Genomic DNA, 142,624 nt, shown 5'->3' with positions numbered 1-142,624 from the left:
GGGTGATGTGCAGGCTCTAGAGGAGTGATGGACATGGGCTCTGGGGGTGATGTACAGACTCTAGAGGAGTGATGGAGATGGGCTCTGGGGGTTATGTACAGGCACTAGAGGAGTGACGGGGATGCTCTCTGGGGAGATGTGCAGGCTCTAGAGGAGTGCTGGAGATGGGCAGGCTCTAGAGGAGAGATGGAGATGGGCCCTGGGGGTGATGTACAGGCACTAGAGGAGTGATGGAGATTAGCACGCTCTAGAGGAGACATGGAGATGGACCCTGGGGGTGATGTACAGGCTCTAGAGGAGTGATGGAGATGAGCAGGCTCTAGAGGACTGATGGAGATGGGCTCTGGGGGTGATGTACAGGCTCTAGAAGAGTGATGGAGATGAGCAGGCTCTAGAGGAGTGATGGAGATGGGCTTTGGGGGTGATGTACAGGCTCTAGAGGAGTGAGGGAGATGGGCTCAGGGGGTTATGTACAGGCTCTAGAGGAGTGATGGAGATGAGTTCTGTGGGTGATGTACAGGCTCTAGAGGAGTGATGGAGATGAGCAGGCTCAAGAGGAGAGATGGAGATGGGCTCTGGGGTTGATGTACAGGCTCTAGAGGAGTGATGGAGATGAGCAGGCTCTAGAGGAGTGATGGAGATGGGCTCTGGGGGTGATGTACAGGCTCTAGAGGAGTGATGGAGATGGGCTCTTGTTGTGATATACAGGCTCTAGAAGAGTGATGGAGATGAGCTCTGGGGGTGATGTACAGGCTCTAGAAGAGTAATGGGGATGAGCTCTGGCGATGATATACAGGCTCTAGAGGAGTGATGGAGATGGGCTCTGGGGGTGATGTACAGGCTCTAGAGGAGTGATGGAGATGAGCTCTGGGGGTGATGTACAGACTCTAGATGAGTGATGGAGATGGGCTCTGGGGGTGATGTACAGGCTCTAGAGGAGTGAGGGAGATGAGATCTGGGGGTGATGTACAGGTTCTAGAGGAGTGATGGAGATGAGCAGGCATTAGGGGAGTGGTGGAGATGAACAGGCTCTAGAGGAGTGACTGGGATGCTCTCTGGGGAGATGTGCAGGCTCTAGAGGAGTGATGGAGATGAGCAGGCTCTAGAGGAGAGATGGAGATGGGCTCTGGGGGTGATGTACAGGCTCTAGAGGAGTGATGGAGATGAACAGGCTCCAGAGGAGTGATGGAGATGGGCTCTGGGGGTGATGTGCAGGCTCTAGAGAAGTGATGGACATGGGCTCTAGGGGTGATGTACAGACTCTAGAGGAGTGATGGAGATGGGCTCTGGGGGTTATGTACAGGCTCTAGAGGAGTGATGGAGATGAGTTCTGTGGGTGATGTACAGGCTCTAGAGGAGTGATGGAGATGAGCAGGCTCAAGAGGAGAGATGGAGATGGGCTCTGGGGTTGATGTACAGGCTCTAGAGGAGTGATGGAGATGAGCAGGCTCTAGAGGAGTGATGGAGATGGGCTCTGGGGGTGATGTACAGGCTCTAGATGAGTGATGGAGAGGGGCTCTTGTTGTCATGTACAGGCTCTAGAAGAGTGATGGAGATGAGCTCTGGGGGTGATGTACAGGCTCTAGAAGAGTAATGGGGATGAGCTCTGGGGATGATATACAGGCTCTAGAGGAGTGATGGAGATGAGCTCTGGGGATGATGTACAGGCTCTAGTGGAGTGACGGGGATGCTCTCTGGGGAGATGTGCAGGCTCTAGAGGAGTGATGGACATGGGCTTTGGGGGTGATGTACAGGCTCTAGAGGAGTGATGGAGATGAGCAGGCTCTAGAGGAGTGATGGAGATGGGCTTTGGGGGTGATGTACAGGCTCTAGAGGAGTGATGGAGATGGGCCCTGGGAGTGATGTACAGGCTCTAGAGGAGTGATGGAGATGAGCAGGCTCTAGAGGACTGATGGAGATGGGCTCTGGGTGTGATGTGCAGGCTCTAGAGGGGTAATGGAGATGGGCTCTGGGGGTGATGTACAGGCTCTAGAGGAGTGATGGAGATGGGCTCTGGGGGTGATGTACAAGCTCTAGAGGAGTGACGGGGATGCTCTCTGGGGAGATGTGCAGGCTCTAGAGGAGTGATAGAGATGAACAGGCTTTAGGGGCGTGGTGGAGATGAACAGGCTCTAGAGGAGTAACGGGGATGCTCTCTGGGGAGATATGCAGGCTCTAGAGGAGTGATGGAGATGGGCTCTGGGGGTGATGTACAGGCTCTAGAGGAGTGATGGAGATGAGCTCTGGGGGTGATGTACAGGCTCTAGATGAGTGATGGAGATGGGCTCTGGGGGTGATGTACAGGCTCTAGAGGAGTGAGGGAGATGAGATCTGGGGGTGATGTACAGGTTCTAGAGGAGTGATAGAGATGAGCAGGCATTAGGGGAGTGGTGGAGATGAACAGGCTCTAGAGGAGTGACTGGGATGCTCTCTGGGGAGATGTGCAGGCTCTAGAGGAGTGATGGAGATGAGCAGGCTCTAGAGGAGAGATGGAGATGGGCTCTGGGGGTGATGTACAGGCTCTAGAGGAGTGATGGAGATGAACAGGCTCCAGAGGAGTGATGGAGATGGGCTCTGGGGGTGATGTGCAGGCTCTAGAGGAGTGATGGACATGGGCTCTGGGGTGATGTACAGACTCTAGAGGAGTGATGGAGATGGGCTCTGGGGGTTATGTACAGGCTCTAGAGGAGTGACGGGGATGCTCTCTGGGGAGATGTGCAGGCTCTAGAGGAGTGATGGAGATGGGCAGGCTCTAGAGGAGAGATGGAGATGGGCCCTGGGGGTGATGTACAGGCACTAGAGGAGTGATGGAGATTAGCAGGCTCTAGAGGAGAGATGGAGATGGACCCTGGGGGTGATGTACAGGCTCTAGAGGAGTGATGGAGATGAGCAGGCTCTAGAGGACTGATGGAGATGGGCTCTGGGGGTGATGTACAGGCTCTAGAAGAGTGATGGAGATGAGCAGGCTCTAGAGGAGTGATGGAGATGGGCTTTGGGGGTGATGTACAGGCTCTAGAGGAGTGAGGGAGATGGGCTCTGGGGGTGATGTACAGGCTCTAGAGGAGTGATGGAGATGAGTTCTGTGGGTGATATACAGGCTCTAGAGGAGTGATGGAGATGAGCAGGCTCAATAGGAGAGATGGAGATGGGCTCTGGGGTTGATGTACAGGCTCTAGAAGAGTGATGGAGATGAGCAGGCTCTAGAGGAGTGATGGAGATGGGCTCTTGTTGTGATGTACAGGCTCTAGAAGAGTGATGGAGATGAGCTCTGGGGGTGATGTACAGGCTCTAGAAGAGTAACGGAGATGAGCTCTGGGGATGATATACAGGCTCTAGAGGAGTGATGGAGATGAGCTCTGGGGATGATGTACAGGCTCTAGTGGAGTGACGGGGATGCTCTCTGGGGAGATGTGCAGGCTCTAGAGGAGGGATGGAGATGGGCTTTGGGGGTGATGTACAGGCTCTAGAGGAGTGATGGAGATGAGCAGGCTCTAGAGGAGTGATGGAGATGGGCTTTGGGGGTGATGTACAGGCTCTAGAGGAGTGATGGAGATGGGCCCTGGGAGTGATGTACAGGCTCTAGAGGAGTGATGTAGATGAGCAGGCTCTAGAGGACTGATGGAGATGGGCTCTGGGTGTGATGTGCAGGCTCTAGAGGGGTAATGAAGATGGGCTCTGGGGGTGATGTACAGGCTCTAGAGGAGTGATGGAGATGGGCTCTGGGGGTGATGTACAAGCTCTAGAGGAGTGACGGGGATGCTCTCTGGGGAGATGTGCAGGCTCTAGAGGAGTGATAGAGATGAACAGGCTTTAGGGGAGTGGTGGAGATGAACAGGCTCTAGAGGAGTAACGGGGATGCTCTCTGGGGAGATACGTAGGCTCTAGAGGAGTGATGGAGATGGGCTTTGGGGGTGATGTACAGGCTCTAGAGGAGTGATGGAGATGAGCTCTGGGGGTGATGTACAGGCTCTAGATGAGTGATGGAGATGGGCTCTGGGGTGATGTACAGGCTCTAGAGGAGTGAGGGAGGTGAGATCTGGGGGTGATGTACAGGTTCTAGAGGAGTGATGGAGATGAGCAGGCATTAGGGGAGTGGTGGAGATGAACAGGCTCTAGAGAAGTGACTGGGATGCTCTCTGGGGAGCTGTGCAGGCTCTAGAGGAGTGATGGAGATGAGCAGGCTCTAGAGGTGAGATGGAGATGGGCTCCGGGGGTGATGTACAGGCTCTAGAGGAGTGATGGAGATGAAGAGGCTCCAGAGGAGTGATGGAGATGGGCTCTGGGGGTTATGTGCAGGCTCTAGAGGAGTGATGGAGATGGGCTCTGGGGGTGATGTACAGACTCTAGAGGAGTGATGGAGATGGGCTCTGGGGGTGATGTACAGGCTCTAGAGGAGTGATGGAGATGAAATCTGGGAGTGATGTATAGGCTCTACAGGAGTGATGGAGATGAGCTCTGGGGGTGATGTACAGGCTCTAGAGGAGTGATGGAGATGAGCTCTGTGGGTGATGTACAGGCTCTAGAGGAGTGATGGAGATGAGCAGGCTCTAGAGGAGGGATGGAGATGGGCTCTGGGGGTGATGTACAGGCTCTAGAGGAGTGATGGAGATGAGCAGGCTCTAGAGGAGTGATGGAGATGGGCTTTGGGGGTGATGTACAGGCTCTAGAGGAGTGATGGAGATGGGCTCTGGGGGTGATGTAGAGGCTCTAGAGGAGTGATGGAGATGGGCTCTGGGGGTGATGTACAGGCTCTAGAAGAGTGATGGAGATGAGCAGGCTCTAGAGGAGTGATGGCGATGGGCTCTGGGGGTGATGTACAGGCTCTAGCGGAGTGATGGAGATGAGCAGGCTCTAGAGGAGAGATGGAGATGGGCTCTGGAGCGGATGTACAGGCTCTAGAGGAGTGATGGAGATGGGCTCCGGGGGTGATGTACAGGCTCTAGAAGAGTGATGGAGATGAGCTCTGGGGGTGATGTACAGGCTCTAGAGGAGTGATGGAGATGAGCTCTGGGGATGATGTACAGGCTCGAGAGGAGTGATGGAGATGAGCTCTGGGGGTGATGTACAGGCTCTAGTGGAGTGACGGGGTTGCTCTCTGGGGAGATGTGCAGGCTCTAGAGGAGTGATGGAGATGAGCTCTGGGGGTGATGTACAGGCTCTAGAGGAGTGATGGAGATGAGCTCTGGGGGTGATGTATAGGCTCTACAGGAGTGATGGAGATGAGCTCTGGGGGTGATGTACAGGCTCTAGAGGAGTGATGGAGATGAGCTCTGGGGGTGATGTACAGGCTCTAGAGGAGTGATGGAGATGAGCAGGCTCTAGAGGAGGGATGGAGATGGGCTCTGGGGGTGATGTACAGGCTCTAGAAGAGTGATGGAGATGAGCAGGCTCTAGAGGAGTGATGGAGATGGGCTTTGGGGGTGATGTACAGGCTCTAGAGGAGTGATGGAGATGGGCTCTGGGGGTGATGTACAGGCTCTAGAGGAGTGATGGAGATGGGCTCTGGGGGTGATGTACAGGCTCTAGAAGAGTGATGGAGATGAGCAGGGTCTAGAGGAGTGATGGCGATGGGCTCTGGGGGTGATGTACAGGCTCTAGTGGAGTGATGGAGATGGGCTCTGGGGGTGATGTACAGGCTCTAGAAGAGTGATGGAGATGAGCTCTGGGGGTGATGTACAGGCTCTAGAGGAGTGATGGAGATGAGCTCTGAGGATGATATACAGGCTCTAGAGGAGTGATGGAGATGAGCTCTGGGGGTGATGTACAGGCTCTAGTGGAGTGACGGGGTTGCTCTCTGGGGAGATGTGCAGGCTCTAGAGGAGTGATGGAGATGGGCTTTAGGGGTGATGTACAGGCTCTAGAGGAGTGATGGAGATGGGCTTTGGGGGTGATGTACAGGCTCTAGAGGAGTGATGGAGATGGGCTCTGTGGTGATGTACAGGCTCTAGAGGAGTGATGGAGATGAGCTCTGTGGGTGATGTACAGGCTCTAGAGGAGTGATGGAGATGAGCAGGCTCTAGAGGAGAGAAGGAGATGGGCTCTGGAGGTGATGTACAGGCTCTATAGGAGTGATGGAGATGGGCTCTGGGGGTGATGTGCAGGCTCTAGAGGAGTGATGGAGATGAGCTCTGAGGGTGATGTACAGGCTCTAGAGGAGTGATGGAGATGAACAGGCTCTAGAGGAGTGATGGGGATGCTCTCTGGGGAGATGTGCTGGCTCTAGAGGAGTGATGGAGATGAACAGGCTTTAGGGTAGTGGTGGAGATGAACAGGCTCTTGAAGAGTGACGGGGATGCTCTCTGGGGAGATGTGTAGACTCTAGAGGAGTGATGGAGATGGGCTCTGGGGTGATGTACAGGCTCTAGAGGAGTGATGGAGAAGGGCTGTGGGGGTGATGTACAGGCTCTAGAGGAGTGATGGAGATGAGCTCTGGGGGTGATGTGCAGGCTCTAGAGGAGTGATGGAGATGAGCTCTGGGAGTGATGTATAGGCTCTACAGGAGTGATGTAGATGAGCTCTGGGGGTGATGTACAGGCTCTAGAGGAGTGATGGAGATGAGCTCTGTGGGTGATGTACAGGCTCTAGAGGAGTGATGGAGATGAGCAGGCTCTAGAGGAGGGATGCAGATGGGCTCTGGGGGTGATGTACAGGCTCTAGAGGAGTTATGGAGATGAGCAGGCTCTAGAGGAGTGATGGAGATGGGCTTTGGGGTGATGTACAGGCTCTAGAGGAGTGATGGAGATGGGCTCTGGGGGTGATGTACAGGCTCTAGAGGAGTGATGGAGATGGGCTCTGGGGGTGATGTACAGGCTCTAGAAGAGTGATGGAGATGAGCAGTGTTGGAAGGCGGACCCCGAGGAGTCGGTGAGACCACCAAGGGGGGCCCTCGCACTGCACGAAGTAGCCGAGCGCTGCCGAGAAGTCTCCTGAGAGATCCTTCTCCTATCACGTACTAGCACAGTAACACCACCACACCGGACTCAAGGAGGTTGTCTCAAGACAAGCAATTCTTTATCATCAATAAAAGGTTACGAGTTCAATATTTACACGAAGGGATCGAGGGATCCACCAAAAGTCTCAATGTCTCTTTGGAAGGGTAGGGGTAGCGGGACAGTCTTTGGCAGGAATGTGGTACGAGGGTACCTGGGGCCCAGTTCTTATCCTCAAGCTGGAGGACCTCCGATCTCGGAGGGGTCGAGCCGCGACGGCGTCAACAGGGCTCTGGCGTACAGTTCGTGGAGAGCCGCGATTCAATCAGCAGGGCTCTCAAGATGGTTTCTGCTCAGCTCGAGCCGCGACGTCGTCAGCAGGGCTCCGAGGAAGGTCTCAGCGAGGTGGGGCCGCGACGGCGTCTGCAGGGCTCCGATGTTCCAGGTGGTTCAGGAAAGGTTCACAAGAGGGAGCCGCGACGCAGTCAGCAGGGCTCGTGATGGTTCCGACAAGAGTTCTTCTCCGTAGGGTCAGCCGCGATTCGATCAGCAGGGCTCTCGACTCCGGGATACAACTGCCGAGCTGTGGTGGGGTCGCCCCAGATATAGGTCTGGAGCCCTTTGATGTCCGGACCCTTGCGCCCAAGGGGGCGGAGTGGCCGGGTGGAGGTGGCCAGACGCCCAGCAGGAGAGGCGCCAGGCCCATGGGAGTTTGCAGGGCGATCACACCTCGAGAGGGGAGGACAGTTGGGGGTCCCAACGATACCGTCCTCCGCCGGGGGCGATGAATGGTTCCTGCGGCACCCCCTGGCCAGTCCGTGGTGCCTCGAGGTCGGGGCTTCGCTGGGGTCGAGGCCGGGTTGAGCGGGGTCGCGCCGGCTGGTGTACGGGGTGACGTAGATGCCAACAAGATGGCGGAGCCATGAGGAGCATGCGACCACGTGCAGTTCCAGGTGAAGGGCCTTGGAGCAGTTCAGACGGGTGGCCCGTGAAGGCCGGGGCGGGGAACGGCCACAGTCCAGGGGGGTTAAGGACCACGCCACGAGGCCGGGTCCAACAGGCGTCCCCCCCAGCCGAAGGCATGGAGAGTCACCCATCTCCTTGGGGATTCTCCTCGTCAAGGCGGAAGAAGCGGGACAGGCCGTCGGCGTTGGCGTGGTCATTGCCGGGCCGGCGTTCGACGTCAAAGTCCATCCCTTGTAGCGAGATGGACCATCGCAGCAGTTTGGGGTTCTCGCCCCGCATTCGCATTAACCATTGCAAGGGCCGGTGGTCGGTCTGGACCCGGAAGTGGGCGCCAAAGAGGTAGGGCCGGAGCTTCTTGAGGGCCCACACCACAGCGAAGGCCTCGCGCTCAATAGTGCTCCAGCGTTGCTCCCGGGGCAGTAGTCGCCGGCTGATGAAGGCCACTGGTCGGTCGAGCCCCTTTTCGTCAGTTTGGGAGAGAACGGCCCCGATCCCATACTCGGAGGCGTCCGTCTGTACCACGAACTCCTTCTGGTAGTCCGGGGCCTGCAGCACCGGAGCAGTACACATGGCCGTTTTGAGGGTGTCGAAGGCTGTTTGGCAGCGGGGTGTCCAGTGTACCTTCTTGGGCTGCTTTTTGGACGTTAACTCTGTGAGGGGGCCGACAATGCTCCCATAGTCCCGGATAAACCGTCGGTAGTATCCGGTGAGGCCCAGGAAGGCCCGGACAGCGGTCTGGGTAGTGGGGGGTTCCCAGGTCTGGATGGCATCTATCTTTGCTTGGAGGGGGGCCACCTGCCCGCTCCCCACTTGATGGCCCAGGTAGGTCACGGATCCGTGGCCGATTTGGCATTTGCTGGCCTTGATTGTGAGCCCGGCCCGCTGGAGGGCGGCCAGGACGGCCTTTAGGTGGAGGAGGTGCTCGGCCCAGTGGTTGCTGTACACGGCAATGTCATCTAAGTAGGCCGCGCTGAAGGCCTCAAGCCCGGCCAAAACTTTGTTCACCAGTCGCTGGAAGGTGGCCGGGGCGTTCTTCATTCCGAAGGGCATCACCCGAAAGTGGTAATGCCCATCCGGAGTCGAAAAGGCGGATCTTTCTTGGGCGCCGGGGGTGAGCTGGATTTGCCAGTACCCGGCGGTGAGGTCCAGCGTGCTCAGGTAGCGAGCGGCCCCTAGGCGGTCGATGAGTTCGTCGGCCCGGGGTATCGGGTGTGCGTCCGTCTTGGTTACTACATTCAGGGCTCGGTAGTCCACGCAGAATCGCAACTCCGGGGGGTGGCCGGGAGCTGCGGCCTTGGGCACCAGGACGACAGGGCTGGCCCACGGGCTGTCGGAAGGCTCGATGACCCCCAGGGCCAGCATCTTCGCTACTTCGGCCTGGATGCAGGCCCGCACTCGGTCAGGCACCCGGTAGGCTCTGTGTCGTATGGGGGGGTTCTCCCCGGTGTCGACGTCGTGGACGCACCAGTGGGTCACCCCCGGAGTGAGAGAGAAGAGGGCTGCGTAGTCCCGCAGTAATCGCTGGCAGTCGTTGCGCTGTTACGGGGTCAGGGACGAGGCGAGTTGGACCCCTTCGATCGATCCATCGTGAATGTCGGATTGCAAGAGGTCGGGCAGGGGCTCGGAGTCGTCCTCGCCCCCCTCGTCGGTCGCCAGCAGCAGGCTCAGTTCGGTCCGGGCGAAGTGGGGTTTTAGCCTGTTAGCATGTAGGACCCGGAGGGGGTTCCAGGGGGACTCCAGATCGACCAAGTAGGTGACGGGACTTTTCTTCTCCACCACCTTGAAGGGCCCGGTCCACTTGTCCTGGAGGGCGCCGGGTTCGACCGGGGCCATGACCCATACTTTCTGACCTGGCTCGAATTCTACAGTAGAAGTGTTGCGATCGTACCACCGCTTCATGTCCTCCTGGCTGGCCTCGAGGTTGGCTTCGGCGAGGGCTCGGAACTTGCGGGTCTGGTTTCGGAGGGTCAGGAGGTATCGGTAGACGTCAGGAGGGGCGCCTCGGGGCTTCATCTCCCAGCCCTCCTTGACCAGACTGAGCGGTCCGCGGACCGGGTGTCCATACAATAGTTCAAACGGGCTGAACCCCAGGGACTTCTGCGGGACCTCCCGATAGGCGAACAGGAGGCAGGGCAGCAGGACATCCCATTTCCGCCTGAGTGGTTCTTCCAGGCCCTGGATCATCCCTTTCAATGTTCGGTTGAATCGCTCAACCAGTCCGTTCCCCTGAGGGTGATATGGGGTCGTGAACTTGTATGTGACCCCGCACTGTTGCCACAGGGACCGCATGTACCTGGAGATAAAGTTCGTGCCGCGGTCGCTCACCACTTCGCTGGGGAATCCCACTCGGGAGAAGATCCCCATCAAGGCCCGGCCTACCACAGGGGCCGTTATGGTTCTGAGCGGGACCGCCTCCGGGTACCTGGTGGCGTGGTCCACGAGGACCAGGATGAAGCGGTGGCCCAGGGCGGTTTGGGGGTCCAGGGGTCCCACAATGTCGATTCCGACCCGTTCAAACGGGGTGCTGACGGCGGGAAAGGGCTGGAGGGGGGCCTTGACCCGACCCCCCGTCTTTCCGCTGGCTTGGCAGGTCTGGCAGGACCGGCAGTGGTTGTCCACATCTCTCCGCATCCGGGGCCAGTAGAAGTGGGTCACCAGACGACTGTACGTTTTGTCTTGCCCCAAGTGTCCGGCGAGGGGCACATCATGGGCCAGGTTGAGAAGAAACTCCCGGAAGCGGAGGGGGACCACCAACACGCGGCTGGCCCCGAGTTCTGCTACTTTCTGTTCACTGTACAACAGGCCCTCGGCCCAGTAGATCCAGTGGGTGCCGGTCTGGTCACCGTTGGCTTGCGCGGTCGCCTGCTGCCGGACCCCTTCGAGAGAGGGACAGGACTGTTGCTCTTGCTGGAACTGCTCTCGGGTGGGGCCCCCTTCGTGTTGCCATTGCGTCAGCTCTGGTAGGGCGCTCGGAGAAGTCATCTCTTCGGGGGAGGATTCGCTGGACCCAGGGTCGGTGTCCGCCTCCTCCTCGCTGCTGGCGGGAGGGGGTGTGAGCCCCTCGGGTCGGGCGGTCCCGGAGGTCGAGGATGAGCGGGGGGCCTGGGCGGTCATGGACCCGGTGATGGCGCAGGCCCAATCAGCCAGTCCCAACATTCGGAGGTGCTCTCGTCGTTCTACTTGAGCCCAGGGGGAACTCTCCAAGTCGTTCCCCAGGAGGCAGTCGACCGGGGCGTCGTCGCGCACTGTCACCTTCAGCAGGCCCGTCACCCCTCCCCACTCGAAGGGGACCAGGGCCATCTGGCATAGGCTTTCACTGTTGTCGGCCGTCCGGACAGGGCACAGCACATTCGGTAGAATCTGTTCAGGGGTCACCAGGTGGCAGCGGACAGCGGTGATACTGGCGCCGGTGTCGCGAAGGGCTTCGGCCCGTTGTCCGTTGACCGTGACCTGCTGCCGGTACTTCTGGGTGTTGGTTGGGATGGGGGTGCAGGGTACCATCTCCCGGCTACCCAGGCAGACCAGGGACATGGCTGCCGGCTCCCACTCAGTGTTTTCTCGGTCGAGGGCCTCTTCTTCCTCTTCTCCTCCCCCCAAGGCGGCGGCTGTCAGCTGCCGGGGTGGGGGCCCGCCGGCCCCGTTTCTTCGGTTCAGAGGGCAGGCCGGGTCGCTGGCAAAGTGTCCGGTTTGTTGGCAGCCATAGCAGGTCACTGGTGGCCGTGGTCCGGGTCGGGCCGGGCCCACCCTTCGTGCTAGGCTCGGGGAGAGATGTGGCTGCGGTGGCCCTCGAGGGGGGCTCCTGGGGGCCCCAGCGGGAGGGTCTCGGTTCCTGTTCGGCCCTCCCCCCCACCGCGCTGGCGTGGGGGTCCGTTGGGGTTCCTCTGGTACTCCCCCATTGAGCTCCGGGGGACCCGGGAGTTGACCCATCGATCGGCCTCGACGGCCAGTTTCCGCGGGTCGGTCATTTTGCTGTCGAGGAGGTGCTGTCTCAGCTCCACGAAGCAATTGTTGGAAAGATGTTCCCACACGATGAGGTCGACCAGTTGCCCGTAGGTGGTTACTTTGCTGCCTTTGATCCACCCTTCTAGGGCCCGACTAAAAAAGTCCACATATTCCACCCATGTGGTACCCGGGATTTTCTTGCAGTCTCGGAACCGCTGGCGGTACATTTCCGCTGTTAGCCCGTAGCGGGTGAGCAGGGCCTCCTTCATGTGATCGTAGGGGGTCATCACTTCCTCCGGTAGCTGGAGCAGCGTGTCCCGCCCTTCACTCAGGAATCGCCCCCACAGGCCTGCGCCCCAGTCTTTTCGGGGCACTCGATGGGAGGTCATGGCCACCTCATAGGCCTTGAACCACTGTTGGATATCGTCATTCTTGTAATACTCCTTGACGACCTCCTTCGGGATATGTACTTTGGCCTCGGCAGGCGGTAGAGTGTCTCTCGTACTGGGGGTGTTGGTCCCTCCGTTCTTGGCCTTGATCTCGAGCTCCTTGAGGCTGCGCTCGTGCTCAAGGGTGAGCTTCTTTTCCTCCAACTCCCGGTGTCGTCTCTTCTCTTCTATCTCTTCTTGAAGGCGTAGCTGCTCGAGGGCCAGTTTCTTTTCTGCCAGCTGGAGTTCGCCGTCCAGTCGCAGTCGGGCGAGCTCTAGCTCGTGGCTCCGGACCTTTTCCCGCTCTCGTATTTCTTCTTCGGAGAGGCCGGTTTCTAGGCTCTTTCGTCCTCCGGTTGCCGGGGTCAGTGCGGTTGCTGTGGTCTCCGTCAGGGGCAAGGGCCCTTCTTCCTGGGAGGGGCCTGCCCCGGCCTCCAGCCATGTCCTCAGAGCTTTCTGCATCTCTTCCTTGGTACCGAGGCTGGTGGTTGCAATGCCTTTGTCTCTGCAGAACTGTTTTAATTCTTTGTGCGTATATTCTTCCAGCCGTTCGGGCTGGAACTCCATTGTCGCGTTGTTTTCCTGGCTGCTCATGATGCTATTCGTTTGGATGGGTAGCTAGTGGGTACTGGCTGGTACGTACTGCGTTCGGCTCGGATCCCGTCGCTGGCCACCAAATGTTGGAAGGCGGACCCCGAGGAGTCGGTGAGACCACCAAGGGGGGCCCTCGCACTGCACGAAGTAGCCGAGCGCTGCCGAGAAGTCTCCTGAGAGATCCTTCTCCTATCACGTACTAGCACAGTAACACCACCACACCGGACTCAAGGAGGTTGTCTCAAGACAAGCAATTCTTTATCATCAATAAAAGGTTACGAGTTCAATATTTACACGAAGGGATCGAGGGATCCACCAAAAGTCTCAATGTCTCTTTGGAAGGGTAGGGGTAGCGGGACAGTCTTTGGCAGGAATGTGGTACGAGGGTACCTGGGGCCCAGTTCTTATCCTCAAGCTGGAGGACCTCCGATCTCGGAGGGGTCGAGCCGCGACGGCGTCAGCAGGGCTCTGGCGTACAGTTCGTGGAGAGCCGCGATTCAATCAGCAGGGCTCTCAAGATGGTTTCTGCTCAGCTCGAGCCGCGACGTCGTCAGCAGGGCTCCGAGGAAGGTCTCAGCGAGGTGGGGCCGCGACGGCGTCTGCAGGGCTCCGATGTTCCAGGTGGTTCAGGAAAGGTTCACAAGAGGGAGCCGCGACGCAGTCAGCAGGGCTCGTGATGGTTCCGACAAGAGTTCTTCTCCGTAGGGTCAGCCGCGATTCGATCAGCAGGGCTCTCGACTCCGGGATACAACTGCCGAGCTGTGGTGGGGTCGCCCCAGATATAGGTCTGGAGCCCTTTGATGTCCGGACCCTTGCGCCCAAGGGGGCGGAGTGGCCGGGTGGAGGTGGCCAGACGCCCAGCAGGAGAGGCGCCAGGCCCATGGGAGTTTGCAGGGCGATCACACCTCGAGAGGGGAGGACAGTTGGGGGTCCCAACGATACCGTCCTCCGCCGGGGGCGATTAATGGTTCCTGCGGCACCCCCTGGCCAGTCCGTGGTGCCTCGAGGTCGGGGCTTCGCTGGGGTCGAGGCCGGGTTGAGCGGGGTCGCGCCGGCTGGTGTACGGGGTGACGTAGATGCCAACAAGATGGCGGAGCCATGAGGAGCATGCATCCACGTGCAGTTCCAGGTGAAGGGCCTTGGAGCAGTTCAGACGGGTGGCCCGTGAAGGCCGGGGCGGGGAACGGCCACAGTCCAGGGGGGTTAAGGACCACGCCACGAGGCCGGGTCCAACAAGCAGGCTCTAGAGGAGTGATGGCGATGGGCTCTGGGGGTGATGTACAGGCTCTAGCGGAGTGATGGAGATGAGCAGGCTCTAGAGGAGAGATTGAGATGGGCTCTGGAGGTGATGTACAGGCTCTAGAGGAGTGATGGAGATGGGCTCCGGGGGTGATGTACAGGCTCTAGAAGAGTGATGGAGATGAGCTCTGGGGGTGATGTACAGGCTCTAGAGGAGTGATGGAGATGAGCTCTGGGGATGATGTACAGGCTCGAGAGGAGTGATGGAGATGAGCTCTGGGGGTGATGTACAGGCTCTAGTGGAGTGACGGGGTTGCTCTCTGGGGAGATGTGCAGGCTCTAGAGGAGTGATGGAGATGAGCTCTGGGGGTGATGTACAGGCTCTAGAGGAGTGATGGAGATGAGCTCTGGGGGTGATGTATAGGCTCTACAGGTGTGATGGAGATGAGCTCTGGGGGTGATGTACAGGCTCTAGAGGAGTGATGGAGATGAGCTCTGGGGGTGATGTACAGGCTCTAGAGGAGTGATGGAGATGAGCAGGCTCTAGAGGAGTGATGGAGATGGGCTTTGGGGGTGATGTACAGGCTCTAGAGGAGTGATGGAGATGGGCTCTGGGGGTGATGTACAGGCTCTAGAGGAGTGATGGAGATGGGCTCTGGGGGTGATGTACAGGCTCTAGAAGAGTGATGGAGATGAGCAGGGTCTAGAGGAGTGATGGCGATGGGCTCTGGGGGTGATGTACAGGCTCTAGTGGAGTGATGGAGATGAGCAGGCTCTAGAGGAGAGATGGAGATGGGCTCTGGAGGTGATGTACAGGCTCTAGAGGAGTGATGGAGATGGGCTCCGGGGGTGATGTACAGGCTCTAGAAGAGTGATGGAGATGAGCTCTGGGGGTGATGTACAGGCTCTAGAGGAGTGATGGAGATGAGCTCTGGGAATGATATACAGGCTCTAGAGGAGTGATGGAGATGAGCTCTGGGGGTGATGTACAGGCTCTAGTGGAGTGACGGGTTGCTCTATGGGGAGATGTGCAGGCTCTAGAGGAGTGATGGAGATGGGCTTTAGGGGTGATGTACAGGCTCTAGAGGAGTGATGGAGATGGGCTTTGGGGGTGATGTACAGGCTCTAGAGGAGTGATGGAGATGGGCTCTGTGGTGATGTACAGGCTCTAGAGGAGTGATGGAGATGAGCTCTGTGGGTGATGTACAGGCTCTAGAGGAGTGATGGAGATGAGCAGGCTCTAGAGGAGAGAAGGAGATGGGCTCTGGAGGTGATGTACAGGGTCTATAGGAGTGATGGAGATGGGCTCTGGGGGTGATGTGCAGGCTCTAGAGGAGTGATGGAGATGAGCTCTGAGGGTGATGTACAGGCTCTAGAGGAGTGATGGAGATGAACAGGCTCTAGAGGAGTGACGGGGATGCTCTCTGGGGAGATGTGCTGGCTCTAGAGGAGTGATGGAGATGAACAGGCTTTAGGGTAGTGGTGGAGATGAACAGGCTCTTGAAGAGTGACGGGGATGCTCTCTGGGGAGATGTGTAGACTCTAGAGGAGTGATGGAGATGGGCTCTGGGGTGATGTACAGGCTCTAGAGGAGTGATGGAGAAGGGCTGTGGGGGTGATGTACAGGCTCTAGAGGAGTGATGGAGATGAGCTCTGGGGGTGATGTGCAGGCTCTAGAGGAGTGATGGAGATGAGCTCTGGGGGTGATGTACAGGCTCTAGAGGAGTGATGGAGATGAGCTCTGGGGGTGATGTACAGGCTCTAGAGGAGTGATGGAGATGAGCTCTGGGGGTGATGTATAGGCTCTACAGGAATGATGGAGATGAGCTCTGGGGGTGATGTACAGGCTCTAGAGGAGTGATGGAGATGAGCTCTGTGGGTGATGTACAGGCTCTAGAGGAGTGATGCAGATGAGCAGGCTCTACAGGAGTGATGGAGATGAGCAGGGATGGAGATGAGCAGGCTCTAGAGGAGTGATGGAGATGGGCTTTGGGGGTGATGTACAGGCTCTAGAGGAGTAATGGAGATGGGCTCTGGGGGTGATGTACACGCTCTAGAGGAGTGATGAAGATGGGCTCTGTGGGTGATGTACAGGCTCTAGAAGAGTGATGGAGATGAGCAGGCTCTAGAGGAGTGATGGCGATGGGCTCTGAGGGTGATGTACAGGCTCTAGCGGAGTGATGGAGATGAGCAGGCTCTAGATGAGAGATGGAGATGGGCTCTGGAGGTGATGTACAGGCTCTAGAGGAGTGATGGAGATGGGCTCCGGGGGTGATGTACAGGCTCTAGAAGAGTGATGGAGATGAGCTCTGGGGGTGATGTACAGGCTCTAGTGGAGTGACGGGGTTGCTCTCTGGGGAGATGTGCAGGCTCTAGAGGAGTGATGGAGATGAGCTCTGGGGGTGATGTACAGGCTCTAGAGGAGTGATGGAGATGAGCTCTGGGGGTGATGTATAGGCTCTACAGGAGTGATGGAGATGAGCTCTGGGGCTGATGTACAGGCTCTAGAGGAGTGATGGAGATGAGCTCTGTGGGTGATGTACAGGCTCTAGAGGAGTGATGGAGATGAGCAGGCTCTAGAGGAGGGATGGAGATGGGCTCTGGGGGTGATGTACAGGCTCTAGAGGAGTGATGGAGATGAGCAGGCTCTAGAGGAGTGATGGAGATGGGCGTTGGGGGTGATGTACAGGCTCTAGAAGAGTGATGGAGATGGGCTCTGGGGGTGATGTACAGGCTCTAGAGGAGTGATGGAGATGGGTTCGGGGGGTGATGTGCAGGCTCTAGAGGAGTGATGGAGATGGGCTCTGGGGGTGATGTGCAGGCTTTAAAGGAGTGAATGCGATGAGCTCTGGGGGTGATGTACAGGCTCTAGAGGAGTGATGGAGATGAGTTCTGTGGGTGATGTACAGGCTCTAGAGGAGTGATGGAGATGAGCAGGCTCTAGAGGAGAGATGGAGATGGGCTCTGGGGGTGATATACAGGCTCTAGAAGAGTGATGAAGATGAGCAGGCTCTAGAGGAGTGATGGAGATGGGATCTGGGGGTGATGTACAGGCTCCGGAGGAGTGATGGAGATGAGCAGTCTCTAGAGAAGTGATGGAGAAGGGCTTTGGGGATGATGTACAGGCTCTAGAGGAGTGATGGAGATGAGCAGGCTCTAGAGGAGTGATGGAGATGAGCAGGCTCTAGAGGAGAGATGGAGATGGGCTCCGGGGGGTGATGTACAAGCTCTGGGCGAGTGACGGGGATGCTCTCTGGGGAGATGTGCAGGCTCTAGAGGAGTGATGGAGATGGGCTCTGGGGGTGATGTACAGGCCCTAGAGGAGTGATGGAGATGAGCTCTGGGGGTGATGTACAGGCTCTAGAGGAGTGATGGAGATGGGCTCTGGAGGTGATGTACAGGCTCTAGAGGAGTGATGGAGATGAGCTCTGGGGGTGATGTACAGGTTCAAGAGGAGTGATGGAGATGAGCAGGCTTTAGGGGAGTGGTGGAGATGAACAGGCTCTAGAGGAGTGACGGGGATGCTCTCTGGGGAGATGTGCAGGCTCTAGAGGAGTGATGGAGATGGGCTCTGGAGGTGATGTACAGGGTCTAGAGGAGTGATGGAGATAAGCTCTGGGGGTGATGCACAGGCTCTAGAGGAGTGATGGAGATGAGCAGGCTCTAGAGGAGAGATGGAGATGGGCACTGGGGGTGTTGTACAGGCTCTAGAGGAGTGATGGAGATGAGCAGGCTCTAGAGGACTGATGGAGATGGGCTCTGGGGGTGATGTGCAGGCTCTAGAGGGGTAATGGAGATGGGCTCTGGGAGTGATGTACAGGCTCTAGAGGAGTGACGGGGATGCTCTCTGGGGAGATGTGCAGGCTCTAGAGGAGTGATGGAGATGGGCAGGCTCTAGAGGAGAGATGGAGATGGGCCCTGGGGCTGATGTACAGGCACTAGAGGAGTGATGGAGATGAGCAGGCTCTAGAGGACTGATGGAGATGGGCTCTGGGGGTGATGTACAGGCTCTAGAGGAGTGATGGAGATGAGCAGGCTCTAGAGGAGTGATGGAGATGGGCTTTGGGGGTGATGTACAGGCTCTAGAGGAGTGATGGAGATGGGCTCTGGGGGTGATGTACAGGCTCTAGAGGAGTGATGGAGATGAGTTCTGTGGGTGATGTACAGGCTCTAGAGGAGTGATGGAGATAAGCAGGCTCAAGAGGAGAGATGGAGATGGGCTCTGGGGTTGATGTACAGGCTCTAGAAGAGTGATGGAGATGAGCAGGCTCTAGAGGAGTGATGGAGATGGGCTCTGGGGGTGATGTACAGGCTCTAGAGGAGTGATGGAGATGGGCTCTTGTTGTGATGTACAGGCTCTAGAAGAGTGATGGAGATGAGCTCTGGGGGTGATGTACAGGCTCTAGAAGAGTAATGGAGATGAGCTCTGGGGATGATGTACAGGCTCTAGTGGAGTGACGGGGATGCTCTCTGGGGAGATGTGCAGGCTCTAGAGGAGTGATGGAGATGGGCTTTGGGGGTGATGTACAAGCTCTAGAGGAGTGATGGAGATGAGCAGGCTCTAGAGGAGTGATCGAGATGGGCTTTGGGGGTGATGTACAGGCTCTAGAGGAGTGATGGAGATGGGCCCTGGGAGTGATGTACAGGCTCTGGAGGAGTGATGGAGATGAGCAGGCTCTAGAGGACTGATGGAGATGGGCTCTGGGTGTGATGTGCAGGCTCTAGAGGGGTAATGGAGATGGGCTCTGGGGGTGATGTACAGGCTCTAGAGGAGTGATGGAGATGGGCTCTGGGGGTGATGTACAAGCTCTAGAGGAGTGACGGGGATGCTCTCTGGGGAGATGTGCAGGCTCTAGAGGAGTGATAGAGATGAACAGGCTTTAGGGGAGTGGTGGAGATGAACAGGCTCTAGAGGAGTAACGGGGATGCTCTCTGGGGAGATATGCAGGCTCTAGAGGAGTGATGGAGATGGGCTCTGGGGGTGATGTACAGGCTCTAGAGGTGTCGTACTTTAATATTCGGGACCGCGTAGGGGACAGGGCCCTACCCCTGTCTATCTTGGTATTAGCAAACCGCAAATGGTTAATGCGGTATGTACGAGTGCTTTATATATCGTTCTAGCTATGAATGCACTGTGTACACGCTATTCTGCTTCACTACGCGGGTTCCATTTTGGAAGCAGTGGCCATCTTGTCATTGCCCTCACATAGGCTATAATGGAGTAAATACGGGCCTCACAGTACATGGGCTTCTCCTCTGACTTCTCTGTGACCTGGGCAGCTGGCTCTGCTGCCCCGGGTCAAACTGGTCTCACGAGCTCCCCTTCCTCCGTCCACCTGTGATTAGCATCAGGGCTTGACCCGTCATAAAACCCTTTCATTCTACACAATCCTCCGGCTAATCTCTTTCACACCTGCTTGTTCCTGCTTTATGACTTGTTTCCCAAAACAGGAGATGCTCATGTTTATTGGGGGGTCTATTTGACATCCGATGTGGGATCTGAACCTTACTGTGTAAATCATTGTGGGCTGGCCGAACTGGAATGTGGGTTGGTCATCATGACTCTGCCTTTTCTTTGTAATGTACACTTATAATGGCCGTATCATAAAACCTAGGAATGTATGCTTGAGGCAAGAAAAAGGGTATTTAAGATGAAGTCCGTTCCTATTGATTTTCAGCAGTCTCCTGAGAACATACACGCTGTTGTACTTCTAGGATACCTGTAATTGGTCTGCAGCCAATAAATGAATCTTTGACTTCACCCAGAAGACTCTGTGTTTCTGTAGGTCTGGAACAGGGTGAACCCAGAAGTCATAGGGTGTGTGCCCCTGCACCGCTGGGACTAAAATACCCAGTACTTCAGTTTGGCGCCCAACTCGGGACGATTTCAGCGGTACCAGTCCAAGCCAGAGGTTCGTGAGGAGCTTCGTGTGGAAATTCTGGAGGAAGGCCGCCACTTCATCGACCCCTGCATGTCGACGTGGTCCGAAAGTCTTTTCTGCGAGGTTCTCCGCGTCCCGACGGCTACGAAGGACTGCTGCCCTGATTAATCGACCTGTTTTGGACCCTTGACATGTTTGAGAGAGCGAAACAATCGAGAGAGTCTTCTGGTGACGTCATCGATCGGTAATATTCAGTTAAGTATAAGTGGAGCGTCTCCCATTTGTTTTTGGTATCCTTCGGGATCGTTTGATTTGGTAATTTGGTAATTTGGAGTTTGCAAACGCCAAAGCCAGAGGACTCGTGTATTCACGAGACTATCGTAATCGATAATCCTTTGACGTTTGGATCTAGACTAGTGAGCGAAGATGCCTGGTTCTGGAATATTTGGTAGATTATTCTGTTTGGGTTGTGGAAAAGATTTCCAGCTAGAGGAATCATGTCCGGTTCCTCCGGTTGGAACTCCAACTTATGAGCTCTATGTAAAACATGGCGTAGGCCCCATTGCATATAACGAAGTATGGATCCACTACACCAGGAAAGACGGTGTTTTAAAATGGCCCCAAAATGGTAGTTTCGATACCGATATTTTAGATAATTGGAAATTAAATTGTTTAAGAAGAAAGCCCGGCCGGCGATGTTTGACTCTTTCCGCTTATGGCGAAAGGAAGCCAAACAGAAGGAAATTAAGTTAGCGAAAAAGAATAAAAGAGAGAGAGGTATGACAGTAATGCAAGCAGCTGTACAATTTAAAGACAATGAGGAGGAACAGATGAATGAGCAATTGCACAGACAGCGTAAGTTAGGGATTGACAAATGTTACCCAGCTTTACCACATTCTAAGCAGAATGAGTTAGAAGAAAAGGAGAAAGATCCCCTGATGTCACATTTGTTGAGTTCGCCACCCCCGTATGCTCAAAGTGCCATGGCACCTCCCCAGCTTGTGAATATGCCCCCTCCAGTCAATATACTGCAAGCCTTGCCGCTACCGCCAGCTGCTGCGCAGCCAGCTCTTATCCATATAGCGCAGCCCTCTCAAGGGCTGCCAGCTGTGTTCCCGACTGCCCCCGCGCTTCCTGCGACTTTGCCTAATTCAGCAGCTGCCTCCACTGACACTCTTCCTTGCACCACTCCAGTACCTGTTTCTACATCCTCTTTTCTTCCCTCTGTTTTTCCCCCTGTTTCCGCCTCAACTTCTCCTTCAGCGCGACAGCGCTTAGCTAATGTGGTTACTACATTAATGTTGCCTCTCTTTGAGTCATCTGGTGCGACTCCTGGTTTGCAGCGTAAGCAATTGCGTAGCCAATTGCCTAACCCTGATGAGAAAAAGGTAATAGACAGCATGGCGCGTAGATGGATTGTTTTCCCTTCATTGTATGATGTGGAATCAGTTGTCAACGTTTTCCATCAGTGGGATGCCCCAAAACAGAGATATGTGTTTGAGAAAATGTGCGAAATTCTCGGTGAAGAATTGGAAGATAGTGGTAAAAATCCGAGCCCGCAGGAGTTGTGTAGAGTGAGGTTCGATTTTGGAACTGGTATAATTGTGGACCGCGAAGTAGATAAAGCCGTTGCGGTTGTATTGTCCTTCAGGAATGATGATTGTCAACAGTCATTGTTTGAACAAGATGTCCTTGTGGGGAAAAAGGTAAAAGCGCGACTATACCCCATGAGAGAAGTTCCCCCGGTATGGAAGGAAGCAGTTGCAGCTGATGCTAACGCTGGTATTGCCGCTGCGCCAGCGCATTTCCAGCGTGTTTGGGTGCATGTTCCATGGAAAAGATCTGAGGTGTTAGCACTTAAGCAGTCATTGCCTGATCCCCGTAAAAATCCAGCAGGTTATTATAAAGAGTTGTCACAGACGGCAGGGTCATGCGTTATGAATCTGGCCGACATAGACATGTTATTTGGTAATGTTGTTCCACAGCCTCTATGGGGATCAATTCGTAATGCAGATCACGATGCAGAGCTAGGGGACACATGGGCTAACATCGTTGCTGCTGATGCTAGACAAACTGGTGGCGCGAAACCAGAATCTTTAATAGCTGAACTGCCTGGTAGAATCATCACGTATATGAAGACAATAATGCCCGCGATGCGCGTTAATTGGGACAAGTTATCTGCATGCAAGCAGAAGAAAGATGAGACAGTGTCAGACTTCTTTACTAGGTTTGAAGAAACATTTATTGACCACAGTGGGCAGGATATGAGTACTGAGGGTGGCCAACGGTTATTTGTGGATAAGTTTGTGCAGAATTTACTTCCTGACCTGTGTAAAAAGTTGAAAGACTCAGAGAGTTCTTGGGCTGTTTCTTCTTCAGCGCAAATACTGGCTACTGCACAGTATTATGAAAATAGAGATAAAGACGAGAAAGATAGAACAGAGAAGAAAACGAAGGAATTAAAGATAAAGGTCCTTTTACAGCAGGCCTATCCGCCACGTGGAGGTCAGAATAATTATAGACAACCCCAAGGTGTCTATCACCAACCCCAACAGTTTCAGAACAACCAGCAAATGAACGGGTATTATCAACCACGTGTCCCTGTAGGTCCCAACCAATGTTCATACTGCAAAGAGGAAGGTCATTATAAATATAGTTGCCCTAAATTAATGCAGCGGAACGGTAATGCGTATGGCGTAAGAGGTAGGGGTGGTCAGCAAGCTCCTAGAGGCAGAGGGCGTGGAAGTGTTCCCCAGAACGCGCGTCCTCTTCCGCCCCAAAGTGCCATTAATAGCTTTGATCAGCAAGCTAACGCGACTAGTAATACGGCCCAGTATTATAATAATGATTATTATGCAGAGGATGGCGATGCAGAAAATAATGATTACTAGGACAGCCATAGACAGAGAGAGGGAGTTGTTTCAGTGCCAGTGGATCAGAGTGGACCGTATGTTGAGGTGACTACAGCAAATGTAACGGAGCCTTTTCTGCTAGACACTGGTGCTGCAAAGAGTTCAATCATGCATTCAAAACTCCCTGGCGCACCTTTGTCTGGCGATATAAATGTTTCAGTAGGTTTTTCTGGCGCCCCAGTTAGGAACCCGATTTCTAGTCCCATGTCACTTTCTGTTGGACCTTGCGAGCTGAAAGCACCCCTGATTCTGACAACAGGTTGTGGTGAGAATTTACTGGGATTAGATTTGTTGAAAAGATTGCATGCTACACTGTATTGTTCTCCTTCAGGAGTACAACTTACATTAGGCAAGAAAGTGATTTCCCCAATGTACTTGTCTAAAAATACAATGCCGCCTGAATTGGCATTCCTTCCGGATGCCCTTTGGGCTACTGGTCCCAATGATGTGGGCCTCTTGGAGATACCGCCATATGTGGTGACTTTAAAGGCTAATGTCAGACTGCCACGTATTCCCCAGTACAAGATCTCTAATGAAGGGCAGAAAGCATTGTTAGACATTGTCAGCGACTTGATTAATAAAGGTGTGATTGAAGAGACAAGGGGCAACGTTTGCAATAGTCCGATTTTACCTGTCTTAAAACGAACGGACCCTTCACAGCCACCTGTTTACAGATTTGTGATCGATCTTAGAGAGGTTAATAAGATTGTTGTGCCACAGTTTCCGGTTGTCCCTGATATAACTGCCTTGTTAACGATGATTCCAGCCTCTGCTGCATGGTTTTCAGTGATTGATTTAAAGAATGCTTTCTTTAGTATCCCAATTGCAGAAGAGAGCAGAGATATTTTTGGCTTTAGTCTGGGAGGCCGAAGCTTCCGCTTCAAACGCGCTCCCCAGGGCTACTGTGAAAGTCCATCAATATACAGTCAAGCTTTGAAAGCGCAGCTTGATGCACTTGTTTTACCTAGTGGCGCTATCCTGATTCAGTACGTGGACGATTTACTAATGGCTGCGGATACTGAAAAGATTTGTAAAGAAGCGACATTGTCATTGTTGCGCCATTTATCTGCTTTCCATCACAAAGTGTCTCTCTCTAAGCTGCAATATTGTCGACAAGAAGTGACCTACTTAGGTCATCTCTTATCGAAGGAGGGAAGGAAACTGACCCCAGAAAGAATTCAAGCCATTGCACAGTTGAGTGTGCCGAAAACACAGAGAGAAGTGCGAGCTTTCTTGGGCATCACTTCATACTGTAGGCATTGGATCCCTAGTTTTTCTTTGTTGGCAAAACCTTTAGTAGCCTTAACATGCAAAGACACACCGAATCCTATCCCATGGTCTGAAGAGTGCCAGAGAAGTTTTGTGGAATTGCGTAATGCATTATGTTCGGCTCCTGTGTTGGGTACCCCTGACTACAGTAAGCCTTTTACATTGTATGTTCACGAGAAAGATGGTTGTGCGTTGTCAGTGTTAACACAGCCTTTTGGCGACAGACCGCGCCCATGCGCATATTTTTCATCAACCTTGGACCCTGTAGCGAGGGCATTGCCAAGCTGTTTGAGAGCGACAGCTGCTGCAGCAATGTCTATCCGACAATCTGCTGGTTTGGTAATGGACAATACATTGATTGTTATGGTTCCACACGCTGTAGACACATTATTAAATAGGTCCAAGACACAACACTTGACTAGTGCGCGATTATCAGGCTATGAGCTTACACTGTTAGCAAATCACATACACATAAAGAGATGTAATACGCTGAATCCAGCTACGTTATTGCCAGTCCCAGCAGACTCAGACGAGATTGAGCAACATGACTGCCTGTTCAGAACAGAAGAAGAGACGAAAGGGAGAGTAGATCTAAAAGATACTCCCCTGAGTGTGATGGTACTTTATGGGTGGATGGTTCATGTTTCAAACTCCCTAATGGTGACACGACTGCTGCATATGCTATCACGACTTTACACACAGTCGTGGAAACTGCACGAGTGCCACATAATTCGGCCCAAGCAGCAGAATTAATCGCCCTCACGAGAGCATGTGTGTTATCTGAAGGAATGAGAGTAAATATATACACAGATAGCCAGTACGCCTTTGGCGTGGCTCATAATTTTGGGCGTTTGTGGAAAGAGCGTGGGTTCCTGACTTCGTATGGAGCTAAAATTCAGAATGGCAAGTTGGTGAATGATCTCCTTGAGTCACTGACCCTACCGTTGCAAGTTGCGATCATGAAATGCAGTGCGCACAGGAAAGTCACAGATGATGTTGGACGTGGGAATGCGTTTGCTGATGAGACGGCGAAAGAAACAGCACAGAATGTGAAGACTAGAATGTATGTTGCAGGCCCCGCAAGATGGGTCGACGATGTTGGGATGTGTGAGAACACAATAGAGAGCGTGAAGTCGCTTCAAGCTGAAGCCACAGAGAAAGAGTTAAGCAAGTGGAGAGAAAGTATGGGTAAGTTGGATGAGAATGGTTGTTGGATTGATCTGACAGAACATAGGCGATGGTTGTTGCCTGACGCATATGTGCTCCCAGTGGTTACTATGGCACATGGAATGGCACACATCAGTACGAAAGGAATTTGTAAGTTGTTGGCTCCAGTATGGCAGAATGCTGGGATTCCCAAGTGTGCAGAGAATGTGGTCAAGAATTGCATAGTATGCTTGAAGTATAACCCTGGTAGGGGAACCCCAACTCCAGCTGGTCACTTTGCACCCCCATCATGTCCATTCGAAGTTTTGCAGCTGGACTTTATTCACATGGAAAGATGCAACAACCTGAAATATGTACTGGTGGTTGTTTGTGCTTTCTCAAAATGGATAGAGGCTTATCCTCTGAAAGATAACACTGCCCTATCCACAGCCAAAGCCCTTGTGAAGGAATTTTTCCCTAGGTTTGGGATGCCAAGAATGGTGTGGTGTGATAATGGAAGTGAGTTTGTGGGTAAAGTGATGAAGAATGTATGTGAAGGGCTAGGGATAAAGCAGAAGTTCCATGCTGCAAATCACCCCCAATCAGCTGGACTAGTAGAACGCTACAATGGAGCCTTAAAGCTCAAGCTGGCCAAAATCCAGGTGAGCACCGGTCTTAAATGGCCTGACGCTCTGCCTTTAGCACTCCTGTCCACCAGAATGACCATACACTCACGAGTGGGACTTAGCCCTTACGAGGTCGTCTTTGGCCGCCCGGCCAACGTATGGGATGTACCGAGGCCTACGAAGTTTAGTGAGATTGAGCATCCAGTACTACTCGATTACCTGTATGATTTGACTGTTAAACTGCGTGTTTTGCACCAACAGGTACATGATACTCTTCCCCAAGCTTCTGAACCTCCCGGACACCCCATCAACCCTGGCTCGTGGGTCCTGGTCCGAAATTTCCAGCGTAAGAGCAACGACGAGCCTCGCTGGATCGGCCCTCACCTTGTACTTCTGTCGACAAGGTCAGCGGTGCGAGTAAAAGGGAAGAAGCACTGGATCCATGGTACCCACTGCAAAGTAGTCCCCTTGCCTCTGCCATATGACCAGTGGGTCCAGGAGGGTATCGCCGACTCTGAGACAGACACTGTGCCTCGTTTTGTACCATTCAGTGACGCACGCCTAAAAGACACAGTTTCAGACCAAGAGAGTGACAATATTCTGCAAGAAGCTGTGCCACCATCAAATCGACTGGACACCACTGAGCCTGAACTTTTGTTTCAAGACCAAACAGCACCTGGCCGTCTCCGCTATAATTTGAGACCAAGACCCATGGACAAATAAAGATTTCCTTACTATTTCCTTTTTGACATTTTTTGCTCTCCCATCTGAAGGACTTTCTTGATTTTTGTTTTTCGAACCACCATCCGGGTTCTGCCGCAGGGTCGCGGTGCCAAGACTTTGGGGTACAGGCCGAAGACGCTAGGTCAACGGTTCTGGTTGGTCTAGGGCGTTTCCCTGGACTGACAGGTGTACTCCTTAGCAGAAGAAACTCATCCGCCGCGAGCGGCCCGATTAGAGGATGGAGTTTTTTAAGATGGAGAGACCCGTTGAGGAAATGAACTTCAAAGCAAGGATGTGTAGAATTGTAAAAACTAAATGTTTTGTATTTTTGTGCCTTTTTACACTGTGTAGTATCATGATGTTTATTGTAGGATTTGTGTTCTTCTCCGCTCAAAAGCCCATTGAACCCACTGAACAGCCTATACCTCTTTCTACTGCCTCCTCTCACTCTTTTCACCCTTTGCCTGAGCACGAACAGACCAGACGATCAGAGTTTGTAAATAACTCGTTTATCCAGCTCTTGCACCAGCACCAACTGGTAATGAATACGACTAATTGCTGGGTGTGCGGGTTAATGCCACATACCATTAACAAGGGTATTCCTTATTTGGTGCTGCCGTATAGTTACAATGGATCGTCATGGGCATTCCAGACCATGTTTCTCTATGCTCTAGATACATACTCCCCTCGCCAACCGCGTTCCATTAGACCTATCACCAATAATAAGGCTTTGATGAAAGGAGTTGCTGATATGAGTAGGGATATTGATGCATACTCATCCATTCCCAAAGAAGAGCTGAGACCTTATGTAGGATGGAACGCGACGGGGTATAGTATTAGTCTGGGTGAAAGACAGCGAAAAATCTCATCTCCAATCTGGGTCGTACCCCACATGGGTCGGTTCTGCCTACAGGGTAATGGTCAGAATCCTAGAGCTCAACTGGGAAGAAGTGACTGTACTGAAACGTACACTTTCCCGTCACAGTTCTCCCCTGCGTTTTTGGCTGCCAAGGGCACATATTTCATCTGTAATGACCGAGCATATACATGGCTGCCCCCTGATTTCTCGGGCACATGTTATATTGCGAACTTGCTACCGCCTACATTTACTGCTGCCTCTGACTATCACAAGATCAGAGTTGTGAGAGGTGTAATTAGTAAGGAGGATACTGCCGGTCAGGAAGCGGGAGACTTCTTCTTGGGTTTCCTGCCGTTTTGGGGACCTATGGTCAATAGTAGGAACCTGAGACAGCTGACACGTGTGGTTGAATCCACTGTCAATGTAACGGCTGGTGCCCTTGGTAATCTGACAGCTGAGCTCCAAGCGGATCGCCTTATGACTTTGCAGAACCGCATGGTTCTAGACGTTATTCTCGCAGACCGCGGTGGGATATGTAAGGTTATTCAATCTAGTTGTTGCATTTTCATACCAGATAACGCTCCAACAGTATATCAAGCCATCTCCAAACTCCATAAAATATCTGAATCCATACACGTGGATAAGGGAGATTGGTCACTGGTGGGGTGGTTCTGGGAATTGATATCTGCCTGGGGTTGGAAAGTTCTGATGGTCATTGGAATGATCTTAGCCATTCTTTTCCTGTTCTGTCTGTGTATACAGTGTGCTCCTACGATATGTGGCCTCTGTGCTACCTTATGTGTAAGGAAACCTGTATCGAGGGACGAGCTAAGTAATAGGATGATGCTACAGCAACATCTCCATGACTTCGTGAACATCGACCTGGACTCGGATTAAGATGAGTATAGTGATTGCCTATGTAAGGGCAAAAGGAGGGTCTGTCGTACTTTAATATTCGGGACCGCGTAGGGGACAGGGCCCTACCCCTGTCTATCTTGGTATTAGCAAACCGCAAATGGTTAATGCGGTATGTACGAGTGCTTTATATATCGTTCTAGCTATGAATGCACTGTGTACACGCTATTCTGCTTCACTACGCGGGTTCCATTTTGGAAGCAGTGGCCATCTTGTCATTGCCCTCACATAGGCTATAATGGAGTAAATACGGGCCTCACAGTCCATTGGCTTCTCCTCTGACTTCTCTGTGACCTGGGCAGCTGGCTCTGCTGCCCCGGGTCAAACTGGTCTCACGAGCTCCCCTTCCTTCGTCCACCTGTGATTAGCATCAGGGCTTGACCCGTCATAAAACCCTTTCATTCTACACAATCCTCCGGCTAATCTCTTTCACACCTGCTTGTTCCTGCTTTATGACTTGTTTCCCAAAACAGGAGATGCTCATGTTTATTGGGGGGTCTATTTGACATCCGATGTGGGATCTGAACCTTACTGTGTAAATCATTGTGGGCTGGCCGAACTGGAATGTGGGATGGTCATCATGACTCTGCCTTTTCTTTGTAATGTACACTTATAATGGCCGTATCATAAAACCTAGGAATGTATGCTTGAGGCAAGAAAAAGGGTATTTAAGATGAAGTCCGTTCCTATTGATTTTCAGCAGTCTCCTGAGAACATACACGCTGTTGTACTTCTAGGATACCTGTAATTGGTCTGCAGCCAATAAATGAATCTTTGACTTCACCCAGAAGACTCTGTGTTTCTGTAGGTCTGGAACAGGGTGAACCCAGAAGTCATAGGGTGTGTGCCCCTGCACCGCTGGGACTAAAATACCCAGTACTTCAGTTTGGCGCCCTACTCGGGACGATTTCAGCGGTACCAGTCCAAGCCAGAGGTTCGTGAGGAGCTTTGTGTGGAAATTCTGGAGGAAGGCCGCCACTTCATCGACCCCTGCATGTCGACGTGGTCCGAAAGTCTTTTCTGCGAGGTTCTCCGCGTCCCGACGGCTACGAAGGACTGCTGCCCTGATTAATCGACCTGTTTTGGACCCTTGACGAGTTTGAGAGAGCGAAACAATCGAGAGAGTCTTCTGGTGACGTCATCGATCGGTAATATTCAGTTAAGTATAAGTGGAGCGTCTCCCATTTGTTTTTGGTATCCTTCGGGATCGTTTGATTTGGTAATTTGGTAATTTGGAGTTTGCAAACGCCAAAGCCAGAGGACTCGTGTATTCACGAGACTATCGTAATCGATAATCCTTTGACGTTTGGATCTAGACTAGTGAGCGAAGATGCCTGGTTCTGGAATATTTGGTAGATTATTCTGTTTGGGTTGTGGAAAAGATTTCCAGCTAGAGGAATCATGTCCGGTTCCTCCGGTTGGAACTCCAACTTATGAGCTCTATGTAAAACATGGCGTAGGCCCCATTGCATATAACGAAGTATGGATCCACTACACCAGGAAAGACGGTGTTTTAAAATGGCCCCAAAATGGTAGTTTCGATACCGATATTTTAGATAATTTGGAAATTAAATTGTTTAAGAAGAAAGCCCGGCCGGCGATGTTTGACTCTTTCCGCTTATGGCGAAAGGAAGCCAAACAGAAGGAAATTAAGTTAGCGAAAAAGAATAAAAGAGAGAGAGGTATGACAGTAATGCAAGCAGCTGTACAATTTAAAGACAATGAGGAGGAACAGATGAATGAGCAATTGCACAGACAGCGTAAGTTAGGGATTGACAAATGTTACCCAGCTTTACCACATTCTAAGCAGAATGAGTTAGAAGAAAAGGAGAAAGATCCCCTGATGTCACATTTGTTGAGTTCGCCACCCCCGTATGCTCAAAGTGCCATGGCACCTCCCCAGCTTGTGAATATGCCCCCTCCAGTCAATATACTGCAAGCCTTGCCGCTACCGCCAGCTGCTGCGCAGCCAGCTCTTATCCATATAGCGCAGCCCTCTCAAGGGCTGCCAGCTGTGTTCCCGACTGCCCCCGCGCTTCCTGTGACTTTGCCTAATTCAGCAGCTGCCTCCACTGACACTCTTCCTTGCACCACTCCAGTACCTGTTTCTACATCCTCTTTTCTTCCCTCTGTTTTTCCCCCTGTTTCCTCCTCAACTTCTCCTTCAGCGCGACAGCGCTTAGCTAATGTGGTTACTACATTAATGTCGCCTCTCTTTGAGTCATCTGGTGCGACTCCTGGTTTGCAGCGTAAGCAATTGCGTAGCCAATTGCCTAACCCTGATGAGAAAAAGGTAATAGACAGCATGGCGCGTAGATGGATTGTTTTCCCTTCATTGTATGATGTGGAATCAGTTGTCAACGTTTTCCATCAGTGGGATGCCCCAAAACAGAGATATGTGTTTGAGAAAATGTGCGAAATTCTCTGTGAAGAATTGGAAGATAGTGGTAAAAATCCGAGCCCGCAGGAGTTGTGTAGAGTGAGGTTCGATTTTGGAACTGGTATAATTGTGGACCGCGAAGTAGATAAAGCCGTTGCGGTTGTATTGTCCTTCAGGAATGATGATTGTCAACAGTCATTGTTTGAACAAGATGTCCTTGTGGGGAAAAAGGTAAAAGCGCGACAATACCCCATGAGAGAAGTTCCCCCGGTATGGAAGGAAGCAGTTGCAGCTGATGCTAACGCTGGTATTGCCGCTGCGCCAGCGCATTTCCAGCGTGTTTGGGTGCATGTTCCATGGAAAAGATCTGAGGTGTTAGCACTTAAGCAGTCATTGCCTGATCCCCGTAAAAATCCAGCAGGTTATTATAAAGAGTTGTCACAGACGGCAGGGTCATGCGTTATGAATCTGGCCGACATAGACATGTTATTTGGTAATGTTGTTCCACAGCCTCTATGGGGATCAATTCGTAATGCAGATCACGATGCAGAGCTAGGGGACACATGGGCTAACATCGTTGCTGCTGATGCTAGACAAACTGGTGGCGCGAAACCAGAACCTTTAATAGCTGAACTGCCTGGTAGAATCATCACGTATATGAAGACAATAATGCCCGCGATGCGCGTAAATTGGGACAAGTTATCTGCATGCAAGCAGAAGAAAGATGAGACAGTGTCAGACTTCTTTACTAGGTTTGAAGAAACATTTATTGACCACAGTGGCCAGGATATGAGTACTGAGGGTGGCCAACGGTTATTTGTGGATAAGTTTGTGCAGAATTTACTTCCTGACCTGTGTAAAAAGTTGAAAGACTCAGAGAGTTCTTGGGTTGTTTCTTCTTCAGCGCAAATACTGGCTACTGCACAGTATTATGAAAATAGAGATAAAGACGAGAAAGATAGAACAGAGAAGAAAACGAAGGAATTAAAGACAAAGGTCCTTTTACAGCAGGCCTATCCGCCACGTGGAGGTCAGAATAATTATAGACAACCCCAAGGTGTCTATCACCAACCCCAACAGTTTCAGAACAACCAGCAAATGAACGGGTATTATCAACCACGTGTCCCTGTAGGTCCCAACCAATGTTCATACTGCAAAGAGGAAGGTCATTATAAATATAGTTGCCCTAAATTAATGCAGCGGAACGGTAATGCGTATGGCGTAAGAGGTAGGGGTGGTCAGCAAGCTCCTAGAGGCAGAGGGCGTGGAAGTGTTCCCCAGAACGCGCGTCCTCTTCCGCCCCAAAGTGCCATTAATAGCTTTGATCAGCAAGCTAACGCGACTAGTAATACGGCCCAGTATTATAATAATGATTATTATGCAGAGGATGGCGATGCAGAAAATAATGATTACTAGGACAGCCATAGACAGAGAGAGGGAGTTGTTTCAGTGCCAGTGGATCAGAGTGGACCGTATGTTGAGGTGACTACAGCAAATGTAACGGAGCCTTTTCTGCTAGACACTGGTGCTGCAAAGAGTTCAATCATGCATTCAAAACTCCCTGGCGCACCTTTGTCTGGCGATATAAATGTTTCAGTAGGTTTTTCTGGCGCCCCAGTTAGGAACCCGATTTCTAGTCCCATGTCACTTTCTGTTGGACCTTGCGAGCTGAAAGCACCCCTGATTCTGACAACAGGTTGTGGTGAGAATTTACTGGGATTAGATTTGTTGAAAAGATTGCATGCTACACTGTATTGTTCTCCTTCAGGAGTACAACTTACATTAGGCAAGAAAGTGATTTCCCCAATGTACTTGTCTAAAAATACAATGCCGCCTGAATTGTCATTCCTTCCGGATGCCCTTTGGGCTACTGGTCCCAATGATGTGGGCCTCTTGGAGATAGATACCGCCATATGTGGTGACTTTAAAGGCTAATGTCAGACTGCCACGTATTCCCCAGTACAAGATCTCTAATGAAGGGCAGAAAGCATTGTTAGACACTGTCAGCGACTTGATTAATAAAGGTGTGATTGAAGAGACAAGGGGCAACGTTTGCAATAGTCCGATTTTACCTGTCTTAAAACGAACAGACCCTTCACAGCCACCTGTTTACAGATTTGTGATCGATCTTAGAGAGGTTAATAAGATTGTTGTGCCACAGTTTCCGGTTGTCCCTGATATAACTGCCTTGTTAACGATGATTCCAGCCTCTGCTGCATGGTTTTCAGTGATTGATTTAAAGAATGCTTTCTTTAGTATCCCAATTGCAGAAGAGAGCAGAGATATTTTTGGCTTTAGTCTGGGAGGCCGAAGCTTCCGCTTCAAACGCGCTCCCCAGGGCTACTGTGAAAGTCCATCAATATACAGTCAAGCTTTGAAAGCGCAGCTTGATGCACTTGTTTTACCTAGTGGCGCTATCCTGATTCAGTACGTGGACGATTTACTAATGGCTGCGGATACTGAAAAGATTTGTAAAGAAGCGACATTGTCATTGTTGCGCCATTTATCTGCTTTCTATCACAAAGTGTCTCTCTCTAAGCTGCAATATTGTCGACAAGAAGTGACCTACTTAGGTCATCTCTTATCGAAGGAGGGAAGGAAACTGACCCCAGAAAGAATTCAAGCCATTGCACAGTTGAGTGTGCCGAAAACACAGAGAGAAGTGCGTGCTTTCTTGGGCATCACTTCATACTGTAGGCATTGGATCCCTAGTTTTTCTTTGTTGGCAAAACCTTTAGTAGCCTTAACATGCAAAGACACACCGAATCCTATCCCATGGTCTGAAGAGTGCCAGAGAAGTTTTGTGGAATTGCGTAATGCATTATGTTCGGCTCCTGTGTTGGGTACCCCTGACTACAGTAAGCCTTTTACATTGTATGTTCACGAGAAAGATGGTTGTGCGTTGTCAGTGTTAACACAGCCTTTTGGCGACAGACCGCGCCCATGCGCATATTTTTCATCAACCTTGGACCCTGTAGCGAGGGCATTGCCAAGCTGTTTGAGAGCGACAGCTGCTGCAGCAATGTCTATCCGACAATCTGCTGGTTTGGTAATGGACAATACATTGATTGTTATGGTTCCACACGCTGTAGACACATTATTAAATAGGACCAAGACACAACACTTGACTAGTGCGCGATTATTAGGCTATGAGCTTACACTGTTAGCAAATCACATACACATAAAGAGATGTAATACGCTGAATCCAGCTACGTTATTGCCAGTCCCAGCAGACTCAGACGAGATTGAGCAACATGACTGCCTGTTCAGAACAGAAGAAGAGACGAAAGGGAGAGTAGATCTAAAAGATACTCCCCTGACTGAGTGTGATGGTACTTTATGGGTGGATGGTTCATGTTTCAAACTCCCTAATGGTGACACGACTGCTGCATATGCTATCACGACTTTACACACGGTCGTGGAAACTGCACGAGTGCCACATAATTCGGCCCAAGCAGCAGAATTAATCGCCCTCACGAGAGCATGTGTGTTATCTGAAGGAATGAGAGTAAATATATACACAGATAGCCAGTACGCCTTTGGCGTGGCTCATAATTTTGGGCGTTTGTGGAAAGAGCGTGGGTTCCTGACTTCGTATGGAGCTAAAATTCAGAATGGCAAGTTGGTGAATGATCTCCTTGAGTCACTGACCCTACCGTTGCAAGTTGCGATCATGATATGCAGTGCGCACAGGAAAGTCACAGATGATGTTGGACATGGGAATGCGTTTGCTGATGAGACGGCGAAAGAAACAGCACAGAATGTGAAGACTAGAATGTATGTTGCAGGCCCCGCAAGATGGGTCGACGATGTTGGGATGTGTGAGAACACAATAGAGAGCGTGAAGTCGCTTCAAGCTGAAGCCACAGAGAAAGAGTTAAGCAAGTGGAGAGAAAGTATGGGTAAGTTGGATGAGAATGGTTGTTGGATTGATCTGACAGAACATAGGCGATGGTTGTTGCCTGACGCATATGTGCTCCCAGTGGTTACTATGGCACATGGAATGGCACACATCAGTACGAAAGGAATTTGTAAGTTGTTGGCTCCAGTATGGCAGAATGCTGGGATTCCCAAGTGTGCAGAGAATGTGGTCAAGAATTGCATAGTATGCTTGAAGTATAACCCTGGTAGGGGAACCCCAACTCCAGCTGGTCACTTTGCACCCCCATCATGTCCATTCGAAGTTTTGCAGCTGGACTTTATTCACATGGAAAGATGCAACAACCTGAAATATGTACTGGTGGTTGTTTGTGCTTTCTCAAAATGGATAGAGGCTTATCCTCTGAAAGATAACACTGCCCTATCCACAGCCAAATCCCTTGTGAAGGAATTTTTCCCTAGGTTTGGGATGCCAAGAATGGTGTGGTGTGATAATGGAAGTGAGTTTGTGGGTAAAGTGATGAAGAATGTATGTGAAGGGCTAGGGATAAAGCAGAAGTTCCATGCTGCAAATCACCCCCAATCAGCTGGACTAGTAGAACGCTACAATGGAGCCTTAAAGCTCAAGCTGGCCAAAATCCAGGCGAGCACCGGTCTTAAATGGCCTGACGCTCTGCCTTTAGCACTCCTGTCCACCAGAATGACCATACACTCACGAGTGGGACTTAGCCCTTACGAGGTCGTCTTTGGCCGCCCGGCCAACGTATGGGATGTACCGAGGCCTACGAAGTTTAGTGAGATTGAGCATCCAGTACTACTCGATTACCTGTATGATTTGACTGTTAAACTGCGTGTTTTGCACCAACAGGTACATGATACTCTTCCCCAAGCTTCTGAACCTCCCGGACACCCCATCAACCCTGGCTCGTGGGTCCTGGTCCGAAATTTCCAGCGTAAGAGCAACGACGAGCCTCGCTGGATCGGCCCTCACCTTGTACTTCTGTCGACAAGGTCAGCGGTGCGAGTAAAAGGGAAGAAGCACTGGATCCATGATACCCACTGCAAAGTAGTCCCCTTGCCTCTGCCATATGACCAGTGGGTCCAGGAGGGTATCGCCGACTCTGAGACAGACACTGTGCCTCGTTTTGTACCATTCAGTGACGCACGCCTAAAAGACACAGTTTCAGACCAAGAGAGTGACAATATTCTGCAAGAAGCTGTGCCACCATCAAATCGACTGGACACCACTGAGCCTGAACTTTTGTTTCAAGACCAAACAGCACCTGGCCGTCTCCGCTATAATTTGAGACCAAGACCCATGGACAAATAAAGATTTCCTTACTATTTCCTTTTTGACATTTTTTGCTCTCCCATCTGAAGGACTCTCTTGATTTTTGTTTTTCGAACCACCATCCGGGTTCTGCCGCAGGGTCGCGGTGCCAAGACTTTGGGGTACAGGCCGAAGACGCTAGGTCAACGGTTCTGGTTGGTCTAGGGCATTTCCCTGGACTGACAGGTGTACTCCTTAGCAGAAGAAACTCATCCGCCGCGAGCGGCCCGATTAGAGGATGGAGTTTTTTAAGATGGAGAGACCCGTTGAGGAAATGAACTTCAAAGCAAGGATGTGTAGAATTGTAAAAACTAAATGTTTTGTATTTTTGTGCCTTTTTACACTGTGTAGTATCATGATGTTTATTGTAGGATTTGTGTTCTTCTCCGCTCAAAAGCCCATTGAACCCACTGAACAGCCTATACCTCTTTCTACTGCCTCCTCTCACTCTTTTCACCCTTTGCCTGAGCACGAACAGACCAGACGATCAGAGTTTGTAAATAACTCGTTTATCCAGCTCTTGCACCAGCACCAACTGGTAATGAATACGACTAATTGCTGGGTGTGCGGGTTAATGCCACATACCATTAACAAGGGTATTCCTTATTTGGTGCTGCCGTATAGTTACAATGGATCGTCATGGGCATTCCAGACCATGTTTCTCTATGCTCTAGATACATACTCCCCTCGCCAACCGCGTTCCATTAGACCTATCACCAATAATAAGGCTTTGATGAAAGGAGTTGCTGATATGAGTAGGGATATTGATGCATACTCATCCATTCCCAAAGAAGAGCTGAGACCTTATGTAGGATGGAACGCGACGGGGTATAGTATTAGTCTGGGTGAAAGACAGCGAAAAATCTCATCTCCAATCTGGGTCGTACCCCACATGGGTCGGTTCTGCCTACAGGGTAATGGTCAGAATCCTAGAGCTCAACTGGGAAGAAGTGACTGTACTGAAACGTACACTTTCCCGTCACAGTTCTCCCCTGCGTTTTTGGCTGCCAAGGGCACATATTTCATCTGTAATGACCGAGCATATACATGGCTGCCCCCTGATTTCTCGGGCACATGTTATATTGCGAACTTGCTACCGCCTACATTTACTGCTGCCTCTGACTATCACAAGACCAGAGTTGTGAGAGGTGTAATTAGTAAGGAGGATACTGCCGGTCAGGAAGCGGGAGACTTCTTCTTGGGTTTCCTGCCGTTTTGGGGACCTATGGTCAATAGTAGGAACCTGAGACAGCTGACACGTGTGGTTGAATCCACTGTCAATGTAACGGCTGGTGCCCTTGGTAATCTGACAGCTGAGCTCCAAGCGGATCGCCTTATGACTTTGCAGAACCGCATGGTTCTAGACGTTATTCTCGCAGACCGCGGTGGGGTATGTACGGTTATTCAATCTAGTTGTTGCATTTTCATACCAGATAACGCTCCAACAGTATATCAAGCCATCTCCAAACTCCATAAAATATCTGAATCCATACACGTGGATAAGGGAGATTGGTCACTGGTGGGGTGGTTCTGGGAATTGATATCTGCCTGGGGTTGGAAAGTTCTGATGGTCATTGGAATGATCTTAGCCATTCTTTTCCTGTTCTGTCTGTGTATACACTGTGCTCCTACGATATGTGGCCTCTGTGCTACCTTATGTGTAAGGAAACCTGTATCGAGGGACGAGCTAAGTAATAGGATGATGCTACAGCAACATCTCCATGACTTCGTGAACATCGACCTGGACTCGGATTAAGATGAGTATAGTGATTGCCTACGTAAGGGCAAAAGGAGGGTCTGTCGTACTTTAATATTCGGGACCGCGTAGGGGACAGGGCCCTACCCCTGTCTATCTTGGTATTAGCAAACCGCAAATGGTTAATGCGGTATGTACGAGTGCTTTATATATCGTTCTAGCTATGAATGCACTGTGTACACGCTATTCTGCTACACTACGCGGGTTCCATTTTGGAAGCAGTGGCCATCTTGTCATTGCCCTCACATAGGCTATAATGGAGTAAATACGGGCCTCACAGTCCATTGGCTTCTCCTCTGACTTCTCTGTGACCTGGGCAGCTGGCTCTGCTGCCCCGGGTCAAACTGGTCTCACGAGCTCCCCTTCCTTCGTCCACCTGTGATTAGCATCAGGGCTTGACCCGTCATAAAACCCTTTCATTCAACACAATCCTCCGGCTAATCTCTTTCACACCTGCTTGTTCCTGCTTTATGACTTGTTTCCCAAAACAGGAGATGCTCATGTTTATTGGGGGGTCTATTTGACATCCGATGTGGGATCTGAACCTTACTGTGTAAATCATTGTGGGCTGGCCGAACTGGAATGTGGGATGGTCATCATGACTCTGCCTTTTCTTTGTAATGTACACTTATAATGGCTGTATCATAAAACCTAGGAATGTATGCTTGAGGCAAGAAAAAGGGTATTTAAGATGAAGTCCGTTCCTATTGATTTTCAGCAGTCTCCTGAGAACATACACGCTGTTGTACTTCTAGGATACCTGTAATTGGTCTGCAGCCAATAAATGAATCTTTGACTTCACCCAGAAGACTCTGTGTTTCTGTAGGTCTGGAACAGGGTGAATCCAGAAGTCATAGGGTGTGTGCCCCTGCACCGCTGGGACTAAAATACCCAGTACTTCAGAGGAGTGATGGAGATGAGCTCTGGGGGTGATGTAGAGGCTCTAGATGAGTGATGGAGATGGGCTCTGGGGGTGATGTACAGGCTCTAGAGGAGTGAGGGAGATGAGATCTGGGGGTGATGTACAGGTTCTAGAAGAGTGATGGAGATGAGCAGGCATTAGGGGAGTGGTGGAGATGAACAGGCTCTAGAGGAGTGACTGGGATGCTCTCTGGGGAGATGTGCAGGCTCTAGAGGAGTGATGGAGATGAGCAGGCTCTAGAGGAGAGATGGAGATGGGCTCTGGGGGTGATGTCCAGGCTCTAGAGGAGTGATGGAGATGAACAGGCTCCAGAGGAGTGATGGAGATGGGCTCTAGGGGTGATGTGCAGGCTCTAGAGGAGTGATGGAGATGGGCTCTGGGGGTGATGTACAGACTCTAGAGGAGTGATGGAGATGGGTTCTGGGGGTTATGTACAGGCTCTAGAGGAGTGACGGGGATGCTCTCTGGGGAGATGTGCAGGCTCTAGAGGAGTGATGGAGATGGGCAGGCTCTAGAGGAGAGATGGAGATGGGCCCTGGGGGTGATGTACAGGCACTAGAGGAGTGATGGAGATTAGCAGGCTCTAGAGGAGAGATGGAGATGGACCCTGGGGGTGATGTACAGGCTCTAGAGGAGTGATGGAGATGAGCAGGCTCTAGAGGACTGATGGAGATGGGCTCTGGGGGTGATGTACAGGCTCTAGAGGAGTGATGGAGATGAGCAGGCTCTAGAGGAGTGATGGAGATGGGCTTTGGGGGTGATGTACAGGCTCTAGAGGAGTGATGGAGATGGGCTCTGGGGGTGATGTACAGGCTCTAGAGGAGTGATGGAGATGAGTTCTGTGGGTGATGTACAGGCTCTAGAGGAGTGATGGAGATGAGCAGGCTCAAGAGGAGAGATGGAGATGGGCTCTGGGGTTGATGTACAGGCTCTAAAAGAGTGAGGGAGATGAGCAGGCTCTAGAGGAGTGATGGAGATGGGCTCTTGTTGTGATGTACAGGCTCTAGAAGAGTGATGGAGATGAGCTCTGGGGGTGATGTACAGGCTCTAGAAGAGTAATGGAGATGAGCTCTGGGGATGATATACAGGCTCTAGAGGAGTGATGGAGATGAGCTCTGGGGATGATGTACAGGCTCTAGTGGAGTGACGGGGATGCTCTCTGGGGAGATGTGCAGGCTCTAGAGGAGTGATGGAGATGGGCTTTGGGGTGATGTACAGGCTCTAGAAGAGTGATGGAGATGAGCAGGCTCTAGAGGAGTGATGGAGATGGGCTTTGGGGGTGATGTACAGGCTCTAGAGGAGTGATGGAGATGGGCCCTGGGAGTGATGTACAGGCTCTAGAGGAGTGATGGAGATGAGCAGGCTCTAGAGGACTGATGGAGATGGGCTCTGGGTGTGATGTGCAGGCTCTAGAGGGGTAATGAAGATGGGCTCTGGGGGTGATGTACAGGCTCTAGAGGAGTGATGGAGATGGGCTCTGGGGGTGATGTACAAGCTCTAGAGGAGTGACGGGGATGCTCTCTGGGGAGATGTGCAGGCTCTAGAGGAGTGATAGAGATGAACAGGCTTTAGGGGAGTGGTGGAGATGGACAGGCTCTAGAGGAGTAACGGGGATGCTCTCTGGGGAGATATGCAGGCTCTAGAGGAGTGATGGAGATGGGCTCTGGGGGTGAAGTACAGGCTCTAGAGGAGTGATGGAGATGAGCTCTGGGGGTGATGTACAGGCTCTAGATGAGTGATGGAGATGGGCTCTGGGGGTGATGTACAGGCTCTAGAGGAGTGAGGGAGATGAGATCTGGGGGTGATGTACAGGTTCTAGATTAGTGATGGAGATGAGCAGGCATTAGGGGAGTGGTGGAGATGAACAGGCTCTAGAGGAGTGACTGGGATGCTCTCAGGGGAGCTGTGCAGGCTCTAGAGGAGTGATGGAGATGAGCAGGCTCTAGAGGAGAGATGGAGATGGGCTCTGGGGGTGATGTACAGGCTCTAGAGGAGTGATGGAGATGAACAGGCTCCAGAGGAGTGATGGAGATGGGCTCTGGGGGTGATGTGCAGGCTCTAGAGGAGTGATGGAGATGGGCTCTGGGGGTGATGTACAGACTCTAGAGGAGTGATGGAGATGGGCTCTGGGGGTGATGTGCAGGCTCTAGAGGAGTGATGGAGATGGGCTCTGGGGGTGATGTACAGACTCTAGAGGAGTGATGGAGATGGGCTCTGGGGGTTATGTACAGGCTCTAGAGGAGTGATGGAGATGAGCTCTGGGGGTGATGTACAGGCTCTAGAGGAGTGATGGAGATGAGCTCTGGGGGTGATGTATAGGCTCTACAGGAGTGATGGAGATGAGCTCTGGGGGTGATGTACAGGCTCTAGAGGAGTGATGGAGATGAGCTCTGTGGGTGATGTACAGGCTCTAGAGGAGTGATGGAGATGAGCAGGCTCTAGAGGAGTGATGGAGATGGGCTTTGGGGGTGATGTACAGGCTCTAGAGGAGTGATGGAGATGGGCTCTGGGGGTGATGTACAGGCTCTAGAAGAGTGATGGAGATGAGCTCTGGGGGTGATGTACAGGATCTAGAGGAGTGATGGAGATGAGCTCTGGGGATGATGTACAGGCTCGAGAGGAGTGATGGAGATGAGCTCTGAGGGTGATGTACAGGCTCTAGTGGAGTGACGGGGTTGCTCTCTGGGGAGATGTGCAGGCTCTAGAGGAGTGATGGAGATGAGCTCTGGGGGTGATGTACAGGCTCTAGAGGAGTGATGGAGATGAGCTCTGGGGGTGATGTATAGGCTCTACAGTAGTGATGGAGATGAGCTCTGGGGGTGATGTACAGGCTCTAGAGGAGTGATGGAGATGAGCTCTGGGGGTGATGTACGGGCTCTAGAGGAGTGATGGAGATGAGCAGGCTCTAGAGGAGGGATGGAGATGGGCTCTGGGGGTGATGTACAGGCTCTAGAGGAGTGATGGAGATGAGCAGGCTCTAGAGGAGGGATGGAGATGGGCTTTGGGGGTGATGTACAGGCTCTAGAGGAGTGATGGAGATGGGCTCTGGGGGTGATATACAGGCTCTAGAGGAGTGATGGAGATGGGCTCTGGGGGTGATGTACAGGCTCTAGAAGAGTGATGGAGATGAGCAGGGTCTAGAGGAGTGATGGCGATGGGCTCTGGGGGTGATGTACAGGCTCTAGCGGAGTGATGGAGATGAGCAGGCTCTAGAGGAGAGATGGAGATGGGCTCTGGAGGTGATGTACAGGCTCTAGAGGAGTGATGGAGATGGGCTCCGGGGTTGATGTACAGGCTCTAGAAGAGTGATGGAGATGAGCTCTGGGGGTGATGTACAGGCTCTAGAGGAGTGATGGAGATGAGCTCTGGGGATGATATACAGGCTCTAGAGGAGTGATGGAGATGAGCTCTGGGGGTGATGTACAGGCTCTAGTGGAGTGACGGGGTTGCTCTCTGGGGAGATGTGCAGGCTCTAGAGGAGTGATGGAGATGGGCTTTAGGGGTGATGTACAGGCTCTAGAGGAGTGATGGAGATGGGCTTTGGGGGTGATGTACAGGCTCTAGAGGAGTGATGGAGATGGGCTCTGTGGTTATGTACAGGCTCTGAAGGAGTGATGGAGATGAGCTCTGTGGGTGATGTACAGGCTCTGGAGGAGTGATGGAGATGAGCAGGCTCTAGAGGAGAGAAGGAGATGGGCTCTGGAGGTGATGTACAGGCTCTAGAGGAGTGATGGAGATGGGCTCTGGGGGTGATGTGCAGGCTCTAGAGGAGTGATGGAGATGAGCTCTGAGGGTGATGTACAGGCTCTAGAGGAGTGATGGAGATGAACAGGCTCTAGAGGAGTGACGGGGATGCTCTCTGGGGAGATGTGCTGGCTCTAGAGGAGTGATGGAGATGAACAGGCTTTAGGGTACTGGTGGAGATGAACAGGCTCTTGAAGAGTGACTGGGATGCTCTCTGGGGAGATGTGTAGACTCTAGAGGAGTGATGGAGATGGGCTCTGGGGTGATGTACAGGCTCTAGAGGAGTGATGGAGAAGGGCTGTGGGGGTGATGTACAGGCTCTAGAGGAGTGATGGAGATGAGCTCTGGGGGTGATGTGCAGGCTCTAGAGGAGTGATGGAGATGAGCTCTGGGGGTGATGTACAGGCTCTAGAGGAGTGATGGAGATGAGCTCTGGGGGTGATGTACAGGCTCTAGAGGAGTGATGGAGATGAGCTCTGGGGGTGATGTATAGGCTCTACAGGAGTGATGGAGATGAGCTCTGGGGGTGATGTACAGGCTCTAGAGGAGTGATGGAGATGAGCTCTGTGGGTGATGTACAGGCTCTAGAGGAGTGATAGAGATGAGCAGGCTCTAGAGGAGTGATGGAGATGAGCAGGCTCTAGAGGAGAGATGGAGATGGGCTTTGGGGGTGATGTACAAGCTCTAGAGGAGTGATGGAGATGAGCAGGCTCTAGAGGAGGGATGGAGATGGGCTCTGGGGGTGATGTACAGGCTCTAGAGGAGTGATGGAGATGAGCAGGCTCTAGAGGAGTGATGGAGATGGGCTTTGGGGGTGATGTACAGGCTCTAGAGGAGTGATGGAGATGGGCTCTGGGGGTTATGTATAGGCTCTACAGGAGTGATGGAGATGAGCTCTGGGGGTGATGTACAGGCTCTAGAGGAGTGATGGAGATGAGCTCTGGGGGTGATGTACAGGCTCTAGAGGAGTGATGGAGATGAGCAGGCTCTAGAGGAGGGATGGAGATGGGCTCTGGAGGTGATGTACAGGCTCTAGAGGAGTGATGGAGATGGGCTCCGGGGTTGATGTACAGGCTCTAGAAGAGTGATGGAGATGAGCTCTGGGGGTGATGTACAGGCTCTAGAGGAGTGATGGAGATGAGCTCTGGGGATGATATACAGGCTCTAGAGGAGTGATGGAGATGAGCTCTGGGGGTGATGTACAGGCTCTAGTGGAGTGACGGGGTTGCTCTCTGGGGAGATGAGCAGGCTCTAGAGGAGTGATGGAGATGGGCTTTAGGGGTGATGTACACGCTCTAGAGGAGTGATGGAGATGGGCTTTGGGGGTGATGTACAGGCTCTAGAGGAGTGATGGAGATGGGCTCTGTGGTGATGTACAGGCTCTAAAGGAGTGATGGAGATGAGCTCTGTGGGTGATGTACAGGCTCTAGAGGAGTGATGGAGATGAGCAGGCTCTAGAGGAGAGAAAGAGATGGGCTCTGGAGGTGATGTACAGGCTCTAGAGGAGTGATGGAGATGGGCTCTGGGGGTGATGTGCAGGCTCTAGAGGAGTGATGGAGATGAGCTCTGAGGGTGATGTACAGGCTCTAGAGGAGTGATGGAGATGAGCAGGCTCTAGAGGAGTGACGGGGATGCTCTCTGGGGAGATGTGCTGGCTCTAGAGGAGTGATGGAGATGAACAGGCTTTAGGGTACTGGTGGAGATGAACAGGCTCTTGAAGAGTGACGGGGATGCTCTCTGGGGAGATGTGTAGACTCTAGAGGAGTGATAGAGATGGGCTCTGGGGTGATGTACAGGCTCTAGAGGAGTGATGGAGAAGGGCTGTGGGGGTGATGTACAGGCTCTAGAGGAGTGATGGAGATGAGCTCTGGGGGTGATGTGCAGGCTCTAGAGGAGTGATGGAGATGAGCTCTGGGGGTGATGTACAGGCTCTAGAGGAGTGATGGAGATGAGCTCTGGGGGTGATGTACAGGCTCTAGAGTAGTGATGGAGATGAGCTCTGGGTGTGATGTATAGGCTCTACAGGAGTGATGGAGATGAGCTCTGGGGGTGATGTACAGGCTCTAGAGGAGTGATGGAGATGGGCTCCGGGGTTGATGTACAGGCTCTAGAAGAGTGATGGAGATGAGCTCTGGGGGTGATGTACAGGCTCTAGAGGAGTGATGGAGATGAGCTCTGGGGATGATATACAGGCTCTAGAGGAGTGATGGAGATGAGCTCTGGGGGTGATGTACAGGCTCTAGTGGAGTGACGGGGTTGCTCTCTGGGGAGATGAGCAGGCTCTAGAGGAGTGATGGAGATGGGCTTTAGGGGTGATGTACACGCTCTAGAGGAGTGATGGAGATGGGCTTTGGGGGTGATGTACAGGCTCTAGAGGAGTGATGGAGATGGGCTCTGTGGTGATGTACAGGCTCTAAAGGAGTGATGGAGATGAGCTCTGTGGGTGATGTACAGGCTCTAGAGGAGTGATGGAGATGAGCAGGCTCTAGAGGAGAGAAAGAGATGGGCTCTGGAGGTGATGTACAGGCTCTAGAGGAGTGATGGAGATGGGCTCTGGGGGTGATGTGCAGGCTCTAGAGGAGTGATGGAGATGAGCTCTGAGGGTGATGTACAGGCTCTAGAGGAGTGATGGAGATGAGCAGGCTCTAGAGGAGTGACGGGGATGCTCTCTGGGGAGATGTGCTGGCTCTAGAGGAGTGATGGAGATGAACAGGCTTTAGGGTACTGGTGGAGATGAACAGGCTCTTGAAGAGTGACGGGGATGCTCTCTGGGGAGATGTGTAGACTCTAGAGGAGTGATAGAGATGGGCTCTGGGGTGATGTACAGGCTCTAGAGGAGTGATGGAGAAGGGCTGTGGGGGTGATGTACAGGCTCTAGAGGAGTGATGGAGATGAGCTCTGGGGGTGATGTGCAGGCTCTAGAGGAGTGATGGAGATGAGCTCTGGGGGTGATGTACAGGCTCTAGAGGAGTGATGGAGATGAGCTCTGGGGGTGATGTACAGGCTCTAGAGTAGTGATGGAGATGAGCTCTGGGTGTGATGTATAGGCTCTACAGGAGTGATGGAGATGAGCTCTGGGGGTGATGTACAGGCTCTAGAGGAGTGATGGAGATGAGCTCTGTGGGTGATGTACAGGCTCTAGAGGAGTGATGGAGATGAGCAGGCTCTAGAGGAGTGATGGAGATGAGCAGGCTCTAGAGGAGTGATGGAGATGGGCTTTTTGGGTGATGTACAGGCTCTAGAGGAGTGATGGAGATGAGCAGGCTCTAGAGGAGTGATGGAGATGGGCTTTGGGGGTGATGTACAGGCTCTAGAGGAGTGATGGAGATGGGCTCTGGGGGTGATGTATAGGCTCTACAGGAGTGATGGAGATGAGCTCTGGGGGTGATGTACAGGCTCTAGAGGAGTGATGGAGAAGGGCTGTGGGGGTGATGTACAGGCTCTAGAGGAGTGATGGAGATGAGCTCTGGGGGTGATGTGCAGGCTCTAGAGGAGTGATGGAGATGAGCTCTGGGGGTGATGTACAGGCTCTAGAGGAGTGATGGAGATGAGCTCTGGGGGTGATGTACAGGCTCTAGAGGAGTGATGGAGATGAGCTCTGGGGGTGATGTATAGGCTCTACAGGAGTGATGGAGATGAGCTCTGGGGGTGATGTACAGGCTCTAGAGGAGTGATGGAGATGAGCTCTGGGGGTGATGTACAGGCTCTAGAGGAGTGATGGAGATGAGCAGGCTCTAGAGGAGGGATGGAGATGGGCTCTGGGGGTGATGTACAGGCTCTAGAGGAGTGATGGAGATGAGCAGGCTCTAGAGGAGGGATGGAGATGGGCTTTGGGGGTGATGTACAGGCTCTAGAGGAGTGATGGAGATGGGCTCTGGGGGTGATGTACAGGCTCTAGAGGAGTGATGGAGATGGGCTCTGGGGGTGATGTACAGGCTCTAGAAGAAAGATGGAGATGAGCAGGGTCTAGAGGAGTGATGGCGATGGGCTCTGGGGGTGATGTACAGGCTCTAGCGGAGTGATGGAGATGAGCAGGCTCTAGAGGAGAGATGGAGATGGGCTCTGGAGGTGATGTACAGGCTCTAGAGGAGTGATGGAGATGGGCTCCGGGGTTGATGTACAGGCTCTAGAAGAGTGATGGAGATGAGCTCTGGGGGTGATGTACAGGCTCTAGAGGAGTGATGGAGATGAGCTCTGGGGATGATATACAGGCTCTAGAGGAGTGATGGAGATGAGCTCTGGGGGTGATGTACAGGCTCTAGTGGAGTGACGGCTTGCTCTCTGGGGAGATGTGCAGGCTCTAGAGGAGTGATGGAGATGGGCTTTAGGGGTGATGTACAGGCTCTAGAGGAGTGATGGAGATGGGCTTTGGGGGTGATGTACAGGCTCTAGAGGAGTGATGGAGATGGGCTCTGTGGTGATGTAAAGGCTCTAGAGGAGTGATGGAGATGAGCTCTGTTGGTGATGTACAGGCTCTAGAAGAGTGATGGAGATGAGCAGGCTCTAGAGGAGAGAAGGAGATGGGCTCTGGGGGTGATGTACAGGCTCTAGAGGAGTGATGGAGATGGGCTCTGGGGGTGATGTGCAGGCTCTAGAGGAGTGATGGATATGAGCTCTGAGGGTGATGTACAGGCTCTAGAGGAGTGATGGAGATGAACAGGCTCTAGAGGAGTGACGGGGATGCTCTCTGGGGAGATGTGCTGGCACTAGAGGAGTGATGGAGATGAACAGGCTTTAGGGTACTGGTGGAGATGAACAGGCTCTTGAAGAGTGACGGGGTTGCTCTCTGGGGAGATGTGTAGACTCTAGAGGAGTGATGGAGATGGGCTCTGGGGTGATGTACAGGCTCTAGAGGAGTGATGGAGAAGGGCTGTGGGGGTGATGTACAGGCTCTAGAGGAGTGATGGAGATGAGCTCTGGGGGTGATGTGCAGGCTCTACAGGAGTGATGGAGATGAGCTCTGGGGGTGATGTACAGGCTCTAGAGGAGTGATGGAGATGAGCTCTGGGGGTGATGTACAGGCTCTAGAGGAGTGATGGAGATGAGCTCTGGGGGTGATGTATAAGCTCTACAGGAGTGATGGAGATGAGCTCTGGGGGTGATGTACAGTCTCTAGAGGAGTGATGGAGATGAGCTCTGTGGGTGATGTACAGGCTCTAGAGGAGTGATGGAGATGAGCAGGCTCTAGAGGAGTGATGGAGATGAGCAGGCTCTAGAGGAGTGATGGAGATGGGCTTTGGGGGTGATGTACAGGCTGTAGAGGAGTGATGGAGATGAGCAGGCTCTAGAGGAGGGAGGGAGATGGGCTCTGGGGGTGATGTACAGACTCTAGAGGATTGATGGAGATGAGCAGGCTCTAGAGGAGTGATGAAGATGGGCTTTGGGGGTGATGTACAGGCTCTAGAGGAGTGATGGAGATGGGCTCTGGGGGTGATGTACAGGCTCTAGTGGAGTGACGGGGTTGCTCTCTGGGGAGATGTGCAGGCTCTAGAGGAGTGATGGAGATGGGCTTTAGGGGTGATGTACAGGCTCTAGAGGAGTGATGGAGATGGGCTTTGGGAGTGATGTACAGGCTCTAGAGGAGTGATGGAGATGGGCTCTGTGGTTATGTACAGGCTCTAGAGGAGTGATGGAGATGAGCTCTGTGGGTGATGTACAGGCTCTAGAGGAGTGATGGAGATGAGCAGGCTCTAGAGGAGAGAAGGAGATGGGCTCTGGAGGTGATGTACAGGCTCTAGAGGAGTGATGGAGATGGGCTCTGGGGGTGATGTGCAGGCTCTAGAGGAGTGATGGAGATGAGCTCTGAGGGTGATGTACAGGATCTAGAGGAGTGATGGAGATGAACAGGCTCTAGAGGAGTGACGGGGATGCTCTCTGGGGAGATGTGCTGGCTCTAGAGGAGTGATGGAGATGGGCTTTGGGGGTGATGTACAGGCTCTAGAGGAGTGATGGAGATGAGCAGGCTCTAGAGGAGTGATGGAGATGGGCTTTGGGGGTGATGTACAGGCACTAGAGGAGTGATGGAGATGGGCCCTGGGAGTGATGTACAGGCTCTAGAGGAGTGATGGAGATGAGCAGGCTCTAGAGGACTGATGGAGATGGGCTCTGGGTGTGATGTGCAGGCTCTAGAGGGGTAATGAAGATGGGCTCTGGGGGTGATGTACAGGCTCTAGAGGAGTGATGGAGATGGGCTCTGGGGGTGATGTACAGGCTCTAGTGGAGTGACGGGGTTGCTCTCTGGGGAGATGTGCAGGCTCTAGAGGAGTGATGGAGATGGGCTTTAGGGGTGATGTACAGGCTCTAGAGGAGTGATGGAGATGGGCTTTGGGAGTGATGTACAGGCTCTAGAGGAGTGATGGAGATGGGCTCTGTGGTTATGTACAGGCTCTAGAGGAGTGATGGAGATGAGCTCTGTGGGTGATGTACAGGCTCTAGAGGAGTGATGGAGATGAGCAGGCTCTAGAGGAGAGAAGGAGATGGGCTCTGGAGGTGATGTACAGGCTCTAGAGGAGTGATGGAGATGGGCCCCGTGGGTGATGTGCAGGCTCTAGAGGAGTGATGGAGATGAGCTCTGAGGGTGATGTACAGGATCTAGAGGAGTGATGGAGATGAACAGGCTCTAGAGGAGTGACGGGGATGCTCTCTGGGGAGATGTGCTGGCTCTAGAGGAGTGATGGAGATGGGCTTTGGGGGTGATGTACAGGCTCTAGAGGAGTGATGGAGATGAGCAGGCTCTAGAGGAGTGATGGAGATGGGCTTTGGGGGTGATGTACAGGCACTAGAGGAGTGATGGAGATGGGCCCTGGGAGTGATGTACAGGCTCTAGAGGAGTGATGGAGATGAGCAGGCTCTAGAGGACTGATGGAGATGGGCTCTGGGTGTGATGTGCAGGCTCTAGAGGGGTAATGAAGATGGGCTCTGGGGGTGATGTACAGGCTCTAGAGGAGTGATGGAGATGGGCTCTGGGGGTGATGTACAAGCTCTAGAGGAGTGACGGGGATGCTCTCTGGGGAGATGTGCAGGCTCTAGAGGAGTGATAGAGATGAACAGGCTTTAGGGGAGCGGTGGAGATGGACAGGCTCTAGAGGAGTAACGGGGATGCTCTCTGGGGAGATATGTAGGCTCTAGAGGAGTGATGGAGATGGGCTCTGGGGGTGAAGTACAGGCTCTAGAGGAGTGATGGAGATGAGCTCTGGGGGTGATGTACAGGCTCTAGATGAGTGATGGAGATGGGCTCTGGGGGTGATGTACAGGCTCTAGAGGAGTGAGGGAGATGAGATCTGGGGGTGATGTACAGGTTCTAGATTAGTGATGGAGATGAGCAGGCATTAGGGGAGTGGTGGAGATGAACAGGCTCTAGAGGAGTGACTGGGATGCTCTCAGGGGAGCTGTGCAGGCTCTAGAGGAGTGATGGAGATGAGCAGGCTCTAGAGGAGAGATGGAGATGGGCTCTGGGGGTGATGTACAGGCTCTAGAGGAGTGATGGAGATGAACAGGCTCCAGAGGAGTGATGGAGATGGGCTCTGGGGGTGATGTGCAGGCTCTAGAGGAGTGATGGAGATGGGCTCTGGGGGTGATGTACAGACTCTAGAGGAGTGATGGAGATGGGCTCTGGGGGTTATGTACAGGCTCTAGAGGAGTGATGGAGATGAGCTCTGGGGGTGATGTACAGGCTCTAGAGGAGTGATGGAGATGAGCTCTGGGGGTGATGTATAGGCTCTACAGGAGTGATGGAGATGAGCTCTGGGGGTGATGTACAGGCTCTAGAGGAGTGATGGAGATGAGCTCTGTGGGTGATGTACAGGCTCTAGAGGAGTGATGGAGATGAGCAGGCTCTAGAGGAGTGATGGAGATGGGCTTTGGGGGTGATGTACAGGCTCTAGAGGAGTGATGGAGATGGGCTCTGGGGGTGATGTACAGGCTCTAGAGGAGTGATGGAGATGGGCTCTGGGGGTGATGTACAGGCTCTAGAAGAGTGATGGAGATGAGCAGGCTCTAGAGGAGTGATGGCGATGGGCTCTGGGGGTGATGTACAGGCTCTAGCGGAGTGATGGAGATCAGCAGGCTCTAGAGGAGAGAAGGAGATGGGCTCTGGAGGTGATGTACAGGTTCTAGAGGAGTGATGGAGATGGGCTCCGGGGGTGATGTACAGGCTCTAGAAGAGTGATGGAGATGAGCTCTGGGGGTGATGTACAGGATATAGAGGAGTGATGGAGATGAGCTCTGGGGATGATGTACAGGCTCGAGAGGAGTGATGGAGATGAGCTCTGAGGGTGATGTACAGGCTGTAGTGGAGTGACGGGGTTGCTCTCTGGGGAGATGTGCAGGCTCTAGAGGAGTGATGGAGATGAGCTCTGGGGGTGATGTACAGGCTCTAGAGGAGTGATGGAGATGAGCTCTGGGGGTGATGTATAGGCTCTACAGTAGTGATGGAGATGAGCTCTGGGGGTGATGTACAGGCTCTAGAGGAGTGATGGAGATGAGCTCTGGGGGTGATGTACGGGCTCTAGAGGAGTGATGGAGATGAGCAGGCTCTAGAGGAGGGATGGAGATGGGCTCTGGGGGTGATGTACAGGCTCTAGAGGAGTGATGGAGATGAGCAGGCTCTAGAGGAGGGATGGAGATGGGCTTTGGGGGTGATGTACAGGCTCTAGAGGAGTGATGGAGATGGGCTCTGGGGGTGATGTACAGGCTCTAGAGGAGTGATGGAGATGGGCTCTGGGGGTGATGTACAGGCTCTAGAAGAGTGATGGAGATGAGCAGGGTCTAGAGGAGTGGTGGCGATGGGCTCTGGGGGTGATGTACAGGCTCTAGCGGAGTGATGGAGATGAGCAGGCTCTAGAGGAGAGATGGAGATGGGCTCTGGAGGTGATGTACAGGCTCTAGAGGAGTGATGGAGATGGGCTCCGGGGTTGATGTACAGGCTCTAGAAGAGTGATGGAGATGAGCTCTGGGGGTGATGTACAGGCTCTAGAGGAGTGATGGAGATGAGCTCTGGGGATGATATACAGGCTCTAGAGGAGTGATGGAGATGAGCTCTGGGGGTGATGTACAGGCTCTAGTGCAGTGACGGGGTTGCTCTCTGGGGAGATGTGCAGGCTCTAGAGGAGTGATGGAGATGGGCTTTAGGGGTGATGTACAGGCTCTAGAGGAGTGATGGAGATGGGCTTTGGGGGTGATGTACAGGCTCTAGAGGAGTGATGGAGATGGGCTCTGTGGTTATGTACAGGCTCTAGAGGAGTGATGGAGATGAGCTCTGTGGGTGATGTACAGGCTCTAGAGGAGTGATGGAGATGAGCAGGCTCTAGAGGAGAGAAGGAGATGGGCTCTGGAGGTGATGTACAGGCTCTAGAGGAGTGATGGAGATGGGCTCTGGGGGTGATGTGCAGGCTCTAGAGGAGTGATGGAGATGAGCTCTGAGGGTGATGTACAGGCTCTAGAGGAGTGATGGAGATGAACAGGCTCTAGAGGAGTGACGGGGATGCTCTCTGGGGAGATGTGCTGGCTCTAGAGGAGTGATGGAGATGAACAGGCTTTAGGGTACTGGTGGAGATGAACAGGCTCTTGAAGAGTGACTGGGATGCTCTCTGGGGAGATGTGTAGACTCTAGAGGAGTGATGGAGATGGGCTCTGGGGTGATGTACAGGCTCTAGAGGAGTGATGGAGAAGGGCTGTGGGGGTGATGTACAGGCTCTAGAGGAGTGATGGATATGAGCTCTGGGGGTGATGTGCAGGCTCTAGAGGAGTGATGGAGATGAGCTCTGGGGGTGATGTACAGGCTCTAGAGGAGTGATGGAGATGAGCTCTGGGGGTGATGTACAGGCTCTAGAGGAGTGATGGAGATGAGCTCTGGGGGTGATGTATAGGCTCTACAGGAGTGATGGAGATGAGCTCTGGGGGTGATGTACAGGCTCTAGAGGAGTGATGGAGATGAGCTCTGTGGGTGATGTACAGGCTCTAGAGGAGTGATGGAGATGAGCAGGCTCTAGAGGAGTGATGGAGATGAGCAGGCTCTAGAGGAGTGATGGAGATGGGCTTTGGGGGTGATGTACAAGCTCTAGAGGAGTGATGGAGATGAGCAGGCTCTAGAGGAGGGATGGAGATGGGCTCTGGGGGTGATGTACAGGCTCTAGAGGAGTGATGGAGATGAGCAGGCTCTAGAGGAGTGATGGAGATGGGCTTTGGGGGTGATGTACAGGCTCTAGAGGAGTGATGGAGATGGGCTCTGGGGGTTATGTATAGGCTCTACAGGAGTGATGGAGATGAGCTCTGGGGGTGATGTACAGGCTCTAGAGGAGTGATGGAGATGAGCTCTGGGGGTGATGTACAGGCTCTAGAGGAGTGATGGAGATGAGCAGGCTCTAGAGGAGGGATGGAGATGGGCTCTGGGTGTGATGTACAGGCTCTAGAGGAGTGATGGAGATGAGCAGGCTCTAGAGGAGTGATGGAGATGGGCTTTGGGGGTGATGTACAGGCTCTAGAGGAGTGATGGAGATGGGCTCTGGGGGTGAAGTACAGGCTCTAGAGGAGTGATGGAGATGGGTTCTGGGGGTGATGTACAGGCTCTAGAAGAGTGATGGAGATGAGCAGGGTCTAGAGGAGTGATGGCGATGGGCTCTGGGGGTGATGTACAGGCTCTAGCGGAGTGATGGAGATGAGCAGGCTCTAGAGGAGAGATGGAGATGGGCTCTGGAGGTGATGTACAGGCTCTAGAGTAGTGATGGAGATGGGCTCCGGGGTTGATGTACAGGCTCTAGAAGAGTGATGGAGATGAGCTCTGGGGGTGATGTACAGGCTCTAGAGGAGTGATGGAGATGAGCTCTGGGGATGATATACAGGCTCTAGAGGAGTGATGGAGATGAGCTCTGGGGGTGATGTACAGGCTCTAGTGGAGTGACGGGGTTGCTCTCTGGGGAGATGAGCAGGCTCTAGAGGAGTGATGGAGATGGGCTTTAGGGGTGATGTACAGGCTCTAGAGGAGTGATGGAGATGGGCTTTGGGGGTGATGTACAGGCTCTAGAGGAGTGATGGAGATGGGCTCTGTGGTGATGTACAGGCTCTAAAGGAGTGATGGAGATGAGCTCTGTGGGTGATGTACAGGCTCTAGAGGAGTGATGGAGATGAGCAGGCTCTAGAGGAGAGAAAGAGATGGGCTCTGGAGGTTATGTACAGGCTCTAGAGGAGTGATGGAGATGGGCTCTGGGGGTGATGTGCAGGCTCTAGAGGAGTGATGGAGATGAGCTCTGAGGGTGATGTACAGGCTCTAGAGGAGTGATGGAGATGAACAGGCTCTAGAGGAGTGACGGGGATGCTCTCTGGGGAGATGTGCTGGCTCTAGAGGAGTGATGGAGATGAACAGGCTTTAGGGTACTGGTGGAGATGAACAGGCTCTTGAAGAGTGACGGGGATGCTCTCTGGGGAAATGTGTAGACTCTAGAGGAGTGATAGAGATGGGCTCTGGGGTGATGTACAGGCTCTAGAGGAGTGATGGAGAAGGGCTGTGGGGGTGATGTACAGGCTCTAGAGGAGTGATGGAGATGAGCTCTGGGGGTGATGTGCAGGCTCTAGAGGAGTGATGGAGATGAGCTCTGGGGGTGATGTACAGGCTCTAGAGGAGTGATGGAGATGAGCTCTGGGGGTGATGTACAGGCTCTAGAGGAGTGATGGAGATGAGCTCTGGGTGTGATGTATAGGCTCTACAGGAGTGATGGAGATGAGCTCTGGGGGTTATGTACAGGCTCTAGAGGAGTGATGGAGATGAGCTCTGTGGGTGATGTACAGGCTCTAGAGGAGTGATGGAGATGAGCAGGCTCTAGAGGAGTGATGGAGATGAGCAGGCTCTAGAGGAGTGATGGAGATGGGCTTTGGGGGTGATGTACAGGCTCTAGAGGAGTGATGGAGATGAGCAGGCTCAAGAGGAGTGATGGAGATGGGCTTTGGGGGTGATGTACAGGCTCTAGAGGAGTGATGGAGATGGGCTCTGGGGGTGATGTATAGGCTCTACAGGAGTGATGGAGATGAGCTCTGGGGGTGATGTACAGGCTCTAGAGGAGTGATGGAGATGAGCTCTGGGGGTGATGTACAGGCTCTAGAGGAGTGATGGAGATGAGCAGGCTCTAGAGGAGGGATGGAGATGGGCTCTGGGGGTGATGTACAGGCTCTAGAGGAGTGATGGAGATGAGCAGGCTCTAGAGGAGGGATGGAGATGGGCTTTGGGGTGATGTACAGGCTCTAGAGGAGTGATGGAGATGGGCTCTGGGGGTGATGTACAGGCTCTAGAGGAGTGATGGAGATGGGCTCTGGGGGTGATGTACAGGCTCTAGAAGAAAGATGGAGATGAGCAGGGTCTAGAGGAGTGATGGCGATGGGCTCTGGGGGTGATGTACAGGCTCTAGCGGAGTGATGGAGATGAGCAGGCTCTAGAGGAGAGATGGAGATGGGCTCTGGAGGTGATGTACAGGCTCTAGAGGAGTGATGGAGATGGGCTCCGGGGTCGATGTACAGGCTCTAGAAGAGTGATGGAGATGAGCTCTGGGGGTGATGTACAGGCTCTAGAGGAGTGATGGAGATGAGCTCTGGGGATGATATACAGGCTCTAGAGGAGTGATGGAGATGAGCTCTGGGGGTGATGTACAGGCTCTAGTGGAGTGACGGCTTGCTCTCTGGGGAGATGTGCAGGCTCTAGAGGAGTGATGGAGATGGGCTTTAGGGGTGATGTACAGGCTCTAGAGGAGTGATGGAGATGGGCTTTGGGGGTGATGTACAGGCTCTAGAGGAGTGATGGAGATGGGCTCTGTGGTGATGTAAAGGCTCTAGAGGAGTGATGGAGATGAGCTCTGTGGGTGATGTACAGGCTCTAGAAGAGTGATGGAGATGAGCAGGCTCTAGAGGAGAGAAGGAGATGGGCTCTGGGGGTGATGTACAGGCTCTAGAGGAGAGATGGAGATGGGCTCTGGGGGTGATGTGCAGGCTCTAGAGGAGTGATGGATATGAGCTCTGAGGGTGATGTACAGGCTCTAGAGGAGTGATGGAGATGAACAGGCTCTAGAGGAGTGACGGGGATGCTCTCTGGGGAGATGTGCTGGCACTAGAGGAGTGATGGAGATGAACAGGCTTTAGGGTACTGGTGGAGATGAACAGGCTCTTGAAGAGTGACGGGGATGCTCTCTGGGGAGATGTGTAGACTCTAGAGTGGTGATGGAGATGGGCTCTGGGGTGATGTACAGGCTCTAGAGGAGTGATGTAGAAGGGCTGTGGGGGTGATGTACAGGCTCTAGAGGAGTGATGGAGATGAGCTCTGGGGGTGATGTGCAGGCTCTAGAGGAGTGATGGAGATGAGCTCTGGGGGTGATGTACAGGCTCTAGAGGAGTGATGGAGATGAGCTCTGGGGGTGATGTACAGGCTCTAGAGGAGTGATGGAGATGAGCTCTAGGGGTGATGTATAAGCTCTACAGGAGTGATGGAGATGAGCTCTGGGGGTGATGTACAGGCTCTAGAGGAGTGATGGAGATGAGCTCTGTGGGTGATGTACAGGCTCTAGAGGAGTGATGGAGATGAGCAGGCTCTAGAGGAGTGATGGAGATGAGCAGGCTCTAGAGGAGTGATGGAGATGGGCTTTGGGGGTGATGTACAGGCTCTAGAGGAGTGATGGAGATGAGCAGGCTCTAGAGGAGGGATGGAGATGGGCTCTGGGGGTGATGTACAGGCTCTAGAGGAGTGATGGAGATGAGCAGGCTCTAGAGGAGTGATGGAGATGGGCTTTGGGGGTGATGTACAGGCTCTAGAGGAGTGATGGAGATGGGCTCTGGGGGTGATGTACAGGCTCTAGTGGAGTGACGGGGTTGCTCTCTGGGGAGATGTGCAGGCTCTAGAGGAGTGATGGAGATGGGCTTTAGGGGTGATGTACAGGCTCTAGAGGAGTGATGGAGATGGGCTTTGGGGATGATGTACAGGCTCTAGAGGAGTGATGGAGATGGGCTCTGTGGTTATGTACAGGCTCTAGAGGAGTGATGGAGATGAGCTCTGTGGGTGATGTACAGGCTCTAGAGGAGTGATGGAGATGAGCAGGCTCTAGAGGAGAGAAGGAGATGGGCTCTGGAGGTGATGTACAGGCTCTAGAGGAGTGATGGAGATGGGCTCTGGGGGTGATGTGCAGGCTCTAGAGGAGTGATGGAGATGAGCTCTGAGGGTGATGTACAGGATCTAGAGGAGTGATGGAGATGAACAGGCTCTAGAGGAGTGACGGGGATGCTCTCTGGGGAGATGTGCTGGCTCTAGAGGAGTGATGGAGATGAACAGGCTTTAGGGTACTGGTGGAGATGAACAGGCTCTTGAAGAGTGACTGGGATGCTCTCTGGGGAGATGTGTAGACTCTAGAGGAGTGATGGAGATGGGCTCTGGGGTGATGTACAGGCTCTAGAGGAGTGATGGAGAAGGGCTGTGGGGGTGATGTACAGGCTCTAGAGGAGTGATGGAGATGAGTTCTGGGGGTGATGTGCAGGCTCTAGAGGAGTGATGGAGATGAGCTCTGGGGGTGATGTACAGGCTCTAGAGGAGTGATGGAGATGAGCTCTGGGGGTGATGTATAGGCTCTACAGGAGTGATGGAGATGAGCTCTGGGGGTGATGTACAGGCTCTAGAGGAGTGATGGAGATGAGCTCTGTGGGTGATGTACAGGCTCTAGAGGAGTGATGGAGATGAGCAGGCTCTAGAGGAGTGATGGAGATGAGCAGGCTCTAGAGGCGTGATGGAGATGGGCTTTGGGGGTGATGTACAAGCTCTAGAGGAGTGATGGAGATGAGCAGGCTCTAGAGGAGGGATGGAGATGGGCTCTGGGGGTGATGTACAGGCTCTAGAGGAGTGATGGAGATGAGCAGGCTCTAGAGGAGTGATGGAGATGGGCTTTGGGGGTGATGTACAGGCTCTAGAGGAGTGATGGAGATGGGCTCTGGGGGTTATGCATAGGCTCTACAGGAGTGATGGAGATGAGCAGGCTCTAGAGGAGGGATGGAGATGGGCTCTGGGTGTGATGTACAGGCTCTAGAGGAGTGATGGAGATGAGCAGGCTCTAGAGGAGTGATGGAGATGGGCTTTGGGGGTGATGTACAGGCTCTAGAGGAGTGATGGAGATGGGCTCTGGGGGTGATGTACAGGCTCTAGAGGAGTGATGGAGATGGGTTCTGGGGGTGATGTACAGGCTCTAGAAGAGTGATGGAGATGAGCAGGGTCTAGAGGAGTGATGGTGATGGGCTCTGGGGGTGATGTACAGGCTCTAGCGGAGTGATGGAGATGAGCAGGCTCTAGAGGAGAGATGGAGATGGGCTCTGGAGGTGATGTACAGGCTCTAGAGGAGTGATGGAGATGGGCTCCGGGGTTGATGTACAGGCTCTAGAAGAGTGATGGAGATGAGCTCTGGGGGTGATGTACAGGCTCTAGAGGAGCGATGGAGATGAGCTCTGGGGATGATATACAGGCTCTAGAGGAGTGATGGAGATGAGCTCTGGGGGTGATGTACAGGCTCTAGTGGAGTGACGGGGTTGCTCTCTGGGGAGATGAGCAGGCTCTAGGGGAGTGATGGAGATGGGCTTTAGGGGTGATGTACAGGCTCTAGAGGAGTGATGGAGATGGGCTTTGGGGGTGATGTACAGGCTCTAGAGGAGTGATGGAGATGGGCTCTGTGGTGATGTACAGGCTCTAAAGGAGTGATGGAGATGAGCTCTGTGGGTGATGTACAGGCTCTAGAGGAGTGATGGAGATGAGCAGGCTCTAGAGGAGAGAAAGAGATGGGCTCTGGAGGTGATGTACAGGCTCTAGAGGAGTGATGGAGATGGGCTCTGGGGGTGATGTGCAGGCTCTAGAGGAGTGATGGAGATGAGCTCTGAGGGTGATGTACAGGCTCTAGAGGAGTGATGGAGATGAACAGGCTCTAGAGGAGTGACGGGGATGCTCTCTGGGGAGATGTGCTGGCTCTAGAGGAGTGATGGAGATGAACAGGCTTTAGGGTACTGGTGGAGATGAACAGGCTCTTGAAGAGTGACGGGGATGCTCTCTGGGGAGATGTGTAGACTCTAGAGGAGTGATAGAGATGGGCTCTGGGGTGATGTACAGGCTCTAGAGGAGTGATGGAGAAGGGCTGTGGGGGTGATGTACAGGCTCTAGAGGAGTGATGGAGATGAGCTCTGGGGGTGATGTGCAGGCTCTAGAGGAGTGATGGAGATGAGCTCTGGGGGTGATGTACAGGCTCTAGAGGAGTGATGGAGATGTGCTCTGGGTGTGATGTATAGGCTCTACAGGAGTGATGAAGATGAGCTCTGGGGGTGATGTACAGGCTCTAGAGGAGTGATGGAGATGAGCTCTGTGGGTGATGTACAGGCTCTAGAGGAGTGATGGAGATGAGCAGGCTCTAGAGGAGTGATGGAGATGAGCAGGCTCTAGAGGAGTGATGGAGATGGGCTTTGGGGTGATGTACAGGCTCTAGAGGAGTGATAGAGATGAGCAGGCTCTAGAGGAGTGATGGAGATGGGCTTTGGGGGTGATGTACAGGCTCTAGAGGAGTGATGGAGATGAGCTCTGGGGGTGATGTATAGGCTCTACAGGAGTGATGGAGATGAGCTCTGAGGGTGATGTACAGGCTCTAGAGGAGTGATGGAGATGAGCTCTGGGGGTGATGTACAGGCTCTAGAGGAGTGATGGAGATGAGCAGGCTCTAGAGGAGGGATGGAGATGGGCTCTGGGGGTGATGTACAGGCTCTAGAGGAGTGATGGAGATGAGCAGGCTCTAGAGGAGGGATGGAGATGGGCTTTGGGGGTGATGTACAGGCTCTAGAGGAGTGATGGAGATGGGCTCTGGGGGTGATGTACAGGCTCTAGAGGAGTGATGGAGATGGGCTCTGGGGGTGATGTACAGGCTCTAGAAGAAAGATGGAGATGAGCAGGGTCTAGAGGAGTGATGGCGATGGGCTCTGGGGGTGATGTACAGGCTCTAGCGGAGTGATGGAGATGAGCAGGCTCTAGAGTAGAGATGGAGATGGGCTCTGGAGGTGATGTACAGGCTCTAGAGGAGTGATGGAGATGGGCTCCGGGGTTGATGTACAGGCTCTAGAAGAGTGATGGAGATGAGCTCTGGGGGTGATGTACAGGCTCTAGAGGAGTGATGGAGATGAGCTCTGGGGATGATATACAGGCTCTAGAGGAGTGATGGAGATGAGCTCTGGGGGTGATGTACAGGCTCTAGTGGAGTGACGGCTTGCTCTCTGGGGAGATGTGCAGGCTCTAGAGGAGTGATGGAGATGGGCTTTAGGGGTGATGTACAGGCTCTAGAGGAGTGATGGAGATGGGCTTTGGGGGTGATGTACAGGCTCTAGAGGAGTGATGGAGATGGGCTCTGTGGTGATGTACAGTCTCTAGAGGAGTGATGGAGATGAGCTCTGTGGGTGATGTACAGGCTCTAGAGGAGTGATGGAGATGAGCAGGCTCTAGAGGAGAGAAGGAGATGGGCTCTGGAGGTGATGTACAGGCTCTAGAGGAGTGATGGAGATGGGCTCTGGGGGTGATGTGCAGGCTCTAGAGGAGTGATGGAGATGAGCTCTGAGGGTGATGTACAGGATCTAGAGGAGTGATGGAGATGAACAGGCTCTAGAGGAGTGACGGGGATGCTCTCTGGGGAGATGTGCTGGCTCTAGAGGAGTGATGGAGATGAACAGGCTTTAGGGTACTGGTGGAGATGAACAGGCTCTTGAAGAGTGACTGGGATGCTCTCTGGGGAGATGTGTAGACTCTAGAGGAGTGATGGAGATGGGCTCTGGGGTGATGTACAGGCTCTAGAGGAGTGATGGAGAAGGGCTGTGGGGGTGATGTACAGGCTCTAGAGGAGTGATGGAGATGAGTTCTGGGGGTGATGTGCAGGCTCTAGAGGAGTGATGGAGATGAGCTCTGGGGGTGATGTACAGGCTCTAGAGGAGTGATGGAGATGAGCTCTGGGGGTGATGTATAGGCTCTACAGGAGTGATGGAGATGAGCTCTGGGGGTGATGTACAGGCTCTAGAGGAGTGATGGAGATGAGCTCTGTGGGTGATGTACAGGCTCTAGAGGAGTGATGGAGATGAGCAGGCTCTAGAGGAGTGATGGAGATGAGCAGGCTCTAGAGGCGTGATGGAGATGGGCTTTGGGGGTGATGTACAAGCTCTAGAGGAGTGATGGAGATGAGCAGGCTCTAGAGGAGGGATGGAGATGGGCTCTGGGGGTGATGTACAGGCTCTAGAGGAGTGATGGAGATGAGCAGGCTCTAGAGGAGTGATGGAGATGGGCTTTGGGGGTGATGTACAGGCTCTAGAGGAGTGATGGAGATGGGCTCTGGGGGTTATGCATAGGCTCTACAGGAGTGATGGAGATGAGCAGGCTCTAGAGGAGGGATGGAGATGGGCTCTGGGTGTGATGTACAGGCTCTAGAGGAGTGATGGAGATGAGCAGGCTCTAGAGGAGTGATGGAGATGGGCTTTGGGGGTGATGTACAGGCTCTAGAGGAGTGATGGAGATGGGCTCTGGGGGTGATGTACAGGCTCTAGAGGAGTGATGGAGATGGGTTCTGGGGGTGATGTACAGGCTCTAGAAGAGTGATGGAGATGAGCAGGGTCTAGAGGAGTGATGGTGATGGGCTCTGGGGGTGATGTACAGGCTCTAGCGGAGTGATGGAGATGAGCAGGCTCTAGAGGAGAGATGGAGATGGGCTCTGGAGGTGATGTACAGGCTCTAGAGGAGTGATGGAGATGGGCTCCGGGGTTGATGTACAGGCTCTAGAAGAGTGATGGAGATGAGCTCTGGGGGTGATGTACAGGCTCTAGAGGAGCGATGGAGATGAGCTCTGGGGATGATATACAGGCTCTAGAGGAGTGATGGAGATGAGCTCTGGGGGTGATGTACAGGCTCTAGTGGAGTGACGGGGTTGCTCTCTGGGGAGATGAGCAGGCTCTAGGGGAGTGATGGAGATGGGCTTTAGGGGTGATGTACAGGCTCTAGAGGAGTGATGGAGATGGGCTTTGGGGGTGATGTACAGGCTCTAGAGGAGTGATGGAGATGGGCTCTGTGGTGATGTACAGGCTCTAAAGGAGTGATGGAGATGAGCTCTGTGGGTGATGTACAGGCTCTAGAGGAGTGATGGAGATGAGCAGGCTCTAGAGGAGAGAAAGAGATGGGCTCTGGAGGTGATGTACAGGCTCTAGAGGAGTGATGGAGATGGGCTCTGGGGGTGATGTGCAGGCTCTAGAGGAGTGATGGAGATGAGCTCTGAGGGTGATGTACAGGCTCTAGAGGAGTGATGGAGATGAACAGGCTCTAGAGGAGTGACGGGGATGCTCTCTGGGGAGATGTGCTGGCTCTAGAGGAGTGATGGAGATGAACAGGCTTTAGGGTACTGGTGGAGATGAACAGGCTCTTGAAGAGTGACGGGGATGCTCTCTGGGGAGATGTGTAGACTCTAGAGGAGTGATAGAGATGGGCTCTGGGGTGATGTACAGGCTCTAGAGGAGTGATGGAGAAGGGCTGTGGGGGTGATGTACAGGCTCTAGAGGAGTGATGGAGATGAGCTCTGGGGGTGATGTGCAGGCTCTAGAGGAGTGATGGAGATGAGCTCTGGGGGTGATGTACAGGCTCTAGAGGAGTGATGGAGATGTGCTCTGGGTGTGATGTATAGGCTCTACAGGAGTGATGAAGATGAGCTCTGGGGGTGATGTACAGGCTCTAGAGGAGTGATGGAGATGAGCTCTGTGGGTGATGTACAGGCTCTAGAGGAGTGATGGAGATGAGCAGGCTCTAGAGGAGTGATGGAGATGAGCAGGCTCTAGAGGAGTGATGGAGATGGGCTTTGGGGTGATGTACAGGCTCTAGAGGAGTGATAGAGATGAGCAGGCTCTAGAGGAGTGATGGAGATGGGCTTTGGGGGTGATGTACAGGCTCTAGAGGAGTGATGGAGATGAGCTCTGGGGGTGATGTATAGGCTCTACAGGAGTGATGGAGATGAGCTCTGAGGGTGATGTACAGGCTCTAGAGGAGTGATGGAGATGAGCTCTGGGGGTGATGTACAGGCTCTAGAGGAGTGATGGAGATGAGCAGGCTCTAGAGGAGGGATGGAGATGGGCTCTGGGGGTGATGTACAGGCTCTAGAGGAGTGATGGAGATGAGCAGGCTCTAGAGGAGGGATGGAGATGGGCTTTGGGGGTGATGTACAGGCTCTAGAGGAGTGATGGAGATGGGCTCTGGGGGTGATGTACAGGCTCTAGAGGAGTGATGGAGATGGGCTCTGGGGGTGATGTACAGGCTCTAGAAGAAAGATGGAGATGAGCAGGGTCTAGAGGAGTGATGGCGATGGGCTCTGGGGGTGATGTACAGGCTCTAGCGGAGTGATGGAGATGAGCAGGCTCTAGAGTAGAGATGGAGATGGGCTCTGGAGGTGATGTACAGGCTCTAGAGGAGTGATGGAGATGGGCTCCGGGGTTGATGTACAGGCTCTAGAAGAGTGATGGAGATGAGCTCTGGGGGTGATGTACAGGCTCTAGAGGAGTGATGGAGATGAGCTCTGGGGATGATATACAGGCTCTAGAGGAGTGATGGAGATGAGCTCTGGGGGTGATGTACAGGCTCTAGTGGAGTGACGGCTTGCTCTCTGGGGAGATGTGCAGGCTCTAGAGGAGTGATGGAGATGGGCTTTAGGGGTGATGTACAGGCTCTAGAGGAGTGATGGAGATGGGCTTTGGGGGTGATGTACAGGCTCTAGAGGAGTGATGGAGATGGGCTCTGTGGTGATGTACAGTCTCTAGAGGAGTGATGGAGATGAGCTCTGTGGGTGATGTACAGGCTCTAGAAGAGTGATGGAGATGAGCAGGCTCTAGAGGAGAGAAGGAGATGGGCTCTGGGGGTGATGTACAGGCTCTAGAGGAGTGATGGAGATGGGCTCTGGGGGTGATGTGCAGGCTCTAGAGGAGTGATGGATATGAGCTCTGAGGGTGATGTACAGGCTCTAGAGGAGTGATGGAGATGAACAGGCTCTAGAGGAGTGACGGGGATGCTCTCTGGGGAGATGTGCTGGCTCTAGAGGAGTGATGGAGATGAACAGGCTTTAGGGTACTGGTGGAGATGAACAGGCTCTTGAAGAGTGACGGGGATGCTCTCTGGGGAGATGTGTAGACTCTAGAGGAGTGATGGAGATGGGCTCTGGGGTGATGTACAGGCTCTAGAGGAGTGATGGAGATTAGCTCTGGGGGTGATGTGCAGGCTCTAGAGGAGTGATGGAGATGAGCTCTGGGGGTGATGTGCAGGCTCTAGAGGAGTGATGGAGGTGAGCTCTGGGGGTGATGTACAGGCTCTAGAGGAGTGATGGAGATGAGCTATGGGGGTGATGTGTAAGCTCTACAGGAGTGATGGAGATGAGCTCTGGGGGTGATGTACAGGCTCTAGAGGAGTGATGGAGATGAGCTCTGTGGGTGATGTACAGGCTCTAGAGGAGTGATGGAGATGAGCAGGCTCTAGAGGAGTGATGGAGATGAGCAGGCTCTAGAGGAGTGATGGAGATGGGCTTTGGGGGTGATGTACAGGCTCTAGAGGAGTGATGGAGATGAGCAGGCTCTAGAGGAGGGATGGAGATGGGCTCTGGGGGTGATGTACAGGCTCTAGAGGAGTGATGGAGATGGGCTTTGGGGGTGATGTACAGGCTCTAGAGGAGTGATGGAGATGGGCTCTGGGGGTGATGTACAGGCTCTAGAGGAGTGATGGAGATGGGCTCTGGGGGTGATGTACAGGCTCTAGAAGAGTGGTGGAGATGAGCAGGGTCTAGAGGAGTGATGGCGATGGGCTCTGGGGGTGATGTACAGGCTCTAGCAGAGTGATGGAGATGAGCAGGCTCTAGAGGAGAGATGGAGATGGGCTCTGGAGGTGATGTACAGGCTCTAGAGGAGTGATGGAGATGGGCTCCGGGGGTGATGTACAGGCTCTAGAAGAGTGATGGAGATGAGCTCTGGGGGTGATGTACAGGCTCTAGAGGAGTGATGGAGATGAGCTCTGGGGATGATATACAGGCTCTAGAGGAGTGATGGAGATGAGCTCTGGGGGTGATGTACAGGCTCTAGTGGAGTGACGGGGTTGCTCTCTGGGGAGATGTGCAGGCTCTAGAGGCGTGATGGAGATGGGCTTTAGGGGTGATGTACAGGCTCTAGAGGAGTGATGGAGATGGGCTTTGGGGGTGATGTACAGGCTCTAGAGGAGTGATGGAGATGGGCTCTGTGGTGATGTACAGGCTCTAGAGGAGTGATGGAGATGAGCTCTGTGGGTGATGTACAGGCTCTAGAGGAGTGATGGAGATGAGCAGGCTCTAGAGGAGAGAAGGAGATGGGCTCTGGAGGTGATGTACAGGCTCTAGAGGAGTGATGGGGATGGGCTCTGGGGGTGATGTGCAGGCTCTAGAGGAGTGATGGAGATGAGCTCTGAGGGTGATGTACAGGCTCTAGAGGAGTGATGGAGATGAACAGGCTCTAGAGGAGTGACGGGGATGCTCTCTGGGGAGATGTGCTGGCTCTAGAGGAGTGATGGAGATGAACAGGCTTTAGGGTAGTGGTGGAGATGAACAGGCTCTTGAAGAGTGACGGGGATGCTCTCTGGGGAGATGTGTAGACTCTAGAGGAGTGATGGAGATGGGCTCTGGGGTGATGTACAGGCTCTAGAGGAGTGATGGAGAAGGGCTGTGGGGGTGATGTACAGGCTCTAGAGGAGTGATGGAGATGAGCTCTGGGGGTGATGTGCAGGCTCTAGAGGAGTGATGGAGATGAGCTCTGGGGGTGATGTACAGGCTCTAGAGGAGTGATGGAGATGAGCTCTGGGGGTGATGTACAGGCTCTAGAGGAGTGATGGAGATGAGCTCTGGGGGTGATGTATAGGCTCTACAGGAGTGATGGAGATGAGCTCTGGGGGTGATGTACAGGCTCTAGAGGAGTGATGGAGATGAGCTCTGTGGGTGATGTACAGGCTCTAGAGGAGTGATGGAGATGAGCAGGCTATAGAGGAGTGATGGAGATGAGCAGGCTCTAGAGGAGTGATGGAGATGGGCTTTGGGGGTGATGTACAGGCTCTAGAGGAGTAATGGAGATGGGCTCTGGGGGTGATGTATACGCTCTAGAGGAGTGATGAAGATGGGCTCTGGGGGTGATGTACAGGCTCTAGAAGAGTGATGGAGATGAGCAGGCTCTAGAGGAGTGATGGCGATGGGCTCTGGGGGTGATGTACAGGCTCTAGCGGAGTGATGGAGATGAGCAGGCTCTAGAGGAGAGATGGAGATGGGCTCTGGAGGTGATGTACAGGCTCTAGAGGAGTGATGGAGATGGGCTCCGGGGTTGATGTACAGGCTCTAGAAGAGTGATGGAGATGAGCTCTGGGGGTGATGTACAGGCTCTAGAGGAGTGATGGAGATGAGCTCTGGGGATGATATACAGGCTCTAGAGGAGTGATGGAGATGAGCTCTGGGGGTGATGTACAGGCTCTAGTGGAGTGACGGGGTTGCTCTCTGGGGAGATGTGCAGGCTCTAGAGGAGTGATGGAGATCGGCTTTAGGGGTGATGTACAGGCTCTAGAGGAGTGATGGAGATGGGCTTTGGGGGTGATGTACAGGCTCTAGAGGAGTGATGGAGATGGGCTCTGTGGTTATGTACAGGCTCTAGAGGAGTGATGGAGATGAGCTCTGTGGGTGATGTACAGGCTCTAGAGGAGTGATGGAGATGAGCAGGCTCTAGAGGAGAGAAGGAGATGGGCTCTGGAGGTGATGTACAGGCTCTAGAGGAGTGATGGAGATGGGCTCTGGGGGTGATGTGCAGGCTCTAGAGGAGTGATGGAGATGAGCTCTGAGGGTGATGTACAGGCTCTAGAGGAGTGATGGAGATGAACAGGATCTAGAGGAGTGACGGGGATGCTCTCTGGGTAGATGTGCTGGCTCTAGAGGAGTGATGGAGATGAACAGGCTTTAGGGTACTGGTGGAGATGAACAGGCTCTTGAAGAGTGACTGGGATGCTCTCTGTGGAGATGTGTAGACTCTAGAGGAGTGATGGAGATGGGCTCTGGGGTGATGTACAGGCTCTAGAGGAGTGATGGAGAAGGGCTGTGGGGGTGATGTACAGGCTCTAGAGGAGTGATGGAGATGAGCTCTGGGGGTGATGTGCAGGCTCTAGAGGAGTGATGGAGATGAGCTCTGGGGGTGATGTACAGGCTCTAGAGGAGTGATGAAGATGAGCTCTGGGGATGATATACAGGCTCTAGAGGAGTGATGGAGATGAGCTCTGGGGGTGATGTACAGGCTCTAGTGGAGTGACGGGGTTGCTCTCTGGGGAGATGTGCAGGCTCTAGAGGAGTGATGGAGATGGGCTTTAGGGGTGATGTACAGGCTCTAGAGGAGTGATGGAGATGGGCTTTGGGGGTGATGTACAGGCTCTAGAGGAGTGATGGAGATGGGCTCTGTGGTTATGTACAGGCTCTAGAGGAGTGATGGAGATGAGCTCTGTGGGTGATGTACAGGCTCTAGAAGAGTGATGGAGATGAGCAGGCTCTAGAGGAGAGAAGGAGATGGGCTCTGGAGGTGATGTACAGGCTCTAGAGGAGTGATGGAGATGGGCTCTGGGGGTGATGTGCAGGCTCTAGAGGAGTGATGGAGATGAGCTCTGAGGGTGATGTACAGGCTCTAGAGGAGTGATGGAGATGAACAGGCTCTAGAGGAGTGACGGGGATGCTCTCTGGGGAGATGTGCTGGCTCTAGAGGAGTGATGGAGATGAACAGGCTTTAGGGTACTGGTGGAGATGAACAGGCTCTTGAAGAGTGACTGGGATGCTCTCTGGGGAGATGTGTAGACTCTAGAGGAGTGATGGAGATGGGCTTTGGGGGTGATGTACAGGCTCTAGAGGAGTGATGGAGATGGGCTCTGTGGTTATGTACAGGCTCTAGAGGAGTGATGGAGATGAGCTCTGTGGGTGATGTACAGGCTCTAGAGGAGTGATGGAGATGAGCAGGCTCTAGAGGAGAGAAGGAGATGGGCTCTGGAGGTGATGTACAGGCTCTAGAGGAGTGATGGAGATGGGCTCTGGGGGTGATGTGCAGGCTCTAGAGGAGTGATGGAGATGAGCTCTGAGGGTGATGTACAGGCTCTAGAGGAGTGATGGAGATGAACAGGCTCTAGAGGAGTGACGGGGATGCTCTCTGGGGAGATGTGCTGGCTCTAGAGGAGTGATGGAGATGAACAGGCTTTAGGGTACTGGTGGAGATGAACAGGCTCTTGAAGAGTGACTGGGATGCTCTCTGGGGAGATGTGTAGACTCTAGAGGAGTGATGGAGATGGGCTCTGGGGTGATGTACAGGCTCTAGAGGAGTGATGGAGAAGGGCTGTGGGGGTGATGTACAGGCTCTAGAGGAGTGATGGAGATGAGCTCTGGGGGTGATGTGCAGGCTCTAGAGGAGTGATGGAGATGAGCTCTGGGGGTGATGTACAGGCTCTAGAGGAGTGATGGAGATGAGCTCTGGGGGTGATGTACAGGCTCTAGAGGAGTGATGGAGATGAGCTCTGGGGGTGATGTATAGGCTCTACAGGAGTGATGGAGATGAGCTCTGGGGGTGATGTACAGGCTCTAGAAGAGTGATGGAGATGAGCTCTGTGGGTGCTGTACAGGCTCTAGAGGAGTGATGGAGATGAGCAGCCTCTAGAGGAGTGATGGAGATGAGCAGGCTCTAGAGGAGTGATGGAGATGGGCTTTGGGGGTGATGTACAGGCTCTAGAGGAGTGATGAAGATGAGCAGGCTCTAGAGGAGGGATGGAGATGGGCTCTGGGGGTGATGTACAGGCTCTAGAGGAGTGATGGAGATGAGCAGGCTCTAGAGGAGTGATGGAGATGGGCTTTGAGGGTGATGTACAGGCTCTAGAGGAGTGATGGAGATGGGCTCTGGGGGTTATGTATAGGCTCTACAGGAGTGATGGAGATGAGCTCTGGGGGTGATGTACAGGCTCTAGAGGAGTGATGGAGATGAGCTCTGGGGGTGATGTACAGGCTCTCGAGGAGTGATGGAGATGAGCAGGCTCTAGAGGAGGGATGGAGATGGGCTCTGGGTGTGATGTACAGGCTCTAGAGGAGTGATGGAGATGAGCAGGCTCTAGAGGAGTGATGGAGATGGGCTTTGGGGGTGATGTACAGGCTCTAGAGGAGTGATGGAGATGGGCTCTGGGGGTGATGTACAGGCTCTAGAGGAGTGATGGAGATGGGCTCTGGGGGTGATGTACAGGCTCTAGAAGAGTGATGGAGATGAGCAGGGTCTAGAGGAGTGATGGCGATGGGCTCTGGGGGTGATGTACAGGCTCTAGCGGAGTGATGGAGATGAGCAGGCTCTAGAGGAGAGATGGAGATGGGCTCTGGAGGTGATGTACAGGCTCTAGAGGAGTGATGGAGATGGGCTCCGGGGTTGATGTACAGGCTCTAGAAGAGTGATGGAGATGAGCTCTGGGGGTGATGTACAGGCTCTAGAGGAGTGATGGAGATGAGCTCTGGGGATGATATACAGGCTCTAGAGGAGTGATGGAGATGAGCTCTGGGGGTGATGTACAGGCTCTAGTGGAGTGACGGGGTTGCTCTCTGGGGAGATGAGCAGGCTCTAGAGGAGTGATGGAGATGGGCTTTAGGGGTGATGTACAGGCTCTAGAGGAGTGATGGAGATGGGCTTTGGGGGTGATGTACAGGCTCTAGAGGAGTGATGGAGATGGGCTCTGTGGTGATGTACAGGCTCTAGAGGAGTGATGGAGATGAGCTCTGTGGGTGATGTACAGGCTCTAGAGGAGTGATGGAGATGAGCAGGCTCTAGAGGAGAGAAAGAGATGGGCTCTGGAGGTGATGTACAGGCTGTAGAGGAGTGATGGAGATGGGCTCTGGGGGTGATGTGCAGGCTCTAGAGCAGTGATGGAGATGAGCTCTGAGGGTGATGTACAGGCTCTAGAGGAGTGATGGAGATGAACAGGCTCTAGAGGAGTGACGGGGATGCTCTCTGGGGAGATGTGCTGGCTCTAGAGGAGTGATGGAGATGAACAGGCTTTAGGGTACTGGTGGAGATGAACAGGCTCTTGAAGAGTGACGGGGATGCTCTCTGGGGAGATGTGTAGACTCTAGAGGAGTGATAGAGATGGGCTCTGGGGTGATGTACAGGCTCTAGAGGAGTGATGGAGAAGGGCTGTGGGGGTGATGTACAGGCTCTAGAGGAGTGATGGAGATGAGCTCTGGGGGTGATGTGCAGGCTCTAGAGGAGTGATGGAGATGAGCTCTGTGGGTGATGTACAGGCTCTAGAGGAGTGATGGAGATGAGCAGGCTCTAGAGGAGTGATGGAGATGAGCAGGCTCTAGAGGAGTGATGGAGATGGGCGTTGGGGGTGATGTACAGGCTCTAGAGGAGTGATGGAGATGAGCAGGCTCTAGAGGAGTGATGGAGATGGGCTTTGGGGGTGATGTACAGGCTCTAGAGGAGTGATGGAGATGGGCTCTGGGGGTGATGTATAGGCTCTACAGGAGTGATGGAGATGAGCTCTGGGGGTGATGTACAGGCTCTAGAGGAGTGATGGAGATGAGCTCTGGGGGTGATGTACAGGCTCTAGAGGAGTGATGGAGATGAGCAGGCTCTAGAGGAGGGATGGAGATGGGCTCTGGGGGTGATGTACAGGCTCTAGAGGAGTGATGGAGATGAGCAGGCTCTAGAGGAGGGATGGAGATGGGCTTTGGGGGTGATGTACAGGCTCTAGAGGAGTGATGGAGATGGGCTCTGGGGGTGATGTACAGGCTCTAGAGGAGTGATGGAGATGGGCTCTCGGGGTGATGTACAGGCTCTAGAAGAAAGATGGAGATGAGCAGGGTCTAGAGGAGTGATGGCGATGGGCTCTGGGGGTGATGTACAGGCTCTAGCGGAGTGATGGAGATGAGCAGGCTCTAGAGGAGAGATGGAGATGGGCTCTGGAGGTGATGTACAGGCTCTAGAGGAGTGATGGAGATGGGCTCAGGGGTTGATGTACAGGCTCTAGAAGAGTGATGGAGATGAGCTCTGGGGGTGATGTACAGGCTCTAGAGGAGTGATGGAGATGAGCTCTGGGGATGATATACAGGCTCTAGAGGAGTGATGGAGATGAGCTCTGGGGGTGATGTACAGGCTCTAGTGGAGTGACGGCTTGCTCTCTGGGGAGATGTGCAGGCTCTAGAGGAGTGATGGAGATGGGCTTTAGGGGTGATGTACAGGCTCTAGAGGAGTGATGGAGATGGGCTTTGGGGGTGATGTACAGGCTCTAGAGGAGTGATGGAGATCGGCTCTGTGGTGATGTACAGGCTCTAGAGGAGTGATGGAGATGAGCTCTGTGGGTGATGTACAGGCTCTAGAAGAGTGATGGAGATGAGCAGGCTCTAGAGGAGAGAAGGAGATGGGCTCTGGGGGTGATGTACAGGCTCTAGAGGAGTGATGGAGATGGGCTCTGGGGGTGATGTGCAGGCTCTAGAGGAGTGATGGATATGAGCTCTGAGGGTGATGTACAGGCTCTAGAGGAGTGATGGAGATGAACAGGCTCTAGAGGAGTGACGGGGATGCTCTCTGGGGAGATGTGCTGGCTCTAGAGGAGTGATGGAGATGAACAGGCTTTAGGGTACTGGTGGAGATGAACAGGCTCTTGAAGAGTGACGGGGATGCTCTCTGGGGAGATGTGTAGACTCTAGAGGAGTGATGGAGATGGGCTCTGGGGTGATGTACAGGCTCTAGAGGAGTGATGGAGAAGGGCTGTGGGGGTGATGTACAGGCTCTAGAGGAGTGATGGAGATTAGCTCTGGGGGTGATGTGCAGGCTCTAGAGGAGTGATGGAGATGAGCTCTGGGGGTGATGTACAGGCTCTAGAGGAGTGATGGAGATGAGCTCTGGGGGTGATGTACAGGCTCTAGAGGAGTGATGGAGATGAGCCATGGGGGTGATGTATAAGCTCTACAGGAGTGATGGAGATGAGCTCTGGGGGTGATGTACAGGCTCTAGAGGAGTGATGGAGATGAGCTCTGTGGGTGATGTACAGGCTCTAGAGGAGTGATGGAGATGAGCAGGCTCTAGAGGAGTGATGGAGATGAGCAGGCTCTAGAGGAGTGATGGAGATGGGCTTTGGGGGTGATGTACAGGCTCTAGAGGAGTGATGGAGATGAGCAGGCTCTAGAGGAGGGATGGAGATGGGCTCTGGGGGTGATGTGCAGGCTCTAGAGGAGTGATGGAGATGAGCTCTGGGGGTGATGTACAGGCTCTAGAGGAGTGATGGAGATGAGCTCTGGGGGTGATGTACAGGCTCTAGAGGAGTGATGGAGATGTGCTCTGGGTGTGATGTATAGGCTCTACAGGAGTGATGAAGATGAGCTCTGGGGGTGATGTACAGGCTCTAGAGGAGTGATGGAGATGAGCTCTGTGGGTGATGTACAGGCTCTAGAGGAGTGATGGAGATGAGCAGGCTCTAGAGGAGTGATGGAGATGAGCAGGCTCTAGAGGAGTGATGGAGATGGGCTTTGGGGTGATGTACAGGCTCTAGAGGAGTGATGGAGATGAGCAGGCTCTAGAGGAGTGATGGAGATGGGCTTTGGGGGTGATGTACAGGCTCTAGAGGAGTGATGGAGATGGGCTCTGGGGGTGATGTATAGGCTCTACATGAGTGATGGAGATGAGCTCTGAGGGTGATGTACAGGCTCTAGAGGAGTGATGGAGATGAGCTCTGGGGGTGATGTACAGGCTCTAGAGGAGTGATGGAGATGAGCAGGCTCTAGAGGAGGGATGGAGATGGGCTTTGGGGGTGATGTACAGGCTCTAGAGGAGTGATGGAGATGGGCTCTGGGGGTGATGTACAGGCTCTAGAGGAGTGATGGAGATGGGCTCTGGGGGTGATGTACAGGCTCTAGAAGAAAGATGGAGATGAGCAGGGTCTAGAGGAGTGATGGCGATGGGCTCTGGGGGTGATGTACAGGCTCTAGCGGAGTGATGGAGATGAGCAGGCTCTAGAGTAGAGATGGAGATGGGCTGTGGAGGTGATGTACAGGCTCTAGAGGAGTGATGGAGATGGGCTCCGGGGTTGATGTACAGGCTCTAGAAGAGTGATGGAGATGAGCTCTGGGGGTGATGTACAGGCTCTAGAGGAGTGATGGAGATGAGCTCTGGGGATGATATACAGGCTCTAGAGGAGTGATGGAGATGAGCTCTGGGGGTGATGTACAGGCTCTAGTGGAGTGACGGCTTGCTCTCTGGGGAGATGTGCAGGCTCTAGAGGAGTGATGGAGATGGGCTTTAGGGGTGATGTACAGGCTCTAGAGGAGTGATGGAGATGGGCTTTGGGGGTGATGTACAGGCTCTAGAGGAGTGATGGAGATGGGCTCTGTGGTGATGTACAGTCTCTAGAGGAGTGATGGAGATGAGCTCTGTGGGTGATGTACAGGCTCTAGAAGAGTGATGGAGATGAGCAGGCTCTAGAGGAGAGAAGGAGATGGGCTCTGGGGGTGATGTACAGGCTCTAGAGGAGTGATGGAGATGGGCTCTGGGGGTGATGTGCAGGCTCTAGAGGAGTGATGGATATGAGCTCTGAGGGTGATGTACAGGCTCTAGAGGAGTGATGGAGATGAACAGGCTCTAGAGGAGTGACGGGGATGCTCTCTGGGGAGATGTGCTGGCTCTAGAGGAGTGATGGAGATGAACAGGCTTTAGGGTACTGGTGGAGATGAACAGGCTCTTGAAGAGTGACGGGGATGCTCTCTGGGGAGATGTGTAGACTCTAGAGGAGTGATGGAGATGGGCTCTGGGGTGATGTACAGGTTCTTGAGGAGTGATGGAGAAGGGCTGTGGGGGTGATGTACAGGCTCTAGAGGAGTGATGGAGATTAGCTCTGGGGGTGATGTGCAGGCTCTAGAGGAGTGATGGAGATGAGCTCTGGGGGTGATGTACAGGCTCTAGAGGAGTGATGGAGATGAGCTCTGGGGGTGATGTACAGGCTCTAGAGGAGTGATGGAGATGAGCTATGGGGGTGATGTGTAAGCTCTACAGGAGTGATGGAGATGAGCTCTGGGGGTGATGTACAGGCTCTAGAGGAGTGATGGAGATGAGCTCTGTGGGTGATGTACAGGCTCTAGAGGAGTGATGGAGATGAGCAGGCTCTAGAGGAGTGATGGAGATGAGCAGGCTCTAGAGGAGTGATGGAGATGGGCTTTGGGGGTGATGTACAGGCTCTAGAGGAGTGATGGAGATGAGCAGGCTCTAGAGGAGGGATGGAGATGGGCTCTGGGGGTGATGTACAGGCTCTACAGGAGTGATGGAGATGAGCTCTGGGGGTGATGTACAGGCTCGAGAGGAGTGATGGAGATGAGCTCTGGGGGTGATGTACAGGCTCTAGAGGAGTGATGGAGATGAGCAGGCTCTAGAGGAGGGATGGAGATGGGCTCTGGGGGTGATGTACAGGCTCTAGAGGAGTGATGGAGATGAGCAGGCTCTAGAGGAGGGATGGATATGGGCTTTGGGGGTGATGTACAGGCTCTAGAGGAGTGATGGAGATGGGCTCTGGGGGTGATGTACAGGCTCTAGAGGAGTGATGGAGATGGGCTCTGGGGGTGATGTACAGGCTCTAGAAGAAAGATGGAGATGAGCAGGGTCTAGAGGAGTGATGGCGATGGGCTCTGGGGGTGATGTACAGGCTCTAGCGGAGTGATGGAGATGAGCAGGCTCTAGAGGAGAGATGGAGATGGGCTCTGGAGGTGATGTACAGGCTCTAGAGGAGTGATGGAGATGGGCTCAGGGGTTGATGTACAGGCTCTAGAAGAGTGATGGAGATGAGCTCTGGGGGTGATGTACAGGCTCTAGAGGAGTGATGGAGATGAGCTCTGGGGATGATATACAGGCTCTAGAGGAGTGATGGAGATGAGCTCTGGGGGTGATGTACAGGCTCTAGTGGAGTGACGGCTTGCTCTCTGGGGAGATGTGCAGGCTCTAGAGGAGTGATGGAGATGGGCTTTAGGGGTGATGTACAGGCTCTAGAGGAGTGATGGAGATGGGCTTTGGGGGTGATGTACAGGCTCTAGAGGAGTGATGGAGATCGGCTCTGTGGTGATGTACAGGCTCTAGAGGAGTGATGGAGATGAGCTCTGTGGGTGATGTACAGGCTCTAGAAGAGTGATGGAGATGAGCAGGCTCTAGAGGAGAGAAGGAGATGGGCTCTGGGGGTGATGTACAGGCTCTAGAGGAGTGATGGAGATGGGCTCTGGGGGTGATGTGCAGGCTCTAGAGGAGTGATGGATATGAGCTCTGAGGGTGATGTACAGGCTCTAGAGGAGTGATGGAGATGAACAGGCTCTAGAGGAGTGACGGGGATGCTCTCTGGGGAGATGTGCTGGCTCTAGAGGAGTGATGGAGATGAACAGGCTTTAGGGTACTGGTGGAGATGAACAGGCTCTTGAAGAGTGACGGGGATGCTCTCTGGGGAGATGTGTAGACTCTAGAGGAGTGATGGAGATGGGCTCTGGGGTGATGTACAGGCTCTAGAGGAGTGATGGAGAAGGGCTGTGGGGGTGATGTACAGGCTCTAGAGGAGTGATGGAGATTAGCTCTGGGGGTGATGTGCAGGCTCTAGAGGAGTGATGGAGATGAGCTCTGGGGGTGATGTACAGGCTCTAGAGGAGTGATGGAGATGAGCTCTGGGGGTGATGTACAGGCTCTAGAGGAGTGATGGAGATGAGCCATGGGGGTGATGTATAAGCTCTACAGGAGTGATGGAGATGAGCTCTGGGGGTGATGTACAGGCTCTAGAGGAGTGATGGAGATGAGCTCTGTGGGTGATGTACAGGCTCTAGAGGAGTGATGGAGATGAGCAGGCTCTAGAGGAGTGATGGAGATGAGCAGGCTCTAGAGGAGTGATGGAGATGGGCTTTGGGGGTGATGTACAGGCTCTAGAGGAGTGATGGAGATGAGCAGGCTCTAGAGGAGGGATGGAGATGGGCTCTGGGGGTGATGTGCAGGCTCTAGAGGAGTGATGGAGATGAGCTCTGGGGGTGATGTACAGGCTCTAGAGGAGTGATGGAGATGAGCTCTGGGGGTGATGTACAGGCTCTAGAGGAGTGATGGAGATGTGCTCTGGGTGTGATGTATAGGCTCTACAGGAGTGATGAAGATGAGCTCTGGGGGTGATGTACAGGCTCTAGAGGAGTGATGGAGATGAGCTCTGTGGGTGATGTACAGGCTCTAGAGGAGTGATGGAGATGAGCAGGCTCTAGAGGAGTGATGGAGATGAGCAGGCTCTAGAGGAGTGATGGAGATGGGCTTTGGGGTGATGTACAGGCTCTAGAGGAGTGATGGAGATGAGCAGGCTCTAGAGGAGTGATGGAGATGGGCTTTGGGGGTGATGTACAGGCTCTAGAGGAGTGATGGAGATGGGCTCTGGGGGTGATGTATAGGCTCTACAGGAGTGATGGAGATGAGCTCTGAGGGTGATGTACAGGCTCTAGAGGAGTGATGGAGATGAGCTCTGGGGGTGATGTACAGGCTCTAGAGGAGTGATGGAGATGAGCAGGCTCTAGAGGAGGGATGGAGATGGGCTCTGGGGGTGATGTACAGGCTCTAGAGGAGTGATGGAGATGAGCAGGCTCTAGAGGAGGGATGGAGATGGGCTTTGGGGGTGATGTACAGGCTCTAGAGGAGTGATGGAGATGGGCTCTGGGGGTGATGTACAGGCTCTAGAGGAGTGATGGAGATGGGCTCTGGGGGTGATGTACAGGCTCTAGAAGAAAGATGGAGATGAGCAGGGTCTAGAGGAGTGATGGCGATGGGCTCTGGGGGTGATGTACAGGCTCTAGCGGAGTGATGGAGATGAGCAGGCTCTAGAGTAGAGATGGAGATGGGCTGTGGAGGTGATGTACAGGCTCTAGAGGAGTGATGGAGATGGGCTCCGGGGTTGATGTACAGGCTCTAGAAGAGTGATGGAGATGAGCTCTGGGGGTGATGTACAGGCTCTAGAGGAGTGATGGAGATGAGCTCTGGGGATGATATACAGGCTCTAGAGGAGTGATGGAGATGAGCTCTGGGGGTGATGTACAGGCTCTAGTGGAGTGACGGCTTGCTCTCTGGGGAGATGTGCAGGCTCTAGAGGAGTGATGGAGATGGGCTTTAGGGGTGATGTACAGGCTCTAGAGGAGTGATGGAGATGGGCTTTGGGGGTGATGTACAGGCTCTAGAGGAGTGATGGAGATGGGCTCTGTGGTGATGTACAGTCTCTAGAGGAGTGATGGAGATGAGCTCTGTGGGTGATGTACAGGCTCTAGAAGAGTGATGGAGATGAGCAGGCTCTAGAGGAGAGAAGGAGATGGGCTCTGGGGGTGATGTACAGGCTCTAGAGGAGTGATGGAGATGGGCTCTGGGGGTGATGTGCAGGCTCTAGAGGAGTGATGGATATGAGCTCTGAGGGTGATGTACAGGCTCTAGAGGAGTGATGGAGATGAACAGGCTCTAGAGGAGTGACGGGGATGCTCTCTGGGGAGATGTGCTGGCTCTAGAGGAGTGATGGAGATGAACAGGCTTTAGGGTACTGGTGGAGATGAACAGGCTCTTGAAGAGTGACGGGGATGCTCTCTGGGGAGATGTGTAGACTCTAGAGGAGTGATGGAGATGGGCTCTGGGGTGATGTACAGGCTCTAGAGGAGTGATGGAGAAGGGCTGTGGGGGTGATGTACAGGCTCTAGAGGAGTGATGGAGATTAGCTCTGGGGTGATGTGCAGGCTCTAGAGGAGTGATGGAGATGAGCTCTGGGGGTGATGTACAGGCTCTAGAGGAGTGATGGAGATGAGCTCTGGGGGTGATGTACAGGCTCTAGAGGAGTGATGGAGATGAGCTATGGGGGTGATGTGTAAGCTCTACAGGAGTGATGGAGATGAGCTCTGGGGGTGATGTACAGGCTCTAGAGGAGTGATGGAGATGAGCTCTGTGGGTGATGTACAGGCTCTAGAGGAGTGATGGAGATGAGCAGGCTCTAGAGGAGTGATGGAGATGAGCAGGCTCTAGAGGAGTGATGGAGATGGGCTTTGGGGGTGATGTACAGGCTCTAGAGGAGTGATGGAGATGAGCAGGCTCTAGAGGAGGGATGGAGATGGGCTCTGGGGGTGATGTACAGGCTCTAGAGGAGTGATGGAGATGGGCTTTGGGGGTGATGTACAGGCTCTAGAGGAGTGATGGAGATGGGCTCTGGGGGTGATGTACAGGCTCTAGAGGAGTGATGGAGATGGGCTCTGGGGGTGATGTACAGGCTCTAGAAGAGTGGTGGAGATGAGCAGGGTCTAGAGGAGTGATGACGATGGGCTCTGGGGGTGATGTACAGGCTCTAGCAGAGTGATGGAGATGAGCAGGCTCTAGAGGAGAGATGGAGATGGGCTCTGGAGGTGATGTACAGGCTCTAGAGGAGTGATGGAGATGGGCTCCGGGGGTGATGTACAGGCTCTAGAAGAGTGATTGAGATGAGCTCTGGGGGTGATGTACAGGCTCTAGAGGAGTGATGGAGATGAGCTCTGGGGATGATATACAGGCTCTAGAGGAGTGATGGAGATGAGCTCTGGGGGTGATGTACAGGCTCTAGTGGAGTGACGGGGTTGCTCTCTGGGGAGATGTGCAGGCTCTAGAGGCGTGATGGAGATGGGCTTTAGGGGTGATGTACAGGCTCTAGAGGAGTGATGGAGATGGGCTTTGGGGGTGATGTACAGGCTCTAGAGGAGTGATGGAGATGGGCTCTGTGGTGATGTACAGGCTCTAGAGGAGTGATGGAGATGAGCTCTGTGGGTGATGTACAGGCTCTAGAGGAGTGATGGAGATGAGCAGGCTCTAGAGGAGAGAAGGAGATGGGCTCTGGAGGTGATGTACAGGCTCTAGAGGAGTGATGGGGATGGGCTCTGGGGGTGATGTGCAGGCTCTAGAGGAGTGATGGAGATGAGCTCTGAGGGTGATGTACAGGCTCTAGAGGAGTGATGGAGATGAACAGGCTCTAGAGGAGTGACGGGGATGCTCTCTGGGGAGATGTGCTGGCTCTAGAGGAGTGATGGAGATGAACAGGCTTTAGGGTAGTGGTGGAGATGAACAGGCTCTTGAAGAGTGACGGGGATGCTCTCTGGGGAGATGTGTAGACTCTAGAGGAGTGATGGAGATGGGCTCTGGGGTGATGTACAGGCTCTAGAGGAGTGATGGAGAAGGGCTGTGGGGGTGATGTACAGGCTCTAGAGGAGTGATGGAGATGAGCTCTGGGGGTGATGTGCAGGCTCTAGAGGAGTGATGGAGATGAGCTCTGGGGGTGATGTACAGGCTCTAGAGGAGTGATGGAGATGAGCTCTGGGGGTGATGTACAGGCTCTAGAGGAGTGATGGAGATGAGCCCCGGGGGGTGATGTATAGGCTCTACAGGAGTGATGGAGATGAGCTCTGGGGGTGATGTACAGGCTCTAGAGGAGTGATGGAGATGAGCTCTGTGGGTGATGTACAGGCTCTAGAGGAGTGATGGAGATGAGCAGGCTCTAGAGGAGTGATGGAGATGGGCTTTGGGGGTGATGTACAGGCTCTAGAGGAGTAATGGAGATGGGCTCTGGGGGTGATGTATACGCTCTAGAGGAGTGATGAAGATGGGCTCTGGGGGTGATGTACAGGCTCTAGAAGAGTGATGGAGATGAGCAGGCTCTAGAGGAGTGATGGCGATGGGCTCTGGGGGTGATGTACAGGCTCTAGCGGAGTCATGGAGATGAGCAGGCTCTAGAGGAGAGATGGAGATGGGCTCTGGAGGTGATGTACAGGCTCTAGAGGAGTGATGGAGATGGGCTCCGGGGTTGATGTACAGGCTCTAGAAGAGTGATGGAGATGAGCTCTGGGGGTGATGTACAGGCTCTAGAGGAGTGATGGAGATGAGCTCTGGGGATGATATACAGGCTCTAGAGGAGTGATGGAGATGAGCTCTGGGGGTGATGTACAGGCTCTAGTGGAGTGACGGGGTTGCTCTCTGGGGAGATGTGCAGGCTCTAGAGGAGTGATGGAGATCGGCTTTAGGGGTGATGTACAGGCTCTAGAGGAGTGATGGAGATGGGCTTTGGGGGTGATGTACAGGCTCTAGAGGAGTGATGGAGATGGGCTCTGTGGTTATGTACAGGCTCTAGAGGAGTGATGGAGATGAGCTCTGTGGGTGATGTACAGGCTCTAGAGGAGTGATGGAGATGAGCAGGCTCTAGAGGAGAGAAGGAGATGGGCTCTGGAGGTGATGTACAGGCTCTAGAGGAGTGATGGAGATGGGCTCTGGGGGTGATGTGCAGGCTCTAGAGGAGTGATGGAGATGAGCTCTGAGGGTGATGTACAGGCTCTAGAGGAGTGATGGAGATGAACAGGCTCTAGAGGAGTGACGGGGATGCTCTCTGGGGAGATGTGCTGGCTCTAGAGGAGTGATGGAGATGAACAGGCTTTAGGGTACTGGTGGAGATGAACAGGCTCTTGAAGAGTGACTGGGATGCTCTCTGGGGAGATGTGTAGACTCTAGAGGAGTGATGGAGATGGGCTCTGGGGTGATGTACAGGCTCTAGAGGAGTGATGGAGAAGGGCTGTGGGGGTGATGTACAGGCTCTAGAGGAGTGATGGAGATGAGCTCTGGGGGTGATGTGCAGGCTCTAGAGGAGTGATGGAGATGAGCTCTGGGGGTGATGTACAGGCTCTAGAGGAGTGATGAAGATGAGCTCTGGGGATGATATACAGGCTCTAGAGGAGTGATGGAGATGAGCTCTGGGGGTGATGTACAGGCTCTAGTGGAGTGACGGGGTTGCTCTCTGGGGAGATGTGCAGGCTCTAGAGGAGTGATGGAGATGGGCTTTAGGGGTGATGTACAGGCTCTAGAGGAGTGATGAAGATGGGCTTTGGGGGTGATGTACAGGCTCTAGAGGAGTGATGGAGATGGGCTCTGTGGTTATGTACAGGCTCTAGAGGAGTGATGGAGATGAGCTCTGTGGGTGATGTACAGGCTCTAGAGGAGTGATGGAGATGAGCAGGCTCTAGAGGAGAGAAGGAGATGGGCTCTGGAGGTGATGTACAGGCTCTAGAGGAGTGATGGAGATGGGCTCTGGGGGTGATGTGCAGGCTCTAGAGGAGTGATGGAGATGAGCTCTGAGGGTGATGTACAGGCTCTAGAGGAGTGATGGAGATGAACAGGCTCTAGAGGAGTGACGGGGATGCTCTCTGGGGAGATGTGCTGGCTCTAGAGGAGTGATGGAGATGGACAGGCTTTAGGGTACTGGTGGAGATGAACAGGCTCTTGAAGAGTGACTGGGATGCTCTCTGGGGAGATGTGTAGACTCTAGAGGAGTGATGGAGATGGGCTCTGGGGTGATGTACAGGCTCTTGAGGAGTGATGGAGAAGGGCTGTGGGGGTGATGTACAGGCTCTAGAGGAGTGATGGAGATGAGCTCTGGGGGTGATGTGCAGGCTCTAGAGGAGTGATGGAGATGAGCTCTGGGGGTGATGTACAGGCTCTAGAGGAGTGATGGAGATGAGCTCTGGGGGTGATGTACAGGCTCTAGAGGAGTGATGGAGATGAGCTCTGGGGGTGATGTATAGGCTCTACAGGAGTGATGGAGATGAGCTCTGGGGGTGATGTACAGGCTCTAGAAGAGTGATGGAGATGAGCTCTGTGGGTGATGTACAGGCTCTAGAGGAGTGATGGAGATGAGCAGGCTCTAGAGGAGTGATGGAGATGAGCAGGCTCTAGAGGAGTGATGGAGATGGGCTTTGGGGGTGATGTACAGGCTCTAGAGGAGTGATGAAGATGAGCAGGCTCTAGAGGAGGGATGGAGATGGGCTCTGGGGGTGATGTACAGGCTCTAGAGGAGTGATGGAGATGAGCAGGCTCTAGAGGAGTGATGGAGATGGGCTTTGGGGGTGATGTACAGGCTCTAGAGGAGTGATGGAGATGGGCTCTGGGGGTTATGTATAGGCTCTACAGGAGTGATGGAGATGAGCTCTGGGGTGATGTACAGGCTCTAGAGGAGTGATGGAGATGAGCTCTGGGGGTGATGTACAGGCTCTCGAGGAGTGATGGAGATGAGCAGGCTCTAGAGGAGGGATGGAGATGGGCTCTGGGTGTGATGTACAGGCTCTAGAGGAGTGATGGAGATGAGCAGGCTCTAGAGGAGTGATGGAGATGGGCTTTGGGGGTGATGTACAGGCTCTAGAGGAGTGATGGAGATGGGCTCTGGGGGTGATGTACAAGCTCTAGAGGAGTGATGAGATGGGCTCTGGGGGTGATGTACAGGCTCTAGAAGAGTGATGGAGATGAGCAGGGTCTAGAGGAGTGATGGCGATGGGCTCTGGGGGTGATGTACAGGCTCTAGCGGAGTGATGGAGATGAGCAGGCTCTAGAGGAGAGATGGAGATGGGCTCTGGAGGTGATGTACAGGCTCTAGAGGAGTGATGGAGATGGGCTCCGGGGTTGATGTACAGGCTCTAGAAGAGTGATGGAGATGAGCTCTGGGGGTGATGTACAGGCTCTAGAGGAGTGATGGAGATGAGCTCTGGGGATGATATACAGGCTCTAGAGGAGTGATGGAGATCAGCTCTGGGGGTGATGTACAGGCTCTAGTGGAGTGACGGGGTTGCTCTCTGGGGAGATGAGCAGGCTCTAGAGGAGTGATGGAGATGGGCTTTAGGGGTGATGTACAGGCTCTAGAGGAGTGATGGAGATGGGCTTTGGGGGTGATGTACAGGCTCTAGAGGAGTGATGGAGATGAGCTCTGTCGGTGATGTACAGGCTCTAGAGGAGTGATGGAGATGAGCAGGCTCTAGAGGAGAGAAAGAGATGGGCTCTGGAGGTGATGTACAGGCTGTAGAGGAGTGATGGAGATGGGCTCTGGGGGTGATGTGCAGGCTCTAGAGCAGTGATGGAGATGAGATCTGAGGGTGATGTACAGGCTCTAGAGGAGTGATGGAGATGAACAGGCTCTAGAGGAGTGACGGGGATGCTCTCTGGGGAGATGTGCTGGCTCTAGAGGAGTGATGGAGATGAACAGGCTTTAGGGTACTGGTGGAGATGAACAGGCTCTTGAAGAGTGACGGGGATGCTCTCTGGGGGGATGTGTAGACTCTAGAGGAGTGATAGAGATGGGCTCTGGGGTGATGTACAGGCTCTAGAGGAGTGATGGAGAAGGGCTGTGGGGGTGATGTACAGGCTCTAGAGGAGTGATGGAGATGAGCTCTGGGGGTGATGTGCAGGCTCTAGAGGAGTGATGGAGATGAGCTCTGTGGGTGATGTACAGGCTCTAGAGGAGTGATGGAGATGAGCAGGCTCTAGAGGAGTGATGGAGATGAGCAGGCTCTAGAGGAGTGATGGAGATGGGCGTTGGGGGTGATGTACAGGCTCTAGAGGAGTGATGGAGATGAGCAGGCTCTAGAGGAGTGATGGAGATGGGCTTTGGGGGTGATGTACAGGCTCTAGAGGAGTGATGGAGATGGGCTCTGGGGGTGATGTATAGGCTCTACAGGAGTGATGGAGATGAGCTCTGGGGGTGATGTACAGGCTCTAGAGGAGTGATGGAGATGAGCTCTGGGGGTGATGTACAGGCTCTAGAGGAGTGATGGAGATGAGCAGGCTCTAGAGGAGGGATGGAGATGGGCTCTGGGGGTGATGTACAGGCTCTAGAGGAGTGATGGAGATGAGCAGGCTCTAGAGGAGGGATGGAGATGGGCTTTGGGGGTGATGTACAGGCTCTAGAGGAGTGATGGAGATGGGCTCTGGGGGTGATGTACAGGCTCTAGAGGAGTGATGGAGATGGGCTCTGGGGGTGATGTACAGGCTCTAGAAGAAAGATGGAGATGAGCAGGGTCTAGAGGAGTGATGGCGATGGGCTCTGGGGGTGATGTACAGGCTCTAGCGGAGTGATGGAGATGAGCAGGCTCTAGAGGAGAGATGGAGATGGGCTCTGGAGGTGATGTACAGGCTCTAGAGGAGTGATGGAGATGGGCTCAGGGGTTGATGTACAGGCTCTAGAAGAGTGATGGAGATGAGCTCTGGGGGTGATGTACAGGCTCTAGAGGAGTGATGGAGATGAGCTCTGGGGATGATATACAGGCTCTAGAGGAGTGATGGAGATGAGCTCTGGGGGTGATGTACAGGCTCTAGTGGAGTGACGGCTTGCTCTCTGGGGAGATGTGCAGGCTCTAGAGGAGTGATGGAGATGGGCTTTAGGGGTGATGTACAGGCTCTAGAGGAGTGATGGAGATGGGCTTTGGGGGTGATGTACAGGCTCTAGAGGAGTGATGGAGATGGGCTCTGTGGTGATGTACAGGCTCTAGAGGAGTGATGGAGATGAGCTCTGTGGGTGATGTACAGGCTCTAGAAGAGTGATGGAGATGAGCAGGCTCTAGAGGAGAGAAGGAGATGGGCTCTGGGGGTGATGTACAGGCTCTAGAGGAGTGATGGAGATGGGCTCTGGGGGTGATGTGCAGGCTCTAGAGGAGTGATGGATATGAGCTCTGAGGGTGATGTACAGGCTCTAGAGGAGTGATGGAGATGAACAGGCTCTAGAGGAGTGACGGGGATGCTCTCTGGGGAGATGTGCTGGCTCTAGAGGAGTGATGGAGATGAACAGGCTTTAGGGTACTGGTGGAGATGAACAGGCTCTTGAAGAGTGACGGGGATGCTCTCTGGGGAGATGTGTAGACTCTAGAGGAGTGATGGAGATGGGCTCTGGGGTGATGTACAGGCTCTAGAGGAGTGATGGAGAAGGGCTGTGGGGGTGATGTACAGGCTCTAGAGGAGTGATGGAGATTAGCTCTGGGGGTGATGTGCAGGCTCTAGAGGAGTGATGGAGATGAGCTCTGGGGGTGATGTACAGGCTCTAGAGGAGTGATGGAGATGAGCTCTGGGGGTGATGTACAGGCTCTAGAGGAGTGATGGAGATGAGCCATGGGGGTGATGTATAAGCTCTACAGGAGTGATGGAGATGAGCTCTGGGGGTGATGTACAGGCTCTAGAGGAGTGATGGAGATGAGCTCTGTGGGTGATGTACAGGCTCTAGAGGAGTGATGGAGATGAGCAGGCTCTAGAGGAGTGATGGAGATGAGCAGGCTCTAGAGGAGTGATGGAGATGGGCTTTGGGGGTGATGTACAGGCTCTAGAGGAGTGATGGAGATGAGCAGGCTCTAGAGGAGGGATGGAGATGGGCTCTGGGGGTGATGTACAGGCTCTAGAGGAGTGATGGAGATGGGCTTTGGGGGTGATGTACAGGCTCTAGAGGAGTGATGGAGATGGGCTCTGGGGGTGATGTACAGGCTCTAGAGGAGTGATGGAGATGGGCTCTGGGGGTGATGTACAGGCTCTAGAAGAGTGGTGGAGATGAGCAGGGTCTAGAGGAGTGATGGCGATGGGCTCTGGGGGTGATGTACAGGCTCTAGCAGAGTGATGGAGATGAGCAGGCTCTAGAGGAGAGATGGAGATGGGCTCTGGAGGTGATGTACAGGCTCTAGAGGAGTGATGGAGATGGGCTCCGGGGGTGATGTACAGGCTCTAGAAGAGTGATGGAGATGAGCTCTAGGGGTGATGTACAGGCTCTAGAGGAGTGATGGAGATGAGCTCTGGGGATGATATACAGGCTCTAGAGGAGTGATGGAGATGAGCTCTGGGGGTGATGTACAGGCTCTAGTGGAGTGACGGGGTTGCTCTCTGGAGAGATGTGCAGGCTCTAGAGGAGTGATGGAGATGGGCTTTAGGGGTGATGTACAGGCTCTAGAGGAGTGATGGAGATGGGCTTTGGGGGTGATGTACAGGCTCTAGAGGAGTGATGGAGATGGGCTCTGTGGTGATGTACAGGCTCTAGAGGAGTGATGGAGATGAGCTCTGTGGGTGATGTACAGGCTCTAGAGGAGTGATGGAGATGAGCAGGCTCTAGAGGAGAGAAGGAGATGGGCTCTGGAGGTGATGTACAGGCTCTAGAGGAGTGATGGAGATGAGCTCTGAGGGTGATGTACAGGCTCTAGAGGAGTGATGGAGATGAACAGGCTCTAGAGGAGTGACGGGGATGCTCTCTGGGGAGATGTGCTGGCTCTAGAGGAGTGATGGAGATGAACAGGCTTTAGGGTAGTGGTGGAGATGAACAGGCTCTTGAAGAGTGACGGGGATGCTCTCTGGGGAGATGTGTAGACTCTAGAGGAGTGATGGAGATGGGCTCTGGGGTGATGTACAGGCTCTAGAGGAGTGATGGAGAAGGGCTGTGGGGGTGATGTACAGGCTCTAGAGGAGTGATGGAGATGAGCTCTGGGGGTGATGTGCAGGCTCTAGAGGAGTGATGGAGATGAGCTCTGGGGGTGATGTACAGGCTCTAGAGGAGTGATGGAGATGAGCTCTGGGGGTGATGTACAGGCTCTAGAGGAGTGATGGAGATGAGCTCTGGGGGTGATGTATAGGCTCTACAGGAGTGATGGAGATGAGCTCTGGGGGTGATGTACAGGCTCTAGAGGAGTGATGGAGATGAGCTCTGGGGGTGATGTACAGGCTCTAGAGGAGTGATGGAGATGAGCAGGCTCTAGAGGAGTGATGGAGATGAGCAGGATCTAGAGGAGTGATGGAGATGGGCTTTGGGGGTGATGTACAGGCTCTAGAGGAGTGATGGAGATGAGCAGGCTCTACAGGAGTGATGGATATGAGCTCTGGGGGTGATGTACAGGCTCTAGAGGAGTGATGGAGATGAGCTCTGTGGGTGATGTACAGGCTCTAGAGGAGTGATGGAGATGAGCAGGCTCTAGAGGAGTGATGGAGATGAGCAGGCTCTAGAGGAGTGATGGAGATGGGCTTTGGGGGTGATGTACAGGCTCTAGAGGAGTAATGGAGATGGGCTGTGGGGGTGATGTACACGCTCTAGAGGAGTGATGAAGATGGGCTCTGGGGGTGATGTACAGGCTCTAGAAGAGTGATGGAGATGAGCAGGCTCTAGAGGAGTGATGGCGATGGGCTCTGGGCGTGATGTACAGGCTCTAGCGGAGTGATGGAGATGAGCAGGCTCTAGAGGAGAGATGGAGATGGGCTCTGGAGGTGATGTACAGGCTCTAAAGGAGTGATGGAGATGGGCTCCGGGGTTGATGTACAGGCTCTAGAAGAGTGATGGAGATGAGCTCTGGGGGTGATGTACAGGCTCTAGAGGAGTGATGGAGATGAGCTCTGGGGATGATATACAGGCTCTAGAGGAGTGATGGAGATGAGCTCTGGGGGTGATGTACAGGCTCTAGTGGAGTGACGGGGTTGCTCTCTGGGGAGATGTGCAGGCTCTAGAGGAGTGATGGAGATGGGCTTTAGGGGTGATGTACAGGCTCTAGAGGAGTGATGGAGATGGGCTTTGGGGGTGATGTACAGGCTCTAGAGGAGTGATGGAGATGGGCTCTGTGGTTATGTACAGGCTCTAGAGGAGTGATGGAGATGAGCTCTGTGGGTGATGTACAGGCTCTAGAGGAGTGATGGAGATGAGCAGGCTCTAGAGGAGAGAAGGAGATGGGCTCTGGAGGTGATGTACAGGCTCTAGAGGAGTGATGGAGATGGGCTCTGGGGGTGATGTGCAGGCTCTAGAGGAGTGATGGAGATGAGCTCTGAGGGTGATGTACAGGCTCTAGAGGAGTGATGGAGATGAACAGGCTCTAGAGGAGTGACGGGGATGCTCTCTGGGGAGATGTGCTGGCTCTAGAGGAGTGATGGAGATGAACAGGCTTTAGGGTACTGGTGGAGACGAACAGGCTCTTGAAGAGTGACTGGGATGCTCTCTGGGGAGATGTGTAGACTCTAGAGGAGTGATGGAGATGGGCTCTGGGGTGATGTACAGGCTCTAGAGGAGTGATGGAGAAGGGCTGTGGGGGTGATGTACAGGCTCTAGAGGAGTGATGGAGATGAGCTCTGGGGGTGATGTGCAGGCTCTAGAGGAGTGATGGAGATGAGCTCTGGGGGTGATGTACAGGCTCTAGAGGAGTGATGGAGATGAGCTTTGGGGGTGATGTACAGGCTCTAGAGGAGTGATGGAGATGAGCTCTGGGGGTGATGTATAGGCTCTACAGGAGTGATGGAGATGAGCTCTGGGGGTGATGTACAGGCTCTAGAAGAGTGATGGAGATGAGCTCTGTGGGTGATGTACAGGCTCTAGAGGAGTGATGGAGATGAGCAGGCTCTAGAGGAGTGATGGAGATGAGCAGGCTCTAGAGGAGTGATGGAGATGGGCTTTGGGGGTGATGTACAGGCTCTAGAGGAGTGATGGAGATGAGCAGGCTCTAGAGGAGGGATGGAGATGGGCTCTGGGGGTGATGTACAGGCTCTAGAGGAGTGATGGAGATGAGCAGGCTCTAGAGGAGTGATGGAGATGGGCTTTGGGGGTGATGTACAGGCTCTAGAGGAGTGATGGAGATGGGCTCTGGGGGTTATGTATAGGCTCTACAGGAGTGATGGAGATGAGCTCTGGGGGTGATGTACAGGCTCTAGAGGAGTGATGGAGATGAGCTCTGGGGGTGATGTACAGGCTCTAGAGGAGTGATGGAGATGAGCAGGCTCTAGAGGAGGGATGGAGATGGGCTCTGGGTGTGATGTACAGGCTCTAGAGGAGTGATGGAGATGAGCAGGCTCTAGAGGAGTGATGGAGATGGGCTTTGGGGGTGATGTACAGGCTCTAGAGGAGTGATGGAGATGGGCTCTGGGGGTGATGTACAGGCTCTAGAGGAGTGATGGAGATGGGCTCTGGGGGTGATGTACAGGCTCTAGAAGAGTGATGGAGATGAGCAGGGTCTAGAGGAGTGATGGCGATGGGCTCTGGGGGTGATGTACAGGCTCTAGCGGAGTGATGGAGATGAGCAGGCTCTAGAGGAGAGATGGAGATGGGCTCTGGAGGTGATGTACAGGCTCTAGAGGAGTGATGGAGATGGGCTCCAGGGTTGATGTACAGGCTCTAGAAGAGTGATGGAGATGAGCTCTGGGGGTGATGTACAGGCTCTAGAGGAGTGATGGAGATGAGCTCTGGGGATGATATACAGGCTCTAGAGGAGTGATGGAGATGAGCTCTGGGGGTGATGTACAGGCTCTAGTGGAGTGACGGGGTTGCTCTCTGGGGAGATGAGCAGGCTCTAGAGGAGTGATGGAGATGGGCTTTAGGGGTGATGTACAGGCTCTAGAGGAGTGATGGAGATGGGCTTTGGGGGTGATGTACAGGCTCTAGAGGAGTGATGGAGATGGGCTCTGTGGTGATGTACAGGCTCTAGAGGAGTGATGGAGATGAGCTCTGTGGGTGATGTACAGGCTCTAGAGGAGTGATGGAGATGAGCAGTCTCTAGAGGAGAGAAAGAGATGGGCTCTGGAGGTGATGTACAGGCTCTAGAGGAGTGATGGAGATGGGCTCTGGGGGTGATGTGCAGGCTCTAGAGCAGTGATGGAGATGAGCTCTGAGGGTGATGTACAGGCTCTAGAGGAGTGATGGAGATGAACAGGCTCTAGAGGAGTGACGGGGATGCTCTCTGGGGAGATGTGCTGGCTCTAGAGGAGTGATGGAGATGAACAGGCTTTAGGGTACTGGTGGAGATGAACAGGCTCTTGAAGAGTGACGGGGATGCTCTCTGGGGAGATGTGTAGACTCTAGAGGAGTGATAGAGATGGGCTCTGGGGTGATGTACAGGCTCTAGAGGAGTGATGGAGAAGGGCTGTGGGGGTGATGTACAGGCTCTAGAGGAGTGATGGAGATGAGCTCTGGGGGTGATGTACAGGCTCTAGAGGAGTGATGGAGATGAGCTCTGTGGGTGATGTACAGGCTCTAGAGGAGTGATGGAGATGAGCAGGCTCTAGAGGAGTGATGGAGATGAGCAGGCTCTAGAGGAGTGATGGAGATGGGCTTTGGGGGTGATGTACAGGCTCTAGAGGAGTGATGGAGATGAGCAGGCTCTAGAGGAGTGATGGAGATGGGCTTTGGGGGTGATGTACAGGCTCTAGAGGAGTGATGGAGATGGGCTCTGGGGGTGATGTATAGGCTCTACAGGAGTGATGGAGATGAGCTCTGGGGGTGATGTACAGGCTCTAGAGGAGTGATGGAGATGAGCTCTGGGGGTGATGTACAGGCTCTAGAGGAGTGATGGAGATGAGCTCTGGGTGTGATGTATGGGCTCTACAGGAGTGATGGAGATGAGCTCTGGGGGTGATGTACAGGCTCTAGAGGAGTGATGGAGATGAGTTCTGTGGGTGATGTACAGGCTCTAGAGGAGTGATGGAGATGATCAGGCTCTAGAGGAGTGATGGAGATGAGCAGGCTCTAGAGGAGTGATGGAGATGGGCTTTGGGGGTGATATACAGGCTCTAGAGGAGTGATGGAGATGAGCAGGCTCTAGAGGAGGGATGGAGATGGGCTCTGGGGGTGATGTACAGGCTCTAGAGGAGTGATGGAGATGAGCAGGCTCTAGAGGAGGGATGGAGATGGGCTTTGGGGGTGATGTACAGGCTCTAGAGGAGTGATGGAGATGGGCTCTGGGGGTGATGTACAGGCTCTAGAGGAGTGATGGAGATGGGCTCTGGGGGTGATGTACAGGCTCTAGAAGAAAGATGGAGATGAGCAGGGTCTAGAGGAGTGATGGCGATGGGCTCTGGGGGTGATGTACAGGCTCTAGCGGAGTGATGGAGATGAGCAGGCTCTAGAGGAGAGATGGAGATGGGCTCTGGAGGTGATGTACAGGCTCTAGAGGAGTGATGGAGATGGGCTCCGGGGTTGATGTACAGGCTCTAGAAGAGTGATGGAGATGAGCTCTGGGGGTGATGTACAGGCTCTAGAGGAGTGATGGAGATGAGCTCTGGGGATGATATACAGGCTCTAGAGGAGTGATGGAGATGAGCTCTGGGGGTGATGTACAGGCTCTAGTGGAGTGACGGCTTGCTCTCTGGGGAGATGTGCAGGCTCTAGAGGCGTGATGGAGATGGGCTTTAGGGGTGATGTACAGGCTCTAGAGGAGTGATGGAGATGGGCTTTGGGGGTGATGTACAGGCTCTAGAGGAGTGATGGAGATGGGCTTTGGGGGTGATGTACAGGCTCTAGAGGAGTGATGGAGATGGGCTCTGTGGTGATGTACAGGCTCTAGAGGAGTGATGGAGATGAGCTCTGTGGGTGATGTACAGGCTCTAGAAGAGTGATGGAGATGAGCAGGCTCTAGAGGAGAGAAGGAGATGGGCTCTGGGGGTGATGTACAGGCTCTAGAGGAGTGATGGAAATGGGCTCTGGGGTGATGTGCAGGCTCTAGAGGAGTGATGGATATGAGCTCTGAGGGTGATGTACAGGCTCTAGAGGAGTGATGGAGATGAACAGGCTCTAGAGGAGTGACGGGGATGCTCTCTGGGGAGATGTGCTGGCTCTAGAGGAGTGATGGAGATGAACAGGCTTTAGGGTACTGGTGGAGATGAACAGGCTCTTGAAGAGTGACGGGGATGCTCTCTGGGGAGATGTGTAGACTCTAGAGGAGTGATGGAGATGGGCTCTGGGGTGATGTACAGGCTCTAGAGGAGTGATGGAGAAGGGCTGTGGGGGTGATGTACAGGCTCTAGAGGAGTGATGGAGATGAGCTCTGGGGGTGATGTGCAGGCTCTAGAGGAGTAATGGAGATGAGCTCTGGGGGTGATGTACAGGCTCTAGAGGAGTGATGGAGATGAGCTCTGGGGGTGATGTACAGGCTCTAGAGGAGTGATGGAGATGAGCTCTGGGGGTGATGTATAAGCTTTACAGGAGTGATGGAGATGAGCTCTGGGGGTGATGTACAGGCTCTAGAGGAGTGATGGAGATGAGCTCTGTGGGTGATGTACAGGCTCTAGAGGAGTGATGGAGGTGAGCAGGCTCTAGAGGAGTGATGGAGATGAGCAGGCTCTAGAGGAGTGATGGAGATGGGCTTTGGGGGTGATGTACAGGCTCTAGAGGAGTGATGGAGATGAGCAGGCTCTAGAGGAGGGATGGAGATGGGCTCTGGGGGTGATGTACAGGCTCTAGAGGAGTGATGGAGATGAGCAGGCTCTAGAGGAGTGATGGAGATGGGCTTTGGGGGTGATGTACAGGCTCTAGAGGAGTGATGGAGATGGGCTCTCGGGGTGATGTACAGGCTCTAGAGGAGTGATGGAGATGGGCTCTGGGGGTGATGTACAGGCTCTAGAGGTGTGATGGAGATGGGCTCTGTGGTGATGTACAGGCTCTAGAGGAGTGATGGAGATGAGCTCTGTGGGTGATGTACAGGCTCTAGAGGAGTGATGGAGATGAGCAGGCTCTAGAGGAGAGAAGGAGATGGGCTCTGGAGGTGATGTACAGGCTCTAGAGGAGTGATGGAGATGGGCTCTGGGGGTGATGTGCAGGCTCTAGAGGAGTGATGGAGATGAGCTCTGAGGGTGATGTACAGGCTCTAGAGGAGTGATGGAGATGAACAGGCTCTAGAGGAGTGACGGGGATGCTCTCTGGGGAGATGTGCTGGCTCTAGAGGAATGATGGAGATGAACAGGCTTTAGGGTAGTGGTGGAGATGAACAGGCTCTTGAAGAGGGACGGGGATGCTCTCTGGGGAGATGTGTAGACTCTAGAGGAGTGATGGAGATGGGCTCTGGGGTGATGTACAGGCTCTAGAGGAGTGATGGAGAAGGGCTGTGGGGGTGATGTACAGGCTCTAGAGGAGTGATGGAGATGAGCTCTGGGGGTGATGTGCAGGCTCTAGAGGAGTGATGGAGATGAGCTCTGGGGGTGATGTACAGGCTCTAGAGGAGTGATGGAGATGAGCTCTGGGGGTGATGTACAGGCTCTAGAGGAGTGATGGAGATGAGCTCTGGGGGTGATGTATAGGCTCTACAGGAGTGATGGAGATGAGCTCTGGGGGTGATGTACAGGCTCTAGAGGAGTGATGGAGATGAGCTCTGTGGGTGATGTACAGGCTCTAGAGAAGTGATGGAGATGAGCAGGCTCTAGAGGAGTGATGGAGATGAGCAGGCTCTAGAGGAGTGATGGAGATGGGCTTTGGGGGTGATGTACAGGCTCTAGAGGAGTAATGGAGATGGGCTCTGGGGGTGATGTACACGCTCTAGAGGAGTGATGAAGATGGGCTCTGGGGGTGATGTACAGGCTCTAGAAGAGTGATGGAGATGAGCAGGCTCTAGAGGAGTGATGGCGATGGGCTCTGGGGGTGATGTACAGGCTCTAGCGGAGTGATGGAGATGAGCAGGCTCTAGAGGAGAGATGGAGATGGGCTCTGGAGGTGATGTACAGGCTCTAGAGGAGTGATGGAGATGGGCTCCGGGGTTGATGTACAGGCTCTAGAAGAGTGATGGAGATGAGCTCTGGGGGTGATGTACAGGCTCTAGAGGAGTGATGGAGATGAGCTCTGGGGATGATATACAGGCTCTAGAGGAGTGATGGAGATGAGCTCTGGGGGTGATGTACAGGCTCTAGTGGAGTGACGGGGTTGCTCTCTGGGGAGATGTGCAGGCTCTAGAGGAGTGATGGAGATGGGCTTTAGGGGTGATGTACAGGCTCTAGAGGAGTGATGGAGATGGGCTTTGGGGGTGATGTACAGGCTCTAGAGGAGTGATGGAGATGGGCTCTGTGGTTATGTACAGGCTCTAGAGGAGTGATGGAGATGAGCTCTGTGGGTGATGTACAGGCTCTAGAGGAGTGATGGAGATGAGCAGGCTCTAGAGGAGAGAAGGAGATGGGCTCTGGAGGTGATGTACAGGCTCTAGAGGAGTGATGGAGATGGGCTCTGGGGGTGATGTGCAGGCTCTAGAGGAGTGATGGAGATGAGCTCTTAGGGTGATGTACAGGCTCTAGAGGAGTGATGGAGATGAACAGGCTCTAGAGGAGTGACGGGGATGCTCTCTGGGGAGATGTGCTGGCTCTAGAGGAGTGATGGAGATGAACAGGCTTTAGGGTACTGGTGGAGATGAACAGGCTCTTGAAGAGTGACTGGGATGCTCTCTGGGGAGATGTGTAGACTCTAGAGGAGTGATGGAGATGGGCTCTGGGGTGATGTACAGGCTCTAGAGGAGTGATGGAGAAGGGCTGTGGGGGTGATGTAGAGGCTCTAGAGGAGTGATGGAGATGAGCTCTGGGGGTGATGTGCAGGCTCTAGAGGAGTGATGGAGATGAGCTCTGGGGGTGATGTACAGGCTCTAGAGGAGTGATGGAGATGAGCTCTGGGGGTGATGTACAGGCTCTAGAGGAGTGATGGAGATGAGCTCTGGGGGTGATGTATAGGCTCTACAGGAGTGATGGAGATGAGCTCTGGGGGTGATGTACAGGCTCTAGAGGAGTGATGGAGATGAGCTCTGTGGGTGATGTACAGGCTCTAGAGGAGTGATGGAGATGAGCAGGCTCTAGAGGAGTGATGGAGATGAGCAGGCTCTAGAGGAGTGATGGAGATGGGCTTTGGGGGTGATGTACAGGCTCTAGAGGAGTGATGGAGATGAGCAGGCTCTAGAGGAGGGATGGAGATGGGCTCTGGGGGTGATGTACAGGCTCTAGAGGAGTGATGGAGATGAGCAGGCTCTAGAGGAGTGATGGAGATGGGCTTTGGGGGTGATGTACAGGCTCTAGAGGAGTGGTGGAGATGGGCTCTGGGGGTTATTTATAGGCTCTACAGGAGTGATGGAGATGAGCTCTGGGGGTGATGTACAGGCTCTAGAGGAGTGATGGAGATGAGCTCTGGGGGTGATGTACAGGCTCTAGAGGAGTGATGGAGATGAGCAGGCTCTAGAGGAGGGATGGAGATGGGCTCTGGGTGTGATGTACAGGCTCTAGAGGAGTGATGGAGATGAGCAGGCTCTAGAGGAGTGATGGAGATGGGCTTTGGGGGTGATGTACAGGCTCTAGAGGAGTGATGGAGATGGGCTCTGGGGGTGATGTACAGGCTCTAGAGGAGTGATGGAGATGGGCTCTGGGGGTGATGTACAGGCTCTAGAAGAGTGATGGAGATGAGCAGGGTCTAGAGGAGTGATGGCGATGGGCTCTGGGGGTGATGTACAGGCTCTAGCGGAGTGATGGAGATGAGCAGGCTCTAGAGGAGAGATGGAGATGGGCTCTGGAGGTGATGTACAGGCTCTAGAGGAGTGATGGAGATGGGCTCCGGGGTTGATGTACAGGCTCTAGAAGAGTGATGGAGATGAGCTCTGGGGGTGATGTACAGGCTCTAGAGGAGTGATGGAGATGAGCTCTGGGGATGATATACAGGCTCTAGAGGAGTGATGGAGATGAGCTCTGGGGGTGATGTACAGGCTCTAGTGGAGTGACGGGGTTGCTCTCTGGGGAGATGAGCAGGCTCTAGAGGAGTGATGGAGATGGGCTTTAGGGGTGATGTACAGGCTCTAGAGGAGTGATGGAGATGGGCTTTGGGGGTGATGTACAGGCTCTAGAGGAGTGATGGAAATGGGCTCTGTGGTGATGTACAGGCTCTAGAGGAGTGATGGAGATGAGCTCTGTGGGTGATGTACAGGCTCTAGAGGAGTGATGGAGATGAGCAGGCTCTAGAGGAGAGAAAGAGATGGGCTCTGGAGGTGATGTACAGGCTCTAGAGGAGTGATGGAGATGGGCTCTGGGGGTGATGTGCAGGCTCTAGAGGAGTGATGGAGATGAGCTCTGAGGGTGATGTACAGGCTCTAGAGGAGTGATGGAGATGAACAGGCTCTAGAGGAGTGACGGGGATGCTCTCTGGGGAGATGTGCTGGCTCTAGAGGAGTGATGGAGATGAACAGGCTTTAGGGTACTGGTGGAGATGAACAGGCTCTTGAAGAGTGACGGGGATGCTCTCTGGGGAGATGTGTAGACTCTAGAGGAGTGATAGAGATGGGCTCTGGGATGATGTACAGGCTCTAGAGGAGTGATGGAGAAGGGCTGTGGGGGTGATGTACAGGCTCTAGAGGAGTGATGGAGATGAGCTCTGGGGGTGATGTGCAGGCTCTAGAGGAGTGATGGAGATGAGCTCTGGGGGTGATGTACAGGCTCTAGAGGAGTGATGGAGATGAGCTCTGGGGGTGATGTACAGGCTCTAGAGGAGTGATGGAGATGAGCTCTGGGTGTGATGTATAGGCTCTACAGGAGTGATGGAGATGAGCTCTGGGGGTGATGTACAGGCTCTAGAGGAGTGATGGAGATGAGCTCTGTGGGTGATGTACAGGCTCTAGAGGAGTGATGGAGATGAGCAGGCTCTAGAGGAGTGATGGAGATGGGCTTTTGGGGGTTATGTACAGGCTCTAGAGGAGTGATGGAGATGAGCAGGCTCTAGAGGAGTGATGGAGATGGGCTTTGGGGGTGATGTACAGGCTCTAGAGGAGTGATGGAGATGAGCTCTGGGGGTGATTTATAGGCTCTACAGGAGTGATGGAGATGAGCTCTGGGGGTGATGTACAGGCTCTAGAGGAGTGATGGAGATGAGCTCTGGGGGTGATGTACAGGCTCTAGAGGAGTGATGGAGATGAGCAGGCTCTAGAGGAGGGATGGAGATGAACTCTGGGGGTGATGTACAGGCTCTAGAGGAGTGATGGAGATGAGCAGGCTCTAGAGGAGGGATGGAGATGGGCTTTGGGGGTGATGTACAGGCTCTAGAGGAGTGATGGAGATGGGCTCTGGGGGTGATGTACAGGCTCTAGAGGAGTGATGGAGATGGGCTCTGGGGGTGATGTACAGGCTCTAGAAGAAAGATGGAGATGAGCAGGGTCTAGAGGAGTGATGGTGATGGGCTCTGGGGGTGATGTACAGGCTCTAGCGGAGTGATGGAGATGAGCAGGCTCTAGAGGAGAGATGGAGATGGGCTCTGGAGGTGATGTACAGGCTCTAGAGGAGTGATGGAGATGGGCTCCGGGGTTGATGTACAGGCTCTAGAAGAGTGATGGAGATGAGCTCTGGGGGTGATGTACAGGCTCTAGAGGAGTGATGGAGATGAGCTCTGGGGATGATATACAGGCTCTAGAGGAGTGATGGAGATGAGCTCTGGGGGTGATGTACAGGCTCTAGTGGAGTGACGGCTTGCTCTCTGGGGAGATCTGCAGGCTCTAGAGGAGTGATGGAGATGGGCTTTAGGGGTGATGTACAGGCTCTAGAGGAGTGATGGAGATGGGCTTTGGGGGTGATGTACAGGCTCTAGAGGAGTGATGGAGATGGGCTCTGTGGTGATGTACAGGCTCTAGAGGAGTGATGGAGATGAGCTCTGTGGGTGATGTACAGGCTCTAGAAGAGTGATGGAGATGAGCAGGCTCTAGAGGAGAGAAGGAGATGGGCTCTGGGGGTGATGTACAGGCTCTAGAGGAGTGATGGAGATGGGCTCTGGGGGTGATGTGCAGGCTCTAGAGGAGTGATGGATATGAGCTCTGAGGGTGATGTACAGGCTCTAGAGGAGTGATGGAGATGAACAGGCTCTAGAGGAGTGACGGGGATGCTCTCTGGGGAGATGTGCTGGCTCTAGAGGAGTGATGGAGATGAACAGGCTTTAGGGTACTGGTGGAGATGAACAGGCTCTTGAAGAGTGACAGGGATGCTCTCTGGGGAGATGTGTAGACTCTAGAGGAGTGATGGAGATGGGCTCTGGGGTGATGTACAGGCTTTAGAGGAGTGATGGAGAAGGGCTGTGGGGGTGATGTACAGGCTCTAGAGGAGTGATGGAGATTAGCTCTGGGGGTGATGTGCAGGCTCTAGAGGAGTGATGGAGATGAGCTCTGGGGGTGATGTACAGGCTCTAGAGGAGTGATGGAGATGAGCTCTGGGGGTGATGTACAGGCTCTAGAGGAGTGATGGAGATGAGCTCTGGGGGTGATGTATAAGCTCTACAGGAGTGATGGAGATGAGCTCTGGGGGTGATGTACAGGCTCTAGAGGAGTGATGGAGATGAGCTCTGTGGGTGATGTACAGGCTCTAGAGGAGTGATGGAGATGAGCAAGCTCTAGAGGAGTGATGGAGATGAGCAGGCTCTAGAGGAGTGATGGAGATGGGCTTTGGGGGTGATGTACAGGCTCTAGAGGAGTGATGGAGATGAGCAGGATCTAGAGGAGGGATGGAGATGGGCTCTGGGGGTGATGTACAGGCTCTAGAGGAGTGATGGAGATGAGCAGGCTCTAGAGGAGTGATGGAGATGGGCTTTGGGGGTGATGTACAGGCTCTAGAGGAGTGATGGAGATGGGCTCTGGGGGTGATGTACAGGCTCTAGAGGAGTGATGGAGATGGGCTCTGGGGGTGATGTACAGGCTCTAGAGGAGTGATGGAGATGGGCTCTGTGGTGATGTACAGGCTCTAGATGAGTGATGGAGATGAGCTCTGTGGGTGATGTACAGGCTCTAGAGGAGTGATGGTGATGAGCAGGCTCTAGAGGAGAGAAGGAGATGGGCTCTGGAGGTGATGTACAGGCTCTAGAGCAGTGATGGAGATGGGCTCTGGGGGTGATGTGCAGGCTCTAGAGGAGTGATGGAGATGAGCTCTGAGGGTGATGTACAGGCTCTAGAGGAGTGATGGAGATGAACAGGCTCTAGAGGAGTGACGGGGATGCTCTCTGGGGAGATGTGCTGGCTCTAGAGGAGTGATGGAGATGAACAGGCTTTAGGGTAGTGGTGGAGATGAACAGGCTCTTGAAGAGTGACGGGGATGCTCTCTGGGGAGATGTGTAGACTCTAGAGGAGTGATGGAGATGGGCTCTGGGGTGATGTACAGGCTCTAGAGGAGTGATGGAGAAGGGCTGTGGGGGTGATGTACAGGCTCTAGAGGAGTGATGGAGATGAGCTCTGGGGGTGATGTGCAGGCTCTAGAGGAGTGATGGAGATGAGCTCTGGGGGTGATGTACAGGCTCTAGAGGAGTGATGGAGATGAGCTCTGGGGGTGATGTACAGGCTCTAGAGGAGTGATGGAGATGAGCTCTGGGGGTGATGTATAGGCTCTACAGGAGTGATGGAGATGAGCTCTGGGGGTGATGTACAGGCTCTAGAGGAGTGATGGAGATGAGCTCTGTGGGTGATGTACAGGCTCTAGAGGAGTGATGGAGATGAGCAGGCTCTAGAGGAGTGATGGAGATGAGCAGGCTCTAGAGGAGTGATGGAGATGGGCTTTGGGGGTGATGTACAGGCTCTAGAGGAGTAATGGAGATGGGCTCTGGGCGTGATGTACACGCTCTAGAGGAGTGATGAAGATGGGCTCTGGGGGTGATGTACAGGCTCTAGAAGAGTGATGGAGATGAGCAGGCTCTAGAGGGGTGATGGCGATGGGCTCTGGGGGTGATGTCAGGCTCTAGCGGAGTGATGGAGATGAGCAGGCTCTAGAGGAGAGATGGAGATGGGCTCTGGAGGTGATGTACAGGCTCTAGAGGAGTGATGGAGATGGGCTCCGGGGTTGATGTACAGGCTCTAGAAGAGTGATGGAGATGAGCTCTGGGGGTGATGTACAGGCTCTAGAGGAGTGATGGAGATGAGCTCTGGGGATGATATACAGGCTCTAGAGGAGTGATGGAGATGAGCTCTGGGGGTGATGTACAGGCTCTAGTGGAGTGACGGGGTTGCTCTCTGGGGAGATGTGCAGGCTCTAGAGGAGTGATGGAGATGGGCTTTAGGGGTGATGTACAGGCTCTAGAGGAGTGATGGAGATGGGCTTTGGGGGTGATGTACAGGCTCTAGAGGAGTGATGGAGATGGGCTCTGTGGTTATGTACAGGCTCTAGAGGAGTGATGGAGATGAGCTCTGTGGGTGATGTACAGGCTCTAGAGGAGTGATGGAGATGAGCAGGCTCTAGAGGAGAGAAGGAGATGGGCTCTGGAGGTGATGTACAGGCTCTAGAGGAGTGATGGAGATGGGCTCTGGGGGTGATGTGCAGGCTCTAGAGGAGTGATGGAGATGAGCTCTGAGGGTGATGTACAGGCTCTAGAGGAGTGATGGAGATGAACAGGCTCTAGAGGAGTGACGGGGATGCTCTCTGGGGAGATGTGCTGGCTCTAGAGGAGTGATGGAGATGAACAGGCTTTAGGGTACTGGTGGAGATGAACAGGCTCTTGAAGAGTGACTGGGATGCTCTCTGGGGAGATGTGTAGACTCTAGAGGAGTGATGGAGATGGGCTCTGGGGTGATGTACAGGCTCTAGAGGAGTGATGGAGAAGGGCTGTGGGGGTGATGTACAGGCTCTAGAGGAGTGATGGAGATGAGCTCTGGGGGTGATGTGCAGGCTCTAGAGGAGTGATGGAGATGAGCTCTGGGGGTGATGTACAGGCTCTAGAGGAGTGATGGAGATGAGCTCTGGGGGTGATGTACAGGCTCTAGAGGAGTGATGGAGATGAGCTCTGGGGGTGATGTATAGGCTCTACAGGAGTGATGGAGATGAGCTCTGGGGGTGATGTACAGGCTCTAGAGGAGTGATGGAGATGAGCTCTGTGGGTGATGTACAGGCTCTAGAGGAGTGATGGAGATGAGCAGGCTCTAGAGGAGTGATGGAGATGAGCAGGCTCTAGAGGAGTGATGGAGATGGGCTTTGGGGGTGATGTACAGGCTCTAGAGGAGTGATGGAGATGAGCAGGCTCTAGAGGAGGGATGGAGATGGGCTCTGGGGGTGATGTACAGGCTTTAGAGGAGTGATGGAGATGAGCAGGCTCTAGAGGAGTGATGGAGATTGGCTTTGGGGGTGATGTACAGGCTCTAGAGGAGTGATGGAGATGGGCTCTGGGGGTTATGTATAGGCTCTACAGGAGTGATGGAGATGAGCTCTGGGGGTGATGTACAGGCTCTAGAGGAGTGATGGAGATGAACTCTGGGGGTGATGTACAGTCTCTAGAGGAGTGATGGAGATGAGCAGGCTCTAGAGGAGGGATGGAGATGGGCTCTGGGTGTGATGTACAGGCTCTAGAGGAGTGATGGAGATGAGCAGGCTCTAGAGGAGTGATGGAGATGGGCTTTGGGGGTGATGTACAGGCTCTAGAGGAGTGATGGAGATGGGCTCTGGGGGTGATGTACAGGCTCTAGAGGAGTGATGGAGATGGGCTCTGGGGGTGATGTACAGGCTCTAGAAGAGTGATGGAGATGAGCAGGGTCTAGAGGAGTGATGGCGATGGGCTCTGGGGGTGATGTACAGGCTCTAGCGGAGTGATGGAGATGAGCAGGCTCTAGAGGAGAGATGGAGATGGGCTCAGGAGGTGATGTACAGGCTCTAGAGGAGTGATGGAGATGGGCTCCGGGGTTGATGTACAGGCTCTAGAAGAGTGTTGGAGATGAGCTCTGGCGGTGATGTACAGGCTCTAGAGGAGTGATGGAGATGAGCTCTGGGGATGATATACAGGCTCTAGAGGAGTGATGGAGATGAGCTCTGGGGGTGATGTACAGGCTCTAGTGGAGTGACGGGGTTGCTCTCTGGGGAGATGAGCAGGCTCTAGAGGAGTGATGGAGATGGGCTTTAGGGGTGATGTACAGGCTCTAGAGGAGTGATGGAGATGGGCTTTGGGGGTGATGTACAGGCTCTAGAGGAGTGATGGAGATGGGCTCTGTGGTGATGTACAGGCTCTAGAGGAGTGATGGAGATGAGCTCTGTGGGTGATGTACAGGCTCTAGAGGAGTGATGGAGATGAGCAGGCTCTAGAGGAGAGAAAGAGATGGGCTCTGGAGGTGATGTACAGGCTCTAGAGGAGTGATGGAGATGGGCTCTGGGGGTGATGTGCAGGCTCTAGAGGAGTGATGGAGATGAGCTCTGAGGGTGATGTACAGGCTCTAGAGGAGTGATGGAGATGAACAGGCTCTAGAGGAGTGACGGGGATGCTCTCTGGGGAGATGTGCTGGCTCTAGAGGAGTGATGGAGATGAACAGGCTTTAGGGTACTGGTGGAGATGAACAGGCTCTTGAAGAGTGACGGGGATGCTCTCTGGGGAGATGTGTAGACTCTAGAGGAGTGATAGAGATGGGCTCTGGGGTGATGTAAAGACTCTAGAGGAGTGATGGAGAAGGGCTGTGGGGGTGATGGACAGGCTCTAGAGGAGTGATGGAGATGAGCTCTGGGGGTGATGTGCAGGCTCTAGAGGAGTGATGGAGATGAGCTCTGGGGGTGATGTACAGGCTCTAGAGGAGTGATGGAGATGAGCTCTGGGGGTGATGTACAGGCTCTAGAGGAGTGATGGAGATGAGCTCTGGGTGTGATGTATAGGCTCTACAGGAGTGATGGAGATGAGCTCTGGGGGTGATGTACAGGCTCTAGAGGAGTGATGGAGATGAGCTCTGTGGGTGATGTACAGGCTCTAGAGGAGTGATGGAGATGAGCAGGCTCTAGAGGAGTGATGGAGATGAGCAGGCTCTAGAGGAGTGATGGAGATGGGCTTTTGGGGGTGATGTACAGGCTCTAGAGGAGTGATGGAGATGAGCAGGCTCTAGAGGAGTGATGGAGATGGGCTTTGGGGGTGATGTACAGGCTCTAGAGGAGTGATGGAGATGGGCAGGCTCTAGAGGAGAGAAGGAGATGGGCTCTGGAGGTGATGTACAGGCTCTAGAGGAGTGATGGAGATGGGCTCTGGGGGTGATGTGCAGGCTCTAGAGGAGTGATGGAGATGAGCTCTGAGGGTGATGTACAGGCTCTAGAGGAGTGATGGAGATGAACAGGTTCTAGAGGAGTGACGGGGATGCTCTCTGGGGAGATGTGCTGGCTCTAGAGGAGTGATGGAGATGAACAGGCTTTAGGGTACTGGTGGCGATGAACAGGCTCTTGAAGAGTGACTGGGATGCTCTCTGGGGAGATGTGTAGACTCTAGAGGAGTGATGGAGATGGGCTCTGGGGTGATGTACAGGCTCTAGAGGAGTGATGGAGAAGGGCTGTGGGGGTGATGTACAGGCTCTAGAGGAGTGATGGAGATGAGCTCTGGGGGTGATGTGCAGGCTCTAGAGGAGTGATGGAGATGAGCTCTGGGGGTGATGTACAGGCTCTAGAGGAGTGATGGAGATGAGCTCTGGGGGTGATGTACAGGCTCTAGAGGAGTGATGGAGATGAGCTCTGGGGGTGATGTATAGGCTCTACAGGAGTGATGGAGATGAGCTCTGGGGGTGATGTACAGGCTCTAGAGGAGTGATGGAGATGAGCTCTGTGGGTGATGTACAGGCTCTAGAGGAGTGATGGAGATGAGCAGGCTCTAGAGGAGTGATGGAGATGAGCAGGCTCTAGAGGAGTGATGGAGATGGGCTTTGGGGGTGATGTACAGGCTCTAGAGGAGTGATGGAGATGAGCAGGCTCTAGAGGAGGGATGGAGATGGGCTCTGGGGGTGATGTACAGGCTTTAGAGGAGTGATGGAGATGAGCAGGCTCTAGAGGAGTGATGGAGATTGGCTTTGGGGGTGATGTACAGGCTCTAGAGGAGTGATGGAGATGGGCTCTGGGGGTTATGTATAGGCTCTACAGGAGTGATGAAGATGAGCTCTGGGGGTGATGTACAGGCTCTAGAGGAGTGATGGAGATGAACTCTGGGGGTGATGTACAGTCTCTAGAGGAGTGATGGAGATGAGCAGGCTCTAGAGGAGGGATGGAGATGGGCTCTGGGTGTAATGTACAGGCTCTAGAGGAGTGATGGAGATGAGCAGGCTCTAGAGGAGTGATGGAGATGGGCTTTGGGGGTGATGTACAGGCTCTAGAGGAGTGATGGAGATGGGCTCTGGGGGTGATGTACAGGCTCTAGAGGAGTGATGGAGATGGGCTCTGGGGGTGATGTACAGGCTCTAGAAGAGTGATGGAGATGAGCAGGGTCTAGAGGAGTGATGGCGATGGGCTCTGGGGGTGATGTACAGGCTCTAGCGGAGTGATGGAGATGAGCAGGCTCTAGAGGAGAGATGGAGATGGGCTCAGGAGGTGATTTACAGGCTCTAGAGGAGTGATGGAGATGGGCTCCGGGGTTGATGTACAGGCTCTAGAAGAGTGTTGGAGATGAGCTCTGGCGGTGATGTACAGGCTCTAGAGGAGTGATGGAGATGAGCTCTGGGGATGATATACAGGCTCTAGAGGAGTGATGGAGATGAGCTCTGGGGGTGATGTACAGGCTCTAGTGGAGTGACGGGGTTGCTCTCTGGGGAGATGAGCAGGCTCTAGAGGAGTGATGGAGATGGGCTTTAGGGGTGATGTACAGGCTCTAGAGGAGTGATGGAGATGGGCTTTGGGGGTGATGTACAGGCTCTAGAGGAGTGATGGAGATGGGCTCTGTGGTGATGTACAGGCTCTAGAGGAGTGATGGAGATGAGCTCTGTGGGTGATGTACAGGCTCTAGAGGAGTGATGGAGATGAGCAGGCTCTAGAGGAGAGAAAGAGATGGGCTCTGGAGGTGATGTACAGGCTCTAGAGGAGTGATGGAGATGGGCTCTGGGGGTGATGTGCAGGCTCTAGAGGAGTGATGGAGATGAGCTCTGAGGGTGATGTACAGGCTCTAGAGGAGTGATGGAGATGAACAGGCTCTAGAGGAGTGACGGGGATGCTCTCTGGGGAGATGTGCTGGCTCTAGAGGAGTGCTGGAGATGAACAGGCTTTAGGGTACTGGTGGAGATGAACAGGCTCTTGAAGAGTGACGGGGATGCTCTCTGGGGAGATGTGTAGACTCTAGAGGAGTGATAGAGATGGGCTCTGGGGTGATGTACAGACTCTAGAGGAGTGATGGAGAAGGGCTGTGGGGGTGATGGACAGGCTCTAGAGGAGTGATGGAGATGAGCTCTGGGGGTGATGTGCAGGCTCTAGAGGAGTGATGGAGATGAGCTCTGGGGGTGATGTACAGGCTCTAGAGGAGTGATGGAGATGAGCTCTGGGGGTGATGTACAGGCTCTAGAGGAGTGATGGAGATGAGCTCTGGGTGTGATGTATAGGCTCTACAGGAGTGATGGAGATGAGCTCTGGGGGTGATGTACAGGCTCTAGAGGAGTGATGGAGATGAGCTCTGTGGGTGATGTACAGGCTCTAGAGGAGTGATGGAGATGAGCAGGCTCTAGAGGAGTGATGGAGATGAGCAGGCTCTAGAGGAGTGATGGAGATGGGCTTTTGGGGGTGATGTACAGGCTCTAGAGGAGTGATGGAGATGAGCAGGCTCTAGAGGAGTGATGGAGATGGGCTTTGGGGGTGATGTACAGGCTCTAGAGGAGTGATGGAGATGGGCTCTGGGAGTGATGTATAGGCTCTACAGGAGTGATGGAGATGAGCTCTGGGGGTGATGTACAGGCTCTAGAGGAGTGATGGAGATGAGCTCTGGGGGTGATGTACAGGCTCTAGAGGAGTGATGGAGATGAACAGGCTCTAGAGGAGGGATGGAGATGGGCTCTGGGGGTGATGTACAGGCTCTAGAGGAGTGATGGAGATGAGCAGGCTCTAGAGGAGGGATGCAGATGGGCTTTGGGGGTGATGTACAGGCTCTAGAGGAGTGATGGAGATGGGCTCTGGGGGTGATGTACAGGCTCTAGAGGAGTGATGGAGATGGACTCTGGGGGTGATGTACAGGCTCTAGAAGAAAGATGGAGATGAGCAGGGTCTAGAGGAGTGATGGTGATGGGCTCTGGGGGTGATGTACAGGCTCTAGCGGAGTGATGGAGATGAGCAGGCTCTAGAGGAGAGATGGAGATGGGCTCTGGAGGTGATGTACAGGCTCTAGAGGAGTGATGGAGATGGGCTCCGGGGTTGATGTACAGGCTCTAGAAGAGTGATGGAGATGAGCTCTGGGGGTGATGTACAGGCTCTAGAGGAGTGATGGAGATGAGCTCTGGGGATGATATACAGGCTCTAGAGGAGTGATGGAGATGAGCTCTGGGGGTGATGTACAGGCTCTAGTGGAGTGACGGCTTGCTCTCTGGGGAGATGTGCAGGCTCTAGAGGAGTGATGGAGATGGGCTTTAGGGGTGATGTACAGGCTCTAGAGGAGTGATGGAGATGGGCTTTGGGGGTGATGTACAGGCTCTAGAGGAGTGATGGAGATGGGCTCTGTGGTGATGTACAGGCTCTAGAGGAGTGATGGAGATGAGCTCTGTGGGTGATGTACAGGCTCTAGAAGAGTGATGGAGATGAGCAGGCTCTAGAGGAGAGAAGGAGATGGGCTCTGGGGGTGATGTACAGGCTCTAGAGGAGTGATGGAGATGGGCTCTGGGGGTGATGTGCAGGCTCTAGAGGAGTGATAGATATGAGCTCTGAGGGTGATGTACAGGCTCTAGAGGAGTGATGGAGATGAACAGGCTCTAGAGGAGTGACGGGGATGCTCTCTGGGGAGATGTGCTGGCTCTAGAGGAGTGATGGAGATGAACAGGCTTTAGGGTACTGGTGGAGATGAACAGGCTCTTGAAGAGTGACGGGGATGCTCTCTGGGGAGATGTGTAGACTCTAGAGGAGTGATGGAGATGGGCTCTGGGGTGATGTACAGGCTCTAGAGGAGTGATGGAGAAGGGCTGTGGGGGTGATGTACAGGCTCTAGAGGAGTGATGGAGATTAGCTCTGGGGGTGATGTGCAGGCTCTAGAGGAGTGATGGAGATGAGCTCTGGGGGTGATGTATAAGCTCTACAGGAGTGATGGAGATGAGCTCTGGGGGTGATGTACAGGCTCTAGAGGAGTGATGGAGATGAGCTCTGTGGGTGATGTACAGGCTCTAGAGGAGTGATGGAGATGAGCAGGCTCTAGAGGAGTGATGGAGATGAGCAGGCTCTAGAGGAGTGATGGAGATGGGCTTTGGGGGTGATGTACAGGCTCTAGAGGAGTGATGGAGATGAGCAGGCTCTAGAGGAGGGATGGAGATGGGCTCTGGGGGTGATGTACAGGCTCTAGAGGAGTGATGGAGATGAGCAGGCTCTAGAGGAGTGATGGAGATGGGCTTTGGGGGTGATGTACAGGCTCTAGAGGAGTGATGGAGATGGGCTCTGGGGGTGATGTACAGGCTCTAGAGGAGTGATGGAGATGGGCTCTGGGGGTGATGTACAGGCTCTAGAGGAGTGATGGAGATGGGCTCTGTGGTGATGTACAGGCTCTAGAGGAGTGATGGAGATGAGCTCTGTGGGTGATGTACAGGCTCTAGAGGAGTGATGGAGATGAGCAGGCTCTAGAGGAGAGAAGGAGGTGGGCTCTGGAGGTGATGTACAGGCTCTAAAGCAGTGATGGAGATGGGCTCTGGGGGTGATGTGCAGGCTCTAGAGGAGTGATGGAGATGAGCTCTGAGGGTGATGTACAGGCTCTAGAGGAGTGATGGAGATGAACAGGCTCTAGAGGAGTGACGGGGATGCTCTCTGGGGAGATGTGCTGGCTCTAGAGGAGTGATGGAGATGAACAGGCTTTAGGGTAGTGGTGGAGATGAACAGGCTCTTGAAGAATGACGGGGATGCTCTCTGGGGAGATGTGTAGACTCTAGAGGAGTGATGGAGATGGGCTCTGGGGTGATGTACAGGCTCTAGAGGAGTGATGGATAAGGGCTGTGGGGGTGATGTACAGGCTCTAGAGGAGTGATGGAGATAAGCTCTGGGGGTGATGTGCAGGCTCTAGAGGAGTGATGGAGATGAGCTCTGGGGGTGATGTACAGGCTCTAGAGGAGTGATGGAGATGAGCTCTGGGGGTGATGTACAGGCTCTAGAGGAGTGATGGAGATGAGCTCTGGGGGTGATGTATAGGCTCTACAGGAGTGATGGAGATGAGCTCTGGGGGTGATGTACAGGCTCTAGAGGAGTGATGGAGATGAGCTCTGTGGGTGATGTACAGGCTCTAGAGGAGTGATGGAGATGAGCAGGCTCTAGAGGAGTGATGGAGATGAGCAGGCTCTAGAGGAGTGATGGAGATGGGCTTTGGGGGTGATGTACAGGCTCTAGAGGAGTAATGGAGATGGGCTCTGGGGGTGATGTACACGCTCTAGAGGAGTGATGAAGATGGGCTCTGGGGGTGATGTACAGGCTCTAGAAGAGTGATGGAGATGAGCAGGCTCTAGAGGAGTGATGGCGATGGGCTCTGGGGGTGATGTACAGGCTCTAGCGGAGTGATGGAGATGAGCAGGCTCTAGAGGAGAGATGGAGATGGGCTCTGGAGGTGATGTACAGGCTCTAGAGGAGTGATGGAGATGGGCTCCGGGGTTGATGTACAGGCTCTAGAAGAGTGATGGAGATGAGCTCTGGGGGTGATGTACAGGCTCTAGAGGAGTGATGGAGATGAGCTCTGGGGATGATATACAGGCTCTAGAGGAGTGATGGAGATGAGCTCTGGGGGTGATGTACAGGCTCTAGTGGAGTGACGGGGTTGCTCTCTGGGGAGATGTGCAGGCTCTAGAGAAGTGATGGAGATGGGCTTTAGGGGTGATGTACAGGCTCTAGAGGAGTGATGGAGATGGGCTTTGGGGGTGATGTACAGGCTCTAGAGGAGTGATGGAGATGGGCTCTGGGGTTATGTACAGGCTCTAGAGGAGTGATTGAGATGAGCTCTGTGGGTGATGTACAGGCTCTAGAGGAGTGATGGAGATGAGCAGGCTCTAGAGGAGAGAAGGAGATGGGCTCTGGAGGTGATGTACAGGCTCTAGAGGAGTGATGGAGATGGGCTCTGGGGGTGATGTGCAGGCTCTAGAGGAGTGATGGAGATGAGCTCTGAGGGTGATGTACAGGCTCTAGAGGAGTGATGGAGATGAACAGGCTCTAGAGGAGTGACGGGGATGCTCTCTGGGGAGATGTGCTGGCTCTAGAGGAGTGATGGAGATGAACAGGCTTTAGGGTACTGGTGGAGATGAACAGGCTCTTGAAGAGTGACTGGGATGCTCTCTGGGGAGATGTGTAGACTCTAGAGGAGTGATGGAGATGGGCTCTGGGGTGATGTACAGGCTCTAGAGGAGTGATGGAGAAGGGCTGTGGGGGTGATGTACAGGCTCTAGAGGAGTGATGGAGATGAGCTCTGGGGGTGATGTGCAGGCTCTAGAGGAGTGATGGAGATGAGCTCTGGGGGTGATGTACAGGCTCTAGAGGAGTGATGGAGATGAGCTCTGGGGGTGATGTACAGGCTCTAGAGGAGTGATGGAGATGAGCTCTGGGGGTGATGTATAGGCTCTACAGGAGTGATGGAGATGAGCTCTGGGGTTGATGTACAGGCTCTAGAGGAGTGATGGAGATGAGCTCTGTGGGTGATGTACAGGCTCTAGAGGAGTGATGGAGATGAGCAGGCTCTAGAGGAGTGATGGAGATGAGCAGGCTCTAGAGGAGTGATGGAGATGGGCTTTGGGGGTGATGTGCAGGCTCTAGAGGAGTGATGGAGATGAGCAGGCTCTAGAGGAGGGATGGAGATGGGCTCTGGGGGTGATGTACAGGCTCTAGAGGAGTGATGGAGATGAGCAGGCTCTAGAGGAGTGATGGAGATTGGCTTTGGGGGTGATGTACAGGCTCTAGAGGAGTGATGGAGATGGGCTCTGGGGGTTATGTATAGGCTCTACAGGAGTGATGGAGATGAGCTCTGGGGGTGATGTACAGGCTCTAGAGGAGTGATGGAGATGAACTCTGGGGGTGATGTACAGGCTCTAGAGGAGTGATGGAGATGAGCAGGCTCTAGAGGAGGGATGGAGATGGGCTCTGGGTGTGATGTACAGGCTCTAGAGGAGTGATGGAGATGAGCAGGCTCTAGAGGAGTGATGGAGATGGGCTTTGGGGGTGATGTACAGGCTCTAGAGGAGTGATGGAGATGGGCTCTGGGGGTGATGTACAGGCTCTGGAGGAGTGATGGAGATGGGCTCTGGGGGTGATGTACAGGCTCTAGAAGAGTGATGGAGATGAGCAGGGTCTAGAGGAGTGATGGCGATGGGCTCTGGGGGTGATGTAAAGGCTCTAGCGGAGTGATGGAGATGAGCAGGCTCTAGAGGAGAGATGGAGATGGGCTCTGGAGGTGATGTACAGGCTCTAGAGGAGTGATGGAGATGGGCTCCGGGGTTGATGTACAGGCTCTAGAAGAGTGTTGGAGATGAGCTCTGGCGGTGATGTACAGGCTCTAGAGGAGTGATGGAGATGAGCTCTGGGGATGATATACAGGCTCTAGAGGAGTGATGGAGATGAGCTCTGGGGGTGATGTACAGGCTCTAGTGGAGTGACGGGGTTGCTCTCTGGGGAGATGAGCAGGCTTTAGAGGAGTGATGGAGATGGTCTTTAGGGGTGATGTACAGGCTCTAGAGGAGTGATGGAGATGGGCTTTGGGGGTGATGTACAGGCTCTAGAGGAGTGATGGAGATGGGCTCTGTGGTGATGTACAGGCTCTAGAGGAGTGATGGAGATGAGCTCTGTGGGTGATGTACAGGCTCTAGAGGAGTGATGGAGATGAGCAGGCTCTAGAGGAGAGAAAGAGATGGGCTCTGGAGGTGATGTACAGGCTCTAGAGGAGTGATGGAGATGGGCTCTGGGGGTGATGTGCAGGCTCTAGAGGAGTGATGGAGATGAGCTCTGAGGGTGATGTACAGGCTCTAGAGGAGTGATGGAGATGAACAGGCTCTAGAGGAGTGACGGGGATGCTCTCTGGGGAGATGTGCTGGCTCTAGAGGAGTGATGGAGATGAACAGGCTTTAGGGTACTGGTGGAGATGAACAGGCTCTTGAAGAGTGACGGGGATGCTCTCGGGGGAGATGTGTAGACTCTAGAGGAGTGATAGAGATGGGCTCTGGGGTGATGTACAGGCTCTAGAGGAGTGATGGAGAAGGGCTGTGGGGGTGATGGACAGGCTCTAGAGGAGTGATGGAGATGAGCTCTGGGGGTGATGTGCAGGCTCTAGAGGAGTGATGGAGATGAGCTCTGGGGGTGATGTACAGGCTCTAGAGGAGTGATGGAGATGAGCTCTGGGGGTGATGTACAGGCTCTAGAGGAGTGATGGAGATGAGCTCTGGGTGTGATGTATAGGCTCTACAGGAGTGATGGAGATGAGCTCTGGGGGTGATGTACAGGCTCTAGAGGAGTGATGGAGATGAGCTCTGTGGGTGATGTACAGGCTCTAGAGGAGTGATGGAGATGAGCAGGCTCTAGAGGAGTGATGGAGATGAGCAGGCTCTAGAGGAGTGATGGAGATGGGCTTTTGGGGGTGATGTACAGGCTCTAGAGGAGTGATGGAGATGAGCAGGCTCTAGAGGAGTGATGGAGATGGGCTTTGGGGGTGATGTACAGGCTCTAGAGGAGTGATGGAGATGGGCTCTGGGGGTGATGTACAGGCTCTAGAGGAGTGATGGAGATGAGCTCTGGGGGTGATGTACAGGCTCTAGAGGAGTGATGGAGATGAGCAGGCTCTAGAGGAGTGATGGAGATGAGCAGGCTCTAGAGGAGTGATGGAGATGGGCTTTTGGGGGTGATGTACAGGCTCTAGAGGAGTGATGGAGATGAGCAGGCTCTAGAGGAGTGATGGAGATGGGCTTTGGGGGTGATGTACAGGCTCCACAGGAGTGATGGAGATGAGCTCTGGGGGTGATGTACAGGCTCTAGAGGAGTGATGGAGATGAGCTCTGGGGGTGATGTACAGGCTCTAGAGGAGTGATGGAGATGAGCAGGCTCTAGAGGAGGGATGGAGATGGGCTCTGGGGGTGATGTACAGGCTCTAGAGGAGTGATGGAGATGAGCAGGCTCTAGAGGAGGGATGGAGATGGGCTTTGGGGGTGATGTACAGGCTCTAGAGGAGTGATGGAGATGGGCTCTGGGGGTGATCTACAGGCTCTAGAGGAGTGATGGAGATGGGCTCTGGGGGTGATGTACAGGCTCTAGAAGAAAGATGGAGATGAGCAGGGTCTAGAGGAGTGATGGCGATGGGCTCTGGGGGTGATATACAGGCTCTAGCGGAGTGATGGAGATGAGCAGGCTCTAGAGGAGAGATGGAGATGGGCTCTGGAGGTGATGTACAGGCTCTAGAGGAGTGATGGAGATGGGCTCCGGGGTTGATGTACAGGCTCTAGAAGAGTGATGGAGATGAGCTCTGGGGGTGATGTACAGGCTCTAGAGGAGTGATGGAGATGAGCTCTGGGGATGATATACAGGCTCTAGAGGAGTGATGGAGATGAGCTCTGGGGGTGATGTACAGGCTCTAGTGGAGTGACGGCTTGCTCTCTGGGGAGATGTGCAGGCTCTAGAGGAGTGATGGAGATGGGCTTTAGGGGTGATGTACAGGCTCTAGAGGAGTGATGGAGATGGGCTTTGGGGGTGATGTACAGGCTCTAGAGGAGTGATGGAGATGGGCTCTGTGGTGATGTACAGGCTCTAGAGGAGTGATGGAGATGAGCTCTGTGGGTGATGTACAGGCTCTAGAAGAGTGATGGAGATGAGCAGGCTCTAGAGGAGAGAAGGAGATGGGCTCTGGGGGTGATGTACAGGCTCTAGAGGAGTGATGGAGATGGGCTCTGGGGGTGATGTGCAGGCTCTAGAGGAGTGATGGATATGAGCTCTGAGGGTGATGTACAGGCTCTAGAGGAGTGATGGAGATGAACAGGCTCTAGAGGAGTGACGGGGATGCTCTCTGGGGAGATGTGCTGGCTCTAGAGGAGTGATGGAGATGAACAGGCTCTAGAGGAGTGACGGGGATGCTCTCTGGGGAGATGTGTAGACTCTAGAGGAGTGATGGAGATGGGCTCTGGGTTGATGTACAGGCTCTAGAGGAGTGATGGAGAAGGGCTGTGGGGGTGATGTACAGGCTCTAGAGGAGTGATGGAGATGAGCTCTGGGGGTGATGTGCAGGCTCTAGAGGAGTGATGGAGATGAGCTCTGGGGGTGATGTACAGGCTCTAGAGGAGTGATGGAGATGAGCTCTGGGGTGATGTACAGGCTCTAGAGGAGTGATGGATATGAGCTCTGGGGGTGATGTATAAGCTCTACAGGAGTGATGGAGATGAGCTCTGGGGGTGATGTACAGGCTCTAGAGGAGTGATGGAGATGAGCTCTGTGGGTGATGTACAGGCTCTAGATGAGTGATGGAGATGAGCAGGCTCTAGAGGAGTGATGGAGATGAGCAGGCTCTAGAGGAGTGATGGAGATGGGCTTTGGGGGTGATGTACAGGCTCTAGAGGAGTGATGGAGATGAGCAGGCTCTAGAGGAGGGATGGAGATGGGCTCTGGGGGTGATGTACAGGCTCTAGAGGAGTGATGGAGATGAGCAGGCTCTAGAGGAGTGATGGAGATGGGCTTTGGGGGTGATGTACAGGCTCTAGAGGAGTGATGGAGATGGGCTCTGGGGGTGATGTACAGGCTCTAGAGGAGTGATGGAGATGGGCTCTGGGGGTGATGTACAGGCTCTAGAAGAGTGATGGAGATGAGCAGGGTCTAGAGGAGTGATGGCGATGGGCTCTGGGGGTGATGTATAGGCTCTAGCAGAGTGATGGAGATGAGCAGGCTCTAGAGGAGAGATGGAGATGGGCTTTGGGGGTGATGTACAGGCTCTAGAGGAGTGATGGAGATGAGCTCTGTGGGTGATGTACAGGCTCTAGAGCAGTGATGGAGATGAGCAGGCTCTAGAGGAGAGAAGGAGATGGGCTCTGGAGGTGATGTACAGGGTCTAGAGGAGTGATGGAGATGGGCTCTGGGGGTGATGTGCAGGCTCTAGAGGAGTGATGGAGGTGAGCTCTGAGGGTGATGTACAGGCTCTAGAGGAGTGATGGAGATGAACAGGCTCTAGAGGAGTGACGGGGATACTCTCTGGGGAGATGTGCTGGCTCTAGAGGAGTGATGGAGATGAACAGGCTTTAGGGTAGTGGTGGAGATGAACAGGCTCTTGAAGAGTGACGGGGATGCTCTCTGGGGGAGATGTGTAGACTCTAGAGGAGTGATGGGGATGGGCTCTGGGGTGATGTACAGGCTCTAGAGGAGTGATGGAGAAGAGCTGTGGGGGTGATGTACAGGCTCTAGAGGAGTGATGGAGATGAGCTCTGGGGGTGATGTGCAGGCTCTAGAGGAGTGATGGAGATGAGCTCTGGGGGTGATGTACAGGCTCTAGAGGAGTGATGGAGATGAGCTCTGGGGTGATGTACAGGCTCTAGAGGAGTGATGGAGATGAGCTCTGGGGGTGATGTATAGGCTCTACAGGAGTGATGGAGATGAGCTCTGGGGGTGATGTACAGGCTCTAGAGGAGTGATGGAGATGAGCTCTGTGGGTGATGTACAGGCTCTAGAGGAGTGATGGAGATGAGCAGGCTCTAGAGGAGTGATGGAGATGAGCAGGCTCTAGAGGAGTGATGGAGATGGGCTTTGGGGGTGATGTGCAGGCTCTAGAGGAGTGATGGAGATGAGCAGGCTCTAGAGGAGGGATGGAGATGGGCTCTGGGGGTGATGTACAGGCTCTAGAGGAGTGATGGAGATGAGCAGGCTCTAGAGGAGTGATGGAGATTGGCTTTGGGGGTGATGTACAGGCTCTAGAGGAGTGATGGAGATGGGCTCTGGGGGTTATGTATAGGCTCTACAGGAGTGATGGAGATGAGCTCTGGGGGTGATGTACAGGCTCTAGAGGAGTGATGGAGATGAACTCTGGGGGTGATGTACAGGCTCTAGAGGAGTGATGGAGATGAGCAGGCTCTAGAGGAGGGATGGAGATGGGCTCTGGGTGTGATGTACAGGCTCTAGAGGAGTGATGGAGATGAGCAGGCTCTAGAGGAGTGATGGAGATGGGCTTTGGGGGTGATGTACAGGCTCTAGAGGAGTGATGGAGATGGGCTCTGGGGGTGATGTACAGGCTCTAGAGGAGTGATGGAGATGGGCTCTGGGGGTGGTGTACAGGCTCTAGAAGAGTGATGGAGATGAGCAGGGTCTAGAGGAGTGATGGCGATGGGCTCTGGGGGTGATGTATAGGCTCTAGCAGAGTGATGGAGATGAGCAGGCTCTAGAGGAGAGATGGAGATGGGCTCTGGAGGTGATGTACAGGCTCTAGAGGAGTGATGGAGATGGGCTCCGGGGGTGATGTACAGGCTCTAGAAGAGTGATGGAGATGAGCTCTGGGGGTGATGTACAGGCTCTAGAGGAGTGATGGAGATGAGCTCTGGGGATGATATACAGGCTCTAGAGGAGTGATGGAGATGAGCTCTGGGGGTGATGTACAGGCTCTAGTGGAGTGACGGCTTGCTCTCTGGGGAGATGTGCAGGCTCTAGAGGAGTGATGGAGATGGGCTTTAGGGGTGATGTACAGGCTCTAGAGGAGTGATGGAGATGGGCTTTGGGGGTGATGTACAGGCTCTAGAGGAGTGATGGAGATGGGCTCTGTGGTGATGTACAGGCTCTAGAGGAGTGATGGAGATGAGCTCTGTGGGTGATGTACAGGCTCTAGAAGAGTGATGGAGATGAGCAGGCTCTAGAGGAGTGATGGAGATGGGCTTTGGGGGTGATGTACAGGCTCTAGAGGAGTGATGGAGATGGGCTCTGGGGGTGATGTACAGGCTCTAGAGGAGTGATGGAGATGGGCTTTAGGGGTGATGTACAGGCTCTAGAGGAGTGATGGAGATGGGCTTTGGGGGTGATGTACAGGCTCTAGAGGAGTGATGGAGATGGGCTCTGTGGTGATGTACAGGCTCTAGAGGAGTGATGGAGATGAGCTCTGGGGGTGATGTATAGGCTCTACAGGAGTGATGGAGATGAGCTCTGGGGGTGATGTACAGGCTCTAGAGGAGTGATGGAGATGAGCAGGCTCTAGAGGAGGGATGGAGATGGGCTCTGGGTGTGATGTACAGGCTCTAGAAGAGTGATGGAGATGAGCTCTGGGGGTGATGTACAGGCTCTAGAGGAGTGATGGAGATGGGCTTTAGGGGTGATGTACAGGCTCTAGAGGAGTGATGGAGATGGGCTTTGGGGGTGATGTACAGGCTCTAGAGGAGTGATGGAGATGGGCTCTGGGGGTGATGTACAGGCTCTAGAGGAGTGATGGAGATGAGCTCTGTGGGTGATGTACAGGCTCTAGAGGAGTGATGGAGATGAGCAGGCTCTAGAGGAGTGATGGAGATGAGCAGGCTCTAGAGGAGTGATGGAGATGGGCTTTGGGGGTGATGTACAGGCTCTAGAGGAGTGATGGAGATGAGCAGGCTCTAGAGGAGGGATGGAGATGGGCTCTGGGGGTGATGTACAGGCTCTAGAGGAGTGATGGAGATGAGCAGGCTCTAGAGGAGTGATGGAGATGGGCTTTGGGGGTGATGTACAGGCTCTAGAGGAGTGATGGAGATGGGCTCTGGGGGTGATGTACAGGCTCTAGAGGAGTGATGGAGATGGGCTCTGGGGGTGATGTACAGGCTCTAGAGGAGTGATGGAGATGGGCTCTGTGGTGATGTACAGGCTCTAGAGGAGTGATGGAGATGAGCTCTGTGGGTGATGTACAGGCTCTAGAGGAGTGATGGAGATGAGCAGGCTCTAGAGGAGAGAAGGAGATGGGCTCTGGAGGTGATGTACAGGCTCTAGAGCAGTGATGGAGATGGGCTCTGGGGGTGATGTGCAGGCTCTAGAGGAGTGATGGAGATGAGCTCTGAGGGTGATGTACAGGCTCTAGAGGAGTGATGGAGATGAACAGGCTCTAGAGGAGTGACGGGTATGCTCTCTGGGGAGATGTGCTTGCTCTAGAGGAGTGATGGAGATGAACAGGCTTTAGGGTAGTGGTGGAGATGAACAGGCTCTTGAAGAATGACGGGGATGCTCTCTGGGGAGATGTGTAGACTCTAGAGGAGTGATGGAGATGGGCTCTGGGGTGATGTACAGGCTCTAGAGGAGTGATGGAGAAGGGCTGTGGGGGTGATGTACAGGCTCTAGAGGAGTGATGGAGATAAGCTCTGGGGGTGATGTGCAGGCTCTAGAGGAGTGATGGAGATGAGCTCTGGGGGTGATGTACAGGCTCTAGAGGAGTGATGGAGATGAGCTCTGGGGGTGATGTACAGGCTCTAGAGGAGTGATGGAGATGAGCTCTGGGGGTGATGTATAGGCTCTACAGGAGTGATGGAGATGAGCTCTGGGGGTGATGTACAGGCTCTAGAGGAGTGATGGAGATGAGCTCTGTGGGTGATGTACAGGCTCTAGAGGAGTGATGGAGATGAGCAGGCTCTAGAGGAGTGATGGAGATGAGCAGGCTCTAGAGGAGTGATGGAGATTGGCTTTGGGGGTGATGTACAGGCTCTAGAGGAGTAATGGAGATGGGCTCTGGGGGTGATGTACACGCTCTAGAGGAGTGATGAAGATGGGCTCTGGGGGTGATGTACAGGCTCTAGAAGAGTGATGGAGATGAGCAGGCTCTAGAGGAGTGAGGCTCTAGAAGAGTGATGGAGATGAGCAGGCTCTAGAGGAGTGATGGCGATGGGCTCTGGGGGTGATGTACAGGCTCTAGCGGAGTGATGGAGATGAGCAGGCTCTAGAGGAGAGATGGAGATGGGCTCTGGAGGTGATGTACAGGCTCTAGAGGAGTGATGGAGATGGGCTCCGGGGTTGATGTACAGGCTCTAGAAGAGTGATGGAGATGAGCTCTGGGGGTGATGTACAGGCTCTAGAGGAGTGATGGAGATGAGCTCTGGGGATGATATACAGGCTCTAGAGGAGTGATGGAGATGAGCTCTGGGGGTGATGTACAGGCTCTAGTGGAGTGACGGGTTTGCTCTCTGGGGAGATGTGCAGGCTCTAGAGGAGTGATGGAGATGGGCTTTAGGGGTGATGTACAGGCTCTAGAGGAGTGATGGAGATGGGCTTTGGGGGTGATGTACAGGCTCTAGAGGAGTGATGGAGATGGGCTCTGTGGTTATGTACAGGCTCTAGAGGAGTGATTGAGATGAGCTCTGTGGGTGATGTACAGGCTCTAGAGGAGTGATGGAGATGAGCAGGCTCTAGAGGAGAGAAGGAGATGGGCTCTGGAGGTGATGTACAGGCTCTAGAGGAGTGATGGAGATGGGCTCTGGGGGTGATGTGCAGGCTCTAGAGGAGTGATGGAGATGAGCTCTGAGGGTGATGTACAGGCTCTAGAGGAGTGATGGAGATGAACAGGCTCTAGAGGAGTGACGGGGATGCTCTCTGGGGAGATGTGCTGGCTCTAGAGGAGTGATGGAGATGAACAGGCTTTAGGGTACTGGTGGAGATGAACAGGCTCTTGAAGAGTGACTGGGATGCTCTCTGGGGAGATGTGTAGACTCTAGAGGAGTGATGGAGATGGGCTCTGGGGTGATGTACAGGCTCTAGAGGAGTGATGGAGAAGGGCTGTGGGGGTGATGTACAGGCTCTAGAGGAGTGATGGAGATGAGCTCTGGGGGTGATGTGCAGGCTCTAGAGGAGTGATGGAGATGAGCTCTGGGGGTGATGTACAGGCTCTAGAGGAGTGATGGAGATGAGCTCTGGGGGTGATGTACAGGCTCTAGAGGAGTGATGGAGATGAGCTCTGGGGGTGATGTATAGGCTCTACAGGAGTGATGGAGATGAGCTCTGGGGTTGATGTACAGGCTCTAGAGGAGTGATGGAGATGAGCTCTGTGGGTGATGTACAGGCTCTAGAGGAGTGATGGAGATGAGCAGGCTCTAGAGGAGTGATGGAGATGAGCAGGCTCTAGAGGAGTGATGGAGATGGGCTTTGGGGGTGATGTGCAGGCTCTAGAGGAGTGATGGAGATGAGCAGGCTCTAGAGGAGGGATGGAGATGGGCTCTGGGGGTGATGTACAGGCTCTAGAGGAGTGATGGAGATTGGCTTTGGGGGTGATGTACAGGCTCTAGAGGAGTGATGGAGATGGGCTCTGGGGGTTATGTATAGGCTCTACAGGAGTGATGGAGATGAGCTCTGGGGGTGATGTACAGGCTCTAGAGGAGTGATGGAGATGAACTCTGGGGGTGATGTACAGGCTCTAGAGGAGTGATGGAGATGAGCAGGCTCTAGAGGAGGGATGGAGATGGGCTCTGGGTGTGATGTACAGGCTCTAGAGGAGTGATGGAGATGAGCAGGCTCTAGAGGAGTGATGGAGATGGGCTTTGGGGGTGATGTACAGGCTCTAGAGGAGTGATGGAGATGGGCTCTGGGGGTGATGTACAGGCTCTAGAGGAGTGATGGAGATGGGCTCTGGGGGTGATGTACAGGCTCTAGAAGAGTGATGGAGATGAGCAGGGTCTAGAGGAGTGATGGCGATGGGCTCTGGGGGTGATGTAAAGGCTCTAGCGGAGTGATGGAGATGAGCAGGCTCTAGAGGAGAGATGGAGATGGGCTCTGGAGGTGATGTACAGGCTCTAGAGGAGTGATGGAGATGGGCTCCGGGGTTGATGTACAGGCTCTAGAAGAGTGTTGGAGATGAGCTCTGGCGGTGATGTACAGGCTCTAGAGGAGTGATGGAGATGAGCTCTGGGGATGATATACAGGCTCTAGAGGAGTGATGGAGATGAGCTCTGGGGGTGATGTACAGGCTCTAGTGGAGTGACGGGGTTGCTCTCTGGGGAGATGAGCAGGCTTTAGAGGAGTGATGGAGATGGGCTTTAGGGGTGATGTACAGGCTCTAGAGGAGTGATGGAGATGGGCTTTGGGGGTGATGTACAGGCTCTAGAGGAGTGATGGAGATGGGCTCTGTGGTGATGTACAGGCTCTAGAGGAGTGATGGAGATGAGCTCTGTGGGTGATGTACAGGCTCTAGAGGAGTGATGGAGATGAGCAGGCTCTAGAGGAGAGAAAGAGATGGGCTCTGGAGGTGATGTACAGGCTCTAGAGGAGTGATGGAGATGGGCTCTGGGGGTGATGTGCAGGCTCTAGAGGAGTGATGGAGATGAGCTCTGAGGGTGATGTACAGGCTCTAGAGGAGTGATGGAGATGAACAGGCTCTAGAGGAGTGACGGGGATGCTCTCTGGGGAGATGTGCTGGCTCTAGAGGAGTGATGGAGATGAACAGGCTTTAGGGTACTGGTGGAGATGAACAGGCTCTTGAAGAGTGACGGGGATGCTCTCTGGGGAGATGTGTAGACTCTAGAGGAGTGATAGAGATGGGCTCTGGGGTGATGTACAGGCTCTAGAGGAGTGATGGAGAAGGGCTGTGGGGGTGATGGACAGGCTCTAGAGGAGTGATGGAGATGAGCTCTGGGGGTGATGTGCAGGCTCTAGAGGAGTGATGGAGATGAGCTCTGGGGGTGATGTACAGGCTCTAGAGGAGTGATGGAGATGAGCTCTGGGGGTGATGTACAGGCTCTAGAGGAGTGATGGAGATGAGCTCTGGGTGTGATGTATAGGCTCTACAGGAGTGATGGAGATGAGCTCTGGGGGTGATGTACAGGCTCTAGAGGAGTGATGGAGATGAGCTCTGTGGGTGATGTACAGGCTCTAGAGGAGTGATGGAGATGAGCAGGCTCTAGAGGAGTGATGGAGATGAGCAGGCTCTAGAGGAGTGATGGAGATGGGCTTTTGGGGGTGATGTACAGGCTCTAGAGGAGTGATGGAGATGAGCAGGCTCTAGAGGAGTGATGGAGATGGGCTTTGGGGGTGATGTACAGGCTCTAGAGGAGTGATGGAGATGGGCTCTGGGGGTGATGTACAGGCTCTAGAGGAGTGATGGAGATGAGCTCTGGGGGTGATGTACAGGCTCTAGAGGAGTGATGGAGATGAGCAGGCTCTAGAGGAGTGATGGAGATGAGCAGGCTCTAGAGGAGTGATGGAGATGGGCTTTTGGGGGTGATGTACAGGCTCTAGAGGAGTGATGGAGATGAGCAGGCTCTAGAGGAGTGATGGAGATGGGCTTTGGGGGTGATGTACAGGCTCTACAGGAGTGATGGAGATGAGCTCTGGGGGTGATGTACAGGCTCTAGAGGAGTGATGGAGATGAGCTCTGGGGGTGATGTACAGGCTCTAGAGGAGTGATGGAGATGAGCAGGCTCTAGAGGAGGGATGGAGATGGGCTCTGGGGGTGATGTACAGGCTCTAGAGGAGTGATGGAGATGAGCAGGCTCTAGAGGAGGGATGGAGATGGGCTTTGGGGGTGATGTACAGGCTCTAGAGGAGTGATGGAGATGGGCTCTGGGGGTGATCTACAGGCTCTAGAGGAGTGATGGAGATGGGCTCTGGGGGTGATGTACAGGCTCTAGAAGAAAGATGGAGATGAGCAGGGTCTAGAGGAGTGATGGCGATGGGCTCTGGGGGTGATGTACAGGCTCTAGCGGAGTGATGGAGATGAGCAGGCTCTAGAGGAGAGATGGAGATGGGCTCTGGAGGTGATGTACAGGCTCTAGAGGAGTGATGGAGATGGGCTCCGGGGTTGATGTACAGGCTCTAGAAGAGTGATGGAGATGAGCTCTGGGGGTGATGTACAGGCTCTAGAGGAGTGATGGAGATGAGCTCTGGGGATGATATACAGGCTCTAGAGGAGTGATGGAGATGAGCTCTGGGGGTGATGTACAGGCTCTAGTGGAGTGACGGCTTGCTCTCTGGGGAGATGTGCAGGCTCTAGAGGAGTGATGGAGATGGGCTTTAGGGGTGATGTACAGGCTCTAGAGGAGTGATGGAGATGGGCTTTGGGGGTGATGTACAGGCTCTAGAGGAGTGATGGAGATGGGCTCTGTGGTGATGTACAGGCTCTAGAGGAGTGATGGAGATGAGCTCTGTGGGTGATGTACAGGCTCTAGAAGAGTGATGGAGATGAGCAGGCTCTAGAGGAGAGAAGGAGATGGGCTCTGGGGGTGATGTACAGGCTCTAGAGGAGTGATGGAGATGGGCTCTGGGGGTGATGTGCAGGCTCTAGAGGAGTGATGGATATGAGCTCTGAGGGTGATGTACAGGCTCTAGAGGAGTGATGGAGATGAACAGGCTCTAGAGGAGTGACGGGGATGCTCTCTGGGGAGATGTGCTGGCTCTAGAGGAGTGATGGAGATGAACAGGCTTTAGGGTACTGGTGGAGATGAACAGGCTCTTGAAGAGTGACGGGGATGCTCTCTGGGGAGATGTGTAGACTCTAGAGGAGTGATGGAGATGGGCTCTGGGTTGATGTACAGGCTCTAGAGGAGTGATGGAGAAGGGCTGTGGGGGTGATGTACAGGCTCTAGAGGAGTGATGGAGATGAGCTCTGGGGGTGATGTGCAGGCTCTAGAGGAGTGATGGAGATGAGCTCTGGGGGTGATGTACAGGCTCTAGAGGAGTGATGGAGATGAGCTCTGGGGTGATGTACAGGCTCTAGAGGAGTGATGGATATGAGCTCTGGGGGTGATGTATAAGCTCTACAGGAGTGATGGAGATGAGCTCTGGGGGTGATGTACAGGCTCTAGAGGAGTGATGGAGATGAGCTCTGTGGGTGATGTACAGGCTCTAGATGAGTGATGGAGATGAGCAGGCTCTAGAGGAGTGATGGAGATGAGCAGGCTCTAGAGGAGTGATGGAGATGGGCTTTGGGGGTGATGTACAGGCTCTAGAGGAGTGATGGAGATGAGCAGGCTCTAGAGGAGGGATGGAGATGGGCTCTGGGGGTGATGTACAGGCTCTAGAGGAGTGATGGAGATGAGCAGGCTCTAGAGGAGTGATGGAGATGGGCTTTGGGGGTGATGTACAGGCTCTAGAGGAGTGATGGAGATGGGCTCTGGGGGTGATGTACAGGCTCTAGAGGAGTGATGGAGATGGGCTCTGGGGTGATGTACAGGCTCTAGAAGAGTGATGGAGATGAGCAGGGTCTAGAGGAGTGATGGCGATGGGCTCTGGGGGTGATGTATAGGCTCTAGCAGAGTGATGGAGATGAGCAGGCTCTAGAGGAGAGATGGAGATGGGCTCTGGAGGTGATGTACAGGCTCTAGAGGAGTGATGGAGATGGGCTCCGGGGGTGATGTACAGGCTCTAGAGGAGTGATGGAGATGAGCTCTGGGGATGATATACAGGCTCTAGAGGAGTGATGGAGATGAGCTCTGGGGGTGATGTACAGGCTCTAGTGGAGTGACGGGGTTGCTCTCTGGGGAGATGTGCAGGCTCTAGAGGAGTGATGGAGATGGGCTTTAGGGGTGATGTACAGGCTCTAGAGGAGTGATGGAGATGGGCTTTGGGGGTGATGTACAGGCTCTAGAGGAGTGATGGAGATGGGCTGTGTGGTGATGTACAGGCTCTAGAGGAGTGATGGAGATGAGCTCTGTGGGTGATGTACAGGCTCTAGAGCAGTGATGGAGATGAGCAGGCTCTAGAGGAGAGAAGGAGATGGGCTCTGGAGGTGATGTACAGGCTCTAGAGGAGTGATGGAGATGGGCTCTGGGGGTGATGTGCAGGCTCTAGAGGAGTGATGGAGGTGAGCTCTGAGGGTGATGTACAGGCTCTAGAGGAGTGATGGAGATGAACAGGCTCTAGAGGAGTGACGGGGATACTCTCTGGGGAGATGTGCTGGCTCTAGAGGAGTGATGGAGATGAACAGGCTTTAGGGTAGTGGTGGAGATGAACAGGCTCTTGAAGAGTGACGGGGATGCTCTCTGGGGGAGATGTGTAGACTCTAGAGGAGTGATGGGGATGGGCTCTGGGGTGATGTACAGGCTCTAGAGGAGTGATGGAGAAGAGCTGTGGGGGTGATGTACAGGCTCTAGAGGAGTGATGGAGATGAGCTCTGGGGGTGATGTGCAGGCTCTAGAGGAGTGATGGAGATGAGCTCTGGGGGTGATGTACAGGCTCTAGAGGAGTGATGGAGATGAGCTCTGGGGGTGATGTACAGGCTCTAGAGGAGTGATGGAGATGAGCTCTGGGGGTGATGTATAGGCTCTACAGGAGTGATGGAGATGAGCTCTGGGGGTGATGTACAGGCTCTAGAGGAGTGATGGAGATGAGCTCTGTGGGTGATGTACAGGCTCTAGAGGAGTGATGGAGATGAGCAGGCTCTAGAGGAGTGATGGAGATGAGCAGGCTCTAGAGGAGTGATGGAGATGGGCTTTGGGGGTGATGTACAGGCTCTAGAGGAGTAATGGAGATGGGCTCTGGGGGTGATGTACACGCTCTAGAGGAGTGATGAAGATGGGCTCTGGGGGTGATGTACAGGCTCTAGAAGAGTGATGGAGATGAGCAGGCTCTAGAGGAGTGATGGCGATGGGCTCTGGGGGTGATGTACAGGCTCTAGCGGAGTGATGGAGATGAGCAGGCTCTAGAGGAGAGATGGAGATGGGCTCTGGAGGTGATGTACAGGCTCTAGAGGAGTGATGGAGATGGGCTCCGGGGGTGATGTACAGGCTCTAGAAGAGTGATGGAGATGAGCTCTGGGGGTGATGTACAGGCTCTAGAGGAGTGATGGAGATGAGCTCTGGGGATGATATACAGGCTCTAGAGGAGTGATGGAGATGAGCTCTGGGGGTGATGTACAGGCTCTAGTGGAGTGACGGGGTTGCTCTCTGGGGAGATGTGCAGGCTCTAGAGGAGTGATGGAGATGAGCTCTGGGGGTGGTGTGCAGGCTCTAGAGGAGTGATGGAGATGAGCTCTGGGGGTGATGTATAGGCTCTACAGAAGTGATGGAGATGAGCTCTGGGGGTGATGTACAGGCTCTAGAGGAGTGATGGAGATGAGCTCTGTGGGTGATGTACAGGCTCTAGAGGAGTGATGGAGATGAGCAGGCTCTAGAGGAGGGATGGAGATGGGCTCTGGGGGTGATGTACAGGCTCTAGAGAAGTGATGGAGATGAGCAGGCTCTAGAGGAGTGATGGAGATGGGCTTTGGGGGTGATGTACAGGCTCTAGAGGAGTGATGGAGATGGGCTCTGGGGGTGATGTACAGGCTCTAGAGGAGTGATGGAGATGGGCTCTGGGGGTGATGTACAGGCTCTAGAAGAGTGATGGAGATGAGCAGGCTCTAGAAGAGTGATGGTGATGGGCTCTGGGGGTGATGTACAGGCTCTAGCGGAGTGATGGAGATGAGCAGGCTCTAGAGGAGAGATGGAGATGGGCTCTGGAGGTGATGTACAGGCTCTAGAGGAGCGATGGAGATGGGCTCCGGGGGTGAAGTACAGGCTCTAGAAGAGTGATGTAGATGAGCTCTGGGGGTGATGTACAGGCTCTAGAGGAGTGATGGAGATGAGCCCTGGGGATGATATACAGGCTCTAGAGGAGTGATGGAGATGAGCTCTGGGGGTGATGTACAGGCTCTAGTGGAGTGACGGGGTTGCTCTCTGGGGAGATGTGCAGGCTCTAGAGGAGTGATGGAGATGGGCTTTAGGGGTGATGTACAGGCTCTAGAGGAGTGATGGAGATGGGCTTTGGGGGTGATGTACAGGCTCTAGAGGAGTGATGGAGATGGGCTCTGTGGTGATGTACAGGCTCTAGAGGAGTGATGGAGATGAGCTCTGTGGGTGATGTACAGGCTCTAGAGGAGTGATGGAGATGAGCAGGCTCTAGAGGAGAGAAGGAGATGGGCTCTGGAGGTGATGAACAGGCTCTAGAGGAGTGATGGAGATGGGCTCTGGGGGTGATGTGCAGGCTCTAGAGGAGTGATGGAGATGAGCTCTGAGGGTGATGTAAAGGTTCTAGAGGAGTGATGGAGATGAACAGGCTCTAGAGGAGTGACGGGGATGCTCTCTGGGGAGATGTGCTGGCTCTAGAGGAGTGATGGAGATGAACAGGCTTTAGGGTAATGGTGGAGATGAACAGGCTCTTGAAGAGTGACGGGGATGCTCTCTGGGGAGATGTGCAGACTCTAGAGGAGTGATGGAGATGGGCTCTGGGGGTGATGTACAGGCTCTAGAGGAGTGATGGAGAAGGGCTGTGGGGGTGATGTACAGGCTCTAGAGGAGTGATGGAGATGAGCTCTGGGGGTGATGTGCAGGCTCTAGAGGAGTGATGGAGATGAGCAGGCTTTAGGGAAGTGGTCGAGATGAACAGGCTCTTGAAGAGTGATGGGGATGCTCTCTGGGGAGATGTGCAGACTCTAGAGGAGTGATGGAGATGGGCTCTGGGGGTGATGTACAGGCTCTAGAGGAGTGATGGAGAAGGGCTATGGGGGTGATGTACAGGCTCTAGAGGAGTGATGGAGATGAGCTCTGGGGGTGATGTGCAGGCTCTAGAGGAGTGATGGGGATGCTCTCTGAGGAGATGAGCATGCTCTAGAGGAGAGATGGAGATAGGCTCTGGGGGTGATGTACAGGCTCTAGAGGAGTGATGGAGATGGGCTCTGGGGGTGATGTACAGGCTCTAGAGGAGTGATGGAGATGGGCTCTGAGGGTGATGTACAGGCTCTAGAGGAGTGATGGAGATGAGCTCTGGGGGTGATGTACAGGCTCTAGAGGAGTGATGGAGATGGTCTCTGGGGGTGATGTACAGGCTCTAGAGGAGTGATGGAGATGAGCAGGCTCTAGAGGACAGATGGAGATGGGCTCTGGGGGTGATGTACAGGCTCTAGAGGAGTGATGGAGATGAGCTCTGTGGGTGATGTACAGGTTCTAGAGGAGTGATGGAGGTGAGCAGGCTCTAGAGGAGTGATGGAGATGGGCTCTGGGGATGATGTACAGGCTCTAGAGGAGTGATGGAGATGGGCTCTGGGGGTAATGTACATGCTCTAGAGGAGTGATGGAGATGAGCTCTGGTGGTGATGTACAGGCTCTAGAGGACTGATGGAGATGAGCTCTGGGCGTGATGTACAGGCTCTAGAGGAGTGACGGGAATGCTCTCTGGGGAGATGTGCAGGCTCTAGAGGAGTGATGGAGATGAGCAGGCTTTAGGGGAGTGGTGCAGATGAACAGGCTCTAGAGGAGTGATGGGGATGCTCTCTGGGGAGATATGCAGGCTCTAGAGGAGTGATGGAGATGGGATCTGGGGGTGATGTACAGGCTCTAGAGGAGTGATGGAGATGGGCTCTGGGGGTGATGTACTGGCTCTAGAGGAGTGATGGAGATGGGCTGTGGGGGTGATGTACAGGCTCTAGAGGAGTGATGGAGATGAGCTCGGGGGTGATGTACAGGCTCTAGATGAGTGATGGAGATGAGCTCTGGGAGTGATGTACGGCTCTAGAGGAGTGATGGAGTTGGGCTCTGGGGGTGGTGTATAGGCTCTAGAGGAGTGACGGGGATGCTCTCTGGGAGATGTGCAGGCTCTAGAGGAGAGATGGAGATGAGCAGTCTCTAGAGGAGTAATGGAGATGGGCTCTGGGGGTGATGTACAGGCTCTAGAGGAGTGATGGAGATGAGCTCTGGTGGTGATGTACAGGCTCTAGAGGAGTGATGGAGATGGGCTCTGGGGGTGGTATACAGGCTCTAGAGGAGTGATGGAGATGAGCTCTGGGGGTGAGGTACAGGATCTAGAGGAGTGATGGAGATGAGCAGGCTCTGGAGGAGAGATGGAGATGAGCAGGCTCTAGAGGAGTGATGGAGATGAGCTCTGGGGGTGATGTACAGGCTCTAGAGGAGTGATGGAGAGGAGCAGGCTCTAGAGGAGTGATGGAGATGAGCGGGCTCTAGAGGAGAGATGGAGATGAGCAGGCTCTAGTAATGATGGCTTAAACTCTGAGGAGATGTACAGGGCTTAGAGTGAAAGTGATCCACTCTGTGGAGACATAGATTATATGGACCCGATGGTGAGGTTGGAGGAGAGATATACAGGGAGGGCAGTGGAGGTGGTGATCTTTGGGGGTATGCACAGAGAAAGGGAGATCAGCTCTGTAGACATGTAAAGGGCGTGGATGGAGGGCAGTGAACTTTGAGGAGGTGTACCAATATAGGAGTGAGGGAGAATGCTCTCTGGAAACAGATGCACTAGGCCTACAGGGATAAGTGGAGACTTTTGAGTAGATGCACACATAATGTGATGTAACATGGAGTATCTTGAAGTCGAACATTGGTCCGCAGGGTGTGGGGGTGGTCTTCAATGTCATGGGTGAGTCTGTAAAAGCACTCAGGAGATGGTGATGGGATAAAGATGAGAGAGAACATCAATAATGATGTTCAGGGATTGCGGCAATGAGGATGATCTCAGGCTTTAGTGAGCCTCAGCATCAGAGAGGAGGGCTCGAACAATGACCACAGAGTGTTAGGTACAAGTTGAGTACGGTGCCCATGAGAGAGCCTATGAGAAGCGCAGGATTGAGACCCCTAAGAACTGCATGGATTGGGGTGCCCCAGGAAACCCTCAAGAAGATCTGCAGCAGTGAAGAAGCCTTCTAAGGGTACCTATACTTAATTGGGTGAAGAAGACGATCGTTGACGGGGTCATATGCCATGTGGCGTTTTGGGGGGCTTTGATGTAAGGCAGGGAGATAGAAGTCCACTGAGGGAAAGTACAGGGTGTCTGGAGTGATGAAGCTTAGTTCTAAGGATGCAGAGCTTGTCCTTTCGTATCTCAGTACACTTCACTGAGTACCGTTTCACTGAACTTTTTCTAATGAAAATCGAGCAAAGTAATACATTTTGCTAACCTTGTGTAGACATGGACAGTTTATTGAAAAGTATTTGTTAGAAAACCTTTACATTGGAAAGCATATACCTTTTTGTTTTCAAAGAATAAACAATTTATTGGGTCTGTAAATGTAACATGGCCACTAAAGTGGCAAATGACTTCTCGATTAACATATTTTTTGCACACCAGATATGTGTGTGTAGCAACTATGGGAATATATGAGCTCGAGTCATACACAAGGTCATCAGATATCCATTCCATTCGGTAACCATATTGATTCAGTAAGGGAACCATTTCAATGTAGACCAGCACCTTCTCCCATGTCATTTGTGGCACAACCTGTGCCTTGCGTTTTTTCCCCCCACTGCTCTTGTGTTTCCGGCATCCTCTGCTACCCACAGTGGTAATTTGTAAACAACATAAGTGCTGGGGCTCTCGTCAGGAGGCAGCTTGCAACAGTCCATTTCTCCTGTTAGCGCTGCCGAAAACTGAACCAACTACTAACCATGAAAGTGGGGAGAAGATGTGGCATGATGTTCAGAGCTGCCAACTTCGGAGCTGGGGAACCAGGTTCGAATCTCAGCGTCGGCTCAACATCCTGTGATTCTGGTCAAATCACTTAATCTACCCATGCGTACCATAAAAGGATGTATCCTTAACTGGTGCTCATGAAAAGCGCTGGTGTTGATGATTAAGTGCCGGTGATGAGCACTGAAAACCACTGGCTCAAATTAAGCACTGGCTACCCAACGTCCGTCCACCCAGCTCTTCGCACACTTGTTGGGGCAGTTGTGACTTTCAGATACCACTCTTTTAGCTGCCATGCACCAGTCCACGCTGTTTTAATCTACAAGTGTCTGGACCACCGGGCTTCCCCGTTATTTTGCGATGTCTCTTCTGAACACCACAAGGCTCTGGTTCACAAATCGGTTTTGATATCCGGTCATCTCATGAATTCCCAATGGCTTCCCAGCCCCCTGACCCACTTCCTGACAGAATTTCTTTATGTGGGTACGGTTCCAAGTGGTATGTCATAGTTTGTCCTTTCCCAGCAGCCCCTGAGGCATAGGTCATCGCTTGGAACCTGCATTTGTGTAGTGTCCCTTGGCATAGTATATTCTATGCAGTATTTGAAGATGGACCAGCCTGAAGGTTGACCTTATCAAAGACTTCCCTAAGTGTGCCCACCCCCATGTCATCATCATGTGTTCCTGCGTTGCTTACCCATTAAGCTCTCTGGGCGTGTTAACCATGTTTGGGGCGTAAGGCGGGATATTGCTTTCTTCTGCATGGCTGTATTGAGCAGTTTCTTTTCTAGCAATGAGTCTTCCATCGTTTCCATGTCTGGTTCTATGCATGCAATCAATGCATGTCTGAGCTGTGGGGACCTAAGTGTTTGTGTTTTGCTAAATTGATATTTAGTTTGTAGGTGAGTGAGGGGGGCCATACCAGTCTCATCCCAGACATCCCAAAGGATGGAGATGCACATTTTGTCTCAATCAAGGAACCCTTCGAGCGCATTCACTTCGTGAATTCTCAGGCCTCCCCCACAGTGGTGTCTTATGGTCTGATTACAAGCAAAGGTGCTATTTCTCGCACCTGGTGCCTAACGATACCCTAGGGTTAGTTAGTCATTGGGTGCGATAAATACGAGTTATTGGGAGTAATATGCAGATTTTATGGCCATATGTACGACCATTCCAAATTGCAAAACACAAATTGCGAGTCGCAATTTGGAATGTACAACAGTGTCAAAGACACTGATTGCGATTCCCAATGGGGTCGCAAAATGGGACACTCATGAATATTAATGAGCCACTCGCAATTTGCATCCATATTGGGAATGGTATCCTCCCCGGGAAGGTGGCCTGCTGGGCTCAGCAGACCTCCATGTCTGGGATAAGCTTGTCAATAAAGCAGTTGTTTTTAGGTCTCGGCTCGAAGGCTGCGCTTGCGCAGTCTCGCTCCGAGATTTAATGTCTTGGAGAAGAGGGGCTTGAACCCGCCCCTCTTCTCTCCTCTTCTCCATTGGCTGGCCTCTTAAATGCTAGCCAGCCATTGGAGAAGAGGTTCGTCTCTCAAAACAGGCCCCGTCCTTTACGGATTCGGGGGCGTTTTTTTTCGCTACTTTTTGCTGGGCGTGTTTTCTCTCCTCCAGCCAATGGCAAGAGGAGAGAAAAAGAAAAACACGCCCCCGAATCCGAAACCGCCGCTGCGTTTCTCCGAGGCAATTCTGCTTGACCTCGGAGAAAGGCGGTGGGGTTTATGGCGTTAAGAGGTTGAATGATGTACAAAGCTACACATTTCCTCTCAGTACTACACTCACACTCCGCCCTGCTTGCTCTCTGCCCCTACCAAACCCCTCGTGCGCATCCTGCATGCCACCGGGGGTCAGGTCTGCAAGCCCTTTGTGAACCCGTCCTGCATGAGCTACAGTCTCCCTCCCCCCCCCCCCAACCAAAGGCCACCTCAATGGCGACGAGCCACGCCTACCCTCCTCCTGCACTCCACCCTACCAAAACCCTCATCTCTCAGATGCCTGCACAATCCAACGACTGCCTATGACCCACGCGCCACCAACTCACACAATCACTGTGGGACTCAAAACAACACCGGAGGGGCACATACCGCAAGGATGCTCTTCCGACAGGCGAGCATGAATCCAGCACCAGGCATAGGGCTGTCAGCTGGGCCCAAGATCTACATCTCCAAACAGGTGTGTGCATAAAACACACTACACACCTAAATGAAGACCCGTGTGATACAACGCCATCTAACGTCAGGCGCAACCTCAGCCCCCTGTCCGCGACTCTTAGAACCATGTATCAATGTTCAATTACAAAGCGACTGCTGCGCGGCGCAGCACATTACAGACAGCCAACAGTAGCAAACCACCATACTAGCAGCTGGCGAACACTATACAACTACAAAATATCTCTGCTCATCATCACGCACGACACAAAACCACGCCCTACATAGCCAAACATAACCTCATACTCTTCCTACATAGTATAGCGCTATCTGTCCTCCAAAGGAGCGTCAGCGCCTTCTGAGGCCATGAAGCTCTACAGTGGACGAATACAACTTCGATTCAAGCAGGGACACAATATAACTTAACAAGACCGTGGAGCTGACATTGCACAAGCCCTTGAGCAAACACACCCTCTGTAGTCAAGGCACTCCTTTCCTGCAACGTGATTTTTCGCTCTGGGGGATCACTTTCAGGTGTTGGCATAAGGAGGTATTTTTACGGTACGTGTGACATTTATTGCTAGACAAACATTAGCAAAAGCAGGTTCTAAGGTTATGAAAACATTCCTTTTGCCTAATCTCAAAGTGAGAAATATTTTGGAAGACAAGTCACTCAAAAAGCTCTGCTGTCACCTTGTATCGTGTTCTTGAAAAATTACCGCGTAACATCTCGCAGCACAATTTATCCCCTCTTCACCTGACTTAAGTGGGTGGTATTAACCTGTTACCTTCCCAAAAGAACTTTGACACCATGTATCCGCATTTTAGCAACCTGCCTTCTCGGAAGATGAGGAGCCGCTGAAAACTACATTTCGCTGACATTCTGTGTACACCACTGGGTGTGATCTTGTGCAAACCGTGGTGAAACATCTTGCTACGTTTAAATGAGTGACACTTCTTAAAGTTTGGTAACTTGACTGATGGGAGGCCTGACTCAAACGTACCGCTGAACGCACGCTGTTCGGGAGGTCCTGTTTGCCTGTTTGCTGAAATCTGTCTTGAGTTACATGCATCTTTACATAGAATAAGATGCATTGCTCACAGCGCCTACTAGATATAGCTGGCTCCTGCGGCACTGCACGTACTCTCTGCGTCACCTGTCCTGCGAGAATTAACCTGGAACCACAGAACTGAGCACCAATCGCGACATTTATTATCTTCTGTTCACAGACTCCACGTGCTTGCCAATTGGCTTCTTGGTACTAATGCGCCTCAACGTCTACCCTGCTTTGTCTCCATGACGTCTGCTTCCGCTCCAGGCGTCACCGTTCTTTCCATGTACAGATGACCTCACTCCATCGGTGTCCAGTGTTTATCGAGACACTGCCCCCTGCGAGAGGCCGGGCACGGGTTACCACTCGGAGTGTTTCTATCGCTCCTTCCTTCCTCGCCTTGAAAAATGTAAATAGAGAAGTGCAGGTACTGACTAGCACCGGTTTGCCCCTGAGATCGGACTGGGCTATCGGGCAGGGCCTGAAGGGCTGGTCTGGAAGATCAGTGTGTGGGCCAGTTTTTAGGTCTCGGCTCGAAGGCTGCGCTTGCCTAGAATTGAATGTAAGCTCCAGCCCAATTTAAGCACACGATTGTAATATTTCATTAACATGGAAAAGCATAAAGAACGATTAGAACATTGGTATTTTGAGATGTCTCCTGTAGACATAGCTGCTCAGGGCCCGTAATGGCTGGTAACATTCCAAAGTTTATCATTTTACTACGAGTGGGATCTTTGTTCTAATAGCCTTATAATGCCCTTTTCCTTTGACTTTAATGGTTGCTAGGGTTTAAATCTTTTTTAATGAATTTCCCGCTTTTTAGGTCTCGGCTCGAAGGCTGCGCTTGCGCAGTATCGCTCCGAGATTTAATGCTTAGGAGTGGGGCTTTAAAACCCGCCCCTTTTTTTTTACCTCTTCTCCATTGGCTGGCCTCTGAAATACTGGTCAGCCATTGGAGAAGAGCATTGGCTCTCCAAACAAGCCCCGTCTTTTTCGGATTCGGGGGCGTGTTTTTTACTTTCTTTCTGTCCTCTGGAATGTAAACATTCCAGCCAATGGCAAGAGGAGAGAAAGAAAACACGCCCCCGAATCCGAAAACGCCGCTGCGTTTCTCCAAGGCATTTCTGCTTGACCTCGGAGAAAGGCGGTGGTGTTTATGGCGTTAAGAGGTTGAATGATGTACAAAGCTACACATTTCCTTAAGGTGAAACTCAAGAGATCAGAAAAAGCTGCTTTACATCTAACCAAGCACCACGGACAGGAAAGTTTACCCAGATCACAAAGACCTTCTAGCTTTACCTCTTGAAATGGATAGTGTAGGAAATGGAAATGCATCTCAGATATGAAATTTTTGGGGAAGGCATACTATACTGGCTTTAGAATACTTCTACATTCGTCACGGTAATGAAGCATTGTTGTAACGTGCTGTGTGTAGCGCGAGCCCTGCTCCTGCCCAGGCATTTGAGTTCAGTGTGGCCAGTGTCCACCAAGCGGCACCCGACCAGCCTCGGCTTCTGTCCACGCATGCGCTCTGGCTGGTTCCAGTCGGCTCCGTTTCTGTTCCCAGGATTGTAAACCGAGGCCGCCGTGGGTCTGTTTCCGCCGTACAAGGAGCAGAGTCTCCTGGTGAGAGGAGGCCACAGCGGAGGCACGGCAGACTGAAGCAAGGATCCCAGGCATGGCCGTCCCTACGACGTTCCTACCGATGCTGCTGAGTGAGGTGACTGCCCGTGAGTTAAACCATACAGTGCCGATCGCACCCTACCCGCCTGCTCTGTGTTCATATGTCACCATCCCTGCTCTGTATGCCGTTCATATATCGATGTGCCTGTTCCTTGCTTGTCTTCTGTGTTATCTACGTTGAATCCTGCCGGCCCTCCTTGTCTCCTTTATTTTCCCGTATCTTACTTGCTAGAAACCCTCCCTGCCTGTTCTGGGTCTGCTCCGTCTTACTCTTTTAAGTGTGCTTCTGGCCATATCACTCGGTTTGCTTATATCTTGTTCATTTTATGTAATTATGCCCTTTCCTGCTTGCTCCTTGGTCTAAACACGGTCCCTACAGGGGCCCTTCAGATGCCCTTGTTTTAACCAACTTCCAAGACGCGTGAAAGGTAAAACGTCAGACAAAAATCCTAATGCGATGTGCTCTGTTGGTAGGGATTCTGCCAGCTTTCGTGACAGTGCCTCGGTGATCAGTGTCTCTGCTTCTCTGCTCTTGCGCAAGGAGCGGTTTGTGGTTAGTTACCTTGTTTACCGGGCATGTGCAGTTGAACCGTCTGCTGCCCCTTTTAGGTTGTCTATTTACCAGTTCTGTTTACTGCAGAGGCTGTGTGTTTGTTGTAGGATCTGATGAACAGCAGTCATCTATTATTTAGTAGTATTTGTGTGTGTGGCTCTGTGTGTGGGTGCAAATGCAATAGGTCTAGCATTTGAGAGAGATTAAGCTATTGACATTGTAAATAACAATGCCGTTTCTTTAAATGTTTTTTTTAAAAAAACCCATAAACAAAAATAATGTCATGAGCAATGCCAATAGCTCTAACTTTAACAATGCCGAGACCATTGCATTAAAGGAAAATGGGATGCATTTGAAAACAAAAAATTAAATGTTTTTGTTTCATTTTTTAAGGGCCGGTAGTGGTCACAAAAGTGACGCAACGGCGGTGTAAATGAGGCACAAGGGCCTTATAAACCTGCCCCTTTGTCTCCCGTGAACACCAGATTTGTTCACCTACAGACTCCAGCTCCGGCCCAATCCGCAAGTCTGCACCACTCTGCACCTGACGCCCCCGGCCTGAGTTTGATTGGCCCAACACCACGAGGAAATCCCCCGGTGATTCTGGCCCGAGATCTGACCTGCCCCGAATCTCCCATCAAAGCCTGCAGCCTCTTTCTGGAGCATTCCACGACCGGAACTGGTAAGAGAAACCAGACGCCTAAAGACACCCTTGCACCCGAAAACCTGCAGCCTTGGGTGGCCCAACCCACAGTGTCCCAGCCTCCACAGGCATCCCAACTTACCTCTCCAAACGGTGGTCACTTCAGAAGATCTTCGTCCGGAACCTGCAGTCTTTGTTGAAAATGGAGAATCCCCATTGAAATCAACAGGGCACCCAACACCCAGCCGCCCCTGTCGGTGCACTTTTGGTGCTAAACAGGATCCCCCTTTGCCCTGAGCCTAACACCAGGTGCTTTGCTCCCACACCCCAGTGGCCTGCTCGTAAGCAGCCACCAACCTGAGGCCCCCTATCGGATAACATTGTGCCTCAGAACTCTGCACCCGGCCGCCCAACACATGAGTGCATCCTTGACCCTGGGGGATCCCTTGTTCTAACCCCAGAAACTCACCCCAAAGACCGAGTACTTACCTGGTAACCGTTAACTTCAATTCTCTAAATAGAAACCTATTGACTGTTTTTCTCTGACAAATGTTCTAAGTGTGGAGTTGATTTGTATGGAAACCTGAAAATTTACAATTGTGCAAAACTGATTTTACTTGCCTTTTCTCCATGAAATTTCCTAGTGTGATATCTAGGCATATCACAGTGAGTGGAAAAAGTAACTTAAAAAGTAATCCAAAAAGTAACGAAAAAGTAATCCGTACAGTAATTTCAATACCTTGACTTACCTGTATTTGAAACAACTGCATTTGAACTTGCATTCACTTGTAAACACTGCATAATATTTTCCTAAGCATTTATTTCACTTACATGTGCCAGGCTTGGCTTGGCTTGGTTCTAGAAATAAAATAACTTAACAATATTTTTACACAAACAAAATTGGTCTGAGTTTAGTCTTTGAGTGTGTGACATCATTTGCCGATCGAGTGTGTACACCAAATTCTTAACACTGCCCTTTGACAAAGCTTTACTGCTCGCCCACACTACCACAAATAGAGAGTAAGGTGCCATCTACTTTTGCTTCTGCCTACCTATGGGGTTCCACTGGACTCTGTACGCACTATACATCGTTTTTGTCAAACTTGTGCTCATTGAAAATTTTTCCAAGTACACCATAGGTTAGTACCATCATTTCATACATCGCAGGGAGCGTTATAGATCTCAACAAAATAGAGGATGTACATAGTAACACATTACCTAGATAATGACCCGGCCCCAATCTCATAGTGAATGCTTAAATGAAGGGTACAGTTTCTGGCGACAGTGGGGCTTGGGCCAATCTCTCGTGATCCTTATTTAAAAGCAGACAGTTTAATTAGGCGTCCCATCTTTCTTTTGTGATGGTATTTTTCCAAATCCCTCCGACCGGAAGGTGCCGTATGAAGTACAGTAAGGCATACAAAAACAACGCCCAACTAAGGAGAAACCAAGAACCCAACCCCCCTCCCCAACAATGGTGGCAGCAAAATCAAGTTGGTATATTCAACCTGGGATAGTAACAGGTAACTCAAAATTGAAAGAGATGAAGCGCTCTGACAGAAGGAGGACAGACAGCCGATGGTAGCCCCCGTGAGAGGAAGATAACTAACGGGCCCCATTTGAATTCAAAATTCTTGTAATTATCCCTAAAAATATCAGACATTCTTTCTAAGCTGAGTAACTTCCATAACCTAGAGTGCCAAAGGGAAATTGCCGGGGCCTCCCTCCGCTTCCAGGCGGCTGCTAGGGTCACTTTAGCCGCACCTATACTGAGCCACATGATTGTCTTGTCTGCTCGGGTCTGGTGCTCCAGGATAGGGTCGCGAGGCCCCAGAAGTGTCCCTGCCATGGTGGTTGGGATGGGGTATCCCAGCATGTCCTTAATGTGTACAAGTATTTCTTCCCAGAAGGGGCGTATTGTCGGGCAGTCCCACCAAATGTGCTGAAAGTCGCCCAGAAGCCCGCAACCCCTCCAGCATCTATCGGAAGTGTTGGGAAAGATCTGTTTGAGCCTGGGCAGATGGAAATACCAGTCCATCATGGTCTTAACATGAGCTTCCCGAAGTTCTACGGAGTGGTTGAATCTTGTGATATCGTTCCATAAATGCGCCCACTTGGCCTCCGCAATACCGCACTGTAAAATTCCTTCCCACATCGACATGAATCTCAAGTGTGGAGAGAGTGTGGTGGTGAGTAGGAAGTTATATATAAACAAAATCACCCATTTCGTAGTAGTGGCTTTGGTGAGAAAGGACTTAAATCTTGTAGGAGGACGGGTGGCTGCTTCTCGCACCTGTGGGTTGAGGGCCCAGTACATTAGCTGAGTGTAGTGGTTTCGTTCTGTGTTCTCTAGGCCATAGTCCCGCTTGCAGTTATCAAAGCTGAGGGGATCTGCTTTATGAAAAAGGTGTGTCAAAGCAAGGCATCCTCCCTCCCTCCGAGCGTCAAAGGGTCCCTCTTGTAAGCCTGGGGGAAATGCGGGGTTAAAATGGAGTGGTGTAAATGGTGAGGGGAAAGAAGTCCATCTGTTGTCTCCCGCGACTAAGTCCCACATTTTCAAGGTGGTGCGTGTAGGAGTACTAAGGTATGCATTCTGGGGCCTGTCCTTTTTGGGCCGCCAAGCCAAGTCCCAGATAGTCCTCCCTGCCACACTACGATCCATATGTAACCAGTGCTTATCGGATTCCCGTTTAGACCATTCAGTCAGTACCCTCAGCTGCGCTGCTTTATAGTATAGTGTTATGTCTGGGAGTCCCACTACACCCTCCGCTCGGAAACGACGCAGTAAGGAGAAAGAAAAGCGGGCGCGCCCCCCTTAGCAAATGAAGTGCAGAATCATGGTTTTAATTCGCCGAAAGAATTCCCTTTCTAGGTCAATGGGCAGAGCCTGAAATAAATAGAGGAGTTTAGGAAGGAGTGACATTTTGACAGCGGGTATCCGGCCAAGCCAAGAAAGACAGAGGTTTCCATTTTGTGAGATCTGTTTGGATACGAGTAAGAATGGGGGGGAAGTTAGCAGTGTAGAGTCCCTCCACCCTAGGTGTTAATTGGATACCCAGGTATTGTATGGAGGAAGCGGCCCACTGAAGGGGAGTGAGGGGTTGGAGCCTGCGGATTTCCGCTTGTGGAAGAGTGAGATTGAGGATGTACGATTTGCCAAGATTTATTTTAAAGCCTGCCACTGCTTCAAATCGCCCAAGTTCTAATTGTAATGGTGGAAGAAACTTAGCAGGGTCGGAGAGTGACAAGAGGACATTGTCTGCAAAAGGGAAATTGTGTGTGAGTCCCCACTGAATGGTATTCCTTGAATGTCAGGATTGGCTCTAATCTCCATCGCTAATGACTCAATGCTAAGGGCAATGAGTAGGGGTGAGAGAGGGCACCCCTGTCGGGTGCCTCCAGAGTGGGAGAAGGAGGGTGAGTGTACTCCATTGAGTAGGACTTTAGAGCTGGGTTGGAGGTAATTAGCTCAGATCATAGTAAGAAATTTAGGTGCAAACCCAAAGCGCGTGAGGGTATTAAATAAGAATGTCCAATCTACCCTGTCAAAAGCTCTCTCAGCGTCTAGTCCTACCAATACAGCGGGGATTTGACGTCTGTTGGCCTTCTCTATTAGATGTACAATTCGGCGGGTATTATCATGTGTTTGTCGACCCTTGATGAATCCGATTGGTCCGGGTGTGTAAGATCGGGCATGAGATCATGCAGTCGCTTAGCTAGGATGGAGGAGTAAAGCTTCGCGTCGAGATACAACAGAGCGATGGGCCGATACGAGGCGCATAGATGGGGATTCTTCCCTGGTTTGGGTATAACAGAGATCATGACCTCAGACATTGACCCGGTGGTCTCACCCTCCTCCGCCATTTTGTTAAAAAGCCACGTGCGATGTGGAGTGATGTCATGGGCAAAATTTTATAAAATAGGGCAGTATATCCGTCTGGTCCCGGGGCCTTGTGGTACTTAAGAGCTTTAATAGCAGCGTTGACTTCTTCTGAGGCAATTGGGGCAGTGAGTAGGTCATTTCATTCATGGGAGACCTGTGGAAAGGGTAGTGTCCGGAGATAATCTCGTTGGGTGTCTGAGTCTAGTTGGTGCCCAGTGTAAAGGGCTTTATAGAATGAGCCAAAGATCTCTGATTTTTCTCCGTCTTTACGCATGAGCTTCCCAGTGGACCTCCGTATACCTCCTATGTACTCTCTTTCTCGTTTATCTTTTAGCTGTCTGGCTAGGTGTTTGCCAATCTTATTGCCTTGTGAGTAGGATAGGTGTTGGAGTTTGAGGAGTGTGAATTCTGCCCTGTTGTCAAAAATAGCTCGAAGCTTGCCCCTCATAGCAGTCAAGTGGCGAACAGTTTCCCTTGTGGGATTCAATTTATGGGTGCGTTCAACAGAAGCCACTTCTTTCTCCAACGCTTCCCTCTCTCTGGTGCGTTGTGCATTTAGCGCCGCGTTAAGGGCAATGCATTTCCCTCGAAAGACCACTTTAAACGTGTCCCAGGTGATATACTACGAGGTATCTTCCGGTTTATTAATGTCAAAAAATTCAGCGATAGTTTCTCTCAGCCTGGTGCAGGATTCTTTATCCCGCTTAAGAGAGGTCGGAAAATACCATCTGGGAGTAGGTCAAGCACATTGAGAGTAGACTATGATCTGACACTGAGAGAGGGAATATGTTAGCGTCTTGCAAGACTCCTAACAAGGATTGGCTGATGAAAATATAGTCAAGTCGGGAGTATGTACGATGAACATGAGAGTAAACGGTGTAATCTCGGGAGTGGGGATGGAGAGCACGCCAAGCGTCCAGAAGGCCCGTGTCGTGGAAGTGTTGCTGAGTGTCAGTGGAAAATGAGCCCATTTCAGAGCGGTGTGGATGCGTGCTATCTAGATCCTTCTGCCAGGTCAAATTGAAGTCGCCCATGAGTATCATTGGGCCCTCCACGATTTCCAGAACCCTCCCCATTAGTGTTTTTAAAAAGACCGTTTGCCCAGTGTTGGGGGCATAGACTGCTATGAAAATACAGATTTTACCCATCAAACGACCCTTGACCATAACCCAGTGGTCGTCTTTATCATTCTGGATATCCAGTGGCTGAAATTTTGTGGAGGAATGGAAGAGTTTCGCCACCCCTCTATGTTTCGTAGGTGCAGAGGATCTGTATATTAGCGAATAGTGCTTGTGTCGGAGGCGTGTGTCCTCAGCTCTGGCTAAGTGTGTCTCTTGCAGGGCCACTATATCGAGATGGTGATCAAGAATATATTTCTATACTTTTTGGCGTTTTTGAGGGGAGTTAAGCCCTTTAACGTTCCAGGTTCCAATGGTGATCCTCATTGTGTTAAAGGGAAAGACATGGTCTCATTGGTAATCTTAGCTGACCCATCACATCCTGAGCCCCAGCGCGTTCCCAAAAGTAAATGTCCCACAATCTAGTGTTATCTGTAAGTATATGAATGCAAGAAAACCCAGCATAGAAAAATATTATAAAGCCGCCACCATTTCCCTCCCGTCACCTCCCCTCAAACCCCAGAAAAAATAAAACAACCATTAACAGAAAATGCGATAGAAAAATCGCTGCCGGATCCCTGGCTAGGGGTACAAAGCCCCTCAGAGACTAGGGGGAACGGTACGTCCGAGGACCCCGCCCGCGCCCCTCCCTGTTACAGCTCAAAAAGACATCTTCATGCGGCTTGAGTATAGCCAGCAGGACAGGTCCTTACATGATAGGGATAAGAAGACACTTCTCCTGCGTAGAGAGGCAAAGTATGTTGCGGTTCCCCCACATCATTGTTGTGTGCCATTACCTAGGTAGAGTGGGTAACAGATGAGTCTGAATCTCGGGAGCGCAAAAGGGGTGAACCACAACCATCACCCCGAACCCTCCCAAGGCTTTAATTACCAGTGTCATATGGCTAATTGTACAGTCCAAGGCCAAGAAGCAAACCCCGGAAATGGGGATCTGTCACTCCCCTTGAATGGGTCCCACTCCAGGGGTATCAGCTGGCGGGTGAGTGTGTGTGACAGTCCCTTGTTCAAGTCATCTTGGCAACCTTTGGTTCTTTGAGACATCTGGCCAGTAGATTCTTATGGCCGCAGGAGAAAGAGTGAGGCCGGTGTGGCTCCTCAGGAGACGGCGGAGTCTATGGGGCCTAATTTGTCATGTTCCTTGAGTTCGTCCATAGCATGTGGGTAAAGTCCCATTGTTTGGACATCATGGTCAGTGGGGATCATCACCGTAGTTAGTATTCCAGTAACTCATTGTGTAAAGGGAGATTAGACCCAGATCTTATCTGCGATTCCTACGTGTCCCCTTGGACCAAGGAGCGACCGAAGGGCTGTTCCCCAGGGCCTCTGTTGATTTTGACGTGTTGGGGCCAGCTTCTTCCGAGGGGAGACCCAGGAGGTCTAGTCCCTCCCTCAGCTCTGAGATGTGTAGTTGTTTATTGTTGAGTTCAAAGCTCAGGCCAAACGGATAGGTCCGCCGGTACCGTATTTTGTCATCACGAAGCTTCAAGGTGATGGGCTGAAAGAGCTAACATGGCCGGTGCCAGGTCCTGGTACACAGTGCAGTAGTGGTCTTGGAATGAGATCGGTCCCTTGTTCCTGGCGGCCGTTAGTACTGCTTCCTTGTCTTTGTAGGAGTGAAATTTAGCCCTCCCACACGATGGACACGGTCTAGTTTGATCCTAAGCATTTGGGGGCTGAGGATTTCCGCAAAGAGCCCCTCTATGAAAGCTTTGAGGTCGGGCCCCTCTGCACCCTCATCCAGGTCTCGAATTCGCAGATTTTCTCGCCGGGCCCTGTTTTCAAGGTCCTCCGCCTTGAGCTGTGTCTGATGGAGTTGATCTTGTAGGGTGCGCACTTCCTCATGAATTTCAGTGGTTTGACTAGCTTGATCCTGGATTTGCGCCTTCATATCCAAGACTCTGGTGCCCACTGAGTCTACGTCTTGCTGTAATGAAGTTAGCCTGTACGCGAGATCAGAGCGAAGCTGCTCCATCGTGGCTTTAATGTCCTAACTGAGATCAGTCCGGAGTTCTGCCTTGAAGTCTCTAAACATATTCAGGAGGTCATTCTTTGAAATGGTCATAGCGTCTGGTCCCTCGGTGTGGCCTGCTTGTGACCGTTTGTCCGTGGGCATGAAAAGATCTGAGACCTTGTTTGTCTTTTTGTTTGTTGCCTTCTTAGGGTCCTCTAGGAGGACCCTCGAAGAAACAACGGAAAGACTGAGGTGCGTAGAGTCCAGTGAATGCTCTGCTGAGGAATTGCTTTATAGACAGTTGTTGATCGCTTATTAGGGCCCCATGGGCTTAAAACTCATTCGCGGACGCTGCCCCACTGCTCATCAGTATGCGCGTGCTGCAATAGCATCCAATATGCCCTCTCAGGTCCCCTCCTCAGGGGATGCCACCGATGCTTCCAGGCATTAACAGATCGCGGTCATCTTGTTGATGTCACAGAAGCCTAAGTGCCCAGGATGCGCCGGCCCCCATGCTGAGGCCCCACCACACATTTCACCTGGGGCTGTAGAGAAAAGGGAGGCTGAGCCCATGGGGCATTTAAGTAATTGGTTGTGTCTGGGGAGAGCGAGGCTGCTTGCTTAGTAGGCCCCCGAAATGGCGGTCATTCGTGTCCCCAAGAAGGCCTCAGTGCATGGGATTGCCCCTCTTGATGTCACCATGGACCATCGCTGGGATAGGGGTAGTGTCTCTGAGAATGTGGATGAGTCGACTGTGCCGGCGCCCACAGTGAAGCAGTAGGAGTCGGGAACGTCAGAGGAGTTGAGTCTCAGCACCCAGAGTCACAAGGTGGCCGCCATTTTAAGGTCAGGCGGGCCGCGTGGAGAGAGGCATATCCCCGCAGACTGTGCCAATCCACCCTCAGCCGTAGTCCCCGGTCGACCCAAGGCAGCCCGCTGTATGCCGGTGGACCTCCGCCACCCGGTTTGCTATACACGCACCTGTGGAGGATCAAGCATTCTCGGGGACACCGGCTCAGCTTCCACTCCTCGCAGGGAATCTCAGTGACGGGGTGATCTGCAGACCTTCTCGCCAGCTTCGGTGAGTAGATTGGTTTAATTGGCTGTAGTCTTCAGTTCCAACACTGCCCAAGAGTTGTTCCAGGGTCCTTCAGGCATAGGGCGTCATTTTGTCAAGTGTCAATTCCCCACCACACTATCTCGTTCAGGCTAGTAGTGGCAGCCGCAGCATTTTGATGAGTCCCGACGGTGCATCGCACTCTTCGCTTCATTTAGGTGTGCTCCCCGATCGTCAGGACCCCACAAAGCCGGGACAGCGAGTGGACCGGGAGCCAAGACGAACTACGTCCGATTGGCCATCTTACCCGGCCACA

Source organism: Triturus cristatus, chromosome 1_1 (assembly GCF_964204655.1).
Source record: "Triturus cristatus chromosome 1_1, aTriCri1.1, whole genome shotgun sequence".
Taxonomy (NCBI): domain Eukaryota; kingdom Metazoa; phylum Chordata; class Amphibia; order Caudata; family Salamandridae; genus Triturus; species Triturus cristatus.
The sequence above is the reverse complement of the archived record's forward strand: the minus strand, read 5'-3'. Positions refer to the sequence as shown.